A 131,309-nucleotide genomic window follows, 5' to 3' on the forward strand; every position below is an offset into this window, starting at 1 on the left:
GAACATCCAACATCCATGCACAGGTGGTGGTTACACTTACGAATGCAGTGTTGCGACTTACGATCAACTTTGACTTACGAACAAACCTACTACTTACGAACAAACCTACCTATTGTGTTCGTAACTCGGGGACTTCCCCATATGGTTTCCAATGGCATAGTTCACACCAGTGCCGTCACTTCCAGAACTTTCCAGTTCCAGAAAAAAAAAGGAGAGCATGCTGCACTTTTCCTGCATTGTACCGGAACGCATCCCATCTATAAAACGTTCGCTCCCCAACTATCGCCCTGATTATGGCACGTGCATTTGAGGAGGTAGTTGAGACACACCCCCTCTCACCCCAGCTACTCCAAGCCCAGATAGTAGTAATCCCCAAACCAGGGAAAGACCACACGAATGGCGGCAATTATAGACCCACATCGTTATTGAACGTTGATCTCAATTTATTTTCAAAAATTATAGAGAATCGTCTTGCTCCCCAACTGCCCTCCCTTGTTCACAGCGACCAAGTAGGTTTCATCCCGGGACGAGAGGCCAGGGATAACACTACTAAAACACTTCATCTCATATCTTACGCTCAACGTAAGCGAATCCCCGCCTGTCTACTGGCCTGTGACGCTGAGAAAACCTTTGATAGGGTCAGCTGGCCGTTTCTTCATTTGTCCCTACAACAGGCCCTAAGCTATTGGCCAAGGTAATGTCCCTGTATTCTAACCCCTCTGCGAAAGTCGCGGCTAACCGGGAACTTTTGGAGGCTTTTCGGGATCAGGAATGGTACCGGACAGGGATGCCCGATGTTACCATTGCTGTTCACAATAACAATTGAACATCTGGCTCAGGCGATCCGCCATAATGATTCTATCCACGGAATTCCCACCTCCTCAGCGCATATCAAGTTATCCCTTTATGCTGACAACTTATTACTTTATATAACACAACCTCATATTGGCATTATGCTTATTCGGGAACAGAGTATTTCTGGGTGTTTCCGAGTATTTCTGAATGATTCCGAGTATTTCCGAACGTCTCTGAACCATTCCGAGTGTCACAGGCGCCCCCGCACCTCTGGCCAAATGCGGTACTGCACACCCCATTAGCTTGAATTCTGCTCGTTTTGCGAGACAACACTCGCAAACCGAGTCAGGATTTTTTTTTTTTTAAAGTTGCTAGTCTTTCAAAACGCTCGTTAACCGCGCTACTCGTTAACCAAGGTTCCACCGTAAGTATTTATTGCCTAATTGCCTATGAGGATCAGCTCCATCCAGTGGCCATACTGTGATGTTTTCCTGATTCACGCTATTATTATGAATACCATCCAACCTGGAGCGAAAATAGCCTAGTAACGTTTGATCTTGCCAGCGTTTGCACAGAAAAAAAACGGACATGTAGTTTTCCAGGATGAATAGCTCTGCAAATATTTTATTAAAACACCCCATTGGTTTATGTGCGTTGTGGTGCATTGCCATTCATTCCTGATGGCTCTGCAATGCACATATGCATTAAAAACAAATTTAACAGGTTCTATAGCACGCCGCAATTCGTGTGCTCACAGCGCACGACCTTCATCATGAGGGGGGGGGGATTTCAGCAGAGGGTGGATTTGTACTGGGTGGAGGGGGGGTATGCTTAGGGGGTAATTGTGCAGATTAGTGCTCAGTTTTTTTGGGGGGGCTTGGAGATTTTTGCTGACATATAATGCTCATTCTTCTTGGGGTGGGGGCGCAGTTTGGCATGTCCGCCCTAGGCTCTAGAGGACCTTGTCCTGGCACTGCACTTAGTGCTCTTAATTTGAAACAAGCAAACGCTATAGAGGGATGTGCTTTGTTCAGATTTCATGTCTGAGGTTTACAACCACTTTAAATGTCAGCCAGGGAGTGGGGAGAAGACGGGGGGGAATTAAGGAAATTATTTTTGTGAAGGGGGAAGGTCCACTTTAATGAACCCAGAGCTGCATGAAGTTATGTCTTTTATCCCTTCCTGGAGTTCAACGTTAAATTCCCTTTAAATTATTTTTTTCCTGCTTGAAGTTGAGTTTTTAACCACCGCAGACAAATTTCGTAATTAGAGGGAATCAGTCTTTCCAGCGATTCTGAAGTCTTCTTGGTACGATCTATCGCTGATCGTTCTTCTTCTTTACTTTAATTGTTTTTTTTTTGGTTAAGAGGAAACTTTGCAGAATGTAAAAAAGCTATTTCTCCATAGAATAAACAAGAGACTTTATTAACTCCGTCTGTGTCGTAGCCACGATCCTAGAAGTTGTACTGGTTTTGTAGCTGGGAGAATGTACTAAATACTTCTTGCTGTGTGTCAGTCAGTGTGGTATTGTCTATGCATTTATCACTTCCAGAGGGGGGGGGGGGGTGGAACTGCTACAGATACAGATTTGTCCTAGGACTATTCCTTTAATGATTCTTCATACACAGCCAAACCTTGCAGAGCATGTAGGAGGTGGGGAGAAGAGAATGGAAAGGCAGGAGGGAAAAGAAATACAGGGCTTGTCTTCGCTCCTGACGTCACCCCTGTCCTTTTTTTTAAAAAGACCGAGACAAAAGGCCATCAATGCTTTTATGTATGGATCAGCTGGGTCGGTGTGCAACCTCATCCCTCCCTACCACTGATTCTGCACCGCACTGAACTCCAACTGTCTCCAATCAATGCATTTAACACCGCTACCCAGGGATGAGGTGCCTCTTATATTGGATTCTAACAGCTGTCTCCATCTGTCAGGTAAGTTCTAAAAGATGATGAGTTGGCTGGAGGAAAGTTTTGGAAAGTTCTGAAGGTGTAACGTGATGGGGAGACTTGGAGAGCACACCTGTGATAAAGAATGACCTGCTCCATTTAGAGGAAGCTTTAAAGTAAGTTTGGTGCTCACATCTGTATGAAACATGTGGGGTTCCAAAATAATTCAGCTTTATTTTGGGAAGGCCACCTTGTGGGAAGCCTCCTTGGACTGGTGAAAAAAAAAAAATTAGATTGGATGTTGGATGCTAGGGTACAATGTTGGAGATCATAATGACTCTTTTTATGGCTTTACCTAATAAACATAGGTAGATTAGCAGGTTCATCTACCTATTTATCCATCTGAAAGCCTGGTTGGCGAGGACCTACAAGATTTAAGATGCCAACTGCAAACGTTTGCTGAGACTTGTAGTTTCTCAACAGTTGATATGCTTTGTAACAGGATTAAACCAATTGGTAGATCTTCAGCTTTTATGCATCTGAAAGTCAAGTTGATGAGGATTGAGGACCTACCGGCTTTGAGATGCCAGCTGCATAAACATGCTGAGACTTGTAGTTTCTCAACAGGTGACTTGCTTTGCAATAGCATTAAACCAATTAGCAGGTAGATCTTCAGCTTTTACCCATCTGAAGGTCCAATTGATGGGGACCTACCAGCTTTGAGATGGCAACTTCAAAAGCATGCTGAGACTTGTAGTTTTTCAACAGTTGATTTGCTTTTTTATAGGATTAAAGCAATGTATAGGTAGATCTTCAGCTTTTACCCATCTGAAAGCCAAGTTGATGAGAGCCTACCAGCTTTGAGATGCTTACTTCTAAAGCATGCTGAGACTTGTAGTTTTTCAACAGTTGACTTGCTTTATATATAATTTAAGCAGTTAGCAGATAGATCTTCAGCTTTTACCCAGTTGATTAGGGCACTTTGAGTTGAAAGAGCTTTGAGAAAAGGGGAGTTTTAAGATGCCAACTGCAAAAGCATGCTGAGACTTGTGGTTTCTCAACAGTTGACTTGCTTTTTAAGAGGACTAAACCAATTGGCAAATCTTCAGCTTTTACCTATCTGAAAGTCTAGTTGATGGGGACCAACCAGCTTTGCCATGCCAACTTCAAAAGCATGCTGAGACTTGTAGTTTCTCAACAGTTGACACATTTTCTCATGACTGCTACAAACGTGTAACCTAAATGTTATTTAAGAGAAAATGTTTTTGAAGTATGCTATAGAGGTGAATTTGCTAAGAATTTTATAGCGATAGTAACTTGATCTGGTTAACCTGATGATACCTTGGCCAGGCAATGCTGAGACTTGCTGTTCCTTGATACCTGATGAACTTTCAGTTGACTTGCTTTTTAATAGAATTAAAGCAATGTACAAGTAGATCTTCAGCTTTTACCCATCTGAAAGCCAAGTTGATGGAGGACCTACCAGCTTTGAGATGCCAAATGCAAATGCATGCTGAGACCTGTAGTTTCTCAAAAGGTGACTTCATGTGTAGGTAGAGCTTTTACCCATCCGAAAACTCAGTTGATGAGGACACTTTAAGTTGAGGAAGCTTTGGAATAGGGAAGTTTTAAGATGCCAACTGTAAAAGCATGCTGACACTTGTGGTTTCTCAGTTGACTTGCTTTTTAAGAGGATTAAACTAATAGGTAGATCTTTAGTTTTTACCCATCTGAAAGTCTAGTTGATGAGGACCTACCGGCTTCAAGATGTCAACTTCAAAAGCATGCAGAGACCTACAGTATAGTTTCTCAACATGTAACTTCCTTTTTAATAGAATCAAAACAATGTCTAGGTAGATCTTCAGCTTTTACCCATCCGAAAGCCCAGTTGATGAGGGTACTTTGATTTGAGGGAGGTTTAAGATGTCAACTGCAAAAGCATGCTGAGACTTGTGGTTTCTCAACAGTTGACTTGCTTTTTGACAGGATTAAACCAATTGGTAGATCTTAAGCTTTTGCCCATCTAATAGCCCATTTGATGAGGACCTACCAGCTTTGAGATGCCAACTGCAAAGCATGCTCAGACTAGTTTCTCAATGTGTGACTTGCTTTTTATTGGGTTTGAACCAATGTGTAGGTAGAACTTCATCTTTTATCCATCTGAAAGCCCAGTTGACAAGGACACTTTGAAACAAGGGAGCTTGAGATGTCAACTGCAAAAGCATGCTAAGACTTGTAGTTTATCAACAGTTGTCCTGCTTTGTAAAATAATTAAACCAATTAGCAGTTAGATATTCAGCTTTTATCCATCTGATATCCCAGTTGAAGAACCTACCAGCATTGAGATGCCAATCGCAAAGCATGCTGAGACTTGTAGTTTCTCAACAGGTGACTTGTTTTTTTTTAGGAATAATGCAGTGTGCAGGTAGATCTTCAGCTTTTACCCATCTGAAAGCCAAGTTGATAAGAAAGCTTTGGGTTGAGGAAGCTTTGCGATGTCAACTGCAAAAGTTGCATGCTGAGACTTGCAGTTTCTCACCGGTTGATTTGCTTTTTAGTAGGATTAAACCAATTGTTAGATAGCTCTTCAGCTTTTAACCATCTAAAAATCTAGATGATATGGACTTACAAGATTTAAGATGCAACCATAAAATTATGCTGAGACTTTTAGTTTCTCAACAGTTGACTTGCTTTTTGAAGGGGTTAAACCAATTAGCAGGTATATCTTCATCGTTTACTCATCTGAAAATCCAGTTGATGAGGACCTACCAGCTTTGGGATGCCAGCTTCAAAAGTATGCTGAGACTTGTAGTTTCTCAACAGTTGACACGTTTTCTCACGACAGCTCCAAACATGCAACCTAAATGTTATCTAAAAGAAAATGTTTTTGAAGTATAGAGAAGAATTTTCTAAAATTTTATAATAGTAACTGGATCTGGCTAACCTGATGATACCTTGGCCAGGCAATGCTGAGACTTGCTGATCATTGATATCTGATGAACTTTCAGTTTACTAGAATTGCATAAGCGAGTTACCAGTGAGTTACAGAGAAGTTTCTCTATGTGTTTGCAAAAGTTTTGCAGAAACATTGAGCAGGGAACTTTAGTTCCTTCAACATGTGGAAGCTCCTAGTGATTGCCTGAGGAGGCTGCTCTAAAATCACTATGTCTAGTATCCATTTAAAGAAAAGTTTTTGAAGTTTGATTGAAAGAGTAAAAAATGTTCACACCTGATGAGTTTGACAAAGCCTCTTGAGCACTGTAGTTCTACAACCCGTGGTGGCAAGTTGCATTGGGTATAAACTGGGTTGGGATACGTTGACCACTTCCAAAGTGGTGTTAAAGTTTTCAGAAATGTCAATGGTTTTAAAAAACAGTTTCTGACACTTTTGACAATGACAGATATCTTGTGCAAGGGAAGGCAGCTTGAGGCTCTCAGCTCTGCAGTTGAAAGCTTTTGGTTCTGACTCAACACACGTGGCAGAGGCTGCAAGCTAAGGAGAAGAGAGAGAGAGGGAATGGAAGGAGGAGGCGATGTAAGGAAACAAGTTATGTGTCTGGAAGCAGAACCTTAATTCACTGTATAATAAACAGTCTCAGCGTTCTGTAAAATTTTCTCTTGTTTGATTTGGACGAAGTCATTCATTGCATAAACCAGCTACAAGGAAACAGATCTCTATCTGGGTTCTGTCCCTGGGGCAATGTGTCCTTAGCTGAAACTTTGTCCCTTGCCCTCCTGGTCTACTCGGCGGTTACTTGTCTTATCTTTCAAGCCCTAGTTCGGGCAACAAACAAAAAATACCTTTGAAGTGGGACCTCCACTAGGGGTCTAGGGGTATGCGAAATGAAGGCAGCCACCACATCTAAGGATTGCCCTGACGAAGGAGGGTGTGTTTGGCACCGAAATGCATTGGATTTATTCTGTTTTGAATCAGTTTCATCAAAAAATTACCTTGGACTGCCCCCCCCCCCCCCCATTTGCTGTGCCTTTTGTGTTGATTAGGCTTTGATTTATGGCATGTTTTCTTATTGTTTGAAATCAATTTTATTGAAAGTTGTATATATGTTTATTTTTAGCAACTATTTCAACTTTAATTCTTAAGAGTAGGTGCGTAAATTGGGGCAGGCTGGTAGGGGCCCCAGAGTATCACTTTAGCCAGGGGCCAACGATGCTATTAAGATGGCCCTCAATCACATAAAGCTTGATAGGACTTTCTTTGTAATAAGGTCCTATTTTCAGGTAAGGAGACACGCTGCGTGGTGGTAAGAGTATTGGTTGCGGTAAAAAGGTTTCAAAATTTATTTCACAGTGGACTGTTTTGCATCAATACTTTGGATATTATTTCTGCCTCTAAACTCCTCTAAACGCCCATGGGCCCACAAGCTAATATACAGTGGGGCTTAGAGGGAGAAAAAGAAAACGCCCTAACAGCAGCGTTGAAAACGCCCAGCATGCAGGAGGCCTAAGTGTAAAAGAGAAAGTGATATCTCCCTGAAATTAATTATAATTTTGGCCAGAAAAATAGATCATACATTTGTATTCAATTGTGTATTAGGATGTTTGGCAGGAGTTTCAATCATCATTTGTTATCAGATTTGGAAGAGGTAGGATATAGATATATCTTTGTTCCAGGAATTTTTTTTTTCTTCTGTATTTGCATCTTGCCGGATGTTTTTGCATCTTCGTGTGGGAAAAAAGCGAGGACACGGATGTGGATCACCTGGTTGGTTCCAGATGTAGTTGGATTCTGGATACAAATTGTTTTGTATATTCTGGGCCAGTGACAGGTTCCTATTCATTTCTTGGAGGATTTTTTGCATGAATGAGTAGCCCAGAGCCAGCAGAGGTGGTTAATCTGTGCTGGAGGAAGGTAGACGGGAGTGGGCATGAAGCCGAACTCAGCGGTAACCGGTGCCAGTTGTGCCATCTGTTTGAGATGAAACTCAACAAACATCAGTTATGTGCAGGTGAAAAATATAAATAGAGTTAAGGAAGGATGTGTTATAGTTACCCACTGGAGGCAGCGACCCTATAGTTCTCAATGCCGGTAATGGTGAAATACATTTGGGAAAACTACTTATTTCTTTCTTACATTTTTTTCATGGAACAGCATCGATAAACCATCCTTAGGCCTCAGTTACGCTTGCAGCTGGGGGGGGTCGGGTCAGTGAAAATGAACTTATTGCTTTGCCCTGCATGGACTTAGTACTTGCTTTAATGAGATTCTGTGTCCTTGCCCATGCAGGGCCTGATGATAGTGTCTTTGTAAAGCCCCCCTCCACCCCAGTTATACTCATCTTACCAGCGCTCTCTTGCAGCTCCTGCTTCTTCCTCTTTAAGGGTGCCAGAAACCTTTAAAAATGAGTCAGCAATGTCAGCTCCCATATTGCCCTGTGCCTAGATTCTTCATAATCCAGCCATTCTCAACTAGGGTTCCTCCAGAAGTTGTTAGGTGATCCTTGAGCTGTGGTTAATTGGCCCCTCATCTGATGTTCCTCCATAGTTCCAGGGTCAAAACCACTTAGTGCAGCCAGTGACATTACACCAATCATAATTTTAGCTGTCTGGAGGGTTGCAGTCTGACCACAACTGTAAGGGTGGCATTCTTTCCTCTGGCCACCAATGTAAGGGGCATTCTTACATCTGGTCACCAATGTAAGGGGCATTCTTCCATCTGGCCACCAATGTAAGGGGCATTTTTCCATCTGGCCACCAATGTAAGGGACATTCTTCCATCTGGACAAAAATGTAAGGAGCATTCTTCCATCTGGACACCAATGTAAGGAGCATTCTTCCATCTGGCCACCAATGTAAGGAGTATTCTTCCATCTGGCCACCAATGTAAGTAGCATTCTTCCATCTGGCCACCAACTTAAGGGGAATTCTTGATACTGAATTGGTTTTAGTAAGGGTTCCCGAAGGCCTGAAAATAAATTCAAGGGTTCCTCCAGGGTGAAAAGGTTGAGAAAGGCTGCTTTAATCTAATACTGGGAATCTTGTTTGAAAACAGGTGAAAACCACTGTGATAAATATAGTGAATGGTAAAAAATGGACTCTTGGCTGAAAAATGGGCATATTATGACTGGAAGTTGTGCAGATCTTGGACGAAAACAATCATAAATGTACCTCCTAGAATGGTGACTTCCTCCAGGAGACATATGAATATTGGCTCTGAGATGTGAGACACCCACTGCCCTCTTTTACCATGAAGTCATAATGCCTGAAGCTAAAACATTACCAGGGTCAGAATAGACATTTTTACTTAACCTCGAGTAAATAAAGATACCCTTGTCTCACTTTCAGCTTTTTTTTTGTCCAGGTTAGAATGAGCGAGAGAAAGCATGCTGCCTATAAAGGCGGGCATGCAGAGTGCAGGTAATAAGCAGCTTGCAAAGAATTTTTGACCTCAGGCAAATGATGTTATCTTCTACTACAAGTACATATACTTCCAGTGTGAACATTTGCAGACAATGTTTCAGACATTCAAATTATACATATTGCATTCATCTTCCAAAAACTTGTAATCGCTAAATTAAGTATAAATACCCTGATATATTAAGTTTTAGATAAAGTAAGGACACATGTTGAGTTTTTAGTGCTCCAAAAATACATATCTATATCTAAGAGGATTTCAAAACTTGTTTAATCACTAAAATGGAGAAAACATACGAGGGCTGGACCAAAAGTAATACAAAAGTGGGCATAACTTTTTTAATAACATAAAGAGGTTGTTCAAATTTCACATGTTGGTAGAGTAGCTCTTCCTCTATAGTAACTCTTCTCCTCTTTCATTGCAGGTAAATAATGGATTCCAAGCAGAAGTAACGTTCATGGTGAAGGAGGGGTGCAGGCTGAGGTCCACAGAAGGTTACAGAATGTTTACAGAGATGACATCCATCCATCTGTGCACATTAATCTTGTCAGTGGTGTTATCTCAATAAACATTCTGCAGCCTTCTGTGGATGTCAGACAATCTACACCCCTCTTTCATCGTGAACGCAATGACGGCAAATTGCTTCTGCTTGGAATTCATTATTATTATTATTATTATTATTATTATTATACATTATTTACTTGCAATTAAAAGGAAGAAGAGTTACTATAGAGGAAGAGTTACTCTACCAACATGTGAAATTTGAATGACCTATATCAGGGCTTGACAAATTTACTTCCAATCTAGGAGCCAGCTGAAAAAGTTAGGAGCCAATTTTTTTAACCAACAAAGCTTATGGGTAGAACATGTAACATGTTCCCGAAGGTGAACATAAAACCCCCAAAACATTATTTATTTCCTGAAAGCAGACACTCTAGAGAACAAAATAGTGGTAGTTCCAATTTTTCACAATATTGCTGCATCAGTCTAGGAAACAGAAAATGTCAGTAAAAAACACATTAAAGTGGTTCTAAAGGCAGAAGGTTTTTATTTTTATCTCAATGCATATTTTATGCATTAAAGGAGTTGTAAAGGCAGAAGGTTTTTTTTATCGAAATGCATTCTATGCCTCAATTTTTTTTAATTTTTTTTTTGGGGGGGGGGGGTTCCCCTATGAATTTATTTTTTTTGGTGACAGGTTCTCTTTAGTAAAACATCCAGGGCCTAAAAGACTCTGGATGTTTCCCCTGTGCCCCACTGAATGTAATGCATCAGACAGTGCACAGTCCACATGGGCTTTGCCTGCTTAACTGCAGACAGGAAAAGAGGACTTTATTACAGAGAAAAGACATAGCATTTACCATAGAATGCAGCTATAAACTTGTTAACACTGCCATCTATCTGGTTGAAGAATATATCTCTACTAAATACTGATGTACAGTAGTTGCAGTACTAAATACAATTCCGTATTCCAACATGGGGGGCTGGCATTTGGAAGAGTGGCACTATGGAAATCAATAGTGGTGTCAGGCTGGCAACTTGTATGGTTACCTCAGAAGATTGACCCAGCACTGCATGAGGACAGACTTAGGCTACTGTTCAGTGGGTGATGAGGCATGGTTGTGTAACAAAGATATAATGTGATAAGCAACAACTGTGTAAATGAAGATGTAAATGTCCTTCAAGGATGCCAAAGAAGGTGTAGTTCTGTAGGTGGATGGAAACTTGGTCTGTCAATCTGTAGGTCTGTTCTACAGCATGTAGGGTTCAGCCCAGTGTATGTATTCTCCAAAAGAGTAAGCTCCATGTCATAAATCCTGTCACTGGTGGTAATATACCATCAAAGGAAAAGCAAAGACACTCCTCACCTGCTTTCAAAGCATTGCTGGCAAGCAATATTCTACAGTGTTGCCCAGAGGGAATGATGCTATAGAAGCTGGTGAGTGTTTCCTTTAGGGATCTTGTTTGCTGGGGAGTTGCTGCCAGTTTCAAGATCACTAGTCTGTCATGGGCACTCAGACAGTAAAAAGACATAAATCAGCTTTTAGTGCTGTTGTCCCATCATAGGTTCACAAGAGAACTTGTCATCATCCACAGAATATCCCCCTGATGAAGTCACTTGACCCTGTGATGAAACACGTAGGAGCAGGGTAATAGTGGATGGCAACATCACGCACCGAGTGCCGAGGAGGAACGGTATATTGACATTTTCAAACCAGAGGGAATATTTCTGTATACATTTATGCTTGTGATTGATGGTGCATTTTTGCACATGCTAATGTGAGTTTTATTCTTGAAGCTTGTGAATAAATTTTATTAAACAGTGAAGCACTATGAGGTGTTTTCTTTTGCATGTGGTTGAGTGGAGGAGCTGAGCTGCAGAGCTGGAAGCATTGGAAGTTATCTTAAAAGGGAAATTGGTGCTGAAACCTTCCGAAAGTTTGTAGCCATTAACCATTGCATGAGTAGGATTCCATTTTGAATGCTTGCTAATAGCGGTGTGAAGTATTTAAAGATCCCATGTAAAGGACACACACCTTGGGGGCGTGGCCTGGACTGGCATGGCGTAAGGAGTGAGAATCGGGAGCTCCGCTTGCCCATAATCCGCTTCTAAACATCCTAGCTTAAAATTACCTCTTTCTCGGCTACCGCTGGATTCCGTTCAGTCTCCTGCATATAGGGATCATGTCGCCGCCGAAGCAGAAGACAGACCCCGCCGCCAAATTGGCTAAATACCGCAACACGGACAAGGAGCTGGGAGGGGAAAATGGCGCCGGATCCTCCTCTCACACAGATGCGGCTGCAGAAGACACGGCACGTGTGCTCGAGGCCATCTCGGATTGTAAGAGCACGCTTACGAGCAAAATAGAGGAGGTAAAAGTGGATGTCTCTTTAATCCGCCAGGATTTGCAAAAACTGAGAGACCGGGTCACTGAGACGGAAACCCGAATCAGCAATATGGAGGATGAGATACCGCCCCTACAAATCCACACTGAGCGTCTACAACACCAGCTTACCATGGTTCTTGCCAAACAAGACGACATGGAGAACCGCTTACGACGGTGTAACTTGCGGTTCGTCGGCCTACCAGAGGGGTCGGAGGGCCCCGATCCACCTTCCTTTCTGGAAAACCTCCTAATCAACACCTTTGGGAGGACCGAGTTTTCCACATCATTCGTGGTGGAGCGGGCGCACAGGCTGGCGGCGAAACCTCCTCCCCAGGGTGCACCGCCGAGAACACTCATCGCCAAGCTGCTTAACTTTAGAGACCGGGACGCGGTCCTCAGGCTCACCAGGCTAAAAGGCAATATTCCCTTCAAGAACACCGAGATCAAAGTGTTCCCGGACTTCTCTGCAGACGTTCAGAAGAAGAGGGCCTTGTTCACTGAAGCCAAACGTCAACTCCGGCTTCGCCATTACACCTACGCGATGCTCTTCCCTGCGAGACTGCGAGTGGTCGGTGAGGATCGCGCTCATTTTTTCGACACACCAGAAGCGGTGTTTGCCTGGCTGGAGGATAAAGCAGTGCCGGACCGCGGGCCCACCTGACCCTATTCGACCTATTCCAAACCCCTTCCCACGCCACCACATGCACAGAGGGACATCTGCCAGTTGCAATACTAACAGCACTCGGAACAACTGCCTCACTCAGGTACTATAATATTGATATCAATCTCTACCTTGCTGTCATGCCATCCGTGCACCTGTCCCTCCTCCCCACAAGTTCCGCTGACCCCCCTGCTTTTTGTCCCACTGTCGCTCCTGACTTCAGAACCTGCGCTTGAATTTAAACACTGGGTGCGTACATATCCTTCGCCAGGAGTGCAATGTCCCCCCCCCCACTTTGGAGAGATTTGATCAGATACCCAGCGCGTGAACAAGCGACTGAACTTAATTATCCAAATCCTTATGGCAGGGGTTAACCCGAGGTGACACTTAAAAAAGAGGACTCTGGACACTAGGTTTCCTATTCCAGTAGTCCCCCCCCTTGCTGCTACTGTTTGTTTTACAGCGAAGTTTCGCCCCACTAGATACGGGTATCTGTATGGAACCCGCTGTTTTTCACTTTCAATGCAACGTTTATTTTCTCATAATTGCAAGTTGGTTTCCCTGGTCTGCCTGGTTTCAACAAACTGCATTTGTTATATACTGGATGCATTGTTTACCCGGGCATTCTGGTGCGTTGTTACAGTTTCAATCAGCTTGTTCTGATTGGGTTGGTGTTCCTTACATGAATTACATATTGAAGAGTAACGGTAACAGGTGTTTATATGTAAATGCAATTGCACTACAGCTGGCTGGAGATATGTCCAACCTAGAAGTTTGTCATCCTGTATGGAATTGGCTGTCCCACCCTACAGGGCCCACAGTTGAGGGTCGCTGGGAGACGACGCGGACTCCCCCGATTTTGGGGCAGTCTGCGACGCTCTGGACGGCGAATTCCTGGTACAAGCTTCTACCGGGGTAAATGATATGCCGGAGATTAAATGTATCACTTGGAATGTGAGGGGTATTAGAGCTAAGGCTAAACGGACTGCAGTCCTCGCTTTCCTCAAGTCACAGTCGGCAGGTCTCATGGTACTAGTAGAAACTCACCTTACAGGTCAACTGCAGATGTCACTCAAGAAGCCCTGGGTGGGATGGTTATACCAAGCTCCCTTTACGGCCAACTCCAGAGGTATAGCAATATTGATAGCAAAAACAATGCAGTTTGTACTACTAACCCTTAGGTCTGACCCCCAGGGTAGATTTTTATTTTTGCATGCCAAGCTGAATGGGTTAGAAATACTGATACTGGCGTTTTATATACCCCCCCCCTTTCAATTTGGTGCAATACACGAGGGACTAGCGTTCATGTCCCAATTCCCTACTGTGCCTGCCATGTGGCTTGGTGACTTTAATAACGTTATGAATAAAGAACTAGATCGTGTGTCTACATTATCTCACACTGAACCCCCTCAAGCAGATACTAGATTTGGTAGAACCCTTACGGACCTGGCACTTGTGGACACGTGGAGATGTCGCAACCCGCTTTCTAGGGCGTACTCATGCTTTTCTGCATCGCACAATGCCATGTCTCGTATAGACCTAATCCTGATATCCCGCACCATCTCCCCCTTACTAGGAGAGGTGGGTTTCAGTCCCCGTATCCTATCAGACCATGCCCCCTACTGGATCAAACTCAAAATTGATTCACCCCCATCAACATACAACTGGCGGCTGAATCCCTTTTGGCTGACGGCAGTTCCGGACTTGGAGGAGGTTGTCACTGAGTGGGAGTTTTTTTTCCAGACAAATAGGGGTACGGCACCCTTTGGCACAGTATGGGACGCTTTTAAGTCCCATGCTCGCCTTGTCCTGTCCCACCGCATCTCACGTTACCGCAAGGCGTCTTCCCAAATCCTCCAACAAGCTGAACAATCCCTAATAGAAGCAGAAAAGAACTTCACAGACAACCCTTCGCCGCTCACGGCAGATCAAATGAAGCTACAGGCTAGGGTCGTAAACAACCTGCACTTTGAAAAAGCTGATAGGAAAATATATTATAGCAAACAAAGACACTATGAATGTGGGGAAAGGGCAGGCCGCTTATTGGCATACTTAGCACACTTAGATCACAGGCCCCCTACGGTAGTTTCACTTCGGACCACTGATGGCAACCTAGTGACAGACCCTGGGCAGGTATCTGGAGAATTCCGTTTATTCTTCGAATCTTTATATTCATCCACTGTGAATAACCCCATAGAGGAAATTACCTCATTACTGTCAGATATAGAACTACCTACCCTAACCCCAGCCCAGGTAGAAATACTTGAGGCCCCCATTACTGAAATAGAGATAACTAAAGCGATATCTCTGCTCAGTCCATCCAAGGCTCCGGGTGCAGATGGGCTACCTCTGGAATTTTACACAGCGTATAGTGAATGCCTAATTCCCAAACTTCATGAATTATTTCAACACATATTTGAATCCGAGAGTCTGCCCCCTTCTATGTCAGAGGCAAATATTGTATTAATCCCCAAACCAGGTAAGAACCTAGAATGCCCAGAATCCTACCGCCCAATTTCTCTCCTTCAATTGGACATCAAAATTTTGGCCAAGGCCCTGGCGCTCCGCCTGAATAACGTTATCCACACATTGATCCACCCAGATCAAACTGGGTTCATGCCAGCTAAGAATACGGCATATAACCTACGTAGGCTTCATATGAACATCCAGGCCAATCATGACTCCCTAGGCTCCAGAGTTGTGGTTTCCTTAGACGCCGCAAAGGCGTTCGACTCTGTTGAGTGGACATACCTTTGGGAATGCCTTGCTAAATTTGGTTTTGGGCCCAGGTTCATTAAATGGATCAAGTTGTTGTACCAGAACCCACGCGCCAGGGTCTTGGTTAATGGTAAAACCTCCAATCTTTTCCCACTATCCAGGGGCACGAGGCAGGGATGCCCACTTTCCCCCCTACTATACGCACTCGCGGTGGAACCCCTCGCCTCGTCCCTTAGGACCCATCCGGGCATTCAGGGATTGAGCAGAGGAAATATACTGGAAAAAATTAGTCTGTACGCGGACGACATGTTACTATACTTGTCGGACGCTGGCCCTTCTCTACAGGTGGCTTTGGAAGTGATTAAAAAATTTGGTAGATACTCGGGCTTAAAGATAAATTGGGATAAATCCCAAATCCTCCCATTAGACATAAGTGCCCCCACTGAACTACAGGCCAGCTCCCCACTCGTCAGGGTCAGCGCCATGACATATCTGGGAATTGTGGTGACCCGTTCCCCGGAAGACTACATCCGTCTTAACATAGAACCCTTAATAATTACCTTGAAATCGAAAACGCAAAGTTGGGCTAAATTACCACTTGGGGTGATGGGTCGTGTGAACCTAATTAAGATGGTACTCCTTCCCAAATTCCTATACGTCCTATGGCACACCCCGCAATATATTCCGCTAAGGATATTTAAATCCATTGAGACTATTCTCAATTCCTTTGTTTGGGGATCGGGTCGTCACAAATTGTCCTGGCAAGTTCTGAAAAATCCCTCGGAGTTGGGAGGACTGGCATTACCTGACTTTAATTTGTACTATTTAGCGGCACAACTGTCCCATTTCTTCCATCTAGATAAGCATGATAAGGAACGATATTTATCCTTAATGAACTCCCCCTTGGGACATAGATTCACACACCCCTTCCAGATTATATTCCGTGGCACCAGTAAAATAGATAACAAGAAAGGGTTACTATATCACCATTGCAGAATATGGGAAGTGGTACAACGAAAACTCAAAACACCAGCTATACATTCTCATACCCCTCTATGGAATAATCCGAGCTTAAGGGAACTGCTGGAGGTGCCAGATCACGAACTGTGGTTGGACCATGGAGTGGGGTTTTTGTCAGATGTTTATGTTGACAATATACTTAAATCATTCCAACAACTTAAGGAGGAATTCAACCTCCCTAACAATATGCATTTCCGTTACCTGCAACTCCGACACGCCCTAAGAGCGCAATTCAGTGATGGCCCCCCAGAACTGGAACAGCTAGATGTACTCTATATTATGCTAGACTCAGATCATTGTAAACTGATTTCAGGATTTTACAATTCTTTACTACGACCTACAGCGGTGCACATTGCATATAGGCTAAAAATCCCCTGGTCTGAAGATGTAGGTGGGTTGGAGGATGATGAATGGGAAGATGCCTTAGATACCTGCAAAAAAGTCTCTACAAAGCTATCAGACCGCCTTACACAACTTTACATTATGCACAGGACATATGTGACCCCCCTCCGTCTGGCTAAATATAAACCCAACCAGAACCCGCGATGTCCCAGGTGTGACAGCCCCTCTAGCACGTTTTTCCACCTTCTCTGGTCGTGTCCAATAATACAGGATTATTGGTCCAAAATAGTGAAATTCATCCACGATGAAATGGGGTCCCCTCTCACACTATGCCCCAAACAATGTCTGCTGGGGATATTCCCAGACCCTGACTCAGATAAGTTCCATAAGATCTTTCTTCAAGAAACACTCTTCATGGCCAGACTATTGATAGCCAGGAAATGGCTTCAACCTGTATCTCCGACACTTCAGGAATGGATCTCAGCTATAAATAATGTCTTACCGTATAAGAAAGAAATATATGTTCATAGGGGTTGCCCTGCAAAATATGGTAAAATTTGGGACACCTGGATAGGTAATGCCTCGACTTGTAATGCAATATCTGAATAAAATACCCAAAATATGCAAATTAATATACACCACTAGACATAATGGATAGTGAATACGTAATATAGATTTACTGCACAACATATTGTCTCACTCAATACCACATATTGTGTCTACATGTCTCACCTACTACTCTTTCCTGTATATTGACATTAAGTGTATATCGATCAATCTGTTAATGTACCGCTGTCTGAATATGTACTGTATACAACCTACTCTTCTAATAAAACACCACTTTGTTTTGGAAAAAAAAAAAAGGACACACACCTTAATTGACCTTACATTTTTTATATCAGGTGAGAGCACATCTGGTGGAAGTGGAGCAATTTTTGTGGAGGAGTGGTGGAATGCACACGTTTTGGTGGAAATAATGCAAACGTTTAAAGTGATATACAAATTACATGAGAGACCTTTTGCGTGTGGGACATTATTTATCCTAAGTTGTATATGCACATGGTGGAAAATGTATTTTAATATTCTTTATATGTTTAATATTTGTTATACAATTGCTACACCATTATTTATTTGAATTTTTGTTCTGTTTGTTTACTTGTCTTACTTTGGCTTAGAATATTATAACAATATGTAAGTAATTGTATATGAGGTTGCAGTATTTGTACTAATGAGGGTAATAAAACAAGATTAATAATAGGGAAAAGTTGCCTCTTTGCCCTTGCAGCCTCAAAGCATGGACCTCCTGGCCCTGATATCCAGCTCTGCTAAGGTGCCTTTTGGTGGCCATGAACACCCCGTTGGCAGCAAGCGACGTTGCTTATTTTGGACTTCGATTGTCTCTTTTCTGTTTCTGGAAAACAGCTAATACCTTCAGCGGTCAAAGACCTTCATTTTCATTCTAAGCTCTCCCACCTTGTTGGAAATCTTCCCTGAGCAGGCATGACCCTTCACATTTTTCTATAGAGTGAGAAAATAAAGTACCATGCATGTGCCACCACCACCACAGTGAGATTATATTGACCTGATCTCTGAAAACTGGTTAGAGGAAGGACAAATGTCTCCTTCTCCATCGCCTTTGGGAGGGAAGGTTCTGCCTGTCTATAGCCACCCCATGATCTGCTTCTCACCTTCTCTCTTGTTAGCAATCACTTTACAACGACAGACTGTTTTATGTTGGAGAGTTTCCAGCCCTGTAGATTTATATGACAGTTGTTGGGCTGAAGGAAACATAGTGCGGTTGGAAACATTGTTATTAACATGTTGGCAAACCAGATGTCTCCTGCATTACTGATGACTAGGGATGAGCTGAACACCCCCCGGTTTGGTTCGCAGCAGAACATGCGAACAGGCAAAAAAATTGCTCGAACACGTGAACACCATTAAAGTCTATGGGACACGAACTTGAAAATTCAAAAGTGCTAATTTTAAAGGCTTATATGAAGTTATTGCCATAAAAAGTGTTTGGGGACCCGGGTCCTGCTCCAGGGGACATGTATCAATGCAAAAAAAGTTTTTAATAATGCTTAAAGTGAAACAATACAAAAGAAATATTCCTTTAAATATCGTGCCTGGGGGGGTGTCCTTAGTATGCCTGTAAAGTAGTGCATCTTTCCCATGTTTATAACAGTGCCACAGCAAAATTACATTTCTATAGGAAAAATGTTATTTTAAACTGCTCGCGGATGTAATGTATTGTCGGATCCCAGCAATATAGATAAAAATACCAAAAATACCAAAAAAAAAAAATGGATGTCATCCCCAAAATCTATACCAGGCCCTTCAGGTCTGGTAGGAATATTAAGGGGAACCCTGCACCCAAATGTTTTAAACAATGGCGTGGGGGTCCCCTGGGACCCCAGGCACTATATACTCTGAACAGCAGTATATATACTATATGGCCTGCCCTATATACTCTGCAGAAAATTTGGCCTTAGGTGTTGGTGGTACCAGAACACTGTAAGCCCTCACAGTTATTCTTGTTGGACGCAGGAACGGGCCCTGCTGTGAAATATTATATCAAGAATTGTAATTACATGCCCCTGTTAAACAGGGGCAGAAAAATTGGGCCTTGGGTGGTTGTGGTGCTGCCACAACGCTGTAAGCCCTCACAGATACTCTTGTTGGGCACAGGAACGGGCCCTTCTGTAAAATCTATCAAAAATTTTAATTACATGCCCCTGTTAAACAGGGGCAGAAAAATTGGGCCTTGGGTGGTGGTGGTGGTGCCCTAAACCAAAAATATTGTTGGAAGCTAGCATCATCAAGATTGAGGAGGAATAAGATAGTCAGCATAGGCAGTCTTCAAGGGATCCCACATCTATAGCAAATTCAATCAGTTACATCAGCATCAGGTGCTTGATAGCTGCTGATCCAAGACTGATTCATTTTTATGAATGTGAGCCTATCAATGGAGTCTGGACAGGCGCACTCTTTGACCCATTACCAACCCTTCAGCAGCACTGAATGTGCGTTCAGAAAGCATGCTGGATGCAGGACAGGCCAGTAGCTCAATTGCATATTGAGCAAGTTCTGGCCAGTGGTCCATCCTCAAGTCCCAGTAACCCAGTGGATGCTCTGTTGGAAAGGTCTCCAAGTCTGCTCTTGCCCCCAGATATTTCTGCAACATGTGATGGAGACGCTGGCGATAGTTGCTTGAACCAATCAGACCTTGGCCTTGAGGACTGAAAGAATGTTAAAAGGCATCAGACAGCCGGCCACCTTCTCCACCGTTCTTCCTCTGACTGAACAAAGCCTCAGCAACACGTTGTCCAGCACCAGGAGATTGTAACCTCCCAGGGTCTTGAAATGCGTTGCACAAACCTTTCTTCAAGGGCTCCTGAAGATTTTTCATCCTCTGCTTCCTCTGCAAAGGCAGGATGAGTTCTGCAACTTTACCCTTGTTACGTGGATCAAGAAGGGTTGTCAGCCAGTAATGATCTCTCTCCTTGATACCACGAATCGTAGGGTCCTTTTGCAGGCTTTGCGGAATCAGGGAGGCCATGCAGCATAGGTTTGCAGAGGCATTTGATTCTGAGTCCTCTGGGTCACTAAGGATCACATGATCCGTAACTACCTTCTCCCAGCCACATACAACTCCTTGGGTTTCTGGGGACTGAAAACCAGCCACCAACCAGGTTGTGCAAGACAACCAGGAGTGTGCCATTCAGAGACAGTGCTTAGTACATCCAGGAGCAGTGCAAGACAGCTAGGATTTGTACTACTAGTAACCAGGATAAAGTACATTGTAATACAGCTTGCAACTTGTACGGGGCAGCCAGAAATTTAAAGTTCTACAATTTCTACAGTTCGGGGTATCCCATGCTCTATATCCCTATCCAAGTTCCTTGTTCCCCAATAAAAAAACAAAACAAAACCCGAAGACTGAATATTGAGCCTGTGGAAGAGTACTGAAAATGCTGCGTGTCTGGCTGTGCATGCTGTGAGTGAGGGAAATAGGCCCAAATACCAGCAGCTCCTGCAGGGATAGAGATACACCTTGTTAAGGGCTCTTGTTGAGGAGGCAGGATCCTCCACTCCTCTTTGTAGAGCAAAGAAAGAAAGTATCATGCATGGGCCACGATCATTGTGAGGTTATATTGGCTGGTACTCTGCAAACTGGTTAGAGGAAGCTTGGAAACAACCAACTCTAAACTTCATTGAGGTCTAGCAGAGAGAATGGGCACCGTGATACATGAGAAGTGCACACCTACTTATTCTAAATTTCTCAAAACATGGTCTCCTTGGTTGGATTACAACCACCATATGAACCTAGACTGCTCTTTACTCTCACTCTGAATAAACCATATAATGGGGCCATATTACTGCATATACTGGCTGGGCTCTATGTTTTCCCTTTCCTCCTCCCTACCATTCCTCACCCAATTGCCTGACATTCAACCACTTGTTAATATCACCAGTCCACACCCTCTCCCCCTTCTTTCTCTATCATGTCCTCTCTAATGCTTACCTTTCTCTCTCCTCCACTCTTGACCAATCTTTACTTTGTCAACCGTTCTTCCCTAACTTTCCACTACTTGTACCAAACTGAGAACTGACCCACCTTTAAATAATTGCACACCTGCCAGCACAACTTTGGTACCATCAAGGGAGTTCAGGCACCCAACCAGACTGTTTAAAAAACCTTGCTAAGTGATGCTTTACACTTTATATGCCGACCCCTGTTGTCATCCTTTCTACCTCACCTTACCTTCACAGTATTTACTGTATGTGCTTCTTTACCTTGAATCTATTTGGACACGTATTTTTATGTAAAACCTTGCATTCCTCTAAAACTTCTACAAAACTCAAAAAAAATTGTGAAAGAAAAAACTGGAACAAAGACAATGTCTCCTAGTCCATTACTCATGGGGTAAGGTGACTAGATTCTCAAAATGAGACACCCAACTGACCATGCCCATTTTTATTGGGGGTGGGGTGGGGATATTAAGTGGCATGTGAAGTGCACCACATCGAATGTTGGGTGTGACCAAATTGTGCTGACAGTGGGAGGGGCTTAAAGGAGCATGGTTTAATAACACCTGAGCCTACTTCGCTCTGGATCAAGAGTGAGGTCCAGGTGTGCCCTGCAGGTCACTATCACAAGCAAGGGCAAGGTGGCAAATTATCTACATCCTTACCTCCCACAACGAAGTCTGTATGAGCGTAGAGGGTAGTGACTGAAAAGGCCGCGTAATATCGGCATGTGACATCGTAGTCAATAACCCTGACACAGACACAGACACACCCCTCCTCTTCCCCCTCCTGCTCATGGCCAAAGAAATATTGCTAAGGGGGATTACCCTACAGATGCTCGGGCCAGGGACACCAATATTAAAGCTGGGAAGAAATCAGGGACACATACTTTTAACAGGGAACATTTTTTTCCCCAGGGACAGCCCCCTAATATTGGGGGGCTGTCCCCAGAAACCTGAGACATCTGCTCACATTATCATGGAAAGTTCTGCCTGTCTACGGCCACCCCATGATGTGTTTTCTCACCCTCTCACTTCTTAGCAATCGCTTTACAATGACAGAACTTTCTAAAACCATTTTCTCGGCCGCTCTTGGAGAGTTTCCAGCTCAATAGATTTATGTGACAGTTGTTGGGCTGAAGGTAACATAGCGGGTCAGACAGTTATTAACATGTTGGTAAAGCAGATGTCTCCTGCACACTCCTAATTCTAACGATAATTAAACAATTCCTGTAGACATCCACATTCTTGCACCAAATATTGTAGGGGGGGGGGGTAGGGAAGAAGAGAAAGTGCATCATACAGGACAGGTGAGGATATTGAAGAAGTAGAAAATCTGGAAATGGGACAATAGGATTTTATGTGAAATGAAGTATAACACCAAAGGAGTCTTAAGAGAACTTAAGCTGCGATTGTACAAGAAGTAGAAAAATGAAAGCTGCCATTGTTGTCTTGTCTTAAAGAAGCAGGTCCCGGGGCGGTCATCACAATCCTTGAATCTTTACCTGGTGGGTTGGGGCCCACAAAAAATGGCAACACGCCCATGGCTGCATGCTTTTTAAAAGGTAACAGACTGAATAGAGGCAAAATATTAAAGAATATGACAACCCCAGACTGTTACCTTTTATCTTTCATCACAAGTTCCTTTTAAAACGAAATGCAACTTTTGCTGATGAATAAAAGCAACCCTATCCAAGCCAATTATATACATTCCAGGTTCTCGCCTTCTTCTGATCTCTAAATACAGAAACAGGCCACTGCAAAAACTTTCTGAAACCGACTGACAACTGGGAGGATCTGCCTCCATCATCCTATGCTCAGTCGCAGTGTTGTAAAACAAGATGTGTATAACCGAACACCATATGCCAGTATGTAACCAAAGATAAAAAGCTTAATATAGTAACGTTCAGGGCAATGCAGGGAATGCCTACCATTTCACTTTAAGCTCTGTGCAGACTTCTGGGAAAATCAGTGAGCCAATCACATGCAAAGGAAATCATGTTTCCAGGGTGTGTTATGTGCATAGGGTCGAGAATGGCCTATTAAAGTTGTTGTCAACTTATGAGCTAAAGGGGGCCTCAAATGCAGCCCCTGACATCACCAGAGGGCGGCACATAATGTTCAGTATATGCGGTTTCCTTGGTCATTGCCATGCATTTTTATGCGTGTTTACAATGCATTTTTTTTTATTTAGATTGAATTGGGTTAAAGGAGAAATACAGCCAAAGCTCATTTGGCTGTACTTCTTCTGTGAATCACAGGAGTGCAGTTCGTTCTGCACTCCTGCAACCAGTTTTTAGCAGACAGCAGGCTGAAGCCCAATGTCGCATTATGTCATAGAGCCGGTCCAGGCTCTGTGACCCGGCTCAGCCTTTTAGAGATCCACTGAGAGCCTGAGCCGGCCACTCCCGCTACCTGCCACAGCCCAGCGCTCCAGTGATCGAGGAGGGGGCAAATCAGACAGTGGTGACTGAAGGTCAGTAGCTCTCTGCTCGGGAAGCCCTGAGAACTGAGCGATCAGCGGTGTTTGATTGCTTGTTTCTCAGTGTTGGAGCGGGTGGGGGACAGATACAGCATTGGAAGTATGATTCTGCAAAAAAGTCCATACTTTTCTTTTAAGAGTTGTTTACCAAGGCTTGGTAATACCTGTTGCCAACACATGGTATACGGGTTCCAATGCGCTACTATTGAATTCTATGGACCTCCTAATGGACTAAAATGCTGAAAAAATTACATTTTGTTACATAGTTACATAGTTACATAGTAGGTGAGGTTGAAAAAAGACACAAGTCCATCAAGTCCAACCTATGTGTGTGATTATGTGTCAGTATTACATTACATATCCCTGTATATTGCGGTCATTCAGGTGATTATCTAATAGTTTCTTGAAGCTATCAATGCTCCCCGCTGAGACCACCGCCTGTGGAAGGGAATTCCACATCCTTGCCGCTCTTACAGTAAAGAACCCTCTACGTAGTTTAAGGTTAAACCTCTTTTCTTCTAATTGTAATGAGTGGCCACGAATCTTATTAAACTCTCTTCTGCGAAAAAGTTTTATCCCTATTGTGGGGTCACCAGTACAGTATTTGTAAATTGAAATCATATCCCCTCTCAAGCGTCTCTTCTCCAGAGAGAATAAGTTCAGTGCTCGCAACCTTTCCTCATAACTAAGATCCTCCAGACCCTTTATTAGCTTTGTTGCCCTTCTTTGTACTCGCTCCATTTCCAGTACATCCTTCCTGAGGACTGGTGCCCAGAACTGGACAGCATACTCCAGGTGCGGCCGGACCAGAGTCTTGTAGAGCGGGAGAATTATCGTTTTATCTCTGCAGTTGATCCCCCTTTTAATGCATGCCAATATTCTGTTTGCTTTATTAGCAGCAGCTTGGCATTGCATGCCATTGCTGAGCCTATCATCCACTAGGACCCCCAGGTCCTTTTCCATCCTAGATTCCCCCAGAGGTTCTCCCCCCAGTGTATAGATTGCATTCATATTTTTGCCACCCAAATGCATTATTTTACATCTTTCTACATTGAACCTCATTTGCCATGTAGTCGCCCACCTCATTAATTTGTTCAGGTCTTTTTGCAAGATTTCCACATCCTGCGGAGAAGTTATTGCCCTGCTTAGCTTAGTATCGTCTGCAAATACAGAGATTGAACTGTTTATCCCATCCTCCAGGTCGTTTATGAACAAATTAAATAGGATTGGTCCCAGCACAGAACCCTGGGGAACCCCACTACCCACCCCTGACCATTCTGAGTACTCCCCATTTATCACCACCCTCTGAACACGCCCTTGTAGCCAGTTTTCAATCCATGTACTCACCCTATGGTCCATGCCAACGCACCTTATTTTGTACAGTAAACATTTATGGGGAACTGTGTCAAATGCTTTTGCAAAATCCAGATACACCACATCTACGGGCCTTCCTTTATCTAGATGGCAACTCACCTCCTCATAGAAGGTTAATAGATTGGTTTGGCAAGAACGATTCTTCATGAATCCATGCTGATTACTGCTAATGATATCATTCTTATTACTAAAATCTTGTATATAGTCCCTTATCATCCCCTCCAAGAGTTTACATACTATTGATGTTAGGCTAACTGGTCTGTAATTCCCAGGGATGTTTTTTGGGCCCTTTTTAAATATTGGTGCTACATTGGCTTTTCTCCAATCAGCTGGTACCATTCCAGTCAATAGACTGTCTGTAAAAATTAGGAACAACGGTCTGGCAATCACCTGACTGAGTTCCCTAAGTACCCTCGGATGCAAGCCATCTGGTCCCGGTGATTTATTAATGTTAAGTTTCTCAAGTCTAATTTTAATTCCGTCCTCTGTTAACCATGTAGGTGCTTCCTGTGTTGTGTCATGAGGATAAACACTGCAGTTTTGGTTACTGAAGCCCCCCGATTCACTCGTGAAGACTGAGGAGAAGAATAAATTCAATACCTTTGCCATCTCCCCATCCTTTGTAACCAGATGTTCTTCCTCATTCTTTATGGGGCCAATATGGTCTGTCCTCCCTTTTTTACTGTTTACATACTTAAAGAATTTCTTGGGATTTTTTTTGCTCTCCTCCGCTATGTGTCTTTCATGTTCTATCTTAGCCATCCTAATTGCACCCTTACATTTCTTATTGCATTCTTTATAAATTCTGAATGCTGTGGATGATCCCTTAACCTTGTATTTTTTGAAGGCCTTCTCCTTTGCTTTAAATGCATTTTTACATTGGAGTTAAGCCATCCAGGATGTTTGTTCGCTCTTTTAAATTTATTACCCAATGGGATACATTGGCTAATGCCCTTATTTAATATGCTCTTAAAGCAAACCCATCTCTCCTCCGTATTCTTTGTTCCTAATATTTTATCCCAATTTATGCCTTTTAGCAAGGTTTGTAGTTTAGGGAAGTTGGCTCTTTTGAAATTCAGTGTCTTTGTGTTCCCTTCCTGTCTCCTATTTGTGTGATTTATACTGAAACTAATTGACCTGTGATCGCTGTTACCTAAATTGCCCCGTATTTCCACATCTGTTATCAGGTTTGTATTGTTGGTAATCAGTAGATCTAGTAATGTTTTATTTCTAGTTGGTGCGTCTACCATCTGACCCATAAAATTGTCCTGCAAGACACTAAGGAACTGGCGAGCCTTAAATGAATGTGCGGTTCCCTCCGCCCAGTCTATGTCTGGATAATTAAAATCCCCCATTATGATAACACTTCCCATCCTTGCTGCTAATCCAATTTGTGATAGGAGATCCGTCTCCACTTCCTCCCTCAGGTTAGGGGGCCTATAGCATACTCCCAGTATTATTTTCCCCTTAGCTTCATCCCTTTGGAGCTCTACCCATAAAGATTCCACCTCCTCCCTAGCCCCCTCAGTGATGTCATCTCTCACATTCACTTGTACATTATTCTTGATATATAGGCATACCCCTCCCCCTTTTTTACCCTCTCTGTCCTTGCGGTATAGGGTATACCCTTGAATGTTTGCCAGCCAATCATGAGAGCTGTTGAACCAGGTCTCTGAAATTCCCACAAAATCCAAATCCTCCTTGTACAACAGTATCTCTAGTTCACCCATCTTGTCCGCCAGGCTCCTGGCATTGGTGAACATGCCACATAGTTTAGACCGGTCGCATATTGTCCTCGTATTGGGTGTTTCAAGATTGCAACTTGGACTTGCTACTATACTCACCTTGTGTTTTTGTGCTTTGGTTAACCTACCACTAATGCCCCCAATACTACCCTCTGGAATATCTTCCGCGCTGGCTATAACTGTCTCTGGACCCTCCCCCCCATCGCCTAGTTTAAAAACCCCTCTAACTTTTTGGCCATCTTCATTCCCAGCATTTTGTGTTTTTCAAAAATCTCTGCCGAGATTGGAACATACATTTGTAGCGTAATGACCAGTCTAGGGGTTTTGTTTTGTTGTTTTAGTTGTTTTATTGGAGAACTTGGATAGGGAAGGGATATAGTAGGATACTCCAAATTGAACTATTCATACAGAGGACTCTAACTTCCTTTCCTAATAAGACTTGGCTGAAGTCCTTGAAGAAGGCAGATAAAGACTTCTACACAGCAGCACACTGATTGCAGTACTGAGCAATGTCCTTTAGTAAAGTAGTGGACAGTCCTGGACAAAGCTCTAAGAACACTAGCCAGTGTTCTCCTTGTGTGGACTCTCAGCTGACTTAAAGCACAAGAGGATATAACTGTCTATGTATAACTGATCCTTAGGGTGTCTGTACTCACAAGGCTTCTGCAGCTCCACCGGCAGCCTTCTCTCTCCGTGATACCCGACCAGATGCACTGTAGGCTCTACCTCTGTCAGCTATGGTAGGACCAGGGTCAGCCACACAGACTTCAGGCCCTCAGGTCGCCCACCTGAGGCCACAGGCACCTCTCCCCCAGCCTTGTACAATCCTCTGCTAGGGAAAGACACAGAGCCCATGTGCTCCTAGAACAGGGTTTCTCAACCAGGGCTCCATGGAACCCTGGGGTTCCTCTAGAGGTTGCTAGGGGTTCCTTGAGCAATTAACAATTTCTGCCTCTCTGATAAGTTAGCACTGACACCTTTGATCTTTTTAGCTATCTGTAAAGGGGGCAATTCCTCCCAACGACCACCAGTGTAAGGAACATTCTTCCCACTGACCATCACACTAATGTATTATGAGCTGTAGATATAGTCATTTATACCAGGGTTCCCTGAGACCGGAAAGTTATTTTAAGGGTTCCTCTGTTTTGAAAAGGTTGAGAAAGGCTGTCCTAGAATATAAATACAGGCACCCAGCATGCCTAGGGGCACCTACCCTTCTAACTGGCCAGGGCTGTATGAATATTCATGCTCCCATCTGCATGGTTTCTACCATCCAACACTTTCCATAGCTGCTAGGACAGTGTGAAACTTCGAGACAGCATGAGCAGCTACAGAGCACATAGCAGGCAACACTAGCCAATCACAGCTCTATGTTGAGCAGACAGCCAATACATTTACCTAGCTGTCTCTCTATTAATAAGTGAAACTAAAAATTATAATACACTAATCCTAGCACCTACCTAGGAGGGGGTTTTTTTGTGGGGGGGGGGGAGGGGGCGCAGGATTGAACACATGCACTTTAGGACATTTTTGTCGTGCCACATGCGTTAAAATGCAACAGTGTAAATGGGCCCTGAATTTTCCTTCTAGTAAGTCGCTAATATGCAGATAACATTTTGCCTGGTTTGGCGGATGTGTCTGGCAGTGCTGGAGAAACACTTTGAAATGAAGTGAGCGCAGTTAAAGTACTGGATCAGCTTCCTGGAAAGTAATAAGACAATTGCCTTATGATATGAGAGCCAAGAAGTTTTGGAACAAGAGGAAAACTCTGGTAATAAGAAGGGGAAAAGGAAAGGGAGAGAAAGAGAACCAGTCCTGTATGGACTAATTCAAGAATCTGAAGGAAATTGTGGATGGCAAGGCACCATAATAAAGATAGAACTCAATAGAATAGAACCCAATTGATGCATAAGGGCTCATTTACTCTTGTGGTTAGGAAGGGGGGGTAAAAATAGGTGGTTAAGCTACAAAGGCAAATGTACATACAAACAATATTCCCTATACTGCCTGTCAAACACCTCTGAAAAGCAATCCACTACTTTTTTGAGGGGCAGCGAGGTCTGTCGCAAGTGAAAACTTAGCCTTAAATACCTTTATTCTGAGGTGTTTTTTGAACGTGGTGGGCCTGTGTGCAGTTGGGCCCCCTTCCTTGCTTTTGTGGTCCATGAGTCTCATAGATCTGGACGCGGCACAACTCTGGGCTATGGCACATACTCAATAGAAGCTGTGCAGCATCCAGAGTATATGCACCTGGATTTAGTTACCCTGGACTTAAACCACCTGTGCCCAGGCTCGGTCAGAGGCTTTGCTTGTATGTAACCACTCATTTGAATTAATTTAACCACTTCCTTACCGGGCCAATTCTGACATTTCTCTCTTCCTGTAAAAATCATAATTTTTTTGCTAGAAAATTACATAGAACCCCCAAACATTATATATGTTTTTTTAGCAAAAACCCTAGAGAATACAATGGTGGTTGTTACAACTTTTTATCTCACACGGTATTTGCCCAGGAATTTTTTGAACGCGTTTTTTTTGGGGAAAAAAACAGTTTTGTGTTTTAAAAAAAAAACAAAACAGTAAAGTTAGCCCAATGTTTTTGCATATTATGAAAGATGAAGTTACGCCGAGTAAATAGATACCTAACATGTCACGCTTCAAAATTGCACACGCTCGTAGAATGGCGCCAATATTCGGTACTTAAAAAACCCCATAGGCGACGCTTGAAATTTTTTTACTGGTTACATGTTTTGCGTTACAGAGGAGGTCTAGTGACAAAATTATTGCTCTCGCTCTAACGTTCGCGGCGATACCTCACATGTATGGTTTGAACACCGTTTTCATATGTGGGCGGGACTTACGTATGCATTCGCTTCTGCGTGCGAGCACACGGGGACAGCGGCGCTTTAAAAATTTTTTTTTTTTTTTGATAATTATATATATATATATATATATATATATATATATATATTTTTTTTTACACTTTTTTGAAAAAAATTTTTTTTGATCACTTTTATTCCTATTACAAGGAATGTAAACATCCCTTGTAATAGGAATATAACATGACAGGTCCTCTTAATAGTGAGATATGGGGTCAATAAGACCCCATATCTCACCACTAGGCTGGGAAGCCTGAAATAAAAAAAATAAATAAAACGATCTTCCCAGCCAAAGCGGCGCCGTTTTTTTGAATGGAGAGGCCGGGCGTGACGTCATAACATCGCGCCCGGCCTCCGATGATCATAGAGACTCCGGCGACCATCTGGTCCGCCGGAAATCTCTATGATCTACATCCGGCGCCGGCGGATCCGCTCTCCGCCTCACCGATTGTAACGGTGAGTCGGAGCAAGCACCAGAGGGCGGCGGGAGGGGGGGGACGTCCCCTCTCGCCTCCCATAGGAATGATCAAGCGGCAGAACGGCCGCTATGATCGTTCCTATGGTGTAGAGATTCGCCGGCTGAAACCGGCAATATCTGAATGATGTCTGTAACTACAGTCATCATTCAGATATACCCGCTCAAAGCCCAGGACGTCATATGACGGCCGTGGGCGGGAAGTGGTTAATGAATAAGCTCCAAGAGGCAGAGCGAAATGCGTTAGGAACGTGGCCTGGCTGGAATTTGGGCTGAGGCTGCCATTCATCTCACTTCATGCAGATGGGTCTGCTTCATGATGTGCGGCTTATGGATCTTTTCCTTTGACATCACTGATTTGAATGGTTACATGCCATTAGCACCATGGCCAGCCATTGGCTTGCACCCCGTGCCATTCAGATCTTTAGACTAAAAGGGCTCATTCACAGCAGCCCACATACAGTACAATCTGTCTGAGTGTGCCGGCTGGTGTCCATTCTATACTGGAGGGGGATTGTTGCATTTTTACAAAGCAACCCACTGTTTTTTTTTTTTTACTTTATTGAAATATCATTTTTTTTCTATGCTCTGAGCTGCGTTGCAGTGACCAATGGGGTCATCAGGTGAACTCGTGTGGTGCAGGGCCGTTTTTAAGTCAGAGCAAAAGGGGCAGCTGCCCTGGGCCCTGTCATTGTTGTGGGGCCCAAAGCATCTGCCTCATACTTGCCAACTATCCTGGTTTAAATTCCCTCGTCCCTTGAGGTTTTAGTCCCGTGCTCTGCCCCAATATCTCAGTGTGAAGTGCTGCTACTAATGCTGCCCAGCTCTGCCCTATTGTTGTGTACAGATGACTCACCTGCAGACCCTGTGTTTACATGTAAATTACTGGAATTCATGTGTAAATAGCGGCGGCATTCATATATAAATAGCGGCAGCCGGCGGCATTGATATGTATATCATGCCCCCCCGAGGTCATATCCACAGTAATCTCTAGCAGCCAATCAACAAGCAGAAATCATGTGCTGTAACCTCTAGCAACTAATCAGTGAGCCGTAATGTGTGCTGTAACCTCTAGCAACAAGTCAGTGAGCGGTAATGATACACTATAACCTCTGGCAACCAATCGCAATAGCTGCCTGATCTGATTCAGTAAACTGATTTTGAGTCTAGCTGCTATTTATTGTATGTCTCAGAGCAGGTGGAGAGCGAAACTGCATGGGGGGGCCCCAAGAACACCTCTCTACTCCATTGTAGCGGGAACTGAACATACAGTATAGAAGACAATTGTTTTCACTGTGACCTTGTGAAGACCTGTGTTGATCAGGTGCAGAAAAAGACAAGTCACCACACATAGCTTGAATGAGCCCTTACTTTGTAGCGCTACCAGGCAGGAGCAACTTGGTAGATTGGGTTCTCTGTTCTGGCTCGACACTGAGAACAACCTCAGCCCCACTGACACACCAGGTTAAGCAAAATTATACTGCACTGCTACTAAGAGCACACATATAAATACCATGCCCACAACTAAGGTTCAGTATCAAGAAGCAAACATTATACTGGTTAGTGGTAAATGAACCCAATATACTGTCAAGGGTTGCAGTAAATAGCAGTATGCACATACTGTAAATGTGTAAGTAAAGGATCAGGTCAATCACAGTTCACTAAACAATATGTTCAGTAGGCTATAGCAGCATAGAATGGAGTTCTATACAGCCAAAATATAGTAAACCTAGTAATCCACATAATCCTTATTAGGTAATGGCAATACTGGCAAGCTAATCATTAGGCAATGGCAAACTAATCAATACTGTGACAACTCCTCTGTAAACAGAAAGCTATATTATTATTATTATAATACAGGATTCATATATCGCCAACAGTTTGCGCAGAGCTTTACATCATGAGGGCAGACAGTACAGGGTTGATTTACTAAAGGCAAAAAGACTGTGCATTTTGCAAAGTGCAGTTGTGCTCCTCAAGTGCAGTTACATAGTTAGTAAGGTTGAATAAAGACACCAGTCCATCCAGTTCAACCTGAGTGAGTGAGGGTGCCTGTCTACAATTGTCCCTACATTGTCCCTACATTGTGTCTCATTAAGATGCTCATCTATTATTATTATTTATTTAAGGTACCCATATAGCGCTGTCAATTTACGCAGCGCTCCACACATACATCCCACACTCACATCGGTCCCTACCCTAAAGGAGCCCAAAAATCCAAGGTCCCCAATTCATACCCATATACCAGGGCCAATTTTGGACAGAAGCCAATTAACCTACCAGCATGTCTTTGGAGTGTTAGAGGAAACCGGAGTACCCGGAGGAAACCCATGCAGGCACAGGGAGAACGTGCAAACTCCAAGCGGGTGGTTTTGTGGTTCGGATTCAAACCAGCGACCCTTTTTACTGCTAGGTGAGAGTGCTACCCACCACACCACTGTGCCGCAGTTGCTCCAGAGCTTAGTAAATGAGCAGAAGCTCTGGAGCAACTGCACTTTGCAAAGTGCACAGTCTTTTTGCAAGCAAAAAATGCATTTTTTAAAATTTTCCTTGCACATGATTGGGTACTCTGTGCAAAGTGAAGCCTTACCTCATTTACTAAGCTCTGGAGCAACTGCACTTGCAGAGGGCAACCGCGCTTTGCAAAGTGCAGTCTATTTGCCTTTAGTAAATCAACCCCTACAGTTACAATGCAACACACTATATGCACTTTAGAGTGCACTCTACAAGAATGGCAGCTACAGTATAACATTTAAAACTCCCAAAGAGTTACCTCTTACTATGGACAATAGGAAAGGTGAGCAGTTTTTAAGCCCTAGTTCTTTATCCCGCTAGTGTTGGGGCCCAGTCTTTATGGTGGTGCACGTGAGTACAGTCCCAGTAAAGTCTGCATGCAGTAAATAATGCTGCTAGTTAGATGGCCAGTCTCTATGTGCTCAGTCTCTGCTATAAGCAACAAAGGTTAATGACAGCAGTGTCCTCTCACCAGTCCCAAAGATACAGCAACAGGGATCCCGCTTTTCAGACGTTATCTCACTTCTGGATCTGCCTGGAGGGACTCCGCTCCTCAGCACATGGCCACAGGCTTGTAGCAGGTTGATGTGCACACAGGAGCAGTAATGTGCACACCTCTGTCTCCTCACAGCAGTAAGGGAAAGTTCCTTGGTATTGAGCCTGTGAAAATACAGCTGTCTCTCTTTATACCCAGCTCATATTGGGAATTGTAGTTCTATAGTCCATTGACTCCCATAGCATGAACCTTTCCCTGCGCTACATCTCCCATGATTCAATGGTGCCCAACATCAAGTCTCTTGAGCTCCTTCTGCTTGTCAGCTCCCCCTGGTGGATGGAGGCGAGGTGGTGTTATCCCATTCAGTTGAAGTCCATTGGGAGCACAGAGAGCAATGTAGGGCAGTGTCCTAAATCACTCTTTGTCTCTAGCCAAGCACCTAGCTACACTTTTATTATTTGTAATGGTTTGTGGGGACTGATGGGGAAAAGCCCTGGCTTGAACGGCAAAGAGCACTTTCCTGAAACGTGCGTTGCACCACCACGCCGCACAAAGACACTACCCCGCAATGCATTTAATGGTGCGGGCTAATGTGAACTAACCCTTAGCCCTATACCTTTGTTGTAGCCTGTCTACTGGGTCAGAAAGTTCGGGAGTCATAGGTCATTTAAAATCTGCCAGTTACTACCATGTCAACTACCTGACCTCATGCTGATAGAACGCTGCAATTGGCAGAATTCAGGTGATCCCTGGTAGTAAGTAGTAAGTATATTAATATGAAACAATAGACAATAATGGATAGAGAATGCAAACATTGAAAATTGTAGTCATCCTTACATTAGTGGTCAGTCAAAGTGAACTCTTACACTGATGGCAAGTGATATAAGAGCCCTAGTACAATGTGGTCAGTGGGAAGAATGCACCCCTTCATTGGTTGTCATTGGGAAGAATGCTCCTTATATTGGTGGTCATTGAGAAGAATGTTCCTTACATTGGTGCTCAGTAGAAAGAATGCTCTTTCCATTGGTGGTCTGTAGGAAGAATGCTCTTTCCGTTGATAGTCATGATGAAGAATGCCCCTTATATTGGCGGTCATTGAGAAGAATGCTCCTTATATTGGTGGTCATTGAGAAGAATGCTCTTTCCATTGGTGGTCTGTAGGAAGAATGCTCTTTGCATTGATGGTCATTGAGAAGAATGCTCCTTATATTGGTGATCAGTAGAAAGAATGCTCTTTCCATTGGTGGTCTGTAGGAAGAATGTTCTTTCCATCAATGGTCATTGCCGAAGAATGCTCTTTCCATTGGTGGCCATTGGGAAAAGTGCCCCTTATAGTGGTGTGCAGGTGGAAGAATGCCCCAATCATCTGAGACAGATGAAGTGACTGATGGAGGCTACATCTCTTGAACAGGGGGAAGATAGGAGACACGGGCCACCATATATGGAGGGAAAAGAGCTTTTCTATTGCAGGGACCTTCCTTTTTTTTTTTTTTGTACCATGTCAGGGCCACTTTAAGAGCTTTGCATAATTAGACAACATCAATATTGTTCATATTAGCCTGCAGACAAAAGTGCTGGGAGGCTGCGTCCCTTCTCTATATATATTTGATGCTAAATATTCAAGTTTGACGGGAATGCACCTTTCAAGGATGACTGTTTGGCTGAATGTTAGAATGTTAGGCATGTGTCTTTCAAAAAAAAAAAAAAAAAAGCAACCTAAAAACATTGGTGGAGAGATCGCCTCATCTGGAAAAGTCTGGATGTAGTCATTGTTGAATCTGGCGCTCGGCACTTACGTAGACTTAGTTTTAGAGTAAAGCTAAAAGAGACTGAGAACGTTTTAATATTTGTCCTTCTACCGTTGATTTGACTTGGCTCGGAGTCTTCCTCTAATTTCCATCTTCTGCGCACCTTCGTGCATCCGGCTGGCAAGAAGGGAGAATTGTAAAAAATATGCAGCCAATCAGAATTCATGAGAATGCTCACAGTTGGGCAGATACTGGTGGAAATTGGAGTAACATGGAGAATTCCCCAAGGCAGCCAATATGGAAGTAAGGGGTTACAAAGGGTAACTGATCCTTTTTTTTTTTTTTTGCTGTTGTAGCTGCACTGGGGGGTCTCATAATGATTGCATCAGAAATGTGCTCACATTTCTGAGAAAACAGGTTCTTCTGGGAGACATCTGCAGAAAGATGGGAGTACTGAGGTGAACCCCCAATCCCCAAAGCCAAGTAGACAGTGGAGGTGTGAAGGTGGAAAAAAAAAAAAAGTGTTGGGTCTTTGTTGTGTCCAAATAATGTACCTAAAAGGCTCTGATCCTTTGTGATGGAAAGATTTTACCTGCAAGCCATGTTTAGAAATGATTGCTTATTATCACCTCCAGTATTTAATACAGCTGTTCTGTGAAGCCCTCAGAGGTTTGTTAGAGAACCTTAGAGAACAAACAGCATCATGAAGGCCAAGGAACACACCAGACAGGTCAGGGATAAAGTTGTGGAGAAGTTTAAAGTAGGATTAGGTTATAAAAAATATCCCAAGCTTTGAACATCTCACGGAGCACTGTTCAATCCATCATCCAAAAATGGAAAGAGTATGGCACAACTGCAAACCTACCAAGACATGGCCGTCCACCTAAACTGACAGGCCGGGCAAGGAGAGCATTCATCAGAGAAGCAACGAAGAGGTCCATGGTAACTCTGGAGGAGCTGCAGAGATCCACAGCTCAGGTGGGAGAATCTGTCCACAGGACAACTATTAGTCGTACTCTCCACAAATCTGACCTTTATGGAAATGTGGCAAGAAGAAAAACATTGTTGAAAAAAAGCCATAAGAAGTTCTGTTTGCAGTTTGCGAGAAGCCATGTGGAGGACACAGAAAACATGTGGAAGAAGGTGATCTGGTCAGATCAGAGATGATAGAGACATCCCCAAAAAGACTGCAAGCTGTAATTGCAGTGAAAGGTGGTTCTACAAAGTATTGACTGAATACAAATGTACCCCACACTTTTCACATATTTATTTGTAAAAAAAAAATCTAAAAACCATTTATCATTTTTCTTCCACTTCACAATTATGTGCCACTTTGTGTTGGTCTATCACATAAAATCCCCCCCCCCAAAAAAATTTACATTTTTGGTTGTAACATGACAAAATGTGGAAAATTTCAAGGGATATGAATACTTTTTCAACCCAAGGCTGCTCTATACAAAATTAATAATGTAATAATTATATTAATATGAAACAATACATAATAATGGCTAGAAAACATGCAGACATTGAGAGTTGTAGTCATCCTTTCATTAGCGGTTGGTCAGTGACCTTTTACACTGATGGTATGTGATCAGTGGTTATCATGCACCTTACACGGGTGATCAGTGAGAAGAATGTTCCTTACATTGGTGGTCAATGTGAAGAATGCTCCTTACATTGGTGGTCAGTGGGAAGAATGTTCCTTACATTGGTGATCAGTGGGAAGAATGTTCCTTACATTGGTGGTCAGTGGGAAGAATGTTCCTTACATTGGTGGTCAGTTGGAAGAATGTTCATTACATTGGTGATCAGTGAGAAGAATGCTCCTTACATTGGTGGTCAATGGGAAGAATGTTCCTTACATTGGTGGTCAGTGGGAAGAATGCTCCTTACATTGGTGATCAATGGGAAGAATGCTCCTTACATTGGTGATCAGTGAGAAGAATGCTCCTTACATTGGTGGTCAGTCAGTGGGAAGAATGCTCCTTACATTGGTGGTCAGTGGGAAGAATGCTCCTTACAGATAGCTGAAAACATCACTGATGTCAGTGTTATCTTATCTAAGAGGCAGAAATAGCTCATTGCGCAAGGAACCCCTAGCGACCTCTGAAGGAACCCTGGTGCTCCTTATTTGTCCAAACAGGCTGGGACCAGGTCTTCAACCAGGCTGAACTACACTGCTCATGCATAGGTATGGTAGGCCAACTTTGTCATCCTAGGACAGGAAATGTGCTACTGGCAGGATCACCATAATAAAATAAAGGAAAACACTTGAAAAAGACTAACTAATGTAGCCACTACATGTAAGGACTTGTAAGCCGCCATATATAAAAGTTTTGTTCTTCAGTTTAAACAATCAAGTCCCCCAGCAGGGGTTTAAAGGAAAAGTACAGCCAAAGCTCGTTTGGCTGTGCTTCTCCTGTGGATCACAAGTGCAGTTCATTCTGCACTCCTGTGACCAATTTATAGCTGAGAGCAGGCTGAAGCCCACTGTCGTCTGATGTCACAGAGCAGGATTGCGATCAGCGGCTTGCTGAAAGGTTGGGCCAGGTGCTGATCCAGGGATCTGGGTGGATCTTGACCATAGGAGTGCCTGAGCCAGCTGCTCCTGCCCCCTCCACAGCCCAGCGCTCCAGTGAGTGGGGGGGGAGGAGCTTGGCAGAGCAGAGAGCAGTGACTGACAGTCACCAGCTCTCTGCTCACGGTGCACTGAGAACTGAGAGGTCATTGGTGTTTGATGGTGTCTTAGTGTCGGCGGGGGGACAGATGCATCCACCTAGGTAAGTATGATTTAAAAAAAAAACAAAAACAAACTTCTGTTTTCAAACACAAAGAAGCTCAGGCTGCGATACTTACCTCCTCTCCAATGCTGTCCCCAGGTCCAGGCACACCCGACACACTGCACGCACACGCCTATGGGAAGTTGCTTTGGGCCCCACAACAATGACTGGGCGTGGGCAGCTGCTCCTTTTGCCCCATGTTAAAGACGGCCCTGTGTCCCCTGCAGTAATTCCTTTTTGCCACTAGATGTCCTCAGTCTTCCAGGTGAGTGCGGGGCATCATGGAGCCTCAGGGGCATTACCATTGTGCAGTCACATACAATGCTGCAAAGAGTGCTCTCTGCATCATTGAGGACTGCCCACCTAGAGGAGATCTGAAGGAAAAGAGGACCCTGCATGTATCCTGACCAGCCAGACAGAGGCCTGTAAAAGGTAAGTACGCACATGGGGAAAAAAATGCGCCTCCATAGGCAGAGAATGGGGGGGGGGCATGAGCTAAACTGTGAACTGGGAACATTTAAACAAGATTATCTATCTTTTAAATGTTCCCAGTTCACAGTTTAGCTCATGCTCCCCTCCCCCCCCCCCATTCTCTGCCTATGGAGGCGCATTTTTTTCCCCATATGCGTACTTACCTTTTCCAGGCATCTCTCTGGCTGGTCAGGATACATATATATAGATATATATATCTCCTGTGAGTGTTGCGAGTTTCTCTTCGTATAAATGCTGGAGTGTTGGGTTTCCCCAATGCTGGGATTTTGGTGCCAGAGCTTATTAGTGATTACAATGCAGACAATGGAGAGGGTCCTCTGCGGTATTTCCTCTCTATAGGTGAGAGCTGGAGGGAGCAAAGCCATAGATGACTTTGATAAATGATTTCACAGATCTGTATGCCATAGGAAATCCGAAACGTTCTGTAGGATGCAGCGTTGGCCTAATTTTTCCTGAGCCGTGTTTGGGTTTGTCTTGGACTGACATTATAACTGGCTCTATCCTGGCTGAGCACAGAAACCTCATTACACATCTCCTCTGTATATACTGATGTCAGAGAAACATTCCGACCACTTGCTGTAACCCATAACTGCCGAACACACATGGGTTGTTGACTGAAGAAAAGATTACACAGGAAATATGGAAAGTGCAATACCTTTGGTTACAGTCTCTGTAGAAGTGAAGTACTGACAAAAGTAAAAGTTCAGATATACGGTAGGTGGAATCTGTTGGGAAATTACAGAACTCGTAGGATAACCTGATGGCTTGCTCCAAGCCCAGGCTCCCTTGAGAAATGGAAATTTAACAGTCGAGCTGGTTTTATCAAGTCAAAAAGACCAATTATTGGTTCTCTGTAGACCCCAAAGTGAGCACAGAGACCCCAAAACAGGAAGCACCCTGCCCACTAGGTAATTTCTAGTCACTTGGATCCACCAAAGTGGAACTCTATCTTAGGCCCCTTTCACACTGAGGGGCTTTTCAGGAGCTTTTGTGCTAAAAAAAAAAAAAAAAGTGCCTGAAAAGCTCACGAAAATCTGTTTCCATTAAGATCAATGAATTCTTTCACAATGGGGCGGTACGCTGGTGGGGAGGTGAAAAAAACTCCTGCAAGCAGCATCTTTGGAGCATGTCTGGAGCGCTAAAAAAAAGCACCTCGAAAGCGCCCCTCTCCATTGAAGTGAATGGGAAGCGCCTCAAAAGCGCTTGAAAATCAATTCAAAAGCACCTCAAAATGGTTCTTCAGCAGGTTTTTAAGTCACGTGACCTTCAAAAAATCGCACCGCTAACGCCTCTAAAGTGCTTGAAAAGCTCTGCAAAAGCGCTCAGCGTTTTATAGGCAGTTTTCAAGCACCTCAGTGTGAAAGGGGTCTTAAAGACAACAAATCTGTTGTCGTTCGGGGGCTGTGTGGGGGCAGGTTCGGCAACACTGGGTGATGCCAAATGATGGGCGATGATGTCAGCAAGAGTATTTTGGCCACACCCACCATTCGTTGCAGCACGCTATGCACACCGCATTACTACTCTCCTTGGGGCACCCAAAGGTGTCCTAGTCCACTAAAGTGTTCGGGTTTGGGTTGAAGAAAAGGTGGCAACCCTATTCATGGCTAAAATGGGGGAGGGGGGGGGGCGAGAGAGAATATTGGGCACCAGTCACTTTTGTCTTTTTAAAGTTTTATTGCAGAATGTGAGGGTTAGGGGACCCAGATACCAAGCAGATCACTTACAGACTCTCCAGATCAATGTCCAGCTTCACAGTGTCAGAACCTTTAAGCTGAACCGGCAACACTGTGAGACAAATTTCAGTGCGTCCTCCAAGTGAATCAGTAATAAGGAGAGCCGGCAAAACTGTAATCCTTGAAGTGGCGTTTATTGGTACATCAGAGTGACAATAAAACTGACGCATTTCGGCAATAGCCTTAGTCGTCTAATGAACGACACTTCAAGGATTACAGTTTTGCCGGCTCTCCTTATTACTGTTGCATTGGGACACATCGAGCCTCGGCACCTGTGAGTGGACCTGGTGTATGGATTGAGTTGTCCCTGCAGAGAGCGCTGTTACCTTTCTTCTTCTCCAAGTGAGTCACCAGGCCCTTCTGAGAGACCAGACTTCTTCCTAGCTCTCTCCAGTAATGGTCCTCCCCTGGGTCTCCTCCTTGGCACAGCTTCCTCCAGACCACACAGGACAGCTTCACGACCATTTCAGCACATGTAAGGTCCCAAACCGGGCTATAGGACCTAACAGCAGAGCTCCATCCAACAGCACTTCCCTAGGCCCCAGCCCAGGGGGAAGAGAGCGAGCACATGGTGTGTCCTAAATATTTATATCCCCCCCCCCCCCAACATGCGCTAGCGGCATAAACCTTCTACTGGATTGGCTGAAGCAAAAATAACATTCATAACTTAGTTTTGTTTGTGAAATCTCATACTATGTCCAGTGATATCAGTAACAACTACAGGTGACAGTGAGAAATCACAAGCCAACATAAGCTTAGGGAAAAACTAGGTGAAAAACTATACAATTATGCCCTGTACACACGATCGGACATTCCTACAATAAAATCCATGGATTTTTTTTCCGACGGATGTTGGCTCATACTTGTCTTGCATACACACGGTCACACAAATCCTGTCGGAAATTCCGAACGTCAAGAACGCGGTGACGTACTACACGTATGACGAGCCGAGAAAAATGAAGTTAGCCAGTACGGCTCTTCTGCTTGATTCCGAGCATGCGCGGAACTTTGTGCGTTGGAATTGTGTACACACGATCGGAATTTACGACAACGGATTTTGTTGTCGGAAAATTGGAGAACCAGATCTCAAATTTTGTGTGACGGAAATTCCGATGGAAAATGTCCGATGGAGCCTACACACGGTCGGAATTTCCAACAAAAAGCTCCCATCGAGCATTTTCCCTGGGAAAAATCAGACCGTGTGTATGTGGCATTAGCCTGAGCTAACTACAGCCCCAGCCAAAAACTAAATTGACATAGTAACCCCTGTTTAGGACAATGGGGCTACATTAGGAAAAACCATGGGTAGCCCAAAACTAAAGATGGACCAACTATTCCAACTATGCGAGTGATGCTGCCGACCAGGAGAGGGCACTCCATCTATGGTGCAGAGAAGAAAGAAAAAACACAGCGCAGGCACTCCTTAGTGTAGTATTTATTAAACCATGTAAATGTATTAAAACAATAATAATGCATTAACAAAAGCAGCCCCACACCACTCTTCATTTAATGACATCCATACTGTCATCACGAAAGCAATCAAACCTAAAAATTGTAGGGATGGTGGCAAGTTGGATTGTCCACCTTTCTGACCACGTTACATGGTGCACCCATATTTAGTTCACAGTCCACCAGAATCTGGAGGTTCCAGTCAGATTAGAAATTGGCGCTGTTGTGCCATTCATTTACAGAGATCTGTTACTGAAAAGTCCCATCTGCCACCTTGGTAGAAGGACTCATACTAAAGTCATAGCTCCCAACTGTCCCTGATTTCGAGGGACTGTCCCTGATATGGAACAAAGTCCCTCTGTCCCTCATTCCTCCTCATTTGTCCCCAATATTGGTCAGATCGATATAGTTGTGTATAAAATGCCCATTTTCATCTTTCAAAAAGAGTTTCCCAGTGCTAAACCTTTCATCCAATTTCTAAATTGCTGTATTTGTAAATGTCAAAAGCCAATATAAAGGAATAGTAGTGGTAGAAAAACAGCACTCGTGGGTTTAAGGATTATTTTTTTTTGTATAATTCTCCTTTAAGGGGGCGTGGCAGGGGGTGTGTCCTATGCCTACATATGTTTGCTAATAGGTGTCCCTCATTCCCATCTCAAAAAGTTGAAGAGGTATGCTGAAGTTCTTAATGGAGCTCAAGTGCTGTGACATCACCATCCTTGAAGTTCCTTGATACCTCCTCCAGCTCCATAGATGAAGGTTGGTACCTTGGTGTAGACCTGAGCTGGAGGGAGAGTCTGCAGGAGCCAGAGCATTGCACCCACGATCCACTGATGTTAGTTCCAATGCTTTGCAGGCTCCAGTGCAAAAATATAAATATCATAAATGCTAATTTTTGCTTTTTGTAATATAAAAGCTTTTTTATTTTTTGCCAAAAGTGCAATTCTTCTTTAGGTTTATTGCATTTGCAAGCAAGTTGAAACTTATATTTTAAAAAAGTTTGTGTAGCAGCATGAGAGATATAAAATTATTAAATTATTATTCTGCCCTTAAGCATTAAAAAAAAAAAAAAAATATTTGGGTTGGACCTCTAACGTAGATGTAAACCAATGGTCTCCAAACTGTGGCCTGCTGGCCTGATGCAGGCCTTTGCTTGCCTTCATCTGGCCTTTGGGGCACCATTCCTTCCACTCACACCATCATGGGGGATAATTCCTAATGACACCAACAATGAGGTACCAGACCTTCCACTGACACTAAAGATGGGGCACTGTTCCTCCCACTAACACCGACAATGGGGCACTATTCCTTTCACTGATACCAATGATGGTTCACTAATCCTCCCACTGACACCAACAATGGGGCACTATTCCTTCCACTGACACCCAGGATGGGGCACAATATTCCCACTGATATCAATGATGGGGTACTATTCCTCCCACTGACACCAACAATTGGGCATTATTCCTCCCACTGACACCAATGATGGGACACTATTCCTCCTACTGACACCAATGATGGGTCACTATTCCTCTAACTGACACCAATGATGGGACACTATTCCTCCCACTGACACCAATGATGGGTCACTATTCCTCCCACTGACACCAATGATGGGTCACTATTCCTCCCACTGACACCAATGATGGGTCACTATTCCTCCCACTGACACCAATGATGGGGCACTATTCCTCCCACTGACACCAACAATGGGGCACTACTCCTCCCACTGACACCAACGATGGGACACTATTCCTCTCACTGACACCAATGATGGGGCACTATTCCACCCACTGACACCAAAAATGGGGCACTATTCCACCCACTGACACTAATGATAGGGCACTATTCCTACTCCTACTGACCACAGTAGGTAAATCATAGCTGAATGTCATTTAGTTTGCTCAAATGTTGTGCATCATAAACAATCACTACGTTTTTGAATGTTTGTTTCATCCTTTGTTACATCATATGTGCTGCTCATCTCCTGCAGCCTCTTTGTAGGTTTTCCTATCCACATGCACCCCATTGATGGCTGCATGGCATTACCCAGTTTCCTGAGGGTGACAACAGTGGGCCATGCCTGAGTAATGGGTGATGAGACGGCAGTTATTATTACTTTAGCAGCAATTAGTAAGTGAGGTAGAAGTTTCCAACTGCCGACCCTCTTTTGATCTGTATTTCCCATCACTCATGTTATACAATGTGTACCTTCTCTGTGTAGGAGCTCAGCTGCACTTTTATTTTCCAAAATCACTTAGAACGTCATTAGTATTATATATTTTATGAGAACGCTACTGTAGAAACGCTACGTGAGACCATTGCTGAGAACCTGGTTCTAATCAGAGACACCATTCCTATTCACTCCCCGCCTGATTACAAACGTCCTTCTATAGAAGCTGAATTCTGGAAAGACAGCCGCAGATTACCTGTCCATCCAGTCCTGATAATTACAAAGCTCTGCCACACACACATAGCCATGTCTCTCAGTTGTAGTTTGGTAACACTTACAGGTCTTGTCCCTCCCCCAGCCTGTGACTGGCCAGTGAAAGGAGAAGCGGGCAGACTGATGAGGTCACCTCTCTGTGTTCTACTCTCTCCTCCTATTAGACATTTGTTTTGTTTCGATTTGTTATTTACATAAATTTACGTACATTTGTTTAGTACTACCGCGTTACTTTAACTGACAATTGCGCAGTTTTGCGTTGCGACGCTGTACCCAAATAAAATTTATGTGCTTTTTTTCCCCCACAAATAGAGCTTTCTTTTGGTGGTATTTGATCACCTCTGCGGTTTTTATTTTTTGCGCTATAAACAAAAATCAACCCACAATTTTGAAAAAAAAAAAAAATATATATATATTTTTTACTTTCTGCTATAAAACATATCCAATAAAAAATAAAAAAAAAATTGAATTTCTTCATCACTTTAGGCCAATGTATCCTGCTACTTTTTTTGGTAAAAAAAAAAAAAAAAAAAATCATAATAAGCGTATATTGGTTGTTTTGCACAAAAGTTATAGTGTCTACAAACTATGGTATATAATTATGGAATTTTTATTGATTTCATTTTTTTTAGAAGTAATGGGAGCGATCAGTGACTTATAGTGGCACTGCGATATTATGGTGGACAAAACGGACACTAACTGACACTTATTTGGGGACCAGTGACACTAATATAGCGAACACTGCTAAAAATATGCACTGTCACTGTACTAATGACACTGGCTGGGAAGGGGTTACCATCAGGGGCGATCAAAGGGTTAAATGTGTACCTGACCTGTGCTTACTCACTGTGGGGGAGGTGCTTTTACTAAGGGTAAGCATGGATCCATGTCCACCAGTAAGTATGAGCTCCGGTATGCTGACGCCTTAAGAGTTCCCTTCACTGAACTAAGGGGCCAAGCCCAACCCCTGAAAAACAACCCCACACTATAATCCCCCCTCCACCTAATGATTTGGACCAGTGCACAAAGCAAGGTCCATAAAGACATGGATGAGCGACTTTGGGGTGGAGGAACTTGACTGGCCTGCACAGAGACCTGATCTCAGCCCGATAGAACACCTTGAGGATGAATTAGAGTGTAGACTGCGAGCCAGGCCTTCTTGTCCAACATCAGTGCCTGACCACACAAATGCTCTTCTGGAAGAATGGTCAAACATTCCCATAGACACACTCCTAAACCTTGTGGACGGCCTTCCCAGAAGATTGAAGCTGTTATAGCTGCAAAGGGTGGGCCAACTCAATATTGAACCCTACGGACAATGCGGGTAGAGGCAGGCATCCCAATACTTTTGGTAATATAATGTATATATATATATATATTTTTTTTTTTTTTTTTTTTTTTTGAGTTTACAATAGACCTCACACACCTATGTCCTGGATATAAATCTCTGGCAGGCGATGAGTTCATCTACGATTGTCCCAGGCCCTATGGCTGAGTGATCATTTCAAATCAAACCCTTGATTTGTGAATCATTTGTGAATGATGGATATTTATTGCATGTCTGTATGAAATGTAACTTGCAGGATACAAAAATAAACCAAAGCTGAATCTTCTAACAAGATACGGCGTACTCTGAGCAGATATCTCAAGCTGCAGCCAACACCCACATCAAGCGGCTAACGTGTCAATCAGCAGTAGCCCCCCAGCTAAGGAGATCTTTAAAGACGGAGCGTATAATTACATACAGCTACCACACACCAAAACCTACAGCCTTAGGAAACGTGAGCTGTATTTAGGAGATTACCCAGATTTATTAATTTTTCCATTCTAGTTTGTGGGCACCAAGGCTCAAAAATGACTCTGTTGAATCCAAGACCCCTTATCGAATGTCCACCCTGCAAAAAAGTTTTTAGCTAATAGCAAGATGTACCAATCAAGATTAATTATCCCCAAAATGGAACTATGGTCGAATAAACTCTTGTTGGGTTTATATTACTGTCTGTGTTGGGAATGTAGTGCTCACCCCTTAAAGGGCCCGCTGAATTGGTCCCAAGGTTCTATCCCCAATAGGTGCCCTATCAACCAGACACACAGTTTCAGTCACTCCTAAGGCTCAATGATCAGTCTAATGCCGCGTACACACGGCCGGTTTTGCCGTCGGACTAAACTCCGAAGGTTTCTCCGACGGAATTCCATTCAAGTGGTCTTGCCTACACACGGTTAAACCGAAGTCTGACCAAAGTCCGACTGTCCAGAACGCGGTGGCATACAACACGTAGGACGGGACTAGAAAAAGGACGTTCAATAGCCAGTAGCCAATAGCTTCCGCCTCGTACTTGTTTCAGAGCATGCGTCGTTTTTGGTCCGTTGGAACAGCATACAGACGAGCAGTTTTCCCGATAGGAATTGGTTCCGTCGGAAATATCTAGAACATGTTCCATTTCTAGGTCCGAATTTTCGAAAAAAAAAAGTCCGATGAGGCATACACACGATCGGAATAGACGATGAAAAGACTCCGTCGGACTTTTTCTATCGGACATTCCGCTCGTGTGTACGCGGCATAAGGGTATTCTTTTTCTTGCTTTATTGAAAAAAATGTAAACTTGGATGGGTGCAGGCTAACCGTGAGATACCCCAAAGTTAAGTAGTAACTTGAGGACACCTATCTTCCACTTAGAGATTCTGAGCACAGTACTTGCAGCAGCAAATGATGGGCTGTGCTACACAGGGACACCATGAACAATGTCCACTTTAAGTAAGGCTGACTATGTTACAAGAGGGGCATCAGGAGCACACAGTCACGCACCAGTCTGTACTCACTAATGTCCTTGGATAATGGGATGCCTCCTTCCAATATCTTCCAGACACCTATTGTCAGAAACCATGAATCAGAGTGAGACAGAAGTACAGTTAAATCTCACTTGCTTAATAATAATAAAAAAAGGTAAACAGAGTAACAGTAGTCAAAACATAGCCAGAGTTCAAGAACTGGAACAGATAGTCAAACAAGCCAAAACGTCAGGGATCCAGAGATGAGCATAGTAGAACAGCAAGCAGGATCTGGAGCCAGAAGGAATGCCAGCAAGTCTTTAACAGGAACACAGTAGAGCGTCTCTAGATATGTGACCAAGGCAAAGGCAGAGATCATCTGGACTGGACAGCTTAAGTAGGCAGGACTGACGGGCAGGATATCACCAACATGTGAGTCACTGTGGAGAGATAGGAGCTGGCAATTAGCCAACAGCTGAGCGGCCAGCTCAGAGAAGGAAGGGCTGAGCTCAGCCCTGACACCTATCCAGTGAATTCTCCAGACCACGTCCCCCAAAAGAAAGAAGTCCCTCAGTCAGCTCTGGCAAAGTTCAATAGAATAGCCCCCGACCCCCCATCTATAATAGTTGGGACCTCAATGAGAAGTAGAAAAGCATAGCTGGACTGCTCAGAAGGGCAGTAGCTCTTCAGGCTGGGATCTTCTCCTCCTGGACAAGACAGGACAGCTCCAGGCTTCAGACTATACATGCTCACTCCCCCAGCCACCATCTGGGCACCCTTCCCCCCAGGGATTGAATAAAACTGCATAAATATTCAGCTGCTGATTTGACTCTCCCAACCCACTACTTTCTAGAACCCTCCAGAAGGCAGGGGGAAGCAGTCAGTCCTGCAACCATTACAGAACAGAAATACAGAACAGCCCAAAATAATTACAAGCACTACAGTAGAGCTAATAGCTAAATGTCACTGGCCTAGCACTTATCTAGTTGGGTGCTACAGTAAGATTCTTCCTGATTTCTTGACCAAGGGATCACAAAGGAAGTGAGAGGGATCATTGCAGCAGGGACACAGGATAAATCTGGCAGAGGTTCCAACCTGTCACCATGTAGGCAGGCAGGGTCAACTGCAGCCAGGGCCATCTTAATGCACGGGCACACCTGGGCACTGCCCAGGGGCCCCAGGTGCATGGAGGCCCCATGATACTCTTGCATTACACCATAATTGCCAACTGTCCCAGATTCGCCAGGACAGTCACGCTTTTTACTAAGCTGTCCCAGGATGGACATGTCCTGATTAGCATCCCAGAATCTGGGCTGCAGGGACAGTAGCAGCCTGTCATTGGGCTAAATCTACAATTGGAATGACATCTTACCCTGCTACTTGTTTAAAAATGATTTGATTGAAAGTACTAATAAATATGTTTAATTCTATCAACTAGTTATACGTTCATTCTTGAAAGTAGGTGGGTCAATTGGGGCAGGTCGGTAGGGGTCCCAGTGCATTACTTTGCCCAGGGGCCCATGATGCTATTAAGAGCCCTTTCACACTGGGGCGGTTTGCAGGCGCTATTGCGCTAATAATAGCGCCTGCAAACCGACCCGAAAGTGCCGCTGCCTTAATTCCAGTGTGAAAGCCCCGAGGGCTTTCACACTGGAGCGATGCGCTGGCAGGACGGTAAAAAAAGTCCTGCTAGCAGCATCTTCGGAGCGGTGAAGGAGCGGAGTGTATACCGCTCCTTTACCGCTCCTGCCCATTAAAATCAATGGGACGGCGCGGCTATACCGCCGGCAAAGCGCCTCTGCAGAGGCGCTTTGCGGTGGTTTTTAACCATTTCTCGGCCGCTAGCGGGGGTAAAACCGCCCCGCTGGCGGCCGCATACCGACGGTAGAGCGCCGCTTACAATAGCGGCGCTTTACTGCCGACGCCGCCACCCGCCCCAGTGTGAAAGGGCTCTTAGATGGCCCTGACTGCAGCCTCTATACCCGTTGAGTGACGGTATCACTGCATTGGGTTAACTATACCAGGAAGCAATCCTACTATTGATAGGTTGTACTTGCCTTTTCTTTTAGTAGTAAACACAGTGGTCACATCACTAATTTTGCTGGGGAAGCCAAGCACAAACTAATGTGTCCTCTGCTATGGGCTGCAGGAGCCACCTTGTGTCCCATTTTGGAGACAGAGTTCCTGAGAGATTTTGATGACCATTTTTTGACACAGAGGTGCTATAAGTAGCTGTGCCAACCAGGGGGCCCTGGATTGGAAAGTGTGAGTAATGCCGCGTACACACGAGTCCGACAGAAAAGGTCCGACGGAAGCTTTTCATCGTATATACCGATCGTGCGTAGGCCTCATCGGACTTTTTTTTTCCTCGAAAAATCTTGCGGACCTAGAAATGGAACATGTTCTAAATCTTTCCGACAGACCCAATTCCTATCGGGAAAACCGATCGTCTGTATGCTGGTCCGTATGGTCTGTATGCTGGTGCGACGGACCAAAAAAGACGCATGCTCTGAAGCAAGTACGAGAGTAGCTATTGGCTACTGGCTATTGAACTTCCTTTTTCTAGTCCTGTCGTACGTGTTGTACGTCACCGCGTTCAGGACGGTCGGACTTTGGGTTGACCATGTGTAGGCAAGACCGCTTGAATGGAATTCCATCGGAGTTACGTCGGAGAAACCCTCGGAGTTTATTACGACGGCTAAACCGGTCGTGTGTACGCGACATTAGAGATAGGAACCCATTTTATAGATAGGGTATTCATGCATTTGACTTCACCCTACAGGTGAGCTGCCAGGAGGCTCATAGAGCCTGAAACTAGAAATATCCTGGAAATGTAGTTGGCTATAGGTGTGCTGCCGACAGAAAGTTCTAAAATTTCAGAGCTTCCCCTTCACGGTGGGAGCCTTATTGCTTAGAAAATTCCATTCTGAAGGACCATGACTAATAGCTCAATACATAATGGGAATTGGAGAATGAGTGACGCAGTCTTTGATGTATGTCATTGTTCTGTGAGCGTTGACGATCTGTAAGCTGAACCTGCAGCACCTGTACTTGTTAAACTTCTTTTACTGCCTGAAAAGTTGATCTGCAAAGCTTCTGTACTTAAAGTAGTAGTAAAGTCCAATATTTACCTTATACCCACAGGTAATAATAAGGTTTATCTGTAGGTTCAGTGAATATCTCATAAACTTGCACTGTGTAGGAGATATGTACACAGGATGCAGCCAGTGACATCGCCGGAGCATGCGATCTGAAGGAATGGCATACCTGTTCCGTTCCGTTCCGAGCTCCACACAACGGTCGTGACTTCATTGCAAATCGACCATTCATACAGGAGGAGCCTGCAAAACCGGAAGGAAGACCGGGTGAAGATGGATGCCCTGTCAGTGGTGACAGCACGCCGCTGGAGGGCTTCATTTTAAAGGTAAGTATGCCATAATGTGCGAGTATGAGGTGCCTCTCTCCTCTTTATACTCAGTTGTGATATGACACTACTTTTATATCAAGACATCGCTTGTATATCAAGTCAAAATTTCTTTAAAAATTTAGCTTGTCTTGCAAAACGCTCTCAAACCAAGTTACTCTCAAACCAATGTTTTACTGTATTGGAGTTTATATCCGCTACAGCCACCTTTCTAGGTTATGAATATTTAAGTTCCCTCTGGCCAACCACTAGGGAGTTTATTGCCGGTGGTGCATGCTGGGGTGCAGAATAAATATTTGGAGCTGACCTTGTGAGGCTCTTGGCCTGGGGAGGGTATGTGATGTGCACCTATTTACGCTAGGCCTAGGGCTTTTGAGGCCTTTGCATCTGATTGTTGAAAAGGCCTGGGAGCAAAAGAAGCCTGCCAGAGGCCCTGGGTACATAGAGCCTCAAAGAGGAGAGGAATCTGGACAGAGGAGAAGTGATGCCTGCAATGGAGTACCAGAGGTGACTCTGCAGTTGAATATCCTGAGGACAAAGAACTCATGAAGAGGCTGGGAACTCTTCGAGAGGATCATTGAAGCTGTTGGTGCTGTTGGGGATACTGTTACCTCTGGAAAATGTACAGGTTGCTGTTTCCAGCTTAAAGGCCCTTTTGCCTGTACTGAGCTTCAAGTATTGAGAAGTTAAGTATACAATGCAGTAAGGGTGTTCTGAATCCCCTACACATGGGAATGCATTGCTATGAAGAATAAACCCTTTAGAAAGTCCTTCAAGTTACTGGTACCCAATTGTTTCATGTACCTCCTCTTTTCAGCCATGGACTCTGTCCTGGGAAAATGCTTTTCCACACTGTCTCTAAAGGTACCTCCCACGCCCCTGGTGATCAGGAGAGTTCTACACCACCAAAAAAGTATTTTATCACTTTATGCATCCCAACTAAAAAGATTCCCCCTCAATTTCTGTCCTGGTGACCACACAAGGAAGGGCAGTGGTTTCCGTCTATGGATCAGGCAGCAAAAAAAAAAAAAAAAAAGAAGAAAAACCTAAAATCCCATCCCCATTCAATGCAAATAAAGGAAAAATAAAACACTTGAGATAGTTCCACTGAAAGTGAGGCATTCCCACACTTGAAATCAGTATTTCTTAAATACTTTTGAATCCAAATTTGGGTCGCAGACATGTTTATGGTAGGTTACCATAGGTATGCCCAAGCGTGAAATCAGTGGCAGATTATATAGCACACTTTATCCATGTTTCAAACTGTATACTGCTGTGGTGTGGGACGTAGCTGATAAACCCCTGGTCCTCAGGGGCGTATCTACCACAAGGCAAACAGGGAATTTGCCTTAGCATTTTTCATGGGGGGGGGTATGGCGCCACCCGCAGGCAGAAGGGGGGGGGGGATGCACCACCTGCTGCTCGCTGCCCGTCGTTTCTTTTATGTATGGCCACTCTGTTTGGGATGTCACAGGCTGGTTCATTTGATACAGCTGTACACGCCAGGTTTGAGAGGTTTAAAGGCAGTGGCTCTAAGATCAAAACTTTGTAGAGTCGGATGGCGTACACAATGTCTGGCAGAACGTAGCAAATGGTAGGAGTCGTTTGATCACGATGCCCTATAACCACTTGTTTAACCCTTTACTGTTTTTCGTTGGTACACTTTACTATTGAGGAGAATTACTCAATATATTTAGTTCATATGTGTTATTGAGCACCAGCCAAGCCTGCTGGATACTTTTTTACTACTAGTTTATATAATGACGGTTTAACCCTTTTTGTAGTGATGTCACTATTGTCTTTGTGATTGTTGCTTTTTGGCTGAGTACTCCTGGCTATATACTTTTTTCTACTACCACAGATCCTATCCCCCCCCATAACCACCACTGCTGCCACTGATCCCATCGCCCCCACCACAACCAACACCACTGATCCCATCCCCCCCACCACAACCACCACCGCTGCCACTGATCCCACCCCCCCACCCCAACCACCACACTGCCACTAATCCCACCCCCCCACCACAACCACCACCGCTGCCACTGATCCCATCCCCCCACCACAACCACCACTGCTGCCACTGATTCCATCCCCCCCACCACTGCCACTAATCCCATCCCCTCCACCACATTTACCACCACTGCCACTGATCCCATCCCCCCACCACAACCAACACCACTGCCACTGATCACATCCCCTTCACCACATTCACCACCACTGCCACTAATCCCATCCCCCACCACAACCAACACCACTGCTACTGATCCCATCCCCCCACCACTGCCACTAATCCCATCCCCTCCACCACATTCACCACCACTAATCCCATCCCCCCACCACAACCAACACCACTGCCACTGATCCCATCCCCTCCACCACATTCACCACCACTGCCACTAATCCCATCCCCCCACCACAACCAACACCACTGCCACTGATCCCATCCTCCCACCACAACCACCACCACTGCCACTAATCCCATCCCCCACCACAACCAACACCACTGCCATTGATCCCATCCCCCCACCACTGCCACTAATCCCATCCCTTCCACCACATTCACCACCACTAATCCCATCCCCCCACCACAACCAACACCACTGCCACTGATCCCATCCTTCCACCACAACCACCACCACTGCCACTGATCCCATCTCCTCCACCACAATCACCACTACTAATCCTATCCCCCACCACAACCAACACCACTGCCACTGAACCCCCCCCCACACACCACCACCACTGCCAGCAAGGAGAACTGGGGGCTTCAGTAATAACAGCTGGGGACAGCAATATACAGTATATGCACTCGTTATCCACTTTTTAAAAAAGTACAGAGATGAAGAGGTGAAGCTCTAATACAAAGAGGTGGAGCCTAAAGAGGAAGAGGTGGCATTTACAGATGAAGGGGTGGATCTTAAACAGGGGTGGGAAAAATTTAGAGGGGGGGCGCCCAATTTTAGTCTTGCCTAGGGCAGCACAAAACCAAAATACACCACTTCTGGTGCCCAACCTGTGACCTGGGAGTCAGGTGCGGCCCTTTGAGATTTTCTGTGCAGCCCCTGCAGACATTTGTCTGTGTTTCCTTATTGCCCTGTGAGAACAGTGATCTCTAGCAGTCTCATGTAATGTGTCTCAAGCCTGGAAGCACGTCACCAGTCTCCAACAACCCCTCTTGCATATTCAAAGTCTCCAACAAATCTTATAGCATTTTGGCAGTTTTCAACAACTCATATTGCATATTCACAGCCTCCAGAAACTACTATAGCATATACAAAGTCTCCAACAACTCCTATAGCATATCCATAGTCTCCATCAACTGCTATAGCATATCCACAGTCTCCAAAACTCCTATAGCATGTCCAGTCTCCAACAACTTATATAGCATATTCACAGTCTCCAACAATGTCTACAGCATATCCACAGTCTCCAGCAACTCTCATATCATATTCACAGTGTCCAACAATGTCTATAGCATATCCACAGTCTCCAACAACAACTTCTATAGCATATCCACAGTCTCCATCAACTGCTATAGCATGTCCAGAGTCTCCAGCAACTCCTATAGCATATTTGCAGTATCTAACAATTCCCAGAGCATATCCACAGTCACCAACAATGTCTATAGCATATCCACAGTCTCCAGCAACTCTCATATCATATTCGCAGTGTCCAACAATGTCTATAGCATATCCACAGTCTCCAACAACAACTTCTATAGCATAGCCACAGTCTCCATCAACTGCTATACCATGCCCAGAGTCTCCAGCAACTCTTATAGCATATTTGCAGTGTTCAACAACTCCTATAGCATATCCAGGGCCATCTTTAAAGCAGGGCAAAAGGGGCAGCTGCCCTGAGCCCAGTCATTGTTGTGGGGCCCAAAGCAACTGCCCCTTGAGCCTGCACTGCCAGCAAATAGTTGATAAGTGGATTTGGAAGGGCCCAAGGAAATGTTTGCCCAGGGTCCAATTAATATTAAAGATGGGCCTGAGCATATCCACAGTCTCCAACAACTCCTATAGCAAATCCACAGTCTCCAACAACTTATATAGCATATCCACAGTCTCCAGCAACCCTTCGCATATTTGCAGTGTCCAACTACTATGGCATATTCGCCTGCAGTCTTTGATTAACTTCTGTTGCATGTCTGCAGTCTCTGACAGCTTTTTGTAGCATTGCATTCACTGAATATTCTGTGCTTCCCTTTGGTGATGTCAGGGGGTCACACTTGAGGTCCCCTTATCAAGAAAATTGACCGCCACTGCAAACATTGCAATTAATGTGTCTCAGAGCCCATTCATTTCAATGGGATGAAAATGTAATTCATATCCCCACCCATGACACCATGAGCCCTTGGAAAAAAACATTTAAAAACTAATATTGACAGCACAGACTCTCATGGGGGACTAGAGCACGTACAAGGTGGGGGATGGCAGTAGAAAGAATAACAGAATAACACAGATAAGGCTGTAAGGTGAAGAGGCCCCGACACCAGGTTAAAATGTCAAAAAGTAAAAGAATTTAAAGAATTTACTTCTTTCAGCTTTACTAGCAATAACAGAAATGGTGAAAACATGGCCGTTGGCTTTGCTGACATTTTGGCAATATTTCTCTTTTCTAGATCCCACTAGGGTTACATTTTTTCTCTATTTTGGATCCTCAGAACCAAAAAAAAAAAAAAAAACACTTAGGTTATATCTAAGGTCAAATCTTTTCTTTTCGTTTTGGAAAGAGTAAGTAAGTGTCATATTTTTAATGCTGTCTGTGTCCTTACTGGGGAGGTCACCCTCTCTTTATGTCCTAGGGACCATTGCAAGCGGGACAAAAAAAGTGAGGACACCTGTTCTGGTGACAATTCCTTAAGATGAGAATTCCCTTCACTTTGGAAAAATGTCCTATTCCCATTCACTTCCTATTGTAAGTCTAGGACAGGAAGGCAAAGTCAATTTACCCAATGGGACACAAAACAGTAAAATAGTCTTGATAGGTGGTTTGCCATTCTCTAATCCACTACCGCTGGTTGTGGCTCTAGATACACTTTATTAGGAAGTATAGTTGTTTCATGCTGGACGCAAATTACAGTTCTCAATCCTCTAATGTATTGATAATTGTTGATAATGCCCCCTGACTAGCCCACATTAAAAGTGTTGGGGTTGTTTTCATTTCTCAATTTTTTTTCCTATAAAAACCAGAGACAGCTTTTGGCAGTGATTCAAACCAGTCAGGAACTATAATTTAGGGCATGGTAGCCCATTTTTTATTAAAAAGGCAAATAAAAGTCCATAGCATAACGGTTTCCCACGCAGGGGTTCTTCTCCAGCAAATACACACAACAGAAAATGCTAGCCCACCTGGCTCTCTGCAGCAGTACTTCTGCTCTTTATCCTGGTCACACAGACCACTGGATCCTTCAGTGTGGACGGCTTTACTCCGCTCTGGTCTTAGTCCTCAGGCCGTTTTCTGCCTCTTGCAGTCACACATGTTCTGGCTGCCTCCTGCAGCCCCTCTGACTCCTGGAGACCTCCTGTCTCTTGGTGTGGAGCAGTCTCCAACTGGGAGCCCTGAGGTATTCCCATAAACTCATTATAAGGAAGCCCCCCATAAACTCATTATAAGGGAGCCCCCCATAAACTCATTATAAGGGAGCCCCCCATAAACTCATTATAAGGGCTGTGCTCACCTGAGCACACACCCTGCTGGTCATCTACAAAATCTGGACACAGGGTTGGAGATCCCGTCCCACCCAAGACACTGTGGAATCTCCAAACTACAGAGCCCCATGACGGGGATACCAAAACCTGGAGAAAGCTGTGAAAGCAGTCTTCTCCAGTCCACATCTATACTCTGCAGTCTTGCACCAAGCAAATGTGCACACCCTGTGTCCCCCAAACTACCAATTTTACCTTGACAGCGTCTCCTACTGTCACAGGGTCATAGTCCCTTAAAGAGGAAGTCCCGCGAAAAAAAAAAAAAAATTAAAAGTCAGCAGCTACAAATACTGCAGCTTGATGACTTTTAAAATAAGGACACTCACCTGTCCCAGGGTCCGGCAATGTGGGCACCCGAGACCGAATCGTCCCTCGGTCCTCGGGTGCTGCCGCCGCCATTCTCTTTAAGGGAATCAGGAAGTGAAGCGCTGCGGCTTCACTTCCCGGTTCCCTACTGCGCATGCGCGAGTCGCGCTGCGCTTCCTAACTGGTCCCCGCTGTCTCTGGGACCCGTGTGTGTCCCAGCAGACAGCGCGGTGGGGACGGGAAGAGGCATAGACTCCCGTGGGAGTCTATGCAGGAAGTGGGTGCAAATACCTGTCTTAGACAGGTATCTGCACCACCCTCCCCCCCTGAAAGGTGCCAAATGTGACACCGGAGGGGGGGGAGGGTTCCGAAAAGCGGAGGTTCAATTTTTGTGTGGAACTCCGCTTTAAAGAGTTAAAACTCTGTTCCAGTGTCCTACTCCTAATCATCCATATACAATTTCAAACAACTCAAAAATGACGTTCAAGGCTGCTAATAAGAATCAGATCCACACATCAATTATTCTAAAATATATTTACTAAATTTTATTACAAAATATTCCATAAAACCATTGTTTTGCAATATTTTGTCATATTTTGAGGACAGATGTTCGAATTGGCTTCCCATTGTGTCCTAAATTAACTACTGACGTTTTTAATATGAAGAAAGCTTTGAATTCTTAGACCAAATGGGTCACAATGACCTTCTTTATATTTTTCCAAGTATTTCATGTGGCAAAAATTATTTTTCTTTTTACCCATCTCTATAAAATATAGTGAAAAGTCGTTATTTCTGATTCCACCATATTAGTGCCACTGCCTTTTTGTTGGATCTGAGACATTTGATTGTCTGTTGCAAGGCCAAAAAAATGGTTTTATGATTTTGGCATTTATGATTTTGATTATTTTGTAATAAAATTATGCAATCATACTTTAGAATAGTTAATATGTGGAATTTTCTTCTCGAAAGTTCTGTTTGGATTTTTTTGTTTTATTTTTATTTGATGTGAATATAAACCATATGTAAATTGCTGCGTAAATTGTCAACACTATATAAATACCTGTAATGAATCGCTAAAGTAATTTGATTGCCTCTTGGGGAAACTGCAGGACAGATCAACCACCACCCTTTAACTGCTAATTGCTCCTTGATCTCTATGTGGATTACAAGTTTGATTGTTAGTTTGGCCATTTATCCATTTTATCTTCCATGCATTATTTTGCTTAGTTGACATGTGACTGTATAGTCATTTACCTTGTGAATGTAAACCTCAACAACAATATTTGTTAAATGTTGCGGCCCTAAAACATACTTCCACTTTTGCAGTCAAATTTTGGAAAACCCCACTTTATGTTTATGTGTTCTCATTCACACAACATGCCTAAAAAAAAAAAAAAAAAAAAAAAAAAAAAATTCTCACCTTTTTTTAAATTAGTGTTTCTTAAATGGAGTGCCACAGCACACTGGGGTGCCACCTGGGCTATTCAGGGGTGCTGCATTGTGTCCTGTATTTTTGCACAGCATCATAAAGATAAAGGAGTGGGCAGACAAATGGCAAATGAGGTTTGATGTGGAGAAATGTAAAGTAATGCATTTGGGGGCAAAAAAACATAAATGCTAAATATTCACTAAGTGGAGAACCTCTGGGAGAATCAAGGATGGAGAAGGATCTAGGGCAGTGATGGCGAACCTTGGCACCCCAGATGTTTTGGAACTACATTTCCCATGATGCTCATGCACTCTGCAGTGTAGTTGGGCATCATAGGAAATGAAGTTTCAAAACATCTGGGGTGCCAAGGTTCGCCATCACTGTTCTAGAGGATCTAGCTAATAGATGATAGACTGAGCAACAGCATGCAATGTCAAGCTTCAGCTTCCAAAGCAGGCAGAATGTCAGCATGCATAAAAAAGGGGATGTACTCCAGGGATAAAACTATAATTCTGCCACTTTATAAAACTCTGGTTAGGCCACATCTGGAGTTTTCCATCCAGTTCTGGTCACCAATCCTCCGAAGAGATGTGCTTGAGCTGGAGAGAGTCTAAAGAAGGGCAACAAAACTAATAAGGGGACTGGAGGACCTTAAAGGGGTTACATAGTAGGTGAGGTTGAAAAAAGACACAAGTTCATCAAGTCCAACCTATGTGTGTGATTATATGTCAGTATTACATTGTATATCCCTGTATGTTGTGGTCGTTCAGGTGCTTATCTAATAGTTTCTTGAAGCTATCAATGCTCCCCGCTGAGACCACCGCCTGTGGAAGGGAATTCCACATCCTTGCCACTCTTATGCCCTGTACACACGGTCGGATTTTCCGATGGAAAATGTCCGATCGGAGCGTGTTGTCGGAAATTCCGACTGTGTGTGGGCTCCATCGGACATTTTCCATCGGATATTCCGACACACAAAGTTGGAGAGCAGGAGATAAAATTTTCCGACAACAAAATCCGTTGTTGGAAATTCCGATCATGTGTACACAAATCCGACGGACAAAGTGCCACGCATGCTCAGAATAAATAAAGAGATGAAAGCTATTGGCCACTGCCCCGTTTATAGTCCCGACGTACGTGTTTTACGTCACCGCGTTTAGAACGATCGGATTTTCCGACAACTTTGTGTAACCGTGTGTATGCAAGACAAGTTTGAGCCAACATCCGTCGGAAAAAATCCTAGGATTTTGTTGTCAGAATGTCTGAACAAAGTCCGACCATGTGTACGCCCTATTACAGTAAAGAACCCTCTACGTAGTTTAAGGTTAAACCTCTTTTCTTCTAATTTTAATGAGTGGCCACAATTCTTGTTAAACTCCCTTCCACGAAAAAGTTTTATCCCTATTGTGGGGTCACCAGTACGGTATTTGTATATTGAAATCATATCCCCTCTCAAGCGTCTCTTCTCCAGAGAGAATAAGTTCAGTGCTCGCAACCTTTCCTCATAACTAATATCCTCCAGACCCTTTATTAGTTTTGTTGCCCTTCTTTGTACTCGCTCCATTTCCAGTACATCCTTCCTGAGGACTGGTGCCCAGAACTGGACAGCAAACTCCAGGTGCGGCCGGACCAGAGTCTTGTGGGCGCACCCCCGTGATACAGCCGGTGGCTATAGCGGCTCACTGTATCATTTGGCCCCGCCCCCTGGCGCGCCGTGTCATTGGATGTGATTGACAGCAGCGCGAGCCAATGGCTGCGCTGCTTTCAATCCATCCACTCTAGTCAATCAACGGCCAGGCTGAGCGGTAAAGAGGACATTGGGGGCGAGCGCAGCAGGTGAACGGGCTCAGATAAGTAACACGGGGGGGGGCTGGGGGGGGCAGTATTGTCAGATGTTTGATGTTTTTTCACCTTAATGCATAGGATGCATTAAGGTGAAAAAACGCAAACCTTTACAACCCCTTTAAGGTGAAAAAACACCTGGCAGTCACCGGCCCCCTAGCCCCCCATTTTACTTACCTGAGCCCCTTCATCTCCTCGGCGGGGACGCTGCTGTCAATCAAATCCAATGACGCAGGCGCCGGGGGCGGGGCCAAGTCCAGCATTCATGTCTGTGGACGCAAATGCTGGACTCGGGAGCGCGTCTGCAAGGTAACCCCCTCGGGAGAGCGCTTCTCCTAGGGGGTTATCTGATGCGGGGAGGAGCTGCGAGAGCTGCCAGGGGACCCCAGAAGAGGATGTTTGGGGCCACTCTGTGCAAAATGAGCTGCATAGAGTGGAGGTAAGTATGATATGTTTGTTATTTAAAAAAAAAAAAAATAACGATCCTTTATAATCGCTTTAATTACGAGGAACGACTGCAAACATTACATTTATTTTCGCTGGAGATGAGACACTTGAGAGGGGACATGATAGCGATCTACAAATATCTCAATGTGGATCCCAGCATAAGAAATGAACTATTCAGTCCCAGTGAGTGTATTAGGATACGGGCGGCACACAATGAGACCGGAGGAGAACCTTAAACTGCGGTAGGGGTTCCTCACTGTCAGGGCAATAAGGATGTGGAACTCTCTCCCACAATTGGTGGTGGCTGCAGGGAGTAAGGATATTTTTTAAAAGTTTCTTATGCCTCGTACACACGATCGGATTTTCAGACGGGAAATGTTGGATGTGAGCTTGTTGGCGGTAAGTCCGACCGTGTGTACGCTCCATTGGACAATTGTTGTTGGACTTTCCAGCCAACAAATGTTGGCTAGCATGTTCTCTAATTTTCCGCCAACAAATGTCTGTTGTCGGATTTTCCGATCGTGTGTACACAAGTCCGTCGGACAAAAGTCCAAAGTATAAAAACGCATGCGCGGAAGCAGAAGCGGTCGGTGTTTTCGTGACGCAGCAAATTATGAAATTTCCAAATGTAGCGCACAATTCTCTTCTTCTTTAATGGGATAATAATGAAGCTGCTTTGCTGGTGATACTGATGGAGTTATTGCAAACTAATTTTCAAAAGCTTTTTTTTCTAGTGATATCAAGAATAATATTATTATGTTTTTTTTATTTTATTTGTGCATTAAAAAAAAAAAAAATTAGACATGATTTCTGCCAATATAACCTAACCAAAAAGTGCATTCTATGCATCCAAAAATATAGAAAATATACCAAATCAAATAATTATTATTCAACCAAAAAAATAATGTCAAAGCAATAACTCCAAGGCCAATAATAAATAACACGTTATCTTCTCCGATTACGCAACATGGCTGGTTGACGAACAGCCGTTCAAAAACAAACTGAGAAGCACGAAATGAAAAATGCGAAAAGAAAAGCGTGAATCAACGCTCACTAAACTTCTACTAACACGACATTTGCAGAAGGAGCCCAAAGGGTGGCGCTAAAGAGCTGAAAAACCACGTAGTACGTCACTACGTTCGTGATTGTTGGCCAACATTTGTGTGACCGTGTGTATGCAAGACAAGCTTGAACTAACGCCCTTCGAACAAAATTCCACGGTTTTGTTTTTGGAAAGTCCGATCGTGTGTCCGAGGCTTTAGAGTAAGCCTGGCCCAAGTCTGTCCTCAATAACATACAATGCAAGAAGCCCAGCTGCTACATGTTTAACCCTTTGTTAGGACAGTGTTTAAATCTAGTTACAATTAATAATTGAAGGTCTGCCTCCACAGTACAGACAGGGTTAATTATGGGAACATAGCTGCCCAGCCCCCTCATAAACAAAGAGAACTACCTATAATTTTTTTTTCTTTGCTGGAGGTTCCAGAATAGAGCATCTAAAAAATGTAAGCCGCAAATTTAAATTTTTTTTTTTTTTAGTTATCCTATGTGAATGAGGACATGTAACAAATATAAAGTCAACAAAGTCAACAAAGCCTTTCATTTCTTACTACTCTTTAATGAGTTAAAATAAAATAGGCCTCAATTTGTGAAAAATCAGCCTCGGCCCTCATTATAATTGTCGTCCTCTTTGAAGAAAATGCAGCCATTGTACGTCCTGTCTGTTTTATACTAGATTTTCCTTTTCGTCAGAGGCGATCTCATTTATTTGTTCAAGGAGACGACTGCTATTACTTTGAAAGGAGCTTTGAAAATGTTTTGCTGCTCCCGAAAATAAACTTTACACAGCCGGCGTGTTTTCAGACTCAAACTACAGAGATGTCAAAACTAGTCTTACTAGAGACGAGCAAGTTATTTAAAATGTTGTCAACGATCCACCCAATCCACTGTCACGATCCGAAGCTTAACTGCTTCAGCCCCTGAAGAATTTACCCCCTTCCTGGCCAGAGCACTTTTTGCGATTCGGCACGGCGTCACTTTGACTGACAATTGCGCGGCTGTGCGACGCTGCACCCAAACAAAATTGACGTCCTTTTGTTCCCACAAATAGAGCTTTCTTTTGGTGGTATTTGATCACCTCTGCGTTTTTTTTTTTTTTTGCACTATAAACAAAAAAAGAGCGACAATTTTGAAAAAAAAAAAAACAATATTTTTTACTTTCTGCTATAATAAATATCCCCCAAAAATATATAAGAAAACTATTTTCTTCCTCAGTTTAGGCCGATACGTATTCTTCTACATATTTTTGGTAAAAAGAAATGCAATAAGCGTATATTTGATTGGTTTTCGCAAAAGTTATAGCGTCTACAAAATAGGGGATAGTTTTATGACATTTTTGTTATTTTTTTTTTACTAGTAATGGCGGCGATCTGCAATTTTTATCGGGACTGCGACATTATGGCGGACACATCGGACATTTTTGACACATTTTTTGGGACCATTGGCATTTATACAGCGATCAGTGCTATAAAAATGCATTGATTACTGTAAAAATGTCACTGGCAGGGAAGGGGTTAACACTAGAGGGCGATCAAGGGGTTAACTGTGTTTCCTAGTGTGTGTTCTAACTGAAGGGGGGAGGGGACTGTCTAGGGGAGATGACAGATCGCTGTTCATACTTTGTATGAACAGATGATCTGTCTCTTCTCCCCTCAGAGAACCGGAAACAGTGTTTACACACACAGATCCTGGTTCTCGCTGTGTCAGCAGCAATTGCGGGAGCCCGGCGGTGATCGTGACCGCCGGGAACTCGCATCGGCTCCCGGGGAGAGCAGCGGGCGCGCGCGCCCCTAGTGGCCACAGGGCGAAGCAAAGTAACATAGCGTCTTTTCGCCCAGCCATGCCATTCTGCCGCAGTAAAACTGTGGCGGCTGGTCAGCAAGTGGTTAAACTCAATTTTATGCTGCTTCCCCACTGCTGTTCATTTTTTAACTATTTTATATATTTATTTATTTATTTACCTCTTGGCACCAAGCGCATGCAAATATGCGGCCGGGCCTTGGCGGGCGAGCGGCTACATATTTGCGTGCAATAGTGCAAACAGTGCTGTGCTGAAAGCGCGGGCCCTGTTTGGGATTGGGAGTTTTCGATCATGTGACTGCCGTGAAGGCCAATTACAGTGGTCACATGGCCATAAGCCCCGGTATAGCAAACCCCCTTAAAGGGCCGGAGGCAGCCAGTGCCAAGGGGTTAAAGTAGAATGCAAAAAACAATCTTAAGCACTTGACCTCCTGAAGATTTACCCCCTTTCATGACCAGGCCATTTTTTTTTTGCGATACTTACAAGAGGAGGTGTAGATCGTGCTGGACTGACTCGTTCAGTCACTGTTGTAGGTTATGTATGGGCCTAACTTGGAAAACAGGCAGGGCCACCCTCAGTGGGACTTTGGCTCAAAAAGGTAGAAGAACTGAATCAAATGGAAGACCTGGTATGGTCTACCAGGCAGAAACTGGAGATTTATGTGAAAACATGGTCTGCATGGAATCTTTTCATTAATTCAGAGGAGGGAAGGACTCTTATTGACGTGAATCCCATACCTCCCAACTTTTTGAGATGGGAACGAGGGACACCTATTAGCAAAAGCATGTAGGCATAGGACACGCCCCACTGCCACGCCCCCTTAAGGGAGAATTAACCTATAAAAAGATTTGTTAAACACACAAGGTCTTTTTTTTTTACCACTACTATTCCTTTATATTGGCTTTTGAAATTTACAAATGCAGCAATTTAGATTTTGGATGAAAGGTTTAGCTCTGGGAAACACTTTTTGAGATTGAAAAAGTGCATTTTATACACAGCTATATAGATCAGACCAAAATGAGGGACAAATGAGGAGGAATGAGGGACAGAGGGACATTGCTCCAAATCAGGGATAGTCCCTCGAAATCAGGGAGCTATGGAATTCTAGTAATTGAAGGAGTGAACATAGAACCCTCCATGATATGAACTGGCTGCTTGATGAAGCCACTGGCACGGGGGGCTCGGGGGAGGTGGGGGGGATTTGGATTGGGGTTTCTTTGGGGTTTTTTTGGGTAGGGAGGGGAAAAGGGGAAAAAAAGGGAGGGAGGAGAAGGTTTGACATCTTAAGTGATGGATACTCTAGGAAGGTGAGCATATGGGGTAGGTTCTTGGGGACCATGACCAAGGTGGGGAAGCTATCTTGACTAATAGATTAGGATAATGATATTATTGACTATGTTGTGGGATAGTTAAAGCTCTAATTGTTACGTTGTGGGACTATTGGCCTATAATGTGGAATGTAGTATTTTGGTTATGTATATTCCTACGGAAAGTGTTTCCTTTTTTTTCTGAAATAAAGATATAATACAGTAAAAAAAAAAAAAATTGGTTTCCAGAGGTTCGTGCCCAGTTGGAGGAAAAGGTGGTGGTGAGCCCTGTTCGGGCCTGGGCTGCTACCTCGGGGTACGGCCTTATGGTTGACTCCACGTGTGTTTTGAAAGAAGTGAAAGTAGAGGAGACCCCTGTATCCAGTAAAGGTAGGTATAAAGGTATTTTTTTTTTTTTTTTTAATTTCAGCAATAGAAAGAGGCCCTCTTTCTATTGCTGAAATTTCAAATACAATACCTTTATACCTACCTTTACTGGACACCGGGCGCTCCTTTACTTTCATTTTTTGCAATACGGCACTCACAATTTAACTGATAATTACGTGGTCGTGCAACGTTGTACCCAAATACAATTCATGTCCTTTGTTTTTTCACAAATAGAGCTTTCTTTTGGTGGTACAGTATCTGATCAACTTTGCGTTTTTTACTTTTTGCGCTGTAAACAAAAAAATACTGACAATTTAAAAAAAACAAAAAAAAAACAATATTTTTTACTTTTTGCTATAAAACATATCCAATAAAAAAATTAAGAAAATCGAATTTCTTCATAAATTTAGGCCAATATGTATTCTGCTACATGTCTTTGGCTAAAAAAAAAAAAAAATCACAATAAACGTATATTGATTGGTTTGCGCAAAAGTTATAGCATCTACAAACTATGGGATATATTTTTGGAATTTTAAATTTTTTTTCTCATTAGTAATGGCGGCGATCAGCAACTTATAGCAGGGCTGCAATATTGCAGCACACAAATCGAACACTATCTGACACTTTTGACACTTTTTTGGGGACCACTGACACTAATACAGTGATCAGTGCTAACAATATGCACTGTCACTGTACTAATGACACTGGCTGGGAAGAGGTTAACATCAGGGGTGATCAAAGGTTGAACTGTGTGCCTAGCCAGTGTTTTTGTGTACTGTGTGGGAGGTGCTTTATCTAGAGGAAGGCATTAATCCATGTTCCTGCTTTGCAGGAACACATGATTAAGGCCTTTCCTTCTGACAGAATGGCGATCTGCCTTGTTTACATAGGGAGATCGCCGACCTGGCTCTCTGCCTAATGATACAAAAACAGAAAATGACTCCTGCGCACAAGTGGTCGACCCAATAGATGAAAGGGATACACAGGCCTTGCTGCCCTCAAGGATGGGGAATCCTAGCAGACAAAGAAATAAAAATAGAAAAGGGCGCACCAGCCATGTGCATTATCTTTTGTAAAACATTTATTGAGTAAAATGATAAAGGAAATTACTCACAAGCAGTAGTGAATCATGTGCCATAAACCTTGGACATCAAGTTGCAACAAGTGGTTAAAATGATGAACAAAGCCTTCCAAAGGTCTTTCAGAGGAATATATAACACTGCTCGCTTACGCGTTTCGAAGGGCTCGTCCCTTCTTCATCAGAGCTCAGCAGTGAACCCTCCTTCAGTAGGCCCTGTATATGTAGTGAATGCCAAAAAGGCACAATCAATGGATGGGGCAGGGCACATAGGGCTCCTCCCTTTCTGGGAAATCCTCCCTCCTACACTCTTCGCCTGTACAGGTGGATAGCCCATCATGGTTTAATTAGTTGATAAATAAATTGATGAATAGATTCATTCATTAATAGATATAGTAAAGAAACTGATGAGTACTGGAGTATTCTGAAACACGATCCAGTGTTAAGTGAGCACCTTTCTGATGGACCAAACATAGTATATAGAAAGCCACGAGACTTGAGAGGGCTTATAGCCCCCAGTATGGTGAGGGAGCCCCGAAATAGGTCCATAAATGCATGGTCAACGATCTTTGACCAGAAAGGTAGCTACAAATGTAGTGTTAGGAACTGTGGCACATGTCAATACATGTGGCACAGAAAAAAGTCAGTCACTGGCAGAGACGGTAGAATACATCATCTGAAGCAGTTCATTAACTGTGGGACGGACCACGTGGTATATGGCATTCTTTGTCCATGTGGACGCCTGTATGTAGGTCGTACCTCCCGTCCTATGAGAGTGCGTATCGGCGAACACAAATGCGACATCACAAATACACGTGTTAAATATCCGGTCCCTCTGCACTTTCAGGAAGTCCATCATGGTGATCCATCAGGCATGAAAGTGTTCGGGATCGAATCCATTGGAGGCAGCCTCGATAGGGGTAGGAGACACCAAAGGCTCTGCAAACGCGAAGCCTATTGGATCTTCACCCTTGGGAGTATGACCCCTGGGGGCCTGAATGAGGACCCTGAGGTTCACAAAATCACGTGACCCCGTAGTATCCACCTACGGCGCTTCTATATGCCACTGCCACTTTGTCCACATACACACACCTTTCTGTCCTTTCTGCTCCTGGTCTTAGGTCGACTTTCGATTGTTGCATTCTAATGTATCTTTTACAAAAGATATGTTTTACAAAAGATAATGCACATGGCTGGTGCGCCCTTTTCTCTTTTTATTTCTTTCTCTGCCTAATGATAGGTGGGTCCCAGTGGACATCGAGTCCACAGTACCCACAGATCAGCTCCCGCTCTGTATAATCCCAGCGGGAGCGGATCACAGTTGGTGCGCGCCCCTGGCCCGAAAGTGCCGGATCGCGTACTAGGTACGAGATCCTTCGCAGCAGAGCCACCTTGCTGCTGTATACTGTATGTAATATACAGTCGGCAAGTGGTCAAAGTCCAATCTTCTTTTTTTTTTATGTTAAAATGATTTAACCATTTTGAAAAATGTTGGTACCATTTATATTGTGCATAGGGAGTTAAAGCTTTTTTTTTTATATATTCCTTACATTTTTCTGTTTCATTAATTATAACGTTGTCCTTCCTTGGGGACTTGTCCGGGAGGACGTTAATTTGCACTAGGGTCGTCGTGAACTAGTTCAATGAACCTGCAGGCGAGGAAGTGAGCTGGAAAAAAAAGATTGTAAATATTTTGGGGAAATTCTGAGAATTGCCCAGATTCCTCTGGAGTGCTATAAAAAAGCTGAGAGTATTTAAAGCCACTAGCTTGCTCGAATAAATCTTAAATAAATGGTTTGCACAAAGCCAGTATAAACAAAATGTTCCTCAATGTGTGCCTAGTTCACCGCAAATCAAACCGTGTCACTCACTAACATGCCAACTGGAATGCAAGGACAGCCTTAGGAACCGCTGTGTGATACTGTAACTGCCGGGTTGACAGGGAATGCACAGACTTTAAAGAGATTTTTTTTTTTGAACATACAAAATAGATTATATTTATGTATTTAACATTGGTTTATAAGATTGGTCTATCTCTAGTTTTTTTTTTTTGTATCATATTAAAAGTTACTCATATACTTGAGTATAAGCTGACCAGTATATAAGCCGAGGCACCTAATTTTACCACAAAAAACTAGGAAAACTTATTGACCCGAGTATAAGCCTAGGGTGAGAAATATGCAGCTACTGTAAGTGGAAAAGAGGGTTAACAATGCCCATTTGCATGCCTCACTGTGCCCATTTAAAGCCATAGGTCCCCCCGAACTTCAAACTCTGTAGTTAAGGGTTCATAGATGCCCCCCTAGCTGCAGCCAAAATTTGGGGTCTCTGGACCTAAAGGGTCCTGAAATGACATTGATGCAGATGGACACAGTTGACCACTTTGGGGCCCCCCGTATCTCTGGGCCACTTGGTGCTAGGAACCCCAAATTTGGTTTTCAAACCCAGCACTACAACATAGTTACAGATACAGGGCCCAAAAGTCGGTTTGGAAAACCTCAAGCACTTTATGCAGCAGAGAAGGACATTTTCCGAACTGACTTTGGGGCCTTGTATCTCGGGGTCACTGGGTGTAAGGAACCCCAGCTTTGGATATGTTGTAGTGCTAGTTCCGCTGGTTTTGCATACCAAATTTGGGGTTCCTAGCACCAAGTGGCCCCAAGATACGGGGCCCAAAATTCAGTTCAGAAAATGTCATTCTCTGCTGTAGAAAAGTGCTTGACTCGAGTATATGCCGAGGGGGGCATTTTCAGCACAAAAAAATGTGCTGAAAAACTCGGCTTATACAAGAGTATATACGGTATGTAAAAAAAAAAAATAACCAGCACATCTCTGCATTACCTGTTCATTCCCCCATGTTTTACCCTATTAATTACCCTGCTACTACATAAAGCCCCCAATGACGTCAGACACGGCAAAACGCATAGGAGGGAGCCCGTGCTTGTGATCCTATTACACACTATGGAATGAGTAATCTGTTTGCGAGTCATCCCAAGACTTAGTTTTGCACAGTGCTGTGTTGTACATACTTTTATGTTAATAGGCACTCTTTGTTTTTAATAAAGTTTAAAAGTCGTTTTACACTATGGGGAGCGCCCGACTCTTCTGTTTTGTTTCCTCGTGTATGGTCTTCTGAATCGGATGTGACATGGAGTTGGCAACACCTTGGACTTATTATGTGAGTTTGCATATTCGGGTTGATTTACTAAAACAGGGGAGTGTAAAATCTGGTGCAGCTCTGCATAGAAACCAATCAGCTTCCAGGTTTTTTTTTTTTTTGTCAAAGCTTAATTGAACAAGCTGAAGTTAGAAGCAGATTGGCTACTAGGCACAGCTACACCAGATTTTGCACTCTCCAGTTTTAGTAAATCAACCCTATTGCTCCCAAGCGCGTGTCGACTCCTCTGTCTTAGAGGGTCAATTTTTGGTAGTAAGCCTTTGTGTGTTGCACTTGGATGAGCAATACACATTGGTGTGTCCAGAAGTTTTAAAGAGTTTGCACTTATCACTCATCATTTTTTTTAGCTCACTTATAAGTTTGATGCCTGGAAAGATTCATATCATTTTTCAAACGCCAAAGGCATTTATTTGTCGTCATATGGACATTTTTTTTGTTTAGTACATAAAAACGCCTCTTGACCCTTGTGGAAAGGCACTAAGCTCATAATCTCCTGTTAGAGGTTAAATGGGGTCAGCCCTGCCCAGTTGTCTTTTGCTGGGCTACAGACCACCCCCTTTTCTGCTCATCTTCAAAGGACGAGGTGTTCTGTAGCTCAAGGGAAGAACTAAGAGGGCTGTTTAGGCTGGGGAGCCCACAGGACAGCTCTGGATATCCTGCAGGATCAACAGGTATTCTTTGCACTTATCAAATCTGATATAACAAAAAGTTCACAGTGGTTTATTCAACAGACCAAAGGGAGCAAAAGGGAAGTTTATTGTTAGGGTTTACATATTCTTTTAAGCTTTTCATTATGACACAAAGTAGTTTATCTCAAAATGTCCATTAATTTTGCCAGTTGGCTTATAGGCAGAAATGATATTAATACTTTTTATTATTATTATTAATTTAATTAATACTTTTTATTATTATTATTAATATTATACAGGATTTATATAGCGCCAACAGTTTACGCAGCGCTTTACAATATATAATGGAGACAATACAGTTAAAATACAATAAAATACAAGAGGATTAGGAGGGCCCTGCTCAGAAGAGCTTACAATCTAATAGGGTGGGGCAGATGGTACAAAAGGTTGTAACTGTGGGGAATGAGCTGATGGAAGTGGTAAAAGATTAGTTAGAGATGTGATAGGCTTTCCTGAAGAGATGAGTTTTCAGGGATCGCCTGAAGGTAGCAAGAGTAGGAGATAGCCGGATAGATGGAGGTAGTGAGTTCCAGAGGATGGGAGAGGCTCTGGAGAAATCCTGGAGACGAGCATGAGAGGAGGAGACGAGAGAGCTTGAGAGTAGGAGGTCTTGAGAAGTTAAAAAAATATATTGTTAGTCGAGGTCCAGTATATAGCCAAAGGTTTGTGGATCCCATCCCATTACATCCCATTACAAAACCATGGGCATTATATGGAGTTTTTCCTGACGGCACAGGTGCACCATCCAGCCCCGTTACCAACCTATAATAGTCTATGAGAGGCTGAAAGCTGCTGTTGTCGGGAGGGGCTGGAGAGTGCACTTAGGTGGTATTCAACCAAGGGGCGAATGTAGGGAATGCAAGAAGTCTGTGTCCCAAGCATTTGTCTCTGGCCACATACTGCCCTAAACATCAGTGCTACTCAGCGCACCATCCAGCCCCATCCAGCCCCATCCAGCCTTCGCAGCAATCAGCCTCTCACAGAGTTTGCCTTGATGGGTCATCTGTGCCTTCTGAACACACAAAAACACCAGAATCTCATGTACAAAGGCTAAATGCCCAGTGTGCATGAGGCCTTAGAAGTGTTGGTCAAATGGGTGATGGTACCCCCTCCTACTATCACATTGACCTAGACATGGTTGACATTTATACAGTGTTCAATCAGCATACAGTGAATACTTTTTTTTTTCTTGGCCAGTAGTTGAAAGGGGTGAGTAAAAATTGGTCTTGCATAGGGGCCCTTTGGTGATTGTGCTCACCACTGTGCCCCTGTACTTATTTATTATTTATTTATTTCAGGTACTTATATAGCGCCATCAATTTACGCAGCGCTTTACATATACATTGTACATTCACATCAGTCCCTACCCTCAAGGAGCTTACAATCTAAGGTCCCTAACTCACATTCATACATACTAGGGACAATTTAGACAGGATCCAATTAACCTACCAGCATGTCTTTGGAGTGTGGGAGTTCTATCCCGATAGGTTCATTTTAAAGAGGTTTTCCACCTTTATAGAGAAGGAGACTCCAATGTGACTACGAATAGGCACTGGGGAATAATGGTATAGAGGTCCCAACACTGGAACCCCCCAAGACATGTAGGAAGGCAGGGTTTGACTTCTCCTACCAATACCCAGTTTTAAAGAAAAACACTACTTTTAAGTGGACTGATCCTTTAAAATGTTCCCTTGGTCCCGTTTACAAAAAACAATACTGTGCCAATGTCCACAAAAAAATATTAGTGCGCATATTACATCAGCCACTTAGAATCAATGAATATCTGGTGCTGTCTGTCTGGTATTTAATGGCTGGGGTCCCAGGAGTTAAAGATTTGCACGATATCAGGGAATTGTGTCCACAACCCCCGGGGCTACCATACTTCACACCACTGACCTCATCCCAAAACTGACACCTCCACGCAGCACTAGAAGGCATGTACACCGCCCTGACTGACACATGGATCTGTAAGGAGACATCTGCAGTGTCAGGTCAGGTCAACAATGCCATACAAATTATACACAGTTTGACATTTCGAAACCTTTTCCTTTTAATAAAAATAAGTTAAAAATGGTTGAACCCTTATATGACTGCACCAGATTTAGCAGCATCATTATGCTTTGGTTGAGGGTTAAATTCGTTATATATATATATATATATATATATATATATATATATATATATATATATATATGTATATATAGTGCCTTGAAAAAAGTATTCATACGCCTTGAAATTGTCCATATTTTGTCATTTTACAACAGTGTTTCTCAAACTTTTTTTGTCTTGCGGCGCACCAAGAAGATCTAAACATTTTCGCGGCACACCTGAAAAGCTTTACCAATTTTTGTGGTGAAGAACTTATTTATTTTTCCATAGATATTTAAATTTAATGCAAAGTATATGCCTGCTTTCGAGAGCAAATAAGATTGAAGCGAGGTTCAGTTCACAAGGATTAGCAACAGATTTTCACTTCCTATGATACAGCTAGATTCCTACAGACTTGCCTACACACGATCACAACAAAGTCCGACGGATTCATACGTGATGACGTACGACTGGACTAAAATAAGGAAGTTGATAGCTAGTGGCCAATAGCTGCCCTATCGTCGGTTTTCGTCCATCGGACTAGCATACAGACAAGCGGACTTTTCGATAGGAACTGGGTCCGGCGGAGTTCCGACGTAAAGATTTGAAACATGTTCCAAATCTAAAGTCTGATTTTCGACCGAAAAAGTCCACTGCAGGTCCGATGAAGCCCACACACGGTCGAATTGTCCGCCGGTCTCGGTCCGTCGGACCAGTCCGGTCGAAAAGTCCGCTCGTGTGTACTCGGCCTAATAGTTGTCCTGTGGACAGATTCTCCCACCTGAGCTGTGGATCTCTGCAGCTCCTCCAGAGTTATCATGGGCCTCTTGGCTCTTCTCTGATTAATGCTCTCCTTGCCCGGCCTGTCAGTTTAGGTGGACGGCCATGTCTTGGTAGGTTTGCAGTTGTGCCATACTCTTTCCATCTTCAGATGATGGATTGAACAGTGCTCCGTGAGATGTTCAAAGCTTGGGATATTTTTTTTATAACCTAACCCTGCTTTAAACTTCTCCACAACTTTATCCCTGACCTGTCTGGTGTGTTCCTTGGCCTTCATGATGCTGTTTGTTCACTAAGGTTCTCTAACAAACCTCTGAGGGCTTCACAGAACAGCTGTATTTATACTGAGATTAAATTACACACAGGTGGACTCTATTTACTAATTAGGTGACTTGTGAAGGCAATTGGTTCCACTAGATTTTAGTTAGAGGTATCAGAGTAAAGGGGGCTGGATAGAAATGCACGCTACACATTTCAGATATTTATTTTAAAATATTTAGAAAACTTTTTCTTTTTTTAAATTCAATACTTTTTATTCATTTCCATGTTAACATACAGCTGAGCTCAATCACATGTACAATTAAAAGCAGTTAACCAGCAGTCATTTGCCTCAAACATTTGTATATACATTGACAGTTTTTTTCCCTTTACTTTCCCTTCCCTCCTCCCTTTAACTATTGCCCCCCCCCCCCTCCCTTCTCTATAGACCATATATAGAGTATATAAACTGATTCATATTGTGCCTTCATTCCAACAGTTATTTGGGGGTGTTTCACTCTTCTTTCCTCTCTTCCTTTCCCCCTGTGTTTCTCACAGTTTAACTAAACCTTCTTCTTATGCCCTGTACACACGGTCGGACTTTGTTCGGACATTCCGACAACAAAATCCTAGGATTTTTTCCGACGGATGTTGGCTCAAACTTGTCTTGCATACACACGGTCACACAAAGTTGTCGGAAAATCCGATCATTCTGAACGCGGTGACGTAAAACATGTACGTCGGGACTATAAACGGGGCAGTGGCCAATAGCTTTCATCTCTTTATTTATTCTGAGCATGCGTGGCACTTTGTCCGTCGGATTTGTGTACACACGATCGGAATTTCCGACAACGGATTTTGTTGTCGGAAAATTTTATATCCTGCTCTCAAACTTTGTGTGTCGGAAAATCCGATGGAAAATGTCCGATGGAGCCTACACACGGTCGGAATTTCCGACAACACGCTCCGATTGGACATTTTCCATCGGAAAATCCGACCGTGTGTATAAGACTTATATGAAATTCATAAAGGATTGGCCATCCATTGAAGCCAGGGCTTCCACAGCTTAACAAACTTGTTGTAATTACCCCTTCTAATGTAGACTGTCTTTTCTATCCACCCATGCATCTATTGTCCTGACCCATTCTTCCGGAGCTAAGGGGGGCAGTTGACAGCCAGGACAGCCAGTTGAAAGCCAGGATTGTGCTATCAGTTTCCTCGCTTGATAGAGACACCTTACCGTGGCAGTAATTTATTATACTGTTGTTCCCAAGGTTTTCTCTAATCAAGCCCAAAACGCATACTTTGGCCTCCGTAAAAAAAAAAAAAAAACATTTATCATTTTCCTTCCACTTCACAATTATGTGCCACTTTGTGTTGGTCTATCACATAAAATCGCAATACATTTACGTTTCTGGTTGTAACATGACAAAATGTGGAAAATTTCAAGGGGTATGAATACTTTTCCAAGGCACTGTATATATATATATATATATATATATATATATATATATATATATATATATATATATATACATATACAGAGGCGGCTCTCTAATTAGGCAAATTAGGCGGTCGCCTAAGGCCTCGCACTCACAGGGGCCTCACGGCCTCCTAATTTGCCTGTTCTCAATCACTGAAGTTGAGGCCGGCGGCTCCGCCTACTCCCACTGGGACTCTGTGGCTTAGGAGCTGATGGACAAATCAGATACTGCCCGCAGCCTGAGGAATAGCGGCCTCATCACGGAGCGTCCCAGTCCGTGGGGCCTTATGTGTAAGTTTTGCCTAAGGCCTCACAAAGCCTAGAGCCGCCTCTGTATATATATATATATATATATATATATATATATATATATATATATTTTTAGCAGAGACCCTAGAGAATAAAATGGCGATTGCTGCAATATTTGATGTCACACTGTATTTGCGCAGCGGTCTTTCAAACACAATATTCTTGGAAAAAATGCACTTTGATTAATTAAAAAAAGAAAACCACAATAGTTACCCCAATTTTTTTGTATAATATGAAAGTTGATGTTACGCTGAGTAAATAAATACATAACATCTCATTCTTTAAAAAATTGGAATGGCGACAAATTACGATACTTAAAAATCTCCATAGGCGAAGCTTTAAACATTTTTTACAGGTTACCTGTTTAGTGTGTGATTTGAACACCAGTTTACATATGCAGGTGTGACTTACATATGCGCTCACTTCTGCCCACCAACACCGAGGGATGGGGCGCTTTACGTATTTAAAAAAAAAAATTTTTACTTTTTATTTTTTATTTTTACACAGTCCCTTGAATTTTAATTTTTTTTTTTATCACTTTTATTGCTCTTACCAGGAATGTAAACATCCCTTGTAATAGAAATAAGCATGACAGGTCCTCTTTATTGAGAGATCTGGGGTCAAAAAGACCCCGGACCTCTCATTCCCCTTTTAAAAGAAAAAAAATAAATAAAAAATGTTGACCTTTTTGACTTTAAGAAAAAAAAAATGTGTTTAAGCCTGAGAACCGGATGTGACGTTGGATGTCGCTCCGGTCCTCCAAGGGCATAGAGCAGAGCGGGGGCTATCTTGCCTTCACTCGACTTCCTGCCTAGCCATTGGCCACATCGGATCAGTTCTGGGCTTACCGACGGCTCCAGTAAGCTCGGAAATGACTGGGAAGCACCGGGGGGGGGGGGGGTGTTGGATTGCGGGGGGGGCAACACCCCTTCCGCCACCTATAAAAGGGATATTGCGGTGATTCTGCTGCTGGGATCATTTTTATCTGAGAGTCACCTAAGGAAAAAAACGATACCAGGGTTATGGCAGCTGCTTGCTGCCATAATAACGGTGTTTAAAGAGGAACTTCAGTCTGCTCACATAATTTGTAATAAAAATATCTTTGCCATTCTGAAGCTTCCCTCCAACCACTTTGCATATTATTTTATATATAATGTGATTCTGTACTTGCCAAATATACTGCAGAAATCTCCTTCCACTAAGTCTGGCTGCAACCATTTTAACTGTGGGCAGCGGAAGCTGCTGACTGTTTACTTCCTGAATTTACACAGACACACCTCCAGCTCTGCAGCTCTCATTGGCCCTCTTATGACTCCTCGCCCCTCTCTTCCTGGCAAACTCTCACAAGAGTGAGAGAGAGAGCTGTGCATGATGTCATAAGCCTGGGCTTTTTACCAGACAAAAAACAGGAAGTGGACTGTATAAGGTATTTACCAGCAGAAAAAAAAATGTTTTACTATCCAAAGTTAAAACAACAAGGGTAGAAGATTAAATAGATGGAAAGATGAAAAAATGAAAATGATAAAGTTCCGCTTTAACTTCAAAATAATGATGTACATTCCCAGTCAGGCGGTCGGCAAGTGGTTAAGCCCTGAGGAAGGTCTTTGAGCCCCCGAAACGCGTTGGCTGTTCAGTGGTATCGTTGGTGAATAAACACTATTATTTCATGTTTTTTGACTCTAGTACTGTTTGTTTGGCACTTTCATTAGAATTTGTAAAAAGCCATCCAGTGACCTTGCCTATACCAATGCCCCAAACACACGATCTGAAAATCGAACGACAGATCATCCGTTTGTTTTTGTTTTTTTGCATGCTAGTCGCATATCAATCCTGAAGAGTTTACTAAAGTAACGGAAATTCTCGTACGACAGAATAAAAAATCGGAAGTGATGTCATGTGTTGTAGTGTATTTCTATTGTATTTTCGGACGACAAACTGTACTGATTAACTACTTCAATACCGGGCACTTATACCCCCTTCCTGCCCAGGAAATTTTCAGCTTTCAGCACCAATGAGGTGGCACTGATGATGGGCACTGATAGGCGGCACTGATGGGCACTGGTAGGCGACACTGATGGGTGGCACTGATATACAGCACTGATGGGCATTGATAGTCGGCACTGATGGGCACTCATGGGTGACACTGGTGGGCACTGATAGGTGACACTGATGGGCACTGAAAGGCTGCACTGATGGGTACTTATGGGTGGCACTGATAGGCAGCACTGATGGGCACTGATACATGGCACTGATGGGCACTGATAGGGGACACTGATGGACACTGAAAGGCTGCACTGATGGGTACTTATGGGTGGCACTGATAGGTGGCACTGCTGGGCACTGATGGGCATTGATACGTGGCACTGATGGGCACTGATATGCAGCACTGATAGATGGCATTGATAGGCACCACTGATGGCACTGGCAGGCATTGGGGATGGGCACTGATTAGCATTTCCCTGGTGGTCTAGGGTGGCATACCTGGTGGTCCAGTGTGGTGGAAATCCCTGGTGGTCCTGGGTGGGCATCCAGGGGGGCGGGTTGCGCTGATAAGCAATAAGCACAGACCCCCCCTGTCAGGAGAGCAGCCAATCGGCTCTCCTCTACTTGCGTCTATCAGAGGCGAGTGAGGAAAAGCCGATCAGCGGCTCTAACTGTTTACATCGTGATCAGCCGTGATTGGACACGGCTGATCACGTGGTAAAGAGCCTCCGTCAGAGGCTCTTTACCGAGATCGGTGTAGCGGTGTGTCAGACTGAAACACCACACCACCGATCGCCGCGTTGCGCGCCCCCCACGGGAGCACGAGAACGGTCGTTCTGGAGGGCCGTCATATGACATCCACCCAGAACGAGAGCCGCGCCGCCCTGCCGTTATTTGACGTTGGTCGGTCTGGAAGTGATTAAACTAAAATCGTACGATCTGGTATCGTACGAGAAAATATTTTGTGCATGTCCGATAAAATAATATCGGATGAAATGTCGTGATCGGCTCCCGAAAGCTCTGTACTATCGATCCGATTATCATACGATCGCGTCGAAAAGCGGTATTTTTCGTCCGATTTGCGGACTGCGTGCACGGGCCATTAGACGATGCCACCGGTCTGCTGCAGCCAGTAGGGAGCATTTTTGCCATTAGATACGTTGTATCCATTTTAAACAAACCGCAGTCACACTGTAACATTTTATGACGTGGGAGTAGATGGAGGATCGTTGGGAGTCACGGCTGATTATTTCAGGAACAATTGAAGACAGATTTCTAGTTGTATCTCTGTAGCGGCCGTGTCCTCGTTCCACCTTTCTCGCTGTAGGAAGCCGAGTAGAATTTGGAATTTCAATTGAGGGCCTGTAAAGTCGAAGCTCTTGAATTTGGCAAAGCGAAATCCCATCGTGGAATGTCGTTAAGGTTTGTGTTTCCAGGGACAAAGACCTCAAACTGGCATAAAGGATTCAACAGCTGCTCCTCGTGTATGCAAGACCCCGACCCAACAATTTAAAGGTATACTCCAGAAAATGATCAACGCGGTAATAAATCCAAAACCAAGAATGTCATATATTGCAGCTTACCAATCATTAGCTGCGGTAGCTGCATTTGTTTTTCTTTTTTAAAGTGATTGTAAAGCTTTGTTTATTTTGGAAAAAAAAAATAACAAACATATCATACTTGCCTCCACTGTGCAGCTCATTTTGCACAGAGTGGCCCCGAACCTCGTTTTCTGGGGTCCCTTGGCGGCTCTTGCGGCTCCTCCCCACATCAGATAACCCCCTAGGAGAAGCGCTCTGCCGGGGGGTTACCTTGCGGGCGCGCTCCCGAGACCAGCATTTGGTGTCCATAGCCGCCGAATGTATGACTCGGCCCCGCCCCGCGTAATTGGATTTGATTGACAGCAGCGGGAGCCAATGGCTGCACTGCTATCAATCTATCCAATCAAGATTGGAGAACCGCGGGCAAAGGAAGAGCGCGTCCTCGCCGGATGAAGTTTCAGGGCTCAGGTAAGTAAAACAGGGGGCTGGGGGGGGGGGCGGTCACTGCCAGGTGTTTTTTCACCTTAATGCATAGGATGCTTTAAGGTGATAAAACACAAAGGTTAATAACCCCTTAAAGCTTTTTTCCCCCTCTATTTTCCCCTGGTGATCTAGCCAGAAACACACCTCCTGTATAGACATGTGCAGGATGAAAAAATGTGTTTCGATTTGCTATTTAACTAAATTAGTTTAGTTAAATTAGTTGCATTCGTTTTCGGGATTCGTTTAGTTTCGTATTCTAATTCAAAAAAATTCGACCGCATTCGAAAAAATTTGACCGAATTTGAAAAAGTAATTTTATATATAACCATTTTGCGAAATTTGAATTTCGTATAGAATGAAATCGAATTCCAATAGAATAAAAAATAATATAAGAATAGCATAGAAAAACAATAGAACAGAATAGAAAAAAATATAATATATTCTATTCTAATCTTTTCTATTCCAATTCCAATTTCGGAAGATGGATATATATATATATATTTTTTTTTTTCTATTCTGTTCTTTTTTCTAGTCTATTCTTTTCTATTCAAATCTTTTCTATTCAAATTCAAATTCATTCTATACAAACTTCAGAAGAATTTGAATTTGAATAGAAAAGACTAGAATAGAATAGAAAATAACTGAAAAGCATAGAAAAACAATAGAACAGAATAAAAAAAAAAAAAAAAAAAAAAAAAAATATATATATATATATATATATATATATATAATATAATATAATATATATGTATACAATACAATACAATTATTATTACTGTATTATTTTGTATTCTATTTTATTGTATTTTTTAGAAAATCTATTTCTATTTTTTTTCAAATTCGTTGGCTTTTTTCGGATTCGTTTAAATTCGTTACTTTTGTAATTCGGATGCATACGCATTTCCAAATAATAAAAAATGAGTCTGAATTTCGATTCGAAACGAAATGCACGTCTACTCCTGTATTAGAGTGCCCTCACTCTGGATGAAGGAGCACAGGGGGCACCTTTGGACAGTAGCATTGTAAGTCTAGGGAGGTGATTATGAGATGTATTAGCAGATTTAAATATATAGTGGAACCTTGGTTTCCAAGTAATGCGGTTAACGAGCGTTTTGAAAGACGAGTAACTTTTATTTTTTTAAATCCTGACTCAGTTTGCGAGTGTTGTCTCACAAAACGAGCAGGATTCAAGCTAATGAGATTTGCAGTACCGCATTTTGCCAGCGGTGAGGGGGCATCGGTGACACTCGGAATGGTTCGGAGCCGTTCGGAAATACTCGGAATCACTCGGAAATACTCCATTCCCTAGTGTTTTCAAGCCTTTCCGAGGGTTTCTGAGTTTCGCCAAGCTGTCCCCGAGTATTTTCGAGGCTCTACGGCGCCCCCCACCCACCTCTGGCCACATGCGGTATTGCATGCAATAGAAGTCATCGCGGAACAAATTATCTTCGTTTCCATTGACTTCTATGCGGAAACTCGCTTTGATATGCGAGTGCTTTGGATTACAAGCATTCTCCCGGAACAGATTATGCTCGTAATCCAAGGTTTCACTGTACTAAGAAATTGAATCCAAACTCCATCTAACTCTTTATAAGCCGTTGAAGCAACTTCGTTTTGGGATAAAGGTTTTACATAATTAAAGAAAAAGCTGATCATTTTAAGCACCCCTGTCAGGCTCAGTTCACACTGCCACGACTTGGGATCAGACTTGTGAGACTCCAAGTCATGTGACATGTCAAATCCCATGTTAGTCATTGAGAGCTCTTAATTAGCACTACTGAAGTCATTCTGACGTTAGAAAAGGTTCCTTTACTACTTTAAGGGGACTTCTATCTGACTTGTGCCCATAGACTTTAACGGAAGTCGCCTCCAAGTCAAATCCTCATCTATATTGATGTGATTTGGATCCGACATTACAGGAAGATTACTCAGGCATTTCCTGAAAGTTGCTTCAAAGTTGCCTCAAAAGTCACTTCAAAGTTGCATTAAAGTTGCTTCAAAGTCGCTTCAAGTCACATCAAGTCGCATCAAGTAGTACTCAAGTCACCAGCAAATGACCAGGTAGTTGCCTGGCAAAGTTGCACCATAAGTCGCGCAGCGTGAACCAAGCCTTAGTCCCGTTTCACACAGGGGCAACCTCTCAGGTGGCTTAGCCGCCTGACAAGTCGGCAAGGGGGTGCAGGTGACTGCACTGTAAACATCAAACACAACACATGGAGACATCACCAGCTCCAGCGGTGTGCCCAGCCCTGCTCCTTCAAAGCTTCAGTAGGATGGACTCAATGTGCCAAGATGGATATGTAGCATACCTGCCCATTCTTAATGGGCCGCATGTCCATGGTCACATGTACCCTGCCAACGACAGCATGGTCCAGCAACACAGAAAAACTACTTTCCACATACTGGTAGAGGACAAGGATGGCCATCTGGACCAAATAATGGCAGTGTGGTGTAGCACAGATCTAAAACACATGGAAAGGACTGGTTTTATAAGCTGAAATGGAAGCAGCTGCAAAGCCAGCAGATCTGTCAAGCTGGCATTAAGACGCTGAGCACAAGGATAATTGGAGGACCTTTTTTTTCCTCTTTTTCAGATGCTGTAGAAAAGACACCTGACTTGGGAAGTATGCTGCTGTAGATGGCAGGCTGGGCGTAGGAGAATTCTGCAGAGGTTGAAACATTCACTTGACCCTTCACAGCGTGGCCCTATAACCCTCTTGTCCATGTGACATGGCATATCCTAAGCCTATGAAACCCTATATGGGAGGAGATGTGTACAGTAAGCAATGAGGAGAAGGAGAGATGCATGCAGGCCTTTTGCTGCAGATTATGGTCATGGCGCTATCTTCCTTACCCACAATATCTGTGAGGCGGAATGCTTGTGCATGACCAAAATCATCCTCCTTCAACAAGTCAGTGATTGTATGATCAAATCATGCTGCTCACTTCTCATAGCCAGTTTGTGGAGATATGGTGGGATTAGCAGAAGGGAGGAATGAAGTAGGTGCATCAGCAGCACTTGCAGAAAACTGGCTGCTCTGCATCTGGGAGGAGGAAGAAGAGGAAGGTATTGTTAGCAACCCAACCAATTACCTCCTGAACACAGCCTCTCTGATAAAAAGGCAGAAATACCCTGCGTCCAGATGGTGTAGCTCAACCACCACTTTGTCCTGCAGAACCTGCTCATCCTCTACTACCTTCATATGCAGAACCTGCTCATCCTCTACTACCTTCATATGCAGAACCTGCTCATCCTCTACTACCTTCATATGCAGAACCTGCTCATCCCCTACTACCTCCATATGCAGAACCTGCTCGTCCCCTACTACCTCCATATGCAGAACCTGCTCGTCCCCTACTACCTCCATATGCAGAACCTGCTCGTCCCCTACTACCTCCATATGCAGAACCTGCTCATCACCTACTACCTCCATATGCAGAACCTGCTCATCCCCTACTACCTCCATATGCAGAACCTGCTCATCCTCTACTACCTCCATATGCAGAACCTACTCATCCCCTACTACCTCCATATGCAGAACCTGCTCGTCCCCTACTACCTCCATATGCAGAATCTGCTCATCCTCTACTACCTCCATATGCAGAACCTGCTCGTCCCCTACTACCTCTGTATGCAGAACCTGCTTGCCTCCTACTACCATCATACAGTATGCAGGCGATTTAGTTCGCATATGTAGCGCTGTACAAGTTATTAATTCATTCGTTCATTCATTTAGAACCTGCTCACCCCTATTATCCCTGTATGCAGAACCTGCTTGCCCCCTACTACCTTGAAATACAGAACCTGCTCGCCCCCTACTACCTCCATATGCAGGACTCGCTTGCCCCCTATTACCCCTGTATGCAGAACCTGCTTATCACCTACTACCTCTGTATGCAGAACCTGCTCGCTTCTTACTACCTCCATATGTAGAACCTGCTGACCTCCTACTACCACCATATGCAGAACCAGCTGACCTCCTACTACCTCCATATGCAGAACCTGCTGACCTCCTAATACCACCATATGCAGAACCTGCTGACCTCCTACTACCTCCATATGCAGAACCTGCTGACCTCCTACTACCACCATATGCAGAACCTGCTCACCTCCTACTACCTCCATATGCAGAACCTGCTGACCTCCTAATACCACCATATGCAGAACCTGCTGACCTCCTACTACCTCCATATGCAGAACCTGCTGACCTCCTACTACCTCCATATGCAGAACCTGCTGACCTCCTACTACCTCCATATGCAGAACCTGCTCACCTCCTACTACCTCCATATGCAGAACCTGCTGACCTCCTACTACCTCCATATGCAGAACCTGCTGACCTCCTACTACCTCCATATGCAGAACCTGCTCACCTCCTACTACCTCCATATGCAGAACCTGCTGACCTCCTACTACCACCATATGCAGAACCTGCTGACCTCCTACTACCACCATATGCAGAACCTGCTCACCTCCTACTACCTCCATATGCAGAACCTGCTCGCCCCTATTCCCCCCGTATGCAGAACCTGTTGTCCCCCCTACTACCTCTGTATGTAGAACCTGCTCGCTTCCTACTTCCATATGCAGAACCTGTTTGTCCCCTACTACCCCTGTATGCAGAATCCGCTTGTGCCCTTCCACCTCTGTATGCAGAACCTGCTCGCCCCCTACTATCTCCATATGCAAAACCTGCTCGCCTCCTACTACATGCATATGATGTACCTGCTTGCCCTTACTATCTCTGTATGCAGAACCTACTCGCCCTCTACTAACTCTGTATGCAGAACCTTCCCGTCCCATACCTTGACCTCTCACTTTAGGCCTGGCTGACTTTTTTTAAATCAAGGGGATTGCATACATTTGGCCCCAAGTACTGCCCCTTAGTCTTTCAATCTGAGTGATGCTGTACAGGGCATTACAAGAGGCTTAAATGCGGGTATTATTCATACTAGTTGAATTTAGAAATACAAGTATTGATTGATTATTAAATACATAACGGAATCCATTGCTGTTTTCTTTACTATCTGCCTGGAGCTGGGCTACACCTGTCAGTTGCTACGTCGTGCACAGCTAGGAGCAAAATACATATTATATATTTTTAACCTGCACAAAGCAATCTGAAAATGTGCAAAATGGAATTCCTCCGAGAAAATATTTAGAAGCCATGGAAACCGAAGCTATGCGTGAAAAGTCCTATGGCAGGAAGGATCTACAAGTCTAATACTTTATGCAGAAGGCATGTGGCAAACTCATCAAGACTCAAGAATGTGGAATTAGAGTAGTAGTATTATTATTTTACTGAATTGTGAAGTCACACAAAGAGACGGGGCCTCCAAAAATAAAACTGTCAGTACCAAAATAGCTCATTGAGCTCTTGGGATTTTATTTACTAAAGCATAATTCCAGCCCAAACATTTTTTTGGATGGAGCCAAGAAGGGTTAGAACCTCTGTCAGAAATATTTACTTTACTGGCTGTGGACCCTTGGAAAGATTTTCCCCCGCTTCCTGTCATAGTGACACCTCGGCTGTTATAATCGGGGGTTATGTTTTCAGCGGGAATGCGGGGGGAACTCTGGCACCTCCAGGACTGACTGTATTTAATGGCAAGGGGTGCCGGGGTGTGCTGCAGGGTCTAATAATTCTCACTGCTGGGGGATCTATTTTAACTGGAGGGGATCTATTCTTGCAGGGGGGTCTATTGTTGCTTGGGGAAATGTTGTTGCGGGTGGTCCATTGTTGTTAGGGGGATCTATTATTGCTGGCTGCAGGGGTTCTTTTTTACTGCTTAATGTTTTTTGTTACAAATGTAGCGGTACCCCCATAGGGGCTGCTAAGTGATGTGGCCCACCTGTCACCCTGCCCAGCCCGGCATTCATTTCCAAGACACTCCAAGACAATGAAAAGTCCGCTGGCTTTGTTTTTGTTGTTTTATTGAGGGGATTTAACTTGGATGGGGTGTGGGATATATGGAATGCCCAGTGAAATAATAGCAAAGTGTCTAGGGACAACTATGTACACTCTCTGTACACTTCATAGACTCCTCCAGCACAACTCTTCACTTCCTATCTAGTGGTTTGTTCCATTCCTCCTGAATGTCGCTTCCTTTTTTACTGGTTCCAGGAACAGCTAGCACATGGTGGTTAGGCCTGACACTGGCTCAGCCAGGCCTTAGCAAAAGCCTTTTGCAGGCAGAGACCACGGGCCCCTATAGTGTAGCAGAAAATATGTAAAGTCTTGTTAGTGCTAGCTGTCCTCCTGGTGGACTACTGCTCCCAGTCGGTCTTCTTCAGGCCCTACCAGCCCTCCTGGCTGCACCTGCCCGACCCCACTGCCCATGACATTGCAATCCTCCCAACTGGCTCCACACTATGGTTGCTACATCATCCCTTTAATCCAGGACACACATTAATTACACAGGTTTTGTGGCTGATTAAGGTGGTAATTAAACTCACTTGGTGCCTTATCTGCATTAAATCAGCCTCAGAACCTGTGTAATTCATATGTGTCCTGGATTAAAGGGATGATGTGGCAACCCTACTCCACACCCAGCTCTGACTGTTTCCTCTCAGTCCTCTCTGGCATGCCTCTACAGTCCTCCCGACTGCCCATGTCACTCTCCAGCCCTCCTGGCTGCAACCGGTGGTTCCCTCATGAAGACTTGCCTGGCAGCACTAGCACCTGGTGTCCTCTATGACTCCTCCTGTGCCTCCTGTTCAGATCCTTCATGCTTCCTTGAAGGGCTCCGTCCTGCATCTGAGTCCTAGGCCCAAGGTCACTCCCCCCCCCCCCCCCAGCCTGGGGAGCTCCCTCAAAGGCCCCGACAGCCCAGTACTCCATCCTCAGTTCTTCCACCCTCCTGACCCTAGGTATTTCAAGGAGGCCTGTCCCCTGTCAATCCTAGCTGGGACACCCCAGACAGCTCCACCTCTCTTCCCCTCCTCTTCTTCTAGAATCCTCTAGAAGAAAGAGGGAGGTGACAGTGAGGTGATGCTGTATGTGAGTAATAGCTACCTCTCTTTGTCCCCCCCCACATCCCTCAAATCTCCCCAGCTCAAATCCACCCCCCCCCAAAACAAAATTCACCCCTCCTAGCACAAATTCCCTACCCCTGAAATGTTCCCTCCTAGTACACATCTCCCCCCCCACTTCAAATTTCCTCCTCCCAGCACAAATCTTCTTCCCGCCATCCCTCCTCCCAGCACAAATCGCCCCCAAATCCCCCCCCCCCATCTAGCACAAATCTTCTTCCCCCATCCCTCCTCCCAATACAAACTGCCCTAAATCACCACTCTTAGCACCTCCCCCAAATTTCCCTTCCTAGAAAAATACCTCCTGCAGCCCCTAAATTCCCCCTTCTAACACACATCCTCTCCCTCCTAATCTCCTCATCTCACGCCCACGTCACATGTTACCGCACTGCCCACAGCAGCCACCCCTCCTGCCCACCCCTGCTTAAAGGATCTGCTACTGACAGCTTAGTGCCAGATACCACAGCATACCTTTAGGGGTCTAGTAGAGTCCATGCCATGACGGGTCAGGGCTGTTTTGGCAGCGAAAGGCGGATCTACTCAGTATTAAGTGGTGGTCATAATGCTATGGTTGATCAGTGTGTGTATAGCGCCAATAACTTACACAGCGCTTTACATACTATACATTCACATACCTCCCAACTTTTTGAGATAGGAATGAGGAACACCTACCAAAAAAAGTATGCAGGCAAAGGACACACCCCTTGCCACGCCCCCTTAAAGGAGAAAAAAAACAAGATTGGTTAAACCCATAAGTGCTTTTTTAACACTACTATTCCTTTATATTGTCTTTTGGAATTTACAAATGCAGCAATTTAGAAATCAGATGAAATGTTTATCACTTAAAAACCCTTTTTGAAAGAATAAAAGTGCATTTTATATACAACTATAGAGATCAGACCAAAATGAGGGACAAATGAGGAGGAAAGAGGGACAGAGGGACATTGCTCCAAATCAGGGACAGTCCCTCGAAATCAGGGACAGTTGGGAGCTATGCATTCACATCAGTCCCTGCCCTAAAGGACCTTACATTCTAAGGTCCCTAACTCACAATTAGGCCCCCCACCCCCCAGTGCTGCAAGGCAGGTGTGCCGACCAACAAGCCACTGTGCTGCCCATTACCTGATGGTTTACGCTGCCCCATGGAGTTGAAGAAATCCAATGTGACAGGGTGACAACGTAAGGGAGCAAATGTGAGACATTGACAGAGCGTTGTCACTCTAATCCCTTGAACAAAGATGTTCATGGCAAAACCCTAGGTATTATTTTAAATAAAATTAAAATAAGTTTTGACATTACGTTAACATAGTAAATAGGGGTGCAATGGATCGTTGCCGATCCGTGATCCGTACGGATCACCCTCCGCAGATCGGCACACCCGCGATCCGCGGAGCACTTTTCAGCCTCAGCCATAGGAAAGGCCGCGGCTTGGGCCTAGCTCCATCTTAGTACACCCGGAAGCGGCCGCTGTATCGACAGGAAGTGACGTTTCGTCGCCGCCATCTTGCTACACCCCACACTCCTGCACAGTACAATAATGATAGAGTGAGAAGGGGGCAAGCGGACATCTTGTTACACCCACCGGAGTTTTAGATTTAAAAGCCATTTTCAACACAAAACTGAGCTTATATGCACAAATACTATATTTATGCATATAAGCTCGGTTTTGTGTTGAAAATAGCTTTTAAATCTAAAACTCCGGTGGGTGTAACAAGATTTGTGTGGGTTTTTTTTTTTTGTTTTTTTTTTGCTGATCCGAAAATGATCCGATCCGTGACTCTGATCCGAGGATCGATCCGATCCGTGAGATTTTTGATCCGTTGCACCACTAATAGTAAAGCATTCTATAAAATGTTATGTATTGGCATACCTCCCAACTTTTTGAGAGTCCATGCCATGATGGGTCAGGGCTGTTTCGGCAGCAAAAGGGGGATCTGCTCAGTATTAAGTGGTGGTCATAACACTATGGTTGATCAGTGTGTGTATAGCGCCAATAACTTACACAGCGCTTTACATACTTTACATTCACATACAGTACCTCCCAACTTTTTGACATAGGAATGAGGGACACCTATCAGCAAAAGTATGCAGACATAGGACACACCCCTTGCCACGCCCCCTTAAAGGTGAATTGTATAAAAAAACAAGATTGGTTAAACCCACAAGTGCTTTTTTTTTTACCACTACTATTCTTTTATATTGGCTTTTGGAATTTACAAATGCAGCAAGTTAGAAATCGGATGAAAGGTTTAGCGCTGGAAAGCACCTTCTGATAGATAAAAAGTGCATTTTATATACAACTATATAGATCAGACCAAAATGAGGGAGAAATGAGGGGGGAAGAGGGACAGAGGGACATTGCTCCAAATCAGGGACAGTCCCTCGAAATCAGGGACAGTTGGGAGCTATGTATTGGGTTTACATCTACTCATTCAAACTAAAGAAATTTGATAGATAGAGACTTCGCACATCTGCAGTCTTTGCACTTGCTAAATCTGCCAGTGTGTTTTTCATATTCTACTGCACTAACACCGACCTGAAATATATCTGCCCCCCCCGAGTCCTCACTACAGAGCACAGGGGCTCCGCACTGCACCAGCCTCCCTGCAACCTGCACCTACACAGCACAGCACAGCGGAGTCTGCTCTCCAGATGTCACGTCTGCTCTCCAGATGTCTTGACAGCCTGCCACATCATAGAATGTCCCGCACCCTGCTGACTGTATAAATACTAGGAGCAGTCACACCCCAGAGAATGCCGATTACATGGACATCAGGACTCAGAGCTAGACCTCCATGGGCCTCGGTGCTAATGTGTTAAGCTGCCCCACACTGATTGCCTCCAAAATTTTACGGGCATATTTATATAGTAGCCAATGTGACCTTAACCACTTCAGCCCCAGAAGATTTGCCCCCTTAATGGCCAGGCCATTTTTTGCGATTCGGCACTGCGTCACTTTAGCTGACAATTGCGCGGTCGTGCGACGTGGCTCCCAAACAAAATTGACGTCCTTTTTTTCCCACAAATAGAGGTTTCTTTTGGTGGTATTTGATCACCTCTGCGCTTTTTATTTTTGAGCTATAAACAAAAAAAAGCGACAATTTTGAAAAAAAAAAAATTTTTTTTACTTTTTGCTATAATAAATATCCCCCCCCCAAAAAATGTAAAAAAAATAATTTCTTCATCAGTTTAGGCCGATATTTGTTCTTCTACATATTTTTGGTTAAAAAATCGCAATAAGCGTATATTGATTGGTTTGCGCAAAAGTTTTAGCGTCTACAAAATAGGGGATAGATTTATGGCATTTTTCTTATTCATTTTTTTTTTTTTTACTATTAATGGCGGCGATCATTTTTAGCAGGACTGCGACATTGCAGCAGACAGATCGGGCAATTTTGACACTTTTTTGGGATCATTGACATTTATACAGCGATCAGAGCTAAAAATAGCAATTGACTACAGTATAAATGACACTGGCAGGGAAGGGATTAACACTAGGGGGCGATCAAGGGGTTAACTGTGTTCCCTAGGGAGGTGTTTCTAACTGTGGGGGGAGGGGGCTGACGGGGAGTAGAGAGAGATCGCTGTTCCTGATCACTAGGAACAGCAGATCTGTCTCCCCCCCCCCCCCCGACGGAACGGGGATCTGTCTGTTTACATTGACAGATACCTGTTCTGGCTCTCTCAGGAGCGATCGCGGGTGGCCGGCGGACATTGCAGTTTCTGGCCATGCGCATCGGCTCTGGCATCGTGCCTTGGGCGCGCCCCCCAGAGGTCTTAAAGCGGCCGACGTACAATGACGGCGATTCACCCAGGTGAGCCAACCTCCCGCAGTAAAACTGCGGCGGCTGGTCTTTAAGGGGTTAAATTAACATTCTCTGGCTTGTCATTCAAAACACATATACCAGGAGGATTGCCATGCAGTGAATGCATGGTGAATGTCAGATTCCCTGGTTTAGAAACATGGCCCTCTATGGCCATGGCATGGGTTTGGTCTGAACTTGGCATGAGCTGGACTGCCCTGGGTTTGGTTCCAGCAAGGTTCTGCAAACTTCAAAACATTTCAGGGACCTTTGGAGGGGTCTGTACACATTCTTTTTTTTTTTTTTTAATAAAGAAGCCAGCAATGAAATGTCATTTACTGGCATTGTAAACTATATCTTTTTTTCTGCTTTGTAAATGTTATTTTCGCTGTACCACATCCTACATGAATGCAAAAAAATATTGCGCAGAGTCCTCCCCATAATGCTTACTAGACCTTTTGATTCTAGTATGGATTTTAAGGGGGAGCCTCAAAAAAAAGTGGGGGCCCCCTAAAAATCAGGGATGCAGAATTATGTGACTGGACTAGACTGCATTAAAAATAGGGTGGTTTGCACACCGACAGGTAAGGGGGGAGGGAACGCTTTTAACTTTTTTTTAACATTTTTTTTAACTTTTTTAAATGTTTTCATTATTATTCATTTTGAACACAAATTTTTTTTTTTAAATCTTTTTTTAACGCGCAAACTTGAAGAAAACGTTATTTCATTTGTAAACAACTTTGCAATGCTTTTTTTACCAGAATTATCATATTCAGGGGTCTCAGCATTCGTACAGCCATTGAGAATAATCCCCATAATGTGTCCAATAATATGTTCATTTCCTATGATCGTTAGCTCCATCTGCAGAGGTCATAATGCTTTTTTTTTTTCCCTGAAATGGCTAAATCAGAAAAATACTGCATTGTGACCACTAGATGGAGCTGACGATAATAGCAAATAATATTAGACACATTATAAGGATTATTCCTGATGGTTGTATGAATGCTGAGACCCCTAAAATTATTATTCTGGTATAAAGCATTGCAACGTTATTTACAAAGGAAATAAAGTTTTTGGGGTTTTTTTTGTTTTTTTACTGATTACCGATCAAACATTTAAAAAAATGATTATTCGCAATGGGTATAGAGAATTCTGAGACATTTGCACAGAGAATGTTATATCAATAGACCCCTTAGTGTAATTTTAAATAGGACAAGGATAGAATAAAATGTATACTTCATTCTACAATAAAGCACTACAATCTTTTTTCGACTACCAACAATCCAAGTAGATAAAAGTGCCCTTTTTATTTATATCTTTTTTTTGTCTATGGATTGCAAAATAAATAAAGAAAAAAAATCATGTTTGCAAGACAATATGATTAGCAAAGCATTATCTGTCCAAAAAATAAATTATGTACTGTATGTGTATGTATGTATATATATATATATATATGTATGTGTGCATATGTATATACTACATTACTTTGTTATCTTATGTGATGGTGAAACAAGTTGACATCGCCATCTAGTGATCATTACTGAAACAACACCCGCGTGTGCATTTCTTGATAAATTCTCCTATTTCCTCCCCTGTTGCAAAATGCAGATTTAAAGCTGACATTTATTATTATTATTACTATTATTATTTAAGGTAAATAATAATTTATTCTGATTACATTTGGCCTTCCTTGGTTCATTCCTACCACCTTCAACATGCTACTTAGATTTTTGCTTGTTGGGCATTTGTCGGAACGCCAGACTCTTAGGCTCCATTCACACTAGCGCGTTTTTTGATGCATTTTGCAGAAATGCACAGGAATCTTTTAACATGGGTTCCTATGGAACATGTTCACATCAATGCCTTTTTGTTTCTCTGCATTTTTGGAAAGGGTCAGGGACTTTTTTTCATGCAAAATGCAGCGTTTTGCATGTAATAGAATTCAATGGACAAGCATCAAAAACGCAAGTGCACCGTTTTTGCAGCGTTTTTGATGCGTTTTTGATGCGTTTTTGACGTTTTTTTTTTTTTTTTTTTTTAATTTTTTTTTTTTTTTTTTAGACTGTAAAAAAAAACTGTAAGAGCCCTTGCACACTGGGGCGGGGGGCGGCGTCGGCGGTAAAATGCCGCTATTATTAGCGGCGTTTTACCGTCGGTATGCGGCCGCTAGCGGGGCGGTTTTACCTCCCGCTAGCGGCCGAGAAAGGGTTAAATACCACCGCAAAGCGCCTCTGCAGAGGCGCTTTGCCGGCGGTATAGCCGCGCCGTCCCATTGATTTCAATGGGCAGGAGCGGTAAAGGAGCGGTATACACACCGCTCCTTCACCGCTCTGAAGATGCTGCTGGCAGGACTTTTTTTACCGTCCTGCCAGCGCATCGCTCCAGTGTGCAAGCCCTCGGGGCTTGCACACTGGAATGAAAGCAGCGGCACTTTCGGGGCGGTTTGCAGGCGCTATTATTAGCGCAATAGCGCCTGCAAACCGCCCCAGTGTGCAAGGGCTCTAAAAAAAAAAAAAAAAAAAACGCAAAACGCAAATCGCGGCAAAATCGCGGCAAAAACGCCGCAAAAACGCTGCTCAAGAACGTGGCAAGCATGAAAAAAAAACCTCCAAAAACGCCCAAAAGCAACATGCATAGGTGTGAATCGAGCCTTATGCCGTGTACACACCAGCGGACTTTCGACGGACTGAACTCCGAAGGACTTTTTCACGGACTTTCGACGGAGTTCCAACGCAACGGACTTGCCTACACACGATCACACCGAAGACCATTCGTTTTGAACGTGATGGCGTACGACTGGACTGGAATAAAGAAGTTGATAGCCAGTAGCCAATAGCTGCCCTAGCGTCGTTGTTTGTCCGTCGGACTAGCATACAGACGAACGGATTTTTTGACCGGACTCGAGTCCGTCGCAAAGATTTGAAACATGTTCTACTTCTAAAGTCTGTCTGATTTTTCGACAGCAGAGGTCCAATGAAGCCAACACACGATCGAATTGTCCGGTGGATTCTTTCCGTCGGACCTTTGCTGTCAAAAAGTCCGGTCATGTGTACGCGGCATTAGCCCTTTCAATAGATGCTGTACTTCATATATAGTAGCTGCGTTTTCCCCCCACTACTACTATATACGACAGCTTTCTTCCTCCTGCTGTCATTGGCTGTTAAGGAAGGGTCTGGTGCCAACACCTGCTGCGTCCTTACCAACCAGTGACGTCACCCGGCCCCATTCACTTGACAGCTATGAAAAGGAAACTCTGACCCCACCATCTGAATGTCGCAGCTGAATTCGAGACGTCTCAAACCAGGCTACATTTTTCCTACAATCTTCTATTGTCCAATTTTGGTGATCCTGTGCGAATTGTAGTGTCAGTTTCCTGTTCTTGGCTGACAGGAGTGGCGCCCGGTGTGGTCTTCTGCTGCTGTAGCCCATCTGCTTCAAGGTTGGATGTGTCATTCGTTCAGAGATGGTATTCTGCATACCTTGGTTGTAATGAGAGGTTATTTGAGTTACTTTTGCTTTTCTATCATCTGCAACCAGTCTGCCCATTCTCCTCTGACCTTAACAAGGCATTTTCCTCCACACAACTGCCGCTCACTGGATATTTTCTCTTTTTCTGACCCATTCTCTGTATACCCTAGAGATGGTTGTGTGTGAAAATCCCAGTAGATCAGCAGTGAGAAGGACATATTTATATTCCAGGTATATAATGTGAGTGAACAGTGGTTTCATTTTGAGATGGTTTGTCCTCTACTTGTCTTTCCAATCTCAAGGTGATTTTCAGTTGAAACCTCTTATCATTCACTATATTGGTTTGAAGGTGATCTCGGTGTAAAACGTATTAGTACTTAGTACTTAGCGATGTAATGTAGAAGATAAGGCAGCCCCTACAATTAAGCTGGTTACTGTTTAAAGTTTCTAATTGTCCAAATTTGCAACTGTCCTTCAAGGTGACCCACTGATGACCAGATCTGAGGATACGGCCAATTACTACTCTGTAAATAATCAACGATCATTCCTTTGTCCTTCTCATTTCATATGTATAGAAATCCTGCCTCCGCGCTTAATAGACTAGAACCGTTGTATGTCACTCTAAGCAAAAAGTCTCCATTTGCAGTGGCGGCCGGTGGAAAGTTTTTTTTTTGGGGGGGGGGGGCAGCAAACAGTATGCCACCCCATCACCAGCGGCTTCCCCTGCTCCTCGGCCTCCCGTTCTCCTGCTCTCCACAGGTCATCACGTCAACGTCGGCGGCTCCCGTTTCCTCCCTCCTCCTCGGCGGCCAATCGGGAGTCTTCTCTTTTCGGCCAATCGGGAGTCTTCTCTTTTCGGCAAATCGGGAGTCTTCTCTTTTCGGCCAATCGGGAGTCTTCTCTTTTCGGCAAATCGGGAGTCTTCTCTTTTCGGCCAATCGGGAGTCTTCTCTTTTCGGCAAATCGGGAGTCTTCTCTTTTCGGTCAATCTGGAGTCTTCTCTTTTCGGCCAATCGGGAGTCTTCTCTTTTCGGCAAATCGGGAGTCTTCTCTTTTCGGTCAATCTGGAGTCTTCTCTTTTCGGCCAATCGGGAGTCTTCTCTTTTCGGCAAATCGGGAGTCTTCTCTTTTCGGTCAATCTGGAGTCTTCTCTTTTCGGCCAATCAGGAGTCTTCTCTTTTCGGTCAATCTGGAGTCTTCTCTTTTCGGTCAATCTGGAGTCTTCTCTTTTCGGCCAATCAGGAGTCTTCTCTTTTCGGTCAATCTGGAGTCTTCTCTTTTCGGTCAATCTGGAGTCTTCTCTTTTCGGTCAATCTGGAGTCTTCTCTTTTCGGTCAATCTGGAGTCTTCTCTTTTCGGCCAATCTGGAGTCTTCTCTTTTCGGCCAATCAGGAGTCTTCTCTTTTCGGTCAATCTGGAGTCTTCTCTTTTCGGCCAATCAGGAGTCTTCTCTTTTCGGTCAATCTGGAGTCTTCTCTTTTCGGCCAATCGGGAGTCTTCTCTTTTCGGCCAATCGGGAGTCTTCTCTTTTCGGCCAATCGGGAGTCTTCTCTTTTCGGCCAATCGGGAGTCTTCTCTTTTCGGCCAATCTGGAGTCTTCTCTTTTCGGTCAATCTGGAGTCTTCTCTTTTCGGCCAATCGGGAGTCTTCTCTTTTCGGCCAATCGGGAGTCTTCTCTTTTCGGCCAATCGGGAGTCTTCTCTTTTCGGTCAATCTGGAGTCTTCTCTTTTCGGCCAATCAGAAAACGGGTCTCACACCCGCTTCTGCATTGACCGTATTGAGGATCAGTGTTTCAACAGCGAATATTAATTCACTGTTGTAACACATCTGGGTGGGCTTCCGTTGGCATCCTCTGCAACCCGAGCCCACCCTATTTTGAAGCCTATTAGAGCCTCTGGTTCTAATTAGGTGCTTAAAAAAAAAAAAAAACTCCTGCCAATGTAATTTATGCACCCGGGGCCCTGAAAGGGGCTGGACGCATGAATAGGGGGTGGCAGTGGCGGCCGTGGGCGACCCTAATGGATGGGCCGCCACTGTCCCTTTGTCTGTTCTCTTGCTGCAGCAGCTCATCCTCTGTCAATTGGGAACAACTGATCGACTCTCATTGCTGAACCTCAAAATTTCCATGACAGCAGTTTTTGAAAAACTCAGAACAGTCCGTCTGTCACCTACAACCATGTCACATTCAAAGTCACTTAAATCCCCTTTCTTCCCCCATTCTGATGCTCGGTTTGAACTTCAGCAAGTCGTCTTCTCCACGTCTAGATGCCTAAATGGATTGAGTTGCTGCCATGTGATTGGCTGATTAGCAATTTGTGTTACCAAGCAATTAAACAGGTGTACCCAATAAATGGGCCGGTGAGTTTATGTACAGTGTATACATACATATATATATATATATATATATATATATATATATATATATATATATATATATATATATATATAGACACACTATATTACCAAAAGTATTGGGACACCTTTACACACACATGAACTTTAATGACATCCCAGTCTTAGTCTGTAGGGTTCAATATTGGGTTGGCCCACTCTTTGCAGCTATAACAGCTTCAACTCTTCTGGGAAGGCCGTCCACAAGGTTTAGGAGTGTGTCTATGGGAATGTTTGACCATTCTTCTAGAAGAGCATTTGTGAGGTCAGGCACTGATGTTGGATGAGAAGGCCTGGCTCGCAGTCTCCACTCTAATTCATCCCAAAGGTGTTCTATCAGGTTGAGGTCAGGACTCTGTGCAGGCCAGTCTCAAGTTCCTCAACCCCAAACTCGCTCATCCGTGTCTTTATGGACCTTGCATTTGTATGGTTTTGACAGGTACCCGCTCCCACTTCCGGTCAGATCACTGCCTCCTCATCCACCCCACTCACAGTCGTCTGGGACACATCACAGCCCCCACATCACAAATCTGACGCACAAAGTGCCACACATGCTCAGAATAAATTAAGAGAGGAAAGCTATTGGCTACTGCCTCGTTTATAGTCCCGACGTACGTGTTGTACGTCACCGCGTTCAGAACGATCAGATTGTCCGACAACTTTGTGCGACCGTGTGTATGCAAGACAAGTTTGAGCCAACATCTGTCGGAAAAAATCCTAGGATTTTGTTGTCGGAATGTCCGATCAATGTCCGATCAATGTCCGATCGTGTGTACGGGGAATTAGTGTATCAGGGACATGCAATTAGCGGACCTCCAGCTGTTGCAAATCTACAAGTCCCATCATGCCTCTGCCTCTGGGTGTCATGCTTGTGGCTGTCAGAGTCTTGCTATGCCTCATGGGACTTGTAGTTCTGCAACAACGGGAGGTCCGCTAATTGCTTATACCTGGTGTATCTAAATAATCAATTTAACACACAACATTTTAAGATTTTAGGAAAAAAAAAAAAACTCATAGGGTGTTTGAGGAGCAACCTGAACGTCTGTGCAACGCATCTGAAATGTGAATTAGCCCTTGTTCACACCGGTGCGATTTGTCATGCAGTTTGATCGTTCAAAATCGCATGACAAGTCGCACCCTATTGCCGGCACATTAATGGCTGCTTTAAAATTCAAATATTGCTATATACACAGTCTGGCCTCGGCGCTCCTCGCCATCTTTTTTTTTTTTTTTCCGGCGTTGCGCGCTTTGCCTGCTAGTGTGATTCTCGTGTTTTGGCAGCCATGTGCGGCGGCGGTGACGGTCTGCCTGGACTGCACTGCACTCCTGGATAGCCCCCGGCCTATTCCCGGTGATGTCACCTCTCAGGAATGTACATCACAGCCGTCCAGATGAAAAAAAAAAAATGTCAGCAAAACTTTTCCCTGTAACTTGTTCTTGCTGCGTCCGAGGAGGGGCCTCATCCTCCCCGGTCGGTGTCGGGCTCCGTATAGAGGAGTTAATGACTTTCCTTTCATCTTCTGATACTTTAGAAGCCATTAAAAGAGAATAACAGTCTTTGCCAAACCACTCGGGGGGATCGGAGGGGAAGAATTGCAGGGCTGCGGCTCAATGATTGACATAATCCCATACGGACGCCGTGTATTAATCGCTCGCCGCGCTTCCTCCTATTTCCACTACTGCAGCTCGAGGGTGAAAATCCCCGGGCTTAACATTTCATTCCGAGATGGGCGGAAAGCCATCGATGTGTGCCACCGGCTACGGGCACAGTCTATCATTTATCAGAAACATTACATTGGATCTGTAATGGATTTCTTAGTGAGCGTACACTTTAAGGTGATATGGTACAGACTGAGCCAAAGTGATCTGTAATGTGACTTGTATATATATATATATATATATATATATATATATATATACATACATATATTCTTCAGTGTTGTCACATGAAAAGATAGAATAAAATATTTACAAAAAATGTGAGGGGTGTACTCACTTTTTTGAGATACTGTATATATATATATATATATATATATATATATATATATATATATATATATATATATATATATATATATATATATATATATATATATACATACATATATACATACATATATATACACACACACACACACATATATATATATATATATATATATATATATATATGTGTGTATATATGTGTATATATGTATTTATATACAGTATCTAAAAAAAGTGAGTACACCCCTCATATCTTTTGTAAATATTTTATTCTATCTTTTCATGTGACAACACTGAAGAAATGACACTTTGCTACAATGTAAAGTAGTGAGTGTACAGCTTGTATAACAGTGTAAATTTGCTGTCCCCTCAAAATAACTCAACACACAGCCATTAATGTCTAAACCGCTGGCAACAAAAGTGAGTACACCTCTAAGTGAAAATGTCCAAATTGGGCCCAATTAACCATTTTCCCTCCCCGGTGTCATGTGACTCGTTAGTGTTACAAGGTCTCAGGTGTGAATGGGGAGCAGGTGTGTTAAATTTGGTGTTATCGCTCTCACTCTCTCATACTGGTCACTGGAAGTTCAACATGGCACCTCATGGCAAAGAACTCTCTGAGGATCTGAAAAAAAAGTATTATCGCTTTACATAAAGATGGCCTAGGCTATAAGAAGACCCTGAAACTGAGCTGCAGCATGGTGGCCAAGACCATACAGCGGTTTAACAGGACGGGATCCACTCAGAACAGGCCTCGCCATGGTCGACCAAAGAAGTTGAGTGCACGTGCTCAGCGTCATATCCAGAGCTTGTCTTTGGGAAATAGACATATGAGTGCTGCCAGCATTGCTGCAGAGGTTGAAGGGGTGGGGGGTCAGCCTGTCAGTGCTCAGACCATACGCCGCACACTGCATCAAATAGGTCTGCATGGCTGTCATCCCAGAAGGAAGCCTCTTCTAAAGATGATGCACAAGAAAGTCCACAAACAGTTTGCTGAAGACAAGCAGACTAAGGGCATGGATTACTGGAACCATGTCCTGTGGTCTGATGAGACCAAGATAAACGTAGATGTTTCAGATGGTGTCAAGCGTGTGTGGCGGCAACCAGGTGAGGAGTACAAAGACAAGTGTGTCTTGCCCACAGTCAAGCATGGTGGTGGGAGTGTCATGGTCTGGGGCTGCATGAGTGCTGCCGGCACTGGGGAGCTACAGTTCATTGAGGGAACCATGAATGCCAACATGTACTGTGACATACTGAAGCAGAGCATGATCCCCTCCCTTCAGAGACTGGGCCGCAGGGCAGTATTCCAACATGATAACGACCCCAAACACACCTCCAAGACGACCACTGCCTTGGTATAGAAGCGACTCCTTGCTTAAGAAGAGGACTCCAGTGGCAACCTGTGAAGCTCTGGTGAACTCCATGCCCAAGAGGGTTAAGGCAGTGCTGGAAAATAATGGTGGCCACACAAAATATTCACACTTGGGCCCAATTTGGCCATTTTCACTTAGGGGTGTACTCACTTTTGTTGCCAGTGGTTTAGACATTAATGGCTGTGTGTTGAGTTATTTTGAGGGGACAGCAATTTTACAGTTATACAAGCTGTACAATCACTACTTTACATTGTAGCAAAGTGTAATTTTTTCAGTGTTGTCACATGAAAAGTTATAATAAAATATTTACAAAAATGTGAGGGGTGTACTCACTTTTGTGAGATACTATATATATATATATGTAGCACTAACTCTCGGTGGAGCTGCTGGTTTAAAGCGGGCTGTTACCTTCACTCTCGATACCTCTGTTTCACCGGCACCGGGTCTAGGGTCCCGTTGAGTTTACCTCTGGACGATGTAGGCACCAAACACTTGAGTATGTTTTCCAATGCTTTAATGAACAAGTAATAAAGGAAGTAGCAGGAAAGAGGCAGAAGGAAAGTTGCAGGAAAGCTCAAATACCTTTCCTTAGTATTCTTTAGAACATTCTTTGGAATTGAACACTTGTAATTGAATGCACTCCCCTTGTGGAATTCAATCTTTGCCCGCCTGGATAGGCCTCTCTCACTAACCTAGCAGCCAGTACGCAGCATGAACAAAAGTCTCTGACACAGACTTGTTTGGAATAAAACCCGTACGATCCTCTGCCACAGGATGTATTGGATTGCGATGAATGTCAAACACAGCACTTGAACCTTTAAGCCAACCTGGCAGTACTGTGCAGCAAGATTACTTCAGGATGTGTCCTCCAACCCAGTCACCAGGCCCCTCTCCAGACCAGCACTCTGCGTGATCCTTCCATGACGGGTCCTCCCCTGGGATCTCCTCGGTTGTCCAACTTCTTCACTCTGGATAGACAGCTCAGGACTAGGGATGAGCTTCGAGTTCGAGTCGAACTCATGTTCGACTCGAACATTGGCTGTTCGCAAGTTCGCCGAACAGCGAAAAATTTGGGGTGTTCGCGGCAAATTCGAATGCCGCGGAACACCCTTTAAAAGTCTATGGGAGACATCAAAAGTGCTAATTTTAAAGGCTAATATGCAAGTTATTGTCATAAAAAGTGTTTGGGGACCCGGGTCCTGCCCCAGGGGACATGGATCAATGGAAAAAAAAGTTTTAAAAACGGCCGTTTTTTCAGGAGCAGTGATTTTAATAATGCTTAAAGTCAAACAATAAAAGTGTAATATCCCTTTAAATTTCGTACCTGGGGGGTGTCTATAGTATGCCTGTAAAGGGGCGCATGTTTCCTGTGTTTAGAACAGTCTGACAGCAAAATGACATTTTGAAGGAAAAAACTCATTTAAAACTACCCGCGGCTATTGCATTGCCGACAATACACATAGAAGTTCATTGATAAAAACGGCATGGGAATTCCCCAAAGGGGAACCCCGAACCAAAATAAAAAAAAAAAAATGACGTGGGAGTCCCCCTAAATTCCATACCAGGCCCTTCAGGTCTGGTATGGATATTAAGGGGAACCCCGGCCAAAATTTAAAAAAAAAAATGACGTGGGGTTCCCCCTAAATTCCATACCAGATCCTTCAGGTCTGGTATGGATTTTAAGGGGAACCCCGCGCCAAAAAAAAAAATGGCGTGGGGTCCCCCCAAAAATCCATACCAGACCCTTATCCGAGCACGCAACCTGGCAGGCCGCAGGAAAAGAGGGGGGGACGAGAGTGCGGCCCCCCCCCTCCTGAACCGTACCAGGCCACATGCCCTCAACATTGGGAGGGTGCTTTGGGGTAGCCCCCCCCCAAAACACCTTGTCCCCATGTTGATGAGGACAAGGGCCTCATCCCCACAACCCTGGCCGGTGGTTGTGGGGGTCTGCGGGCGGGGGGCTTATCGGAATCTGGAAGCCCCCTTTAACAAGGGGACCCCCAGATCCCGGCCCCCCCCGTGTGAAATGGTAAGGGGGTACCCTACCATTTCACTAAAAAACTGTCAAAAATGTTAAAAATGACAAGAGACAGTTTTTGACAATTCCTTTATTTAAATACTTCTTCTTTCTTCTATCTTCCTTCATCTTCTGGTTCTTCTGGTTCTTCTGGCTCTTCTGGTTCTTCCTCCGGCGTTCTCATCCAGCATCTCCTCCGCGGCGTCTTCTATCTTCTTCTCCTCGGGCCGCTCCGCACCCATGGCATGGGGGGAGGCTCCCGCTCTTCTCTTCTTCTTCATCTTCTTCTCTTCTTCTTTTCTTCTCTTCTTCATTTTCTTCTCCGGGCCGCTCCTCACACATGCTAGCATGGCGGGAGGCTCCCACTGTGTGACGGTGCTCCTCGTCTGACAGTTCTTAAATAACGGGGGGCGGGGCCACCCGGTGACCCCGCCCCCCTCTGACGCACGGTGACTTGACGGGACTTCCCTGTGACGTCACGGGGAATGCCACAGGGAAGTCCCGTCATGTCCCGTGCGTCAGAGGGGGCGGGGTCACCGGGTGGCCCCGCCCCCGTTATTTAAGAACTGTCAGACGAGGAGCGCCGTCACACAGCGGGAGCCTCCCTTCATGCCAGCATGGATGCGGAGCGGCCCGAAGAAGAAAATGAAGAAGACAAGAAGAGAAGAAGATGAAGAAGAAGAGAAGAGCCGGAGCCTCCCCCCATGCCATGGGTGCGGAGCGGCCCGAGGAGAAGAAGATAGAAGACGCCGCGGAGGAGATACTGGACGAGAACGCCGGAGGAAGAACCAGAAGAGCCAGAAGAACCAGAAGAACCAGAAGATGAAGGAAGATAGAAGAAAGAAGAAGTATTTAAATAAAGGAATTGTCAAAAACTGTCTCTTGTCATTTTTAACATTTTTGACAGTTTTTTAGTGAAATGGTAGGGGTACTTTTGTACCCCCTTACCATTTCACACGGGGGGGGGCCGGGATCTGGGGGTCCCCTTGTTAAAGGGGGCTTCCAGATTCCGATAAGCCCCCCGCCCGCAGACCCCCACAACCACCGGCCAGGGTTGTGGGGATGAGGCCCTTGTCCTCATCAACATGGGGACAAGGTGTTTTGGGGGGCTACCCCAAAGCACCCTCCCAATGTTGAGGGCATGTGGCCTGGTACGGTTCAGGAGGGGGGGGGCCGCACTCTCGTCCCCCCCTCTTTTCCTGCGGCCTGCCAGGTTGCGTGCTCGGATAAGGGTCTGGTATGGATTTTTGGGGGGACCCCACGCCGTTTTTTTTTTTGGTGCGGGGTTCCCCTTAAAATCCATACCAGACCTGAAGGGTCTGGTATGGAATTTAGGGGGAACCCCACGTCATTTTTTTTTTTTAATTTTGGCCGGGGTTCCCCTTAATATCCATACCAGACCTGAAGGGCTTGGTATGGAATTTAGGGGGACTCCCACGTCATTTTTTTTTTTTAATTTTGGTTCGGGGTTCCCCTTTGGGGAATTCCCATGCCGTTTTTATCAATGAACTTCTATGTGTATTGTCGGCAATGCAATAGCCGCGGGTAGTTTTAAATGAGTTTTTTCCTTCAAAATGTCATTTTGCTGTCAGACTGTTCTAAACACAGAAAACATGCGACCCTTTACAGGCATACTATAGACACCCCCCAGGTACGAAATTTAAAGGGATATTACACTTTTATTGTTTGACTTTAAGCATTATTAAAATCACTGCTCCTGAAAAAACGGCCGTTTTTAAAACTTTTTTTTGCATTGATCCATGTCCCCTGGGGCAGGACCCAGGTCCCCAAACACTTTTTATGACAATAACTTTCATATAAGCCTTTAAAATTAGCACTTTTGATTATTCATGTTCGTGTCCCATAGACTTTAATGGTGTTCGCGTGTTCGAACAAACTTTTTTCCTGTTCGCATGTTCTGGTACGAACCGAACAGGGGGGTGTTCGGCTCATCCCTACTCAGGACCATTCCTCGACTGCTGTGGTAGGCCCCAGACAAGCCTCTGGGCCCACCCACACACCGCAGCGACATGGGCCCTTCGGAACGGAGGACCACGAGGTGGTACTCTTAACGCATACCTATCGGCCAGGAAGGGCCAGCAGGTGGCTGAAAACGAACCCCTAAACATGGCGTCTGTCCCATAAATACCCTCTCCCAGAATGCAACTCGGAGGACCACCTCCACTGAGTTGTCTGGGGGACAGAGGAGCACTCATACGCTTCAACACGTTGCCTTTCCAACAACAGCCCATGGTGACAACGACACCCACCGGCACAGTGTGGAACTCAGCCAAGCTGGAACAGAGGCAAATCTAACTTCCTCTAACAAGTAACCCACAAGATTTACCTATCAGCGGTAGATTAAAAATCTACCAGCGCTACATACTCCCCCCACTACAATAGATGTTGTCCTCAACGTCTGTCAAAAAAAAAAAAATAACTCCCAAGCCTGAGAGCAGGTATTTGAGCTTAAAACTTGGATTAAAGTAAAGAAGAGAAGAAGACAGTAGAGAGATATTACAATTTCAACATTTTTCTTTTAAACAATATGTTCACATCCGTAAACAAAACCACATTAATACAGTTGCAACCCCACTATCTATCTAGCTGAAAAGCCTAACAGCTTGATAGCAGGTCTACTTGCTCCTGGAAAAAAACAAAGTTAAACACACACACAAGATATATACAGTTTTAGGAGCAAAGTCTCATTCTTAAAAAAAAATGAAACCTGAAGAGTCCATCCCTATATATATTTAGGTATGTCATATCTTTAAACGAAAGAAGTCCAGCTAGCGAAAAAAACGAGCCTTGGATTTAGAAACACAGAGCTGAACACCAAATCTTGACCTCGAAGATCTCTGAACACTGTCACTATCTATCTACATACCCCACAGTTCTTTATCCATAATCACCAGTAGAACCGAGGATCTGGCAATGTCAGTGACTTTCCTTGTTTATCCATTGTAGTGATAAAGTACACCACATCATCTTTTCCTGGTCTGCAAATGACCACTTTGTCAGCATAAATGTGCCGACCATAGTTCCAGCGTAGGAAACATCCACTGAAGCGTTCATCCATAGCGACAGAACATCCAGTCCTCCGGAAAGGCTTAGGCACAGACAAATAGTCCCAAACAGCTTCACTGTACCAAAGCTCCCGGTTAGCTTCAATCTCTTGCATAATGTCCTGGGTAACATATGGGAACTCCAAACCATATTCCCTGGCCACACGCTTGTTAAGCATTCTCTGTAAACGTGCAAGTTTGGGCAACGATCTATTTTTCCCCAAACCAGGAGGCACACAAGAGCTCAATGACTTGCTCACCATAGACCCGACGGGTGTTGGCAACAAAGTAGTAACTTTAGGCAATGTCTCCCCGACAGGGGAGGAACATGCTTGTCTTTAAAATGTCATCTCCTCTTGATCCCTACTTTTGTTAGCCTGTCTCTCAAAGCTTTTTGCTTTCTCTGCCATCAATAAGTTTGTTCCTGAGCATTATATGGAAGAACACATCATTGGCATCCCTTTAGACATGCATGCTCAAGCAGTTGATCAGCAGATTGCACAGCTATGGTCTGCACCACCCAGTGGCCAACAGGGAGGAACATGCTTGTCTTTAAAATTCCAGATATGCAGGAGCATTTGTAAGAGTGTAGCAGGGTGGGAGTATTAGTGTATACAGCCAGTGCACAGCCAGTGCAATGTGTTGGGTCTGGTCTGATGTAATTATTGTCCAATCCATCCCGTAGTTCATCCAGCTTTTGCTAATTGATTTGCTTTTTTTTTTTTTCTCTCGCTGATATAAACCAGAACTCGTTTTTTGCTAATATGTTTTTTTTTCTTGTGTCATTCACAGGTCATTTTACAAAACACGACCACAATGCCTCCAACCCCTGCTGTTACAGAAGAGTATGTTCGGGTCCAGTACTGTAAGTGGCCATGTGAGTGCCCCCCGACCCCCCCTGTGTGTCCCCCTGGGGTCAGTCTGGTCACAGATGGCTGCGACTGCTGCAAGACCTGCGGCAGGCAGCGAGGAGAGAACTGCACAGAGGCAGACACGTGTGACCCACACAAAGGACTTTATTGTGACTACAGCAGGGACATGCCTAGGTATGAAGTAGGTGTCTGCGGACGTAAGTATCATATATATTTTATGCATTTATGTGCATGTGATTGCTCATTTGCATTAACGTGTCAACCCTTTCTACTAGTGCTGGGTGCCTGACAGCTTCCTGTATCTCTCAGACACTCTGTGCGATATCTGTGTCTGGGTTCCCAGCTCCGCCCACTTGCTGCCGACTTTATAAGGGCTGCCCCTCTTCTGCTAGCCTTCTATATAAAACCTAACTTCAGCCTAAACTTGTTTGGTGGGGAGATTTAGGATGGCAGCGACTAGACATGTGCAATTTTTTTCCTTCCGAATTAATTTTGTAATGAATTTCCACAAATTCCTTAATTCGGAAACATCTGAATTAACGAAAACTGGTTTAACGACCTTTTCCGAATATTCGAATATTCATAAATTTGTAAATTCTAAAATCCGAAAATTCTAAAATCTGAAATAATAACTAACTAACTATTTAATTTCCTTTCAAATTTGGCTGTTAGTGAACGTAACAAATGCAAATTTATCCGAAGTTACGAATTATCCGAAATAACAAATGCCGTGTCTGACGGAATGGAACGCAACAAATTAATAATAATAAACAACAACAATAATAAAAATGTTTTATTATTATTTATTATTCATTTGTTCTGTTCTGTTCATTTGTTTAGATGCGGCATTCGTTATTTCGGATAATTCGTAACTTCAGATAAATTCGCATTCGTTATGTTCACTAACAGCCAAATTTGAAAGGAAATTCCAATACCTATAATTTAATAGTTAGTTATTATTATTTTTGGATTTTCGTCCTTCCGAATATTCCGGTTTTCTTTCTTATTTTTGAATTTTCGAATTTACGAAATTACGAATTTTCACATTTACGAATTGCGATCATAACAAATGAACCGAAAAACAAAAAATATAAATAGAAACAAATGAAACGGAAACAAACTAATTTTTCGGCAGTGCACATGTTTATCAGGGACTTCCTTCAGTTTTTTTATCTTCTATATCCTCATTAGGGTAGTTTCCCATCACTTTTTATCCCTGTAACACAATTGGGGTCACTGGAACAGGAAGGCACAGAAAGCAATACAAAAAAATGATAAGCTTTTCTTACTATATTTATGTACCCTGGTGGAGAGATTTCCCATCGCTTCCCGTCCCTGTCCCGTCCCTGTGTCCTGGGCACCTGGATAGGAAGAGATGGGAAATTAACCTCATGGGGACACAGACAGCAAGGAAAAACTAACAAAGGTTCCATTTCTTCCACACTTTATCCAAAAAAAATTTTGGCAGCTGAGCATTGCTGTGTATGAGGCTCCATTCACGGGACCTCGGGCAGAATCGCTGAGATTCTCCCCGTGATCTCAAATCGCATTACAATCGCACATAAACCCATGGGTCAGGGCCACTGTAGGACCGCTGAAAGTTTCTCTGGGTCGGTCGAAAAGCCAGCAGTGGAAATGACATAACCTAGGAATTTAACCTGTTCACAATGGAATTCGCACTTCTCCAATTTACAATAGAGATTGTTCTCCCTTAGTTTCTGAAGCACACGACAGACATCTGTGTGGTGGCTCTCCAGGTACTTGGAAAATATGAGGAAATTGTCGAGATAAACCACCACACATAACCGCAAGAAATCTTGGAGGACATCGTTAATAAATTCCTGGAAAACTGCCGGAGCATTACAAAGGCAAAAAGGCATTACAAGGTACTCACAATGGCCTGTTCCGGTATTAAACGCAGTTTTCCACTCGTCGCCCTCCTTAATCCGCACGAGATTGTATGCCCCTCTCAAATCAAGCTTCGTGAAAACTGTTGCTCCCTTGAGGCGGTCAAATAACTCTGTAATCAATGGAATCGGATAGGCATTCTTAATCGTGAAACGAATGAGACCCCTATAATCAATACAAGGTCTCAGACAAGGTGCCATTTGTCAAAGACATCGCTAAAATTGCGGTACTCCTCCGGCAAGGAGGAGAGTGAAGAGGACCTTGGCTACCTTCAGGAAGCATGTCTTACTGCTTTGTGGTAACCAGGAGAGAACCTCAGCATGGAGCCAATCAAAAGAGGGGTTGTGCCTCTGTAACCAAGGATAACTAATAACCAGCAGAAACTTAGGTGAGGAAATAACTTGGAATTGGATTATCTCAAGGTGAAAAGCCCCTATGGCAATGGACAACGAAGCAGTCTCATGAGTCACATGGGCAGGCTGTAGAGGTCTGCCGTCAAGAGCCTCAATGGCAAGTGGAGTGTCACGCAGCTGCAGTGGAATTGAGTGCTTCGATACAAAGGCAGCATCAATGAACAGGCCTGAAACCCCAGAGTCGATTAGAGCCTGTATCTCAACAGACAACTCAGCCCTAGCAAAGGTAACCAAAACCAGGGGCTTATCCTTCTGGATAACTGGGGCCGAAACAACGCCACCTAAGGTCTGTCCATGACAGGACCTCAAGGTTCCCTGGATGGGTGCATGCACAGAGACTGGAGCAGCAGCGGGGATGGCCTGCAACACAGGTTGTGCCGGAGCAGCCACAGTGGGAGATTCCAGGTGAGCCGTGTGACTCAGGAGCATTTTTAACACCATGGCAAACTGATCCATGCAGTGATCCTGCTCATCCAATCTGGAAAAATATTACCAACAAGTGATTGGACTGCATCTTCTGAATTCATGGCCTTCGCCTACTGTCAGAAACCATGAATCAGACTGAGACAGAAGTACAGTTAAATCACACTTGTTTAATAATAAAATTAAATAGAACAAACATAGTCAAAACATAGCCAAAGTTCGCTAACCGGAACGGATAGTCAGACAAGCCAGAAAGTCAGGTTGCCAGAGATCAGCATAGTGGAACAGCAAGCAGGATCTGGAGACAGAAGGAATGTCAGCCAAGCAAGTCTTTAACAGGAACGCAGGAGATAGTGTCTGTGATGTTGACCAAAGTGAAGGCAGAAATCATCTGGGCTGGGCGGCTTAAGTAGGCAGGACTGACAAGCAGGATATCATCAACAGGTGAGTCACTGTGGAGAGATAGGAGCTGGCAATTAGCTGAAAGCTGAGTGGCCAGCTCAGAGAAGGAAGGGCTGAGCCAGGCCCTGACAGCAATGTGCTGGTTTTTCCTCCCTGGGAAAAATAAACAACTCATGGCTACTGTCTGTAGAGTGCCCTGTGTTATTTACCTACACGGGGCTCTCCTCTTTCATTCAATCAACTGATCAGCATGTCCTGGCCACAAATCATTGACCAGGACTTGCTGATTGGCTTGTGCTGCAGCAAAATGACAGCACAGGTCACTCCACGCTTGGACCCGGAAGAAAGCCACGATATACAGGCACGTGATTGTGCCCGTCTGTATAAGCCAACCTGCCACAGTAATTTATTTTCACCTAGTGATCCTGACAGTAACACACTTCCTGTCTTATGGAGGCTACACTCACTCCTCCACTGTACCTAGGGTGACAAAAGGAGACGATTGGGACTTTGAATGAGGCAGGTATCCTCAGACTAAAAGAGTAGTAAAATTTGTATTGATATGAACAGTATACAACACAACATAATTTCATGGACTGGATATCAATCCTTGCTTCAATAAAATAAAAGTAACAAAAATCAATGTGTACATAGTAAGGTATAATAACAAGCAATTGACCATGTGTGATCCATAATAAAGCGTGTCATGAGATCTAAATATGATGAGCCTTATACATGATGTAAACAGGTCGCATAGTGGAGTAAAAATTGGTATATACCCTGTAGGGGATCGAAACGGCATCCTGTAAATCTCAACGCGTTTCTTGAATATGATCCACTCATCAGGAGCGGATGCCAAGCAGATATGAAAAGACGGGTTCAACCTATGCGGTAATATGAATCAGAAGGGCTGCCAAGAATGTCTAGCTCGGGTGATGAGGTCACAGAGGTCCATGGGATCATCAGGGGCACACCGGGCCACCCCAACACAGTGAAGATCACCAAAAATATTAGATAATGGAGCCAAGTGTTGACTTCCAAGGAAAAATATCTGTAAAATAAATTACTGAGTGTAAATGTGACAGCTACATTGCTGGTACCATGCAGTGATGAAATATACCATGCTCATGGAGACCATAGAAACACCATGGACTGTGGTATGGTAGTAGAGGTGTCAACTATAGTGGATACAAAAAGAAACTAGTGCTGTAGAAGTGACTGTATTTAGGGAGAAGCAACGTAGCCACCCTTAGACAGCAGTATTGTCACCCTGTGGTGCTAGATTGACTAGAAGATTTACTGCCAAACTTTATATATGGCCGCTGTTTCCCTTCCTGTCCGGGGTTCTAAGGTGTCCCTGATGGAACACTCATCAGAGCCATGGTCCTGGACATAGGAACACCATCACTATCACTCTTATGGAGGGCCTGAATTCTTTTTCCCCCACTGGCTACAATATTTTGCTTCTTCCACTCCCGCTATCCTATACCCTTTCTCCTGGTTTGAGGATATTTCTTCTGTAAATCCATGCCAAAGTGACACATTTACAAGCTCGATGCACATCCCATGCACTATGGGTGTTGAAATAGAGTTGCCCCCCTTGCTGTAGGAGCCTTCACTCTTCTGGGAAGGCTTTAACCACTTGAAGACCGAGCCTTTTCTGACACTTTTTGTTTACAAGTACAAATCTGTATTTTTTGGTAGAAAATTACCAAGAACCTTCAAACATTAAATATTTTTTTAGAAAAAAATGGTGGTTGTTTTTTTTTTTTTTTTAATGTCACACGGTGTTTGTGCAGAAATTTTTCAAATACTTTTTTTTTTTAAATACACTTTAATGAAAAAAAAAACAATATATAACCCAATTGTTTGGTTAAATATAAAAGATGATGTTACGCCGAGTAAATAGATACCTAACATGTCATGTTTTAAAATTGCGCACTTATAGAATGGCAACAAAATACAATACTTAGGGATTGCTTTATAAATATTTACAGGTTACCAGTTTAAAGTTACAAAGGAGGTCTAGCGTTAGAATTATTGCCCTCGCTATTATGTTCGTGATGATACCTCACATGTGTGGTGTAAAAAACATTTACATATGCGTGCGCAAGAGCAGCAGGGGACAGGGTCGCTTTAAAAAATGTTTTATTATTTATTTCATTTTAAAAATTGTATTTTTACACTGTCCCTTTATTTATTTTTTTCATCCCTTAGATTCTGGGACAGGAGAGCTCAAAGGGGTGCGGCAGAAGGGGAGGGCGCCCCCTTCTACGGCCTGTAAAAGTTAAATAACCTCTAGGATTGCTTTTACTTTGTAGAGCATTGTTGGCTGAAGAAAACAATACCAGGGTTATGACTAACAACTACAGTCATATCCCCGGTATAACCACTTGAATTCTGTCATATACATGTACGTGATTTGGTGGCAAATATGGCGTGTGTCTTTGGGATTTGTGCCCATTGAGCCAAAAGAACATATGTGAGGTCAGGTACTGATGTTGGATGAGAAGACTTGGCTTGCAACTGGTATTCCAATTCTACCGAAAGATGTTCAGTAGGTTTGAGGTCAGGGCTCTGTGTAGGCCACTCAGTTCCTCAACAAACCATGTCTTTATGAAGCTGGTTTTACACACAGGGGCACAGTCATGCTGGAGCAGAAATTGGCCTTCCCCAAATTGTACCACAAGATTGGAAGAGCATAATTGTCTAAAATGTCTTTGTATGCTGTAATATTAACAGTACCCTTCACATGAAACTTCTGAACTCAATCCTTTGTAAGGGTGTCCTCAGCTGGCCATATAGTTTATGTGGTGGTTAGCTTTCCCTAAGCCTTTGACCATATAACATAGGCCTACTTGGACATGTAGAGTGGAAAATGGAACCATCCTGCATAGTATATGGTAAAATGATTGGAATGTTTTGAGAGGTGATTTTGGATATCTTTGAGAAACAAAAAGATATAAAGTAATGGGAAAAGCCGGCAACTCCAAAATCCTCTTAAAGACGTTATTTGTTAAACAGGAGTGACATACAAAGCATGCTAACATGTTTCAGCAAGTAGTCTTCTTCACAGCATAATGTTTAATAGCAAGACAGTACAAATATACACAATTGCTCCACCAAAAAATAGCAGGCACAGAATTAATCAATCAATGTACACTTTTTTACAATTAGACAATTAAAATAAATAGGACAAGGAAACAGGTGGTGGCTAACCATGTGACCAAAATTTTGGATGAAAAAGTACATAAATACAATGGAATGTCCATGGAAGTTATAAAAATATGTACATAAAGAAACCTAAAGGCAATTGTTTCTACAGATACCGGTAAACATTAACCTGTAGGAACGAAAGAGATGGGGGGAAAAAAAATAGGAAATATGCATTTCCACTATTATATATGTATTCAAAGATAGTATTTAAAAAATCTTAAAAAAAAAACAAAAAAAACAAAACATAATAAAAATGCATAAATGCAAAAATTGCTATTTATTTTAAAAAAATCTAAATCACATCTAGAATTTAAACCAGCAGGGCTTCTAGTACCCAGGGTGAAAATCCACCAGATCTCTTTTGAGAAGCCTACGGTGAACAAAAAGGTATAAATGTGCCACAGTGCCGTGTTTCTGTTTGGCAACAGCAGTTCCTATTTTAGCAAAAATTTGATTATAGTGTTATCACAGATCACTAGGTTGATTTTGAAATTAGAGAAATAGGATAGGACCCCATATTTGATAAAGAGTTTTGATCAACTGAATAGTTAGAAAACAATATACATAGGAAACTTTGGAAAAAAATGTAATCTTTATGGTTTTTATTTATTTTTGGTCTCAAATTACTCTTTACATAATGATAAGCATCTTTAATTTTAGCTATGTGACTGTTATTTTCAAAGCCTATTAGACTTGGCTGAAAATAACTGTCACTTTTGAAAAACAACTATCTTTATCTTGGTGTTTTAGCTTTGTGAATTGTGCCTATTGTTTGGTTTAATGTACAGTATGTGGTTTGGTTTTCTCAGTAAAAAAATAAGTGCAATTCCTAAACCATTTCTCGCTTCTGTTTTCTAGAGATGTCAGGAGTAGGTTGCGTTCTCAACGGTGTGCGCTATGTAAATGGCCAGAGCTTCCAACCAAACTGCAAGTACAACTGCACATGTCTGGATGGTGCTGTGGGTTGCGTCCCGCTGTGTGTAAACTCCCGTCCACCTCTTGTCTGGTGCCAGAACCCCAAGCGGATTAAGCTAGCAGGAAAATGTTGTGAGCAATGGGTTTGTGATGACTCCAAGAGGTTCCGAAAAGCATCTCCCCGCCATATTGCTTCTCCTGGTATGTGGGGTGGGGATACACAGAAAGGGGAACTTTCCTTAGCACATATTAGCACATATAAAAAAGTGGCAAGCTGGTTGATACAACATACATTCTTAGCCAAAAAAGATGCCAAAGGGGATAAAGAAGAGAAATGGTTAAAGGCACATATTGAGGGTGTAACATGAAACATGGTCACATTCCCCAAACCCCCAACCTCAACTACACCCCACTTGCCTTCATCCTTCAGCCAACCACACAGCCACATCATCCATTCACAAAGATCTGTGAATGGAAAGACTACAAGTCCCATGGCCATGTGATGCGCTTCTGCTAGGGGTAATAGATAAAGGAGGGTTCCTAGCAGGGTGAAAAGTTAAAGGGCGGGGGAATGTGATCATCTAAGACTTAATCCCACCAACTTTCCACTGAGCATTCATATAGTGATTTCTGAATTCTTTCAGTTTATCGTGAAGAAACTGAAACCTGGCAAAAGAACTGCATCACCCAGACAACTCCATGGAGCCCGTGTTCTAAGACGTGCGGAATGGGGATATCTACGCGCATCTCAAACGATAATGACAAGTGTAAACTCCATACAGAGAGCCGCCTGTGCAACCTGAGACCCTGCGAGGTGGACATCACACAGCACTTTCGGGTAAGTCTACTTATAGGCTAAGTTGGTAAAGACAAACTCCACTCTGATGATAGGAGATCTTCAAGATGCTACTGCTAAGATTGTAACAAATGGCATATTCAGAGGACTTACAACATCTTTAAATCGGATTTCAATAGCAAAAACAGCCAAATGAATCAATGTAAGCCACCTTTAACAGTCTTCATTGATCCTTTGTTTAAACTAAGTTGGCTGCATTTTTTTTTATCAAAAGCTCAGTGAAAATGGATGAAGTTGGTGGAAAATTTTCATAAGTCTGACCAGCATTATACTGGGTACAGACGAGACAGTTTTAGGCAATTTTATGTTTAAGGTTGAGGGGGAGGATGAAAGCACAGATACAAATCCTTAGTGGCTCGGACAGCACAGTGGTTAGCATCTTGCAGCATTGGGGTCTTTGGTTTGAATCTGAGCGTGGAGTTTGCATGTTCCTTCTATGTTCAAATGGGTTTTCTTTGGATTCTTTGGTTTCCTCCCACTTTCCAAATTGACTCCTGTCTAAATTGGCTCTAGTATGCATGTACAAATTGGCTATGCACATGCATTATCAATTTCTGCATGCCATTCCCAAGCTCAGCAATTGGGGAGGGTTGAGGAAAGACCTGGTGACCTACTTCATACAAATCTGCCCATAAAATTCTATGGAAAAACCTCTTAAGCATATTCTACATGGTGCCAGAGAGCTGGTCCATAGAATCGTCAAAAGTTGGATATGACTGAACGGATAAAAACATAGATTGGTCTAAATTTCCCTAAATGTAATTTCCATAAGACTTTCTGGTGGAGACTATGTGACTGTGTTATGGTGCCTTCTGGCAGGTGAAGTGGGCTCACACAAAGTGTGGAGTACTAGTTGGCCTTTACCAGAGCTCCTGATGGTGGGGATGGTACAGAAACCCTAATGGTCCCTGGTTTTCTTTGATGCACCTGGCTCCAGGATGTGGCCTACATGACCATCCCACCAAGGAGTTGCTGGGACAGAAGGGTTATGTTGTGGAAACTGTTCACAATGCAGTAGACACAAGAGTGGTTGGGTCCAGGCAGAGGTCGTGGCAGGTGCCAAACAAGAGAGTAGTCAGATCAAGGTAGAGGTCATGGCAGTCAATGGAGTTGTCATGTCCAGATTGGGGACAAGGTAGGAGTATTTATGTTAATCTGGGTCAGAAACAAACAGAAAACTGGCAGGTACTTATTGTAGATCTTCAGCTCCCAGGAAGCTGGAAGCTGAAGATACAGTGTTGCATGACTTTGCGGTTCTAAAAGTGTGACAGCGCTGAGAGCTGAAAACTGGGCAGGAAGGGGGTGAAAGTGCCCGGTATTGAAGTGATTAATGTTCTGCTTTTTTTTTTTCTTTATAGCCGGGCAAAAAATGTTTAGCCGTTTACCGTGAACCGGAATCGAAGAACTTCACAATCTCAGGCTGCATAAGTAGAAGAGCCTACAGACCCAAATACTGCGGGGTGTGCACCGATGACCGATGCTGCACACCCTACAAATCCAAAACCATCAAAGTCCATTACGACTGCCCCGACGGCACCAGCATCTCCTGGAACGTCATGTGGATCAACGCTTGCTTCTGTAACCTCGGCTGCAAAAAGATTAATGATATTTTTTCAGAGCTGGTGAGCTATCACGACTATACCGAAATAATGAACTGATTATTCAGGAAATAAAGACCAAAGAAAAAAAAAAAATGTTTCATTATTAGAAACAATCAGGGGAAGAGACGTACTATGCTATTATTGGTGCTTTCACATGCGTTGTCTCAGGGCTGTGTAATTTATTATCCAGCTGCCTAAATTATTATTTGGAAGTTCTATATCGTTTTTAAAGCACTTCTGTATGAAGATTTTACAATGTATAAAGTGTAAACTATTATTCTTGCTTTTTTTAATGTGTACAAAGCTAAAAGTTTATTCAAAATGACACTTTTTGCAATTGTTCGTGTGCCTTTTTTTATTTAACCCCTTCACAACTATGAGTAAAACAAATCTAAATGCCTAAGCACAATTCTGCAACTTTGACATGTGTTAGGAAAACCGTACATATCGTCACAACTGCTTTGTGTGTCCAGATGGATTATACTTTTTTTTTTTTTGCAGGACAAATTGGGCTTTGATTTGGTAGTAATGGATATCTCTTGATTTTTTTTTTTATTATTATCAAAGGAAGACTGGCCCAAAATAGTAAAAAAAAAGAAATTATTTTTTTTTTTTTAATTTAGCTGTATATTTCTTGCTACCTACATAACCTACCACCAAAAAACAACCCAAATTAAATTCTCCTGCTGCTGACGATCAAAATGATATCACATATATGTATGTTATTTGTTGTACCCGTAGTACAGCGCAGAAGCAATAGTGCATTATTTTGCCGTTTTTATTTTTATTTGTCCTACCTAAAACACACTGACACCGATACTGGTAATTAAAAAATAAATAAATAAATCCTTTGCATCCTGATCCTGACCTTTGACCCTGATCTTGACCCAAACACTAATTTCTGGCACTGACCTAGATCAAACCTTGATCAAGGTATTTTTCTTTATTTTTTATTTTATTTTTTATTATTTATTTATTTTACATTTTTTACAAACACTTTTTTTTTCCTGCAAGGAACGAGGAAGATACATTGTATCCTTCCCCTTCTTTCCCCAGAAAGAAAAAAACACAGGGGTGGACCTCACAGTGACTGATCACTGTGGTAGCCAATCAAAAGCCTACCACAACGATCAGGTGACTTGGAATCGGGAGATCCAGGTCATAGTACGGGGCCCGTGATCACTGTGGTAGCCAATCAAAGGCTACCACAATGATCAGGTGACTCGGAATCGGGAGATCCAGGTCCAGATTGTTAGTACGGGGGCCCGAGGCTCTCAGTAAACCCTGGTCTGAGCCCAAAGGAAGAAACACGTATATGCGTCCCCACGGCAAAAAGCCCACTGCAGTGAGGCCGCATATGTCAGAACCGTCGTCAGTGTTAAAGGGGACCTGTCAGCCTCCAGCACTGGATGGGAATATGAGATATGACAGATAGTGACTGTTCTTCTGTGCTTTAAAGTGGACCCAGGCTCAGACAACCTTATCCTTTAAACCAGAGGTCTCCAAACTTTTTAAACAAAGGGCCAGATTACTGTCCTTAGACTTTAGGGGTCGGACTCAGGCTTGGTGGTCAATGGGTGCAAGAAAATGACATAGAACCTGCGGGTCAGGAGGAGTAGGAATAGTGCCCCATCATTGGGATTAGTAGGAGAAATAGTGTGACATAGTCGATGTTAGTAGGAGGAATGGCGTCCCATTGTTGGTGTCGGTGGATGGAATATTGCCCTATCATTGGTACCCATGGGAGGAAACGTGCTCCAATGTTGCTGTCAATTGGAGGAATTGTAATAGTGCCATCATTGGTATTAGTGGGAGAAATAGTGTGACATAGTTGATGTTAGTGGGAGGAATAGTGCCCCATCATCGGTGCCCACAGGAGGAAAAGTGTTCCAATGTTGGTGTCAGTGGAAGTAATTGTAACCTGTTGTTGATGTCAGTGAAGGGAATAATGCCCTATTGTTGGTGTCAGTGGGAGAAATAGTGCCCAATCATTCATCATTGGTGGGAGTGGAAGATACAGTGCCTCATCGTTGGTTTCAGTGAAAGCAATAGTGCTCCATTGGTGGTGCCCATGGGAGGTATAGTGCTCAATCCTTGGAGTCAGTGGGAGGAAAAGTACCCCATTGTTGGTGTCAGTGGGAGGAATAGGGCCTCATCGTTGGTAACAGTGGGAGGAATAGTGCCCCATCATTGGTGTCAGTGGGAGGAATAGTGCCCCATCATTGGTGTCAGTGGGGAGAATAGTGCTCCGTTGTTAGTGTAAGTGGGAGAAATAGGGCTCTGTCGTTGGTGTCAGTGGGAGGAATAGTGCCCCATCATTGGTGTCAGTAGAGGAATAGTGCCCCATCATTGGTGTCAGTGGGAGGAATAGTGCCCCATCGCTGGTGTCAGTGGAGGAAATAATGCCCCAACATTGGTGTCAATGGGAGTAATAGTGCCCCATCGTTGGTGTCAGTGAAAGGAATAGTGCCCAATCTTTGTAGTCTGTGGAGGAAATAGTGCCCCATTGTTGGTGTCAGTGGATGGAATTATGCCCCATATTTCCAGTCTGTGGGAGGAATAGTGCCCCAACGTTGGTGTCAGTGGGAGGAATAGTGCTCAGCCTTTGCTGTCTAATTGAGGCATAGTGCCAGTTGGTGTCAGTTATGGTATTTATGCCCCACTTTTGGTGTAATGAAAAGGAATAGTGCCTAATCGCTGATGTCAGTGGGAGGAATAGTGGGAGACCTGATAAATGCAAGCAAAGGGCCACACCTGGCTCGTGGCCAGCAGTTTGGGGACCTTTGCTTTAAAAATTGCAAGACTAATCATTTGTGATTAATATAACAATGACAGTAGGCATTCTGCATCTCAGTGCCCACTTCTTCATCCATTCTGCAGCACTGTATGTTGGCTGCAATATTACTAAACTGCATTGCATACCGCAGTAAGATGAAGGGGTTTTGGCAGCAAAACATAGGGATAGCAATGTCAGGGTTACATAGTGATGGACCTACAGGAGATTAAAGTATAATCAAAAGGTAAGCTGGCCATATACTATGTGAATTTCAGTTGGTTCATCAAGATTTTCGCTATGTGGGTGGCCCTGTTGGCCACCTCCTGCCTGAGTGACATCCTTTGGACGGTAAATGATTGGTGGAACAATGCCTGTACCCGCTGCTCGGGCATTCTGACAGTCACTGGTGCCTGATGTCACAACACAATAGGCACAGTGGGAGATTTGTCCATAACAGTGTATAGCCAGCTTTTTTTTTTTTTTTTCATTGGTGGGATTTTTTTTCACTTCCTGTCCCAAAGCCAGAACAGGAAGTGAGAGGAAATCCCTTCCAAAATGAGGGAAATGTCCTCTTAGACAGTTGACACCAGAAGTAGTGTCCCTATTGTAAGATTTCTTTTTACCTCCTACTCTTTTTCTCACTTTCAGTCTTAGTGACAATGGTCTCCAGGATTTATAGAGAGAGTAAATCTCCCTAATGAAGACACAGAAAGCAATACAATTCTGACAGTGGTTTTAACATCTCCCCACTCAACCAATATCTAAAAGAAGTTTTGCCTAGGCAAGGTCTTTCATGAAGTCATGTGTAGGCAAGGTCCTACATGTAGTCACATATAAGCAAGGTCCTTCCTGTAGTCCGGTGTAGGCAAGGTCCTTCATGTAGTCATGTATAGACAAGGTCCTACATGTATTCACATGTAGGCAAGTTCCTTCATATAGTCACATCTAGGCAAGGTCCTTTATGTAGTCTTTTGTAGGCAAGGTCTTTCTTGTAGTCAAGTCTAGGCAAGGCCCTTCATGTAGGCAACATCCATCATATAGTCATGTGTGGGCAAAGTCTTTCATGGATTCACGTGTAGGCAAGGTCCTACATGTAGTCACATCTAAGCAAGGTCCTTCATGTAGTCATGTGTAGACAAGGTCCTACATATAGTCATGTGTAGGCAAGGTCCTTCGTAGTCACGTCTAGGCAAGGTCCTTCATGTAGTCATGTGTAGGCAACGTTCATCTTATAGTCACGTGTGGGCACCGTCCATCATATGTAGGTAATGTCCTTCATGTACATACGTGTAGGCAAGGTCCTATATGTAGTCACGTCTAGGCAAGGTCCTTCATGTAGTCATGTGTAGGCAAGGTCCTTCATGTAGTCACGTCTAGGAAAGGTCTTTCATGTAGTCATGTGTAGCCAAGGTCCTTCATGTAGTCACATGTAGGCAACATTCATCATATTGTCACATGTAGGCAGCATCCATCATATAGTCATGTGTAGGTAAGGTCCTTCATATACTCACGTGTAGGTAAGGTCCTACATGTAGTCACATCTAGGCAAGGTCCTTCATGTTGTTACGTGTAGGCAAGGACCTTCATGTAGTTACGTGTAGGCAAGGTCCTTCATGTAGTCATGTGTAGGGAAGGTCCTTCATGTAGTCACATGTTCGCAATGTTCATCATATAGTCACGTGTAGGCAAGGTCCTTCATGTACTCACGTGTAGGCAACGTTCATCATATAGTCATGTGTAGGTAAGGTCCTTCATGTACTCACATGTAGGCAAGGTCCTATATGTAGTCACGTCTAGGCAAGGTCCTTCATGCAGTTACGTGTAGGCAAGGTCCTTCATATAGTCATGTCTAGGAAAGGTCCTTCATGTAGTCATGTGTAGGCAAGGTCCTTCATGTAGTCACATGTAGGCAACGTTCATCATATAGTAACATGTAGGCATCATCCATCATAGAGTCATGTATAGGCAAGGTCCTACATGTAGTCACGTGTAGGCAAGGTCCTACATGTAGTCACATCTAAGCAAGGTCCTTTATGTAGTCATGTGTAGGCAAGGTCTTTCATGTAGTCATGTGTAGGGAAGGTCCTTCATGTAGTCAGATGTTTGCAATGTTCAACATATAGTCATGTGTAGGTAAGGTCCTTCATGTACTCACGTGTAGTCAAAGTCCTACATGTAGTCACATCTAGGCAAGGGCCTTCATGTAATCACATCTAGGCAAGGTCCCACATGTAGTCACATCTAGGCAGCATCCATCAAATAGTCGTATGTAGACAACATTCATCCTGTAGTTGCGCATGTACATGCATGGTTCCCCTCTCTTTACCCACAAACTCTCTAGCCAGAAGAAAGTGGTATCCTTGCATTGGATTCACTTTGCATTTACTGAGCTTGGCACTTCACCTCTATCTTAGCAATAAAGTCACCACGAGATTATTATTATTATTTAAGGTACTTATATAGCGCTGTCAATTTACGCAACGCTTTACATATACATTGTACATTCACATCAGTCCCTACCCTCAAGGAGCTTACAAACTCAGATAAAAGATCCGCACTAAGAAAGAGTTTAAAAGTTGTGGATGAATACAGAAGGGAATATTACTGTGCATTCCTGGTTAGTACACAGTTTGAACTATTATTATAACATCTATGCAAAATAATTTTCTCCTGTGACTATCGCCTTCTTTTTTACTTGTTTGCTGCTTCACATTTTTATTATTGTTTTTACAAATGCCCTACTGCTCCCCCTAGTGGCCATCTGTGTGTCAGGGAATGTGATTTGCAACCCACCCTAACGACTGCTGAAGGGAACCCGCTATGGGACAAACATGGAGGCTTTCATCGGCAAGCACTGCTTAGAAAAAAAAAAAAGCTAAGTCCTTCAGTGATGAACTTTCTGGCTTCAATGATGCAAAACAAGTCTGCAGATAAGGACTTCTGACCCTGATCCCACTTTTACCTAATGCATGTCCTTTTTTCCAGTTCACTGACACAGAACAGGGAGCCTAATAGGTCAGGAAAGTAGCCAGGCAACTACCATTTTCATAAGGAGGTTGGCAATGGCAGCCCCTCTTATGAAAGGTTAAATCTGAGATAAGCTCAGCCATATGGAGAGTCTGTTATTCTCAGTAAAGTCAGACCTGATTCAACCACAGGGGGGGGGGGCACTGCTATTTATTAGCATTGCCCACACCAAAGATGACTGCGGAGGTCATCCAGGGTTGCAGTGTCCAATCATATCCCTGCTTCCCTGGTGGCACCTACAGGGGCAGCAGAGGGACAAAGCTCCTCTCTTCCTCCATTTCCTCTGTACAGTGGATCGCAACACAGCGCCACCTACAGGGGAAAAGGAGCGAGGACAGTCACAGTCACTGCTGGAAGCAGAGCATGCATATGTAATGAACAAATATTAAGGACACCCTCTGACTTAAAGTATTTATTACAAGCTATTCACAAATATTAAAAACCAGATGTAAGTTTTAATGCAGAAGGTTTAAAATACTTTTCAGACTTTTAATGCCATGTGCATGAAGATTTCTCTGCACTTCCTGTTTCCGTGTCACTGAGACTGGAAGAGAGGGAAATCCCTTCAACACAGACAGCACTGAAAAACACTGCATTTAGTAGAAGGGTGAAGGGCTCGAACATTTGCAAGTTGTTGCTGACAGGGGAAATTTCCCTTTAAGCTGACCTCCAACCGGGGAACGCATAACATGAGCAAATTAAACTCTGCCATTTTTGTAAAGCCAAGGGGCTGAGCGACAATACCAAACCAATTCCTAGCGTGAGTGGACAAATCTCCCGCTGTGGCTATTGTGCGGAGGTGGGGCCGGCTGTCCAAATACTTGAAATGCAGGCAGCAATTTTCCACCTGGCTCCTTCAATGGAAGGATGTCTGGTGGGAGGTGGCAGACGGGGCCACTCACGGAGCAAATTTTTTTGACAGGTTCATCAGGAACCAGACAATCATCACAAAGGGGTCTATTTATAATGCATTTGTTTTCTACATTTCAATGTATATTTTTTAAACGGGTTACCTCCTGTATCATCAGCTCCATCTAGTGGCCAAACCCAGTAGGTTTTCTCATTGAGTTATTTCAGAAAACTATACAGCATTTTGGCCACTAGATGGAGCTGATGATACAGGAGTTAATCTGAACACATACAATGAAACTTAGGTTTGTGTGTATGAATGTTTCTGACATTCCTGCAATCATTGTTTTATTAAATAGACTTTATAGTGTATGGCCAGATTTAAAGCTTAAAGCCATTTCTTAGGGACAATAGGGAATGGTTTATGCAGTCAGTCCCCCCAATTCACCCTCTTTTTTTTTTTTTCTGTCCGTGTTACACTGTCACTGAAGAAGAAATTAATAGAAAATCCAAAATTGCACAGTTGTCACTATAACAAGAAATAAGGATAAACCTTTCAATGGGGACACCCATTCCAGTGACAGCTGTCCAGGAGGGGAAGTCTTCAAGAAATTAAATTAAATGAAATGTCCTCATCAGGGCAGACAAAAAACCTGAGTGGGGTCTTATTACTTAACCTACTCTATCCAAAAAGGCTAAACGTATACATTAACATCCTGTCTTGGTGACACCCTGTGCGTCAGGTAGACATGTGCAATTTGTTTCATTCCGAATTCGTCTTTTGACGAATTTCGACCAATTCGTTAATTTGGAAATGTCCGAATTAAGGAAAACCCGTTTACCAAATTTTTCCGAATATTTTGAAATTCGAAAATTTGTAAATCTGTAAATTCAAAAATTTGTGAATTCGTAAATTCGAAAATCCGGAAATTCAAAAATTCGAAAATCTGAAAATTCAAATGAACACAAATCCAAAAATAAGAACGAAAATCAGAAAATTCGAAAACCTGAAAATCTGAAATAATAACTAACTAATAACAACGTACTTAACTATTACTAACTCTTCAGTTAGTGCCCATCTCAGTGCCCAGCAGTAAAACCTGTCAGTACCTCAACATCAGTGCTGCCCATCAGTGCCACCTGTCAGTGCCAACTGTTGGTGCCAATCAGTACCGCCTATCTGCCAATCAATGCCGTCTGTCAGTGCCCATCACAGCTGCCTGTCAGTGCCGCCAGTCAGTGCCCATCAGTGCCGCCTATCAGTGCCGCCTATCAGTGCCCATCAGTGCTGCATATCAGTGCATCTTCATCAGTGCCCATCAGTGCCACCTTATCAGTGCCGCTTCATCAGTGCCCATCAGTGAAGGAGAAAACAAAATTTTATAACCGAAACGAAGAAAAACTTTTTTTTTCAAAAATTTTGTTCTTTTTTAGTTTGTTTAGCAAAAAATAAAAACTGCAGAGGTGATCAAAAACCACCAAAAGAAAGCTCTATTTGTGGGGAAAAAATTATAAAAATTTTGTTTGGGCACAGTGTAGCATGACCGCGCAATTGTCATTCAAAGTGCGACAGCGCTGAAAGCTGAAAATTGTCCTGGGGGGCGAAAGTGCCCGGTATTGAAGTGGTTATATTACAGCTTATCAATTCTTGGATGTGATGGCTGCGCTAGTTTTCTTTCTGCATTCGTTTTTCATCTAGTTTTGCTTTCCTTTATTTTCCTCTGGTGATCCAGGCCAGTTAGTTTGTTGTTTTTCAACAGAACAAGCTCTCCTGCAGATATATCAGCTACAGGGATGAGATAAACCATTTACCACTGATAGGTGGTGCTGAAAATAATCAGATTTTATCCATTCATGTAAAACCTCTATCGCAAAAGAACAAAACATGTTTGCCGTAACTGATTATTAGTATTAGCATTTGCATTCGTATTAGAAAGTATTAGCTGGAGTTCAGCTTTAATTTGTTACAGTATCCAAATCTGCTAGTACATCCAACACCCCCCCCCCCCAGACTGACAATGCTGCTGTCTGCTGTGCCCCCTGTGCTCCTTCATTCAGAGCAAGGGCTCTAATACAGGGGGTGTGTTACTGACCAGATCACCAGGTGAAAACAGAGGGAAGAAATCCTAACAAATATAGAAAACGAATGCAGCCACCACATCTAATGACTGGTAAGCTGCAATATATGACATTTTTGGATTTAGGTTTAATATCACTTTATTACATGGGGATATTTTATGTGTACCACTTTCTGCCAGCAGGTGGACCTGTATGCCAATGTTCCATATTTTTTAATTTCAGAGTTGTGCTAAAAATAGGCTGTGACCCCCCCACCATCAACCCCCCCCCCCCTCGCCACACCCTAGGCTTCCAAGTAAATTTTCAGAGACTTCTGCAAAGTGCTGGGCTTTCCTATTAGAAAGTCCAGCACCCTTTGACAACTGAATATCTTTATCTATATCTTATCTATCTTCTAGGATACACCTTGTAATAAATGTTTATATGTAAAATACAGATATCAGTAAAAAAAAAAAAAAGATATAGAAAAATCAGTTTATAAATGCATAAGATACATAATTAATATATATAATATAATATGATAAACATAATAAAACTGACTAAACCCAATTATGGATTAAGTAAAAATGATGCTGGTTTCACTGTAAGTCATAAATTCACCTTTTCATATAACTTTTTTTTTTTTTTCATTTTGGATGCATCACGTGTGCTTATTGGTTTCATTTAGATTCATGTTTAATTGCTTTTGTATTATAATCTTCCCTATTTTGTATAACTTTTATGTATGGGTATCTGCAAAAAATCATTTTTTTACCAATTGCTATGTGCGCAGAACTTAAAGTGGACGTTCCATGCCGAAAGTAAGGTCTGCTTTTTTTTTTTGCAAGCCCCACCACCACAAAGCTTTTTCTAAACAATCAGATGTCTTGGACAAAAAAAAATGTAAATTCCTTACCTCGTCCCTGGACTCCCTGGCTTGTGAGGCTGAGGTATTGCTTGTCCTAGACTATAGAGAACAGGGACATGCAGTCAGGGGAGGCAGGTGAGGCAGAGCCTCACCTGCCATGAACACAAAAACATAAAAATAAAAACAATAAAAAAAAGATCGACTTCGAGGGTCATAGCTCGGCAACCTGGGGGTCACAGAGACCCCAAAAGGGGGATAGGTAGCTGAAGTCCTACCCCACCACTGGTAAAAATGTATTTGAGGCTCATACGACCTATGGTTATGGAGATACGGCCTGTCAGAAGCTACACACAGAGCGGCCAGTTTAAATACCAGCTGCAGCAGACTGAGAGGATGAGCTCACAGTGCCTCTCTCTTCTTGTCAGAAGCACTGAGCTCAATGGACAGCTTGGAGCCTTGGACCAATGGTAAAGTATTATTAGCCCCAGCTGTCCAATAAAAATGCTGCAGTGGAGGCACGCCTCTCACTGCAGTGTCATAGAAGGGGGCATGTCTAAAAGAAAAATACTCCCTTCCAGCCCAGCCCACTTAACTAGAAGGAAATACATGTGTGTATGTGTATAAGATTTACCCATAATTCCATGTTTTTCTCACACAGTTAAGAGGGAGAATGAGAATCTGCTGCTGCTAAAATGGTACACGCTAAATCATATATTATTATGTTATAAGATAATAATTTATCATTTATCTATTTAATTACTGGTTGGAAGTTATAACTTCAAACTTCATTAATTTGTCCGTTAAGCCACCTACTTGAGTACAGATTTTGAAAATATAGTAAATTACCTTAAAAACAATATATAATAATTATTTCTATATTACTTATGGTAATTAACCCCCTGCTACCCAGGCCAATTCTGACACTTCTCTCCTACATGTAATAATCATCATTTTTTTTTGCTAGAAAATTACTCAGAACCCCCAAACATTATATATATTGTTTTAGCAGACACCCTAGAGAATAAAATGGTGGTCATTGCAACTTTTTATGTCACACGGCAATTTTTCAAACACATTTTTTTTTAAAAAGAAACTGTTTTATGAATTAAAAAAAAAAACACTAAAGTTAGCGCGATTTTTTTGTATAATATGATACCTGACATGTCATGCTTTAAAATTGCGCACACTAGTGGAATGGCGCCAAACTTCAGTACTTAAAAATCTCCATTGGCAAGGCTTTTAACATTTTTTACAGGTTACATGTTTAGAGTTACAGAGGAGGTCTAGTGCTAGAATTATTGCTCTCACTCTAACGATCGCGGGGTATGTAACCTGTGTGTATCTGGCTCTGATACTAGCCGGTGCCTCACTCGCCACTGACCTCACCGCACGTCCCTGATAGAGAAAGCCTTTTCTGCAATAGAGGAACGTGCATTGTATATTGGTACATAAGGAAGCTGGAATTTAGAAAAAAGGGTGAACTTAGGCTTCAACTCTCCAGGATCTACCAAACAATGAAATGTTTATTTTTTTGGTTTGACTCTTAAATAAAGAACATCTTCACTTCTCGTCTCTTACAATCAGATTACGATCATTCGTAAATACATTTTGTTTGGTGCACACGCAACATTTTTTTAGCGTAACTTTATCTTCTGAGAAGGATACTCAAAAATACAAAAAGCAGAGTAACTCACCTTATATATTTAATAATATCACCCTTAAATTATTAAAACTTTTTCACTAGACTCACTTTTACTGATATTTTTAATATTTATTTCCTGCATTTTACAATATATGAGCTTTTTTTGTAAAAAATGAAGCCAAAAGTTTGTCCCTACCTATAGGGATTCTTGCCTTAACAAGTATATTTCTAAAGTTTTTATCACAATATTTTTAGACGACCCACAACTGTGGAAACAACTAAGATATTGCCAACCATTGCTATGTGTGTGTGAATGACTTTGTGTTAATTTAATATTAAATATCTATTTTATTTGCCATTTACTCTTTGAATTCGTACCGTTAAAAATATCAAAAAGATTATTTTTAATTGCAAATATTTTGTGTTTAAATCACATGATATACCGTATATTTTTTTAAACTTCTCTTTATTAAGAGTTTTGAGATTTTAAGTACAAAACATAGCCTTGGGGCATTCCCCGCCTAACAAGTATACAAACACCTTACAAAGCTAACAGTTGATACCATACAATTAGTACCATTAGTACCAAGTCGAAATGTGAGTAATATGGTATACAGAAGGGGCGTAACCAACATGCTAAAACAGCTTAATATCGAGAGATCACCAACCCAGGAGTAAAGACTAGAAGGTGCAGAAATAATAGACGTTAAAGTGGTGTTCCGGCCGAAATTATACTTTTTAAATAAAAAATACCCCTATAATACACAAGCTTAATGTATTCTAGTAAAGTTAGTCTGTAAACTAAGGTCTGTTTTGTTAGTTCATAGCAGCAGTTTGTTATTTTATAAACTTACAGCAGGCCGTGGCCATCTTAAGTGTGGGCATCTGAAGCCAGACTGTATTTCTTCCTGGATCTCATCCTTGCAGATCTCGCACATGCTCAGTGCAGCACAAGAAGTGTAATAGGTTTCAGGTCAGGTTTCCATAGCAACGGCAGAGTCAGAGGAAGTTGCCGCCCCTTCCCAGAAGGCATTGCAAACAGGAAATGATGCGATGGGCCGCGGCCAGGGAGGAGGAAGTGAAAAATGAATACAGAAGATATACAGTAGGTGCTGAGAAAAAAATTTAAAAATATCCAATTCGTTTACAGTGCACAGTTTAGTGAGGGATGCTGAAGAGTTGTGAAAGTGGGTGGAACTCCACTTTAAGCGATGGTCTCCTGATATGTCTTGGCTGGAGCATCGGGTCCTCCGGAGACCCAGACACCTCTCTAGACATTTGCAGACCCCCTGCCAGGCAAGCTTTGACACCCATTTGGTGACTTGTGACTTTTTGCTTGGATCTGTAATTCTCTTATGTTCCCACTGGCTATCTGAAGGCTTTGGAAAGAATTATTCTGGCACCTTATGATATAAACTGCACACGATATCTGGTGCGACCATTGATCCAATACTTATGGGTTGATGCTCTTGAGTTTGACTTTTGTCAAAGGTCTCTCCTTAGCTTGAATGCACCTGACGTACCTAAAAGGTATGCCCAGTCAGTTGATGATATTGAAGCCCTGAAGAAGCAGTTTATACTGCAAAACATGTAGGCAAGCTCTGCATTTAAGCTGACTGCTACCATCATACTTGATTTTATATATGTTGGCTTGTTGTTGCCCAATGAATGCCATGTCTTTTTTAAGCATTTGTTATAATAAAAATGTCTTTTTATATGAACAAGCTGTGTATAGTTGATTATATTGTGCGTATCAGGAGACCATCGCTTAACGCCCATTTTTTGTGCACCTTCTAGTCATTACTAACAAGTCATCAGATTACACCAATAAAGGAACATAGTACAGGACCAATAAATCACTGTAATATTGTGCTCCACTCTACCCACTAGCACCGATAATCATGGGGTCAGTCATTTATCAGCTACACTCATGTCTGTATGGAGATATTACAGCTGGCTCTTGGTGTCAATCCTATACCAAAGGTTGATTATTGATCACCTTGGGATGGAGAATGTATGCCATCAGCATTATGGTCGTCAACAGTGGAGCCTGACTTTGTCCATAAGAGTTTTTTTCCTGCTATATTGCCTCTGAAAACACTTATGCCCTGTACACACAGTCGGACTTTCCGACGGAATATGTGCGATCGGAGCTTGTTGTCGGAAATTCCGACCGTGTGTGGGCTCCATCGGACTTTTTCCATCAGAATTTCCGACACACAAAGTTTGAGAGCATGCTATAAAATTTTCCAACAACAAAATCCGATCCTTTAAATTCCGATCGTGTGTAGACAAATCCGACAGACAAAGTGCCACGCATGCTCAGAATAATTTAAGAGATAAAAGCTATTGGCTATTGCCCCGTTTATAGTCCCGATGTACGTGTTTTACACCAGAACAATCGGATTTTCCCGACAACTTTGTGTGACCGTGTGTATGCAAGACAAGTTTGAGCCAACATCCGTCGGAAAAAATCCATGGATTTTGTTGTCGGAATGTCTGATCAATGTCCGACCGTGTGTACAGGGCATAAAGGTAGCTTTAGATGGTTTGAAGTTCCATTGGTTCAGCAGGGACCGGCCAAATTTTGATTCAGGTGTGGCCACTGCCGCTCAACAGAAGTCAATCTATAGATTGAGTTGTGTTGAACAGACCTGTTGGAAAAAAGTCGCTCGATTAGCAGCTGGAGCCGATGGATGCAGAACTGATCTGTATATTCTAATGTCAGAATACGATAGTGGGGAGGATTTGATTGTGCAGATGGGGGAATCTGTTTGTTTTTTTTTTCTTTCAGCCTGCTGGCCATGTATAGACAATTTTACTGGTCATAGCTCTTAAGAAATGCTGCCTAAATTCAGTTGATTGAATTTCTCCTTCATGACATATCAGAACCTCTTACCGTCCTCCTCAAAATCTTCTTCATGCTCTATAACCGAACTGTTCATGCACAGCTCGGTGTGCAGTCCTGGCATTCTGGCTTCTAAAGTCAGAATTCTGAAATAAATTTAAGAATTCTATGTTTAAAATGTATAATTCTGAGATTAAAGTCAGAAAATTGAGTTTATCTCAAATATCTGACTTAACAAAAGTCAGAATTTCGAGGCTAACATTCAGAATTCTGTGATTAAAAGATACAACTCTGAACCTGATAGTGAGATTAACACACACAATTCTGACCTTATTATCTCAGAATTCTGATTTTATGATGACTCAGAATTCTGAGATTAGTCAGAATTCTAGGTTTTAAAGTCAGAACTTTAAGAATAAAATATCAGAATTCTGACATTGACAGTCAGAATTCTAAAGTATAAGGCTTGAATGTTGAGATTAAGGCTGGGTTCACACTATTGCGAATTGGATACGGATTTTCCCACATCCAATTCATATGTCAGGAGCCTGTGACTGGCTCTCACATCTCTGGGACTGCAGCAGAGCCAATTGCACAGGAGTCCTGTGCATCTTCTGGTAAATTTCAGGTCCGAATTTAGCCAAAATTTCAGACCGAAATCAGGCTGAAACTGTGAACAGGGACACACCAGATCTCGGCTGTGAGCCGCTCCGCACAGATATGTAAATCCAGCCTAAAAGTCATAATTGTGTTCCATAAATTTCTGTTAAAGTGGTTGTTAGGCCACTCTAACAAGTATGCATCATCCACACTGTCTCCTTATGCAGTGTCCCCCTCTGTGTGTGATTTATAAAAATAAATGTTGTAAATACCTCGTGTAAGAGCCAAGATCGCGATCACATGACCGGCCGAGTCTCTCTTTTCCTCCTCTGTCAGATACAGCGGAGGGGGCCGAGATTCCCCCCGCTGATGTCACTCGGGAGGGGAGGAAGAGGGGAGGAGGAGGGGAGGAGGAGAGACCCGGCCGGTCATGTGATCGCGATCTCGCCTCTTACATGAGGTATTTACAGCATTTATTTTTATAAATCACAGACAGAGGGGGACACTGCTTAAGGAGACAGCGCGGGTGGTGCATACAAATTACAGTTATTTGAGCAGCAGGAGCAGAGGGGGTGGCATTGTCATGAGCTGACAGGCAGGGAGGGGAGGGGGGAGGAGGACACAGGAGCAGAGAGGAGACACAGGACTGCAGGCTGCGGATGACAGAAGCACGTAAACTGACCACAGAGTCAGGGCTCAGCAGCCATGATACACAATGGTCAGTTTACAGAGGGGAGGGCAGAAACTGGCAGGATCAGACAGGTTTTGTAGGTGTTACAGGCAGCCAAATGACACAGGACAAGCACTGTGTCATATAACATGCTTTAACCACTTGCTTACTGGGCACTTAAACCCCCTTCCTGCCCAAACCAATTTTCAGCTTTCAGCGCTGTCAAAATTTGAATGACAATAGCGCTGTCATGCTACACTGTACCCAAATGAAATTTTTATCATTTTCTTCCCACAAATAGAGCTTTCTTTTGGTGGTATTTAATCACTGCTGGATTTTTTATTTTTTGTTAAAAAATGAAAAAAGACAGAAAATGTTGAGAAAACAAAACAGTTACATATTTTGTTATAAAATTTTGCAAACGGGTAATTTTTCTCCTTCATTGATGTACGCTGATGAGGCTGCACTGATGGGCACTGATAGGCTACACTGATGGGCACTGATAAGGCGGCACTGATGGACACTAATAGGTGGCACTGGTGGGCACTGATGAGGCGGCATTGGTGGGTACTGATAGGTGGCACTGGTGGGCACTGAGAGGTGGCACTGATGGGTGGCATTGAAGGGCATGGATAGGTGGCACTAATAGGTGGCACTAATAGGCACTGATAGGTGGCTGCGATGGGCAGTGATGGATGGCAGTAATGAGCACTGATGGGCACTGGTAGGTGACACTGATAGGCAGCACTGCTAGGTGGCACTGATGATGAGGCACTGATTGGCACCACTGATGGGCATTGATAGGTGGCACTGGTGGGCATTGATAGGTGGCACTGATTGGTGGCACTGATATACACTGGTGGGCACTGGCAGGTGGCACTGGCAATCAGCACTGATGGGCACAGATGAGGTGGCTGTGGCTCTTCCTCTTCGGGACCGATGTCTGTTTCAAAGAAGCCAGTTACGGGCTTCTTTTTCTCCTTGCGCTATGAGAAAAAAAAAATGATGACCGATCCTCTGTTTACATCATGTGATCAGCTGTCATTGGCTGACAGCTGATCACGTGGTATGGGGCCGGGATTGGCCCCTTACTCTGATCTGTGATCACCCGAGTCTCATTGACTGCGGGGTGTGCAGTCAGCTCATGCATGGGAGGACATCATATGACGGCGTCCCGGCAATGTAGGTCCACGCTGTAGCCATCATTCAGCTATAGCGTGGACGCGAGGAGGTTAAGGATCCTTTTTTTTTTTGGGTTAACAAATGCTTTAAAATTGTCCTAGACAAGTCAAAAGTTTGCATCTAAAAGTCATAATTCTGAGATTAAAACTCCAACTTTATATTCTTTATTTTTCTCAGAATTCTGATTAATTGAAGAATACTGAGATTAAAGGTCAGCATTCTGCATTTCAAATACAATTCTGAGCATCAAAATCAGAGTTCTGTGATTAAAATTCAGAATTTTAGGTTTTAAAGTCAGAACTCTGAGATTAAAAACTAGAATTTTGACATTAAAAGTAAGAATTCTGAGTTTTAAAGTATGAATTTTGAGATAAAAAAATCAGAATTTTGTTTTTAAATTTCTGTTAAGATTGCTCTTTAGTAACAATTAAAAAGCCCTGGAGCCATTATAAAAAAATATATAAAGCAAAATACTGACCTTTAAAGTCAGAATTCTTAATTAAGAGTCATAATTCTACATTTCAATTCCTAATTATGAGATTAATTCTGAGATTACAGTTAGAAAACTGCCTGGTGTGTGTGGGTGAAGCGTGGCTCAGTCCCAAAACCAGTGTACTAATACAGAGAAAAAAATGCCGAAGGGACTTTTGCGGGTCAACACAAAAAGACAAGATTGACCCCTTGGCGTGAGCACACGCAAATATGCGGCCTTTTGGTGGTTAGGCCTTGGCTCCAAGCGCCCGCATATTTGCGTGCAATAGTGCCAGCAGATCTGTCCTGAGAACGCGCACCCTGCACGCGTCCGGCACAGTTGCTGGCGGCTAACTGAAAGCTCCCGTTCACAGCTTGCGATCGGGAGCTTTCC

At 43.4% G+C, this 131,309-nt stretch overlaps 1 protein-coding gene across 2 annotated transcripts; it reads left to right on the plus strand.

The window, feature by feature from the left end:
* Window positions 1-2,515: 2,515 nt before the first annotated feature.
* CCN4 (cellular communication network factor 4) lies at window positions 2,516-117,171 on the plus strand. 2 transcript variants are annotated; one of them, XM_073632271.1, is made up of 5 exons: window positions 2,516-2,727; window positions 104,111-104,387; window positions 111,411-111,668; window positions 112,112-112,305; window positions 113,682-117,171. In XM_073632271.1, exons 1-5 carry the CDS (start codon window positions 2,680-2,682, stop codon window positions 113,979-113,981), a joined length of 1,077 nt encoding a protein of 358 aa, XP_073488372.1. In that variant the 5' UTR covers window positions 2,516-2,679; the 3' UTR covers window positions 113,982-117,171. The 2 variants fall into 2 exon arrangements, with proteins under 2 accessions (XP_073488372.1, XP_073488373.1); XM_073632272.1 differs by lacking the exon at window positions 2,516-2,727 and having other exon boundaries at window positions 104,231-104,364.
* The last annotated feature ends 14,138 nt before the right edge of the window (window positions 117,172-131,309 follow it).

The sequence above is a fragment of the Aquarana catesbeiana genome, linkage group LG05 (genome assembly GCF_042186555.1).
Source record: "Aquarana catesbeiana isolate 2022-GZ linkage group LG05, ASM4218655v1, whole genome shotgun sequence".
NCBI lineage: Eukaryota > Metazoa > Chordata > Amphibia > Anura > Ranidae > Aquarana > Aquarana catesbeiana.

Excerpts from the sequence above, each read along its gene's own strand:
- CCN4 (XM_073632271.1), top strand. The coding sequence starts at position 2,680 with ATGAGGTGCCTCTTATATTGGATTCTAACAGCTGTCTCCATCTGTCAG. Across the intron at positions 2,728-104,110 it reads CAGCTGTCTCCATCTGTCAG|GTCATTTTACAAAACACGAC; the intron begins GTAAGTTCTAAA and ends TGTCATTCACAG. Across the intron at positions 111,669-112,111 it reads CCGCCATATTGCTTCTCCTG|TTTATCGTGAAGAAACTGAA; the intron begins GTATGTGGGGTG and ends GAATTCTTTCAG.